This window comes from Prunus avium, chromosome 7 (assembly GCF_965620075.1).
Source record: "Prunus avium chromosome 7, drPruAviu1.hap1.1, whole genome shotgun sequence".
NCBI lineage: Eukaryota > Viridiplantae > Streptophyta > Magnoliopsida > Rosales > Rosaceae > Prunus > Prunus avium.
The window spans coordinates 35823947-35962016 of NC_142290.1; the positions used below are offsets into that span (position 1 = coordinate 35823947).

Consider the following 138070-nt stretch of genomic DNA (forward strand, 5'->3'; position numbering starts at 1 on the left):
CCGCAACTAGTTACATAGGTGAATCATTTAAGAAACTGGCAGAAATTTGTCTAGATATGGGATTTTTATATTAGCCTTGGAAATGTATAAAGTAGCATGAATTGCTCTGTTGAGGCTAATTGACATAGGTAATTAGTTGGTTTGTAAGTCAGTCACAATTACATAGCGTAGCATAAATATGATTGTGCTTATCTCTTTATAGATGTCTTTGTTGCGCAAAGATGGAAGTGGAGATTGTCTAAGTTACATCCTAGATGAAGAGATTGGGACGAAGGTTATGCACAACAAGAATATGGTCGAGAAGCACAAAAAATGAAGGCATTGAGAAATAATATAACCGCAAGTTTAATGAGTTCATTCATGTAGAAATTGTATACGATTATGTGTTTATAATTAGTTTAATTTTTGTTATTGACCATATTATTGACATTATATTAATTAGGAATGTTGGGCTTAACTCACAAATATTAACTTTCAATATGGTACTTCATTTATTTCATGATTGAAATATTTTTTAAGGTGTGATGGTTAAGAAACATAAACAAAAGCTCCCAAAAAACACTCATAGAGTAGTTTTCACCTATCTTTTTGTGAGCGCTTTTCATCTCTCATTTGTGAGAGTTTATTTGTATTGTTATGGCTTGATTTTTTCAAGCTTTATCTTTTTATTATTATTCTGAGTTTGAAATCTTAGTTCGGATGCCTATATCGAAGTTTCTTCGATCCTGCATGATCGTTAGTTGAGCCACACCAAATTACTTTAATTTTTATGTTAGATCGCTCTGTTATTGTAATGGCCTTTTGTGACTAGTTTGTATTGGGCCTTTGTAGCTAGTGACTTTTTTGGCTGAACTATAAAGGCAATCCTAGAATTTATCCCCAAAAAAAAAAAAACATAAACAAAAGAATTGTATAAAGATCAAAAGTGAAAGTGCTTGTTATTTTACCAAACAGTTAAATAAAAAAAATTTAGTCATTATACACATCCCACAACACTTTTACACAAAAATTTACCAAATACTTAGAAACTAATTTTTGTACTAACAACACTTTAACTATATACCAAATGCCAAAATTGCTTTCCTTCACAGCTGATTTCTCATGCAGCAAATATGAAAGAGATTATTTTCACAGCACAATAATACCAAACTGGCCCTAAATATTATTGAATTATTAAATATGTAGAAAGAAGACCAAGACTTGGGTCAGCAGTCAATGTGATAGTGTATGCAGTCAACATATATTTAAGGGTTTATTTTTGTGGTAAATACCACAAAGTGTCCCCACATTCGAAGGGTGAGATTAATCCCCGCTCGGAGTTCGGTTTGTCCCTGGCCACAAAATGATTCAAACGGGTTTCAAACCCCTACCATTGAGACACCATGTAGGTAGCTTGCTAGCTGAAGGTGGCAGTTTGCCAACCGCACCATACCTTGTGGTTTAAGGGGTTTTTTTTTCCTAACTTAAATTGTTCTATTTTTTCTGCCTTCACACTCGACCAGCATGTGCTCTAATTGATATATGAGTCAATAACAATGTGACACAGTATTATTTGCTTAAATTAGACTGGAGACCACATTATCTTTAGACTCATTTTCAATCAATGATGAACGCATTTTCCATTTTATCACCCAGTTTTTCAAAAGAATTTAGATGAAAATTTAATAAAATACTAATTTCTCATAGAAACTTGCGAGCCACTCATGATGAAAATTTGGAAACTCTTGGTAATTATATTCCTTGGAAAAGTATTCTTCAAGGAAAATTTTTTTTGTTATAATATTGAAGCAGTCAGAAATGTACAAGCATAAATCATTACTTTTTGGCTAAGTTGGATTATTCTGTTAAAAAATTCAAATCGATTCAAATAACTTGTGGGTTTAGTCACAAAGAAGAACCCAAGAAAGATTCAAGAGTACTTTCAATTCTTGAAATTTCAAGATCAAACCCTAAGAAAGATTCAAAGTCCAGTCACTCCACCTATGAGTAAAATCAAAGATTTAGAATTCCCAAAGAATTTTCTTAAATAACATGAAGAAAAAAATAATTTGACATTAGAATATGTGCTCAAGAATGGATGAAAAATCAACTTGATCGTAGGATGAGATCGAAGTGGAAACAGTACAAGGACAAAAATGAAAGCTCAGATAACTACAGCGGCATTAGTGCAACTTTTTCACTTTTTATTTTCAGAATACACATATAATCTATATATATAAAGCAAAAGTCAGAGAATTGTGAAACATTCAAAATACCAGAAAATGCCCTTGATTAATGCAAACATTAAGAATTGAAATTATTAATTAAATGAGGATAATATGGTAAATTCATACTTTTTCATATTAAAAAAAAATTAAAATTAAAAAAAAATTCAGATAATGGATCCTATTTTTATGGAACACAACTACTCATTATCTTTTTTACTTCTAAAATAAATTTAAATTTTTTTAAGAAAAGCCTCTTGCAAGCGCGGAAGCGCGTGCGGAGAGGCTAGTTTAGTTTTATATAAAAAAAATAATCCTAAACTTAAAAAATAAATAAACAAAAAATGTTACCAAATGATTATTAAAATTGGGCCACACAGCAACTGCCCTCCAAAGCCCAAAACAGCAGAAGCTTAAGCGCGCCAAGTACCTCAGGCCCATTAACTCGCCATCCATCCTCCGTCTTCAACCTCCAGACCCCACCTCTCTCAGTCTCTCTCCTTCCCATGGCTCCTCCGAAAATTTTACTCTGCGGCGACGTTTTGGGCCACCTCAAGCAGCTCTTTAAACGAGTCGCTTCGGTATATATATATATCTCTCTCTCTCTAACTCTGTATCTTTTTTTAGCTCAACTAATTTTCGATTTCTGATTCTTACTGAGTTAACTCGTTCTAGGTCAACAAATCGGCGGGTCCGTTCGACGCTTTGTTCTGCGTGGGCCAGTTCTTCCCCGACTCGGCGGACCAGCTCGACGAGTTCAATGACTACATTGAAGGCCGGGCACAAATTCCTCTCCCAACCTACTTCATCGGAGACTATGGCGTTGCCGCCACTAAGGTACTCTTGGCCGCAACGAAAGATTCCGGGAACCAAGGCTTCAAATTGGACGGCTTGAAGATATGCAACAATCTCTACTGGTTGAAAGGCAGTGGCAAATTTAAGCTCCATGGTATCATTTTAAGTCTCTGCTTGGCACTGGGAAAAGTAAAGGAGAGAACTTTGTTTTTTTGGGCATACAACAAATGGAGGGAACTGGAGATTAAAATTTTGGTTTGAAAATTGTGCTTAAATAGAATTCAGCAGCTTACTCTAAGTTTGATGATCAGTTGTATTAAGCTTAGCTCAGTGCGTTTTCCATTAGCTTACATTTGCTATATTTTGCTTAAGATCGGATTAGTTGTTGCTCAGCTTAACTAGGAATTACTTGGGTCACACTTAAGTCTGATTAAAGGCCAGTGTTAATATACAGCTTTGGGATTAGAGTCATTGGGTGTGGGAAATAGAGGAATGTGTAAGGGCTTATGGGAGTTTGCTTTATTTTAGGATATGTGCTGATAGTTTCATTTCTGTTTATAGCTAATTACTGCACTCATTTTTAGGGTTATCTGTGGCGTATTTATCTGGTCTCCAATGTTCGGGTAGTCAACAGTTTGGGACATATAGTCAGGACGATGTTGATGTGTTGCGAGCGGTTGCTGAGGAGCCTGGAATTATTGACTTGTTTCTAACATATCCTTGTTTTGTTTTAAATTACATATGTGTTACTTTAGAATGAAAAAGAAGCTCATTTGGTATCCGTTACATGCTCTTTCTTGCTGCATTTTTCAGTTTTCGGACCATTTGTGTGATTTCTTTGACTGATTATTACTAACAAATGGCCAAGCGGGATCACTAATAGAGCAGCTGCATCCGATGTTCCTCCTGGAGCCTCTGAGCCTTTTGGCAGTGACTCTACTGTGGCAGAGTTAGTAGCCGAGATCAAACCGCGGTACGAAATTTTTGATATTATTGCATGTCATGTCATTTTTAATACTTTCCTCAATGGCATATAGTAGCAAACATAATAAGTTTTGTATTTTCATAGAACAGTAGCAACAACTCTATGATTCTGATCAAAGTTCATTTTCTGTGGTAGCTATCATATTGCAGGTACGAAAGGCGTGTACTATACACGTGAACCTTACTCCAATGTCGATGCTGTGCATGTGACCCGCTTCCTGGGCCTTGCTCCGGTTGGAAACAAAGATAAGCAGGCTAGTTATCTCAGCACAATTTCAAATTATATTCATGTTAACATTTTTGTTTTACTTCTTATTTGGTCTTGGGATGAATTGATACGCATGCTGTTCTCTTGTGTGTCAGACAATATCCTTCAGCTGCTTGTCATTACATCTTCATTTTATGCCCTTAAATATAGCTTTGATAACCCTTTGCATTTGTCTCTGCTCCTCAGAAATTTATTCACGCAATTTCTCCTACTCCAGCATCTACAATGTCTAGTGTTGAGATTAGTACAAAGTCACCAACCACTACCTTATCTCCATACACATATGGGGAGAAAACAGATCATGCAACAGAAGCTGGAAAGAGATCTAGCGATAGCATTTCTGATTCACAGTACTGGAGATATGATGTCAACCAAAAAAGGCAGAAACATGGAGCTGGAGATGGTAATAGGCTGTGTTTTAAGTTTGTATCCTCTGGCTCTTGTCCTCGAGGGGAAAATTGCAACTTTCAGCATGATGTAGATGCAAGAGAACAATCTTTGAGAGGTGTTTGTTTCGATTTTATGAACAAAGGAAAATGTGAAAGGGGTCCAGATTGCAAATTTAAGCACAGCTTACAGGCTGAAGGTGAGAGCAATTCTCACCAGAGACGTGGATCTGGAAATGCCAACAGTAACAGGTCTGACTCTGAATAACACCTTTTTGATGCCTATTGAGCAGGCCAATGAGAGGGGTTCAAGATGTTATTTGTTTTTGTTGTAACATTGAGTTTGATCTCACATGCAGGTCAACAGAGTGCTGGTTTTGTTTGTCAAGCCCCAAAGTAGAATCACATCTAATTATCAGCATAGGGGAGCATTACTATTGCGCCCTTGCTAAAGGTCCACTTGTTGAAGACCACGTATTGCTAATTCCTATAGGCCATTCACCCAACACCCTTTCTTTACCCTCAGAATGCGAAATTGAGCTTGGTAAATTCCAGGATGCTCTAAAGGAGTATTATAAGAAACAAGGGAAGGATGTTGTTTTCTTTGAGTGGGCTTCGAAACGTACAACTCATGCTAATCTTCAGGTAAGGATCTGTGTTGCAAATGTTTATATATGAAGTTTCATGAATGAATTCCTTACCCCACTTGTTCTTTTGTATAGGCTGTTCCTGTTCCATCAGCCAAATCAGCTGCTGTTCAAAATATATTTAACTTAGCTGCAGAAAAGTTGGGCTTCAAGTTTGAGACTACGAAATGTAAAATAATAGTACACATTTGTTGCATGCATTGGCTAGGATCTTTGATTATGCTTTGTGTTCATGTCAAACTTCTGATATTCCTTAGCTTCTACTACATCTTAAAATTTTTGTTCTTTTTGGCCTGTACTGCATCTTTAACTGATGCTTCCCTTCGTTACAGCTGGTAACAATTCTGATGGGAGGACAATGTTAAGGACACAATTTGACAGAAATTTAAGTTTCTTCTATGTTCAGCTCGCTGATGGTACAATCTTATCTCATTCCATTGAGGAGAATGAGAGATTCCTACCCCAATTTGGGCGCGAGGTAAGATCAAAAGTTCTACTGGTAGTTTGTAATCTGACAATTCCTTTCCTGACATTCAGAAGGTTGAAATCCAATGGCAAATGAAATATATTGTAGGTTATAGCAGGTTTGTTGAACAAGGCCGACAGGGCTGATTGGAGGAATTGTACAGATAGCAAAGAAGAGGAAGCAAAGATGGCAGGAGATTTCAAGAGTGGATTTGAAGAATTTGATCCAAATAAGTAATTTTTCTCGAAAGGAAGAAGGACTGAGAGTCCTAAATTTGTGATGTGATGTGATATCTCGAATGTCCTTTGCAATTTCTTTGTCTACTGGTGACGTCCACCAACCTCTGTAGTCATTAGCATCCATATTCTTACCAATTTTGAGAACCAAAGCCAAGATTGCTCAATGTATGTCATCGTTTTGTCACTTCAGGGTTGCTCAATTTTGACAACGAATCTCAGATGTTCTCTAATGCTTACTGAACAACTTGTCGACGGTTCATTCTCGTTGCAACAAGTGAGATCAAGAGGTGGCCTTAGTGCACCAACTGAATACTTATTGGCTATTGCAATTTTCACAGAGTGTTCAAGGATGAGAACGAGTCCAGTAAGTTTAACCCAAGTGCTGATTGATGCCTATTTTCTTTTCTATGTTCTCTCATATCGTATAATATTTTCGCATTTGGAATTGAGATGTCTGTTATGTATCTACACCCGGGCTTCTAATTTTCTGCTATCTTCACTCTGTCGCATGGCGTCGGTGTCAAGCATATTATATAATACTTTAACTATAAGCTCTTTTCAGTTTTGTGGCAGTTGAGACTCAATAATAATAATTGAATTCCATTTTGAAGCTTGAAGCCAAGAGGCATTTCTTTCTTCCTTTTTGGTTGATTGCATGTGGAATGAATGAAGCAAGCTGAGAAAGCTGTGGCCAACATCTTCCGGAATGCGATCAAGAATAAAATTAGGCATCTAATAATTGATTATGCTCCTTTTCATTTCAATGATTTTTTTACTTAGAAATATAATCCTGATAACCAGAAACTTCTGAAATGACCAAAAAAGTCAGCTCTATTGTGGTCCTAGCCTCTAATAGTAGGGGCAAGTGTCACACTCTCAGGGGCCAGAAAATTACAAGTCTATGTTTGCCATTAAAGAGCTTGTTGAGAGACTTTGGTTAGGTAGGACTTAGGAGCCTGCCTACCGGAGTGGGCAAGGAATATTCATAGCAAGAATAATTCTTTTCAGCCTTAGCAAAGATGTAGCGTGCAAACCACAAGGGTTGGTGCGGTTGACAAACTGCCACCTCTAGTTGGCGAGTTACCTAGTGCCTCAATGGTAGGGGTTCAAAATCCACAAACTGCCACCTCTAGTTGGCGAGTTACCTAGTGCCTCAATAGTAGGGGTTCAAAATTCATTGGAAGCACTTTGTGATCAAGGGCAAGTCAATAATCCAATTCTTCGGATGTGGAGACATCTCGTGGTATTTTAAATAAATAATAAAAAAAAAAGTAGCCTGCCAAAGAAACAAAGAAATCAAATGCCCCCGTTAACTAAAACTAAAGAATAAGCTATACTAGGATGGTCCCAAAGTGCCAATCTTCTTATGGCATAAGTGAAAGAATAAGCTATACTAGGATGGTCCCAAAGTGCCAATCTTCTTATGGCATAAGTGAAACTGAATTGTAAGATTCTGTGTTCGAGTTCCCCCTCCTCAAATATCTTGCTTGTAAATCTTCGTTGGGAAAATAAGAAAAAGAAAAAGAAAAAGAAAAGGGCTTCACCTAGAAGCCTCTGTTTTGATGGATATACAAAGAAAGCTTTATGGTGAAACAGTTGCGTTGCCTTTTTCTTTTTAGGTCGTGAAAATATAGCACAGGCCATCACTCGAACACAGATGGAGTGAGAGACAAGAAAACTATTGGATCACAAGGGCAGTTGCTTTGCAACTCTACATGAGAAGAGAAATCATTGCGATATAATGAAACCCAATTTTGAGTTTTTGATGATGTTATGTGGGGCTCATAGTTTCAGACGTGTTCTAGTCCGTGAAGTGAAAAAGCAAGAGAGATCCCAACAAAAACAAAACCCACTGTTATTATTATCTTTCATGTGGGGTGGGAAGTTCAGTGTCTTTGTCTACATCACACATGCTATTTTACTTGTCTGATTAAAAGCCATGTTGATGCATTCAAAAACGGTAATGATTTCCACAAATTGTTCGTTTTCTGATAAATCCTTGGAGATGGACTTATAGTTGATCGCAAAGTCAATAGTTTTCAAGTTAAAATGCATATTTAATTTCAAAGGACTTCTAACTCAAGTGATTAATAGCATTTATTCTTATATCCTACGTCATAGGTTCAAATTTCCCTCCTCTAATATCGCTTTATATCAACAAAAATTTAAAAAAAAGAAAGAAAAAAAAGCATATTCAACCCAATAGAACAAGTTGAAGTTGAAGTATATTTTAGCGACTGAATTTGTGCGTCCAACAGTTTAGGCAAGGTGTGCCTACTTTTAGGCCTTTTCCATTTTCTGACCACCGTCCAATTTAATCGTAATAGTTTAACCATTCAAATTTCTGCATGAGTCACAGACTCACCGACAGAGATATTATCACATGTTATTTTGGACTATTATCTAATTTGATCTTGAAGAAAAACTACACTTTATTTTTTATGCGGATGAGAAACAACTTTGTAGGCCATTAAAATGAGTTATAAATTATTGGTACGTGTTGAAGCCTAAACATACGTGTGCTTAGATAGGTTGTCGGCTTGTTTAGATGCAAATTTTCTGAAAAGTGTGCATCATCACAAATACACTATCATCATAATCATCATCACCATTGTCACTGTCAAAATTCGTCATGGGATTGCACCGCACAACCCAAACACAACAGAACCACCATAGTCCACAGAGTTTGATAGGTAGGGAACCCACGAGCCATAATCTGCTTCAGCTATGGACAAACAAGTGAACCGCCACCACCATCAGGGTGGGCTCCATTCATAGCAACGTGTTTATTATGTGGCTCATTTTCTTTTTCTAATTTCATCACAAGAATTAAAATTATTGTAAACGTAAGTTAAATGCCAGTTGGGTAGGGCACTGAGTCCGTCCCCGTGCACCTAAGTTCGATTTTAATTTAAAGTAATTTAAGTTACTTTTTTAACAAAGTAATTGAGTCAGCCATTTAAGAAGAGACATAATGTTAGAATCATCATCTTCCTCTGAAGTCTACAAAGGTAGTTTGGGGGGTCTGCATTAAGAGTATGGACCCCATAAGTCGACGCTCATTTCAACCCTTTTGAGAGGGAAGAGATGGCTTCTCATTCATAATTGCAGCATATGTTAGGAATGGATTGGGCAATTGTTGTAAGATATAAAATTCAGCAGGAACAAAAAAGGTGGTTTCTTTCTTTAAGTTTTTCATTTTCAAAGTCTAAAATCTAAAATTGCTAAAAGATTGGATAATTATATGCAACTAACAAAACTGCTTGGCCATCTTTATTTCCTTTTACTTTCTAGCCCACCCAAAGAAAAAGATGAAGAAGAAAGGCTTCTACTTCAATCCATCAAACGTCTCTCAACCAAAAAGAAAATTACTTTCTATCTTATGAGGATGCTGATTGCCAAACCATACAGTAGTAGAATATAATACAGAGTATTTAATATATAAAGCTTGTATTAAAAAAAGGTTGAATTATCCAGATCATGGAGGGATGGTGATGTGTCAAACCCTGATTTTGACACACCACATCTAAAAGGCTTAATCTTTACAAGAACAAATGCTAACCGAGAAGAAAATGAGAGTCAAGTAAAAACCATTAAAAACAAAAACCCAAGAATTTCAACCCCAAGTTCATTCCCCGTTAAACATAAATTTAAATATTAGCCAAGAATCTCTGCCAGCCTCTCTCTCTCTCTCTCTCTACCCCACTCAAGTACATCTCTCTTCTTACAAAGTTTGTTACTTTAGCACTGTAAGTTTGTTGGGTGTATATTAAAATAAAAATTTGTTTTTCTGGTTCATTTCTTAATTTCCAGTTGTGTTTTGTTACTCATGTCTGCTGGAAAGGTTCTGTCTTTCATGGACACCCCAAAGCTCTGCAAATTTCAGAGCTTTAGTTCCCAGAAAGCTAGAGGATTAGTTCCCTTAGCTATTTTCACCAAACCCAATTCTGGGTCTTTCCATAAGCTGCCTTCTCATTGCTTTGCTCTCACTACTTGTGAGACTTTTTTAATTTAATCTCCCTTTACATCTTGCTTCAAGTTACAACTCATAGTATAGAGATTAATTTATTCATTTTATTATTATTTTATTGGTCTCTAATCTCTTCTTCATCCTTGAGGAGGCTGGGGTAGAGTCTAAAATTTTTAGAACTGTTTATGGGATGGGGGTGGTGATGCCAGCCATTTTCCAGCTGGTTAATCTCTGTGTCATTGGCTTTGCTTTAGCTCTCCAAGGATCTGCAGGTAAATTTTAACCTTTACAAATCTTAGTCATATAAGCATTATTAGAACTGTTGGATTAAGTTGTTAACTTTCATATGGATTTTGAAGCTTTTGTGCTTTAGCAGCATTGTTAGTGATCTGGGTTTCTGAATTTTCATGTCGCTATTGTTGTTTATAAGCCCAATAATGTGGTGCACACGATTGTGATTAAATGCTGTATTCACATATATGTTCTGTTCTGATAGATATATGAAGTATATTAGAAAAGTGATCAAATGATTCGAACTTTGGCATCTTCTTCGATCTGAACATGTTCTCATCTTATTGAATTGTTTTCAAATTCTGCCTGAGTATAATTTTAGACTAGAGCTCACAGCTAGTGGGCCATCTAGTGCATACTGATGGCCTGGAATTGTAATATTCTGTTTTCGAAGTTACAATGTCCCAAGAAGCACGGTCATTTAGCAACTTCTATTTTAGTTCAGGTTTCATCTAGATCTGGGAAATGCCTTACCATTGAGGTTTCATCTGATGAAATGCCTCGTAACTATAAAGTATATATTGTTCCATAACAAGAATGGTAATATAAAAGGGATTTAAGATATCACATTTTCATAGCTTGCTTTAGTTTTCTTCTTTTAAGCACCGGCCTTCACCTTCTCTCAGGGTTAAATCTATCACCATCACCAGAACCTCTCTCTGTGAATCCTCCTATTGAAACAGCACCTGCTCCTCTCTCTCACAGAAAGTCATTCACAAGCAATGTACCAATCCCCGCATTACAGCCAAATGGTAAGTCCCATAACTCTGCTGTTGTAGATTTAGAAGTTTAGACATCTGCTTAAGCTCTTAATTTGACAATCTAGGGTCAGATTTGTACCCTCCGCCTGCGATGCCACCTCTTATGTCTGCCCCGGTGCCCCAAAAGATCAAGGGACAAGTACCATCCTTGTCACCAAGTATTCCTGAAGTGCTGCCACCAGATGATGCAGCTCCTCCACCACTAAGTGTTGAAGGTCATGTACCGTCTGTGCCACCAAATAATGCTCCTCCACCACCAAGTGTTGAAGGTCATATACCTCCTGTGCCACCAAATAACGCTCCTTCACCACCAAGTGTTGAAGGTCATGTCCCGTCTGTGCCGCCAAATAATGCTCCTCCTCCGCGAAGTGTTGAAGGTCATGTACCGCCTATGCCACCAAATAATGCTCCTCCATCACCAAGTGTTGAAGGTCATATACCGCCTGTGCCACCAAATAATGCTCCTCCATCACCAAGTGTTGAAGGTCATATACCGCCTGTGCCACCAAATAATGCTCCTCCACCACCAAGTGTTGAAGATCATGTCCCGTATGTGCCACCAAATAATGCTCCTCCACCACGAAGTGTTGAAGGTCATGTACCGCCTGTGCCACCAAATAATGCTCCACCACCACTAAGTGTTGAAGGTCATGTCCCTTCTGTGCCACCAAATAATGCTCCTCCACCACCAAGTGCAGGTCATGTCCCGTCTGTGCCACCAAATAATGCTCCTCCACCACCAAGTGCAGGTCATGTACCGCCTGTGCCACCAAATAATGCTCCTCCACCACCAAGTGTTGAAGGTCATGTCCCGTCTGTGCCACCAAATAATGTTGAAGGTCATGTACCGCCTGTGCCACCAAATAATGCTCCTCCACCGCCAAGTGTTGAAGGTCATGTCCCGTCTGTGCCACCAAATAATGCTCCTCCACCACCAAGAGTTGAAGGTCATGTACCGCCTGTGCCACCAAATAATGCTCCTCCACCACCAAGTGTTGAAGGTCATGTACCGTCTGTGCCACCAAATAATGCTCCTCCACCACTGAGTGTGGAAGGTCATGTACCATCTGTGCCACCTACTCCTCAAACAAAGGCACCAGTCAATAAGAGTCCAATCTCAGTGCCAGTTGCTCCAGGTAGATAAACCCCCAGGGCTATTTCTATGATGAATTTCGATTGAATTGGTTCCAACCAAATATTTGTTGTATTGTATTATACAGTACCCATTGTAACACCTTCGGGGACATTGCCACAAATTTCACCAGCCATCCATTCAAGTACACCAGACACATCACCATTAAGTGCTCATCAAAGACATGCGCCAAACAATAAGGTTCCCATACCAGAGCCACTTGCTCCAGGTAGATGTAGTATTTTGTTATGACATTAATAGATCTCAGATACTGGTTATAATCAGTATTTTACATTTTTTTTTTTTGCAAAAATACAGCACCTGTTTCATCATTGCCGAGGACATTGGGACCAAATCCACCTGTGATGCATCCGAGCACACCGAATATAGTACCACCTATATTACCTGGTGCGCCTTGTTCCTTTTTTTCTTTTTCTTTTTGAAAAAATGTCACATATAATCTTTATATTATAGAAACTAGTTAAATTGATCCATTTGTTCTTTTCTCTGAAAATGCAGTACCAGTTGCTTCACCAACAAGCAAATCGCCACAAAACTCGCCGTCCATTCACCCAGTTACACCTGGAGAATCTCCATCCACATTTCCTGGTACTACTTCAGAAAGAGCATAGTAGAAAACTATAGTTTTAATGTTCACATTGTGATACCCAGTTGAATCAGTTTAATACCTTCATTGAATTGTTGTCCTTTTAGCAGTTAACCTTGAACCTTTAGACTTCTTATCCAAATTTAATTTCAATAGCATTATTCGTGATTTGGCCGTTTGTGAAAACGTGCCACTGAGTGTGTTTGATCATTCCTGTCATTTGAATAACTAACAATTTGTATATTCACTGGCCCGAATATGAGATTACAGAAAATCAGTGTTCTTTTTGGTCTTAAATTACGATACCGCTGAAGTTTTCAACAATTATATTCTAACCATTGTAATAATTGACCTTCCCTAATATGAGGTTGCAGATCCTGAAGTCTCTCCTGCATCATCGACTCCCCCCAGCATCAACTGGAAAAGGAATCCAGTTGTTGCACCACCATATGAAGCTCCCAAGCCTTCACTACCCATGGACCATACCCCAGCTAAAGGTATAGAAAAATGTTGCATATCTTTTGGTTTCTATATGGGAGTTTGAGCTGTCAACCTTCTAATTCTAGGTTATGTTTTCTGCTGTAGCTCCTTCTGTTCACAAACCTGTGGTATCATCTCCTCCCTCCAGCACCAACTGGAAAAGGGGTCGAATACCAGTTGTTGCACCATCATATGAAGCTCCCAAGCCGGCAATACCCATGGGCCATACCCCAGCTAAAGGTATTAAAAAAATTATATGTTTCATATTAGTTGCTACTTGAAAGTTTGTGTTGTCAAGTTTATAACTCTAGGTTCTGTTTCTGATGTAGCTCCTGCTGTCCACAAACCCGTGAGACATTATAAGCTTGCTCCTGCACCGTCTGATTCATCCCCTGAACCTCCTTTTGATAAGGGGCATAGTTCTCCTGCATCTTCACCTTCAACATATAAGAATCATCATGCGAGGAACAAAGTCACCAGTCCTGCTCTTACACCATCGTATCTGGTTTCTCCTTCCACTTCAAAACAGCCAGGTTTAATGTTTCACCTGAACTACATGCGCCTGAATCACATAGATAAAAAATTTATTCTGTGGCTTGTCATGTTCTTTTTCATTATTAAATTATCATTTCAATACTTTATACAGGTCCAGTGATCCCACCAGCATCGCATCAAACAGGCAGGCAAAGACACTATGGTTCTCCACCCCTAAATCCAGGTACCAAAGGATTGAATTTTTGTTTTGTTTGGTCCCAACATTAAACCTGACTTTTCAATGCTGACACAGTTTCTACATGTCAGGGTCTTCAGTTCCTCCATCTCATTTACCTGTCACTCCGTCATTAAGCCATGTTGCCCCTGCTCCTTCTCCGTCTTTAAAAGATGCACCTCACTATACCAAAAGTAGGAAATGCTCTTGCCTCTGGTTCTCTGTTTTATTGCTGAACTTACTCATTTATCTTATTGTCTACTAAATAGCTTACCTGATAGTTATATGTTTACAATCTTAAGTGCCCCCTAAGCTTTCTCCATCGGGGTCTACGGCAAAAAGCCCAGAAGTGCCACCCCTGCCACTTGTTCGAGCATTCCCACCACCACCTCCCAATGAAGGTATTTAAGCTAAAATATTTATTTACCGGTTTACTGGTGTCTCTCCTCTCTTTGTTAGTCCTACGATATTCTTCTTGAAAGTTCAAACTAAAATGTAATGCAGAGGTTCTTCCTTTTTGTAGATTGTTCATCAACTATTTGCACAGATCCCTATACAAATACCCCTCCTGGGTCACCTTGTGGCTGTGTCTTGCCTTTGCAAGTTGGACTACGACTTAGTGTTGCTCTGTATACCTTCTTCCCCTTGGTTTCAGAGCTAGCCCAGGAAATTGCTGTCGGGGTTTTTATGCAGCAAAGTCAGGTTCGCATTATTGGAGCCAATGCAGCTACCCAGCAACCAGAGAAGACAGTAGCCCTCATTGACTTGGTTCCCCTGGGAGAAAAATTTGATAACACCACAGCATTTTTGACTTCCCAGAGATTTTGGCATAAACAAGTTGTTATAAAAGCATCCTACTTTGGTGACTATGATGTACTATATGTGCGCTATCCAGGTACAGTATACAATACGTATGCATATACATACCGTAGGCATTTGTATCAATAACATTTATCTTTACATGAAACTACACATGTATAGGTTTACCCCCATCTCCACCGTCTTCGGATGTTGATGTAATATATGAGGGACCGTATCCTGGTAACAACAATAATGGAAGGACGGTAAAGCCCCTCGGGGTTGATGTGCACAAGAAGAGGAATAAAAATGGGCTAAGTGGTGGGATAATTGCTATTATTGCTTTGTCTACCTTTGCAGCAGTTGCTTTATGCTCTGCTGCTGCTTGGGTTTTTCTGTTCAAACATGGAGACTGTGCTTCTGAACCAACACCAACTCCACAGGCTTTGCTACCTTCTGTTGGCAAACCATCAGGTAATATGAATCCCGCAAATTGAATCAAATTAGTTCGGGTGCACAGGTCAGTCTGTATGGCCTTGCAGGTTCCTTAAGCAGACTATAATCTTTAAGATGAGCCAGTGGTTAGATTACATTATCATTTCTAATATAGAAAATAATGTATATATTTTGCAGGTACTGCTGGGTCTATGAGTAGGCACAGTTCCGTGTCGTTATCATTTGGATCTAGCATTGCAACATATACAGGATCTGCTAATACTTTTAGTGCAAGTGACATTGAGAGAGCCACTGACAATTTTGACCCTTCAAGAATACTTGGGGAAGGTGGCTTTGGGCGTGTTTATAGTGGTGTTCTTGAAGATGAGACCAAGATTGCTGTCAAAGTTCTAAAAAGAGATGATCAGCAGGGTGGTCGGGAGTTTTTGGCTGAAGTTGAGATGCTTAGTCGCCTTCATCATCGAAATTTGGTCAAGTTGATTGGCATATGTACAGAAGAGCATAGCCGTTCCTTGGTTTATGAGCTCATTCCTAATGGCAGTGTGGAATCTCATTTGCATGGTAGCTTTTTGTCTGTTTGTTTAGGCTTAGTTCTGATTTTATTGATTGCTGTTCATAATTGTTCCATTCTTAATGAACTTTTTTAATGTTGAAGGATTCTTTTTGACATACCTATGCTTCTGTCAATTTTGCTTGATCTTAGGAATTGACAAGGACACTGCTCCACTTAATTGGGCGCACCGCATGAAGATAGCACTTGGTGCTGCTCGGGGTCTGGCATATCTACATGAGGATTCCAGTCCCCGTGTCATACACAGGGATTTCAAAGCCAGCAATATTTTGTTGGAAGATGATTTTACTCCAAAAGTGTCCGACTTTGGTTTGGCACGGACCGCCATGGATGAGGAAAATAGACACATATCAACCAGGGTCATGGGAACTTTTGGGTATGAGATGTTTTCTTGCCTCTATTAAGTATTCCAGTTCCTCTAGATCATCCTTTGTTGACTAACCACCATTGCATGCTATATCCTGTGACCTAGAGGAGACTTTTTTAACATCTCTATTATGTCGCCGTGCTGCCTTTGGCAGGTTCTGACATCTTTAAATTCCTAATGATAATATTCAGGTATGTGGCTCCAGAATATGCAATGACTGGGCATCTTCTTGTCAAAAGTGATGTATACAGCTACGGTGTTGTACTTCTTGAACTCTTAACTGGAAGAAAACCAGTGGACATGTCACAGCCACCTGGTGAAGAAAACTTAGTTGCATGGGCCCGGCCACTCCTCACAAGTAAAGAAGGGTTGGAAGCAATGGTAGATCCAAATCTAGGTGATGTCCCATTTGACAGTATTGCTAAAGTGGCAGCTATTGCTTCAATGTGCGTACAACCGGAGGTATCACATCGTCCTTTCATGGGTGAAGTTGTTCAGGCCTTAAAACTGGTGTGCAATGAGTTTGATGAGGCAAAAGAAATAGGTTCAAGGAGTTCTAGCCGAGACGATTTGTCCATTGATGTGGCTGCTGAAGCAAGCACTGCCTCAGGACAGTTGCCAGATACTTTCCAAAGCCAATACTCCATACTTACCTATGATTCCGAGCTTGAGACAGAGAGGGAAGGATCGCCGTTGAAGCTGTTCAGTACGTCAATGAGCATGGGGAGGCAAGATTCTGAATCCTTTAGGAGGCACTCCAGTTCAGGTCCTCTGGGAACAGGAAGGAGTAAGCAGTTCTGGGAGAGACTGAGGAGATCATCCAGGGGCAGCGTGAGTGAACACGGGTTTATGTTAAAGTTATGGCAAGGATCTCATTGAATGCTTGCAAAGTTACACGTTTTACGATGATGGGTTACTTGTTTGATCCAATCTCAGATTTCCCATGTAAAAAAGCAGGCATTCACTTCATGTACTGCTGCAGGCAAGAATTCAAGAATGTCCTGCAGAGTATGGGAACTGAGATATAAAGCAAGTTGTGCACTTGTGCTGAATGGAAATGCAATTTGGATCAACCTCAATAAACGCATCAAAATGGTAACAGGAGCTACTGAATTGTCAGAGTTGAAGATCAAAAATTTTGGACAGAGGCTACTAGAAATCTTTTCTTTTTTTGTAAATTCAGTGATAAATTGTGTGTTCAGATCAAGGATGCTCTTGTTACCAAAATGTATAGAACAATTTGTGCCATAAAATGAATCTATAATATGCATCTCTTCCCTTTTTTGTATATATATATACCAAAACTTATATTTAAATTAGTTGATGAAAAATTCTGTGTTTTTATGTTGATGAATATAAATTTGGAACAAATTTAAAAAGTTGGAAAATGGTGATGACCAAAATCACTAAACGACATGTCGTGTTTTTTAACAGATCAACGGTCCTGATTGAGCCAAACCCTGCCAAAGCCACAAGATTGGTACCGAAGACCCAGCAGATTCTAGTCTCCTGGGTCAAATAGACTGAGAGAGAAGGCCCTCTCTCTCACTCGCCTAACTCTGCTCTCTGCTTCGATCTGAACAGATCAAAGACCAAGCTTTCAACAACTGCTTCCAATTCTCTCTCTTCTTCACCTCCAACTGTCATGGTAAGTCAAACGCTCGAAAAACACTTCTCTTTCATTTCTCTGTTTCACTGATTTTGCTTATGATGTTTTCAATTTTTTGTTTTTTGGGTTCTCAAGGCTCCGAAGCCAATTGCCAGTCCCGTGGCGGTCACGTGGTATCCGACCCTCGCCGTCGTGATGCTCGCCATCGGCCTCATCTTCACCGCTTCCTTCTTCATGTGAGTCCGATCCCCCATAGCTAGATCCTTTTCCAATTTTCTCTGATTTTCTGTATAGATCTTGTTTTCATATTGGAACATTCGAGCCTGCAATTTGTGTTTTTCTCTGCACAATTAATGATCTGATAATCTTTTCAACGCAAAAAAGAATGCGAATTTCATTTCTGGTTGCAGTTTATATCCTTTGATTGTGCTTTTCTCAGCAGCCAAACATAAAAATTGTGTATTTTGTTGAGCCTATTGAGAGTGCATTTGTTACAATTCATATTTACTATGTAGAATTGGAACCAGGGTTTGCAGAAATCTCACAAACATAAATAACAAACTGATTTAGCCTTCAACTCAGAGTCTAAAACATGAACTGGAGGAAATTGAAAGAACGAAAGGAATAAAGTTTACTGCTTTATATCCCAATAAATGAAATGCAAATTGAAATTGTAGTCGTTATAATGAAAAGATAGTCTGATTAAAAGCCAGGATAGGAATCTGAAAGACTGAAACATTGCTTAATAACCAATTGAAGATTAAAGAAGGGTATATTATTATATATTTAGTTTAAAAGTTTTGGATTTGTGAAGAACAATGCAGGCAGGGTACTAGCTTTAGGTTGTAAATTGTAATAGTTTGCGATAGTTCGGAAACCTTTTTCTCATATGATTCTTGGATGAGTTAGCAGCCTGGAAAGTCTCTGCGCACTGTTAAACCCTCTTGTTTCATCTTGACTAATTGAAGTGAGCAAATGTTTAGCACGATCGATTATTGTTACAAGCCATTGGCCTAGCATCATCTTTGGTTCTTTATGTAATTAGGTCCGTTGAGTTTTGTATTAAGCGTACCCCCATCATCTTCTGAATATAGTAGTAGTTAATGGTGGTGTGAATATCTTTTGTAGCTATGAAGCGACCATTTCTAGGAAAAGCCGCAGTCTTGCTAAGGAGCTTATAACAGGAACAGTGGCCTCTGTCTTCTTGGTGCGTTTGTAGACAGAATCCTCTATTATCTACTGATACAATAATAGATTGCTCAATTTTTTTTCTGTTTGCTAAGAGTCTAATTGTTCTCTTTGGTGTGCAGGGTTTCGGATCCTTGTTCTTACTGCTCGCATCGGGTGTTTATGTCTAAGGCTACAAAGTTATGAAATTTTGTTAACAAAAAAACCAGAGATTTACATGAAGGATATGATATTGTTGACATTGTTAGTTTAATGTACTCTTACTTGTGTTGTTCTTAAATGAGACAAGTTTGATTAAACTAGTTTATGGCATAATGTCTCGAAAGGAAGATGTTGAATTTCACTGGTGCTTTAGATTTTTCTTTTTTTTCTTTGGGCATGAGATATAGAGTTCAGTACAAATGCAGTCAGTATTCTTAACCTGCACTGAGGTGGGCAACCCCAAACCCAAAATTCAAAATTTGATTTTGGATTTCCTCATTAACTTTTAGTCTTTTACCTTTGTATCATTACCATCTGATAGATTGTTTTGGAGCCTCAATCCAACAGCAATCGGGTTGTATTTAAGTCCATTTTCTGATTGCTCCAGCTATAACTCAAATAGCTTATACAAAATTATCAAAGTTTGTCTAATAAGACCATCAATGACAAGTTTTAAGTCACCTTTAATCAAAGATTTTGAAAAAAGATTCTTATAAATTCCTTGTCGTCTTCTACATATGGTTTTTTTGGTCAAACGTTGTCTTCTGCATTTGGTAAAGGTTTTCGCAAATAGAAAAGGAGTGGAGTAGTTCCACTTCCACACGCGTTTCAATCAGAAAGGTGCATGACAACAAAATAAAGAACACTACTCAGAACCCATTTCCACAGAGTCCTCTGGGTTTCCAATTCAGTATGCACAGTGGTGGCAATGTTGAATCCAGTATTTGCATTTGCTCTTCTCTTCATCTTCTTCACAATCTTGCTCATCAAATGGATTTACAGTACAACAAGAACACCCCCACAAAAACCTGCCTCCTTCTCCCCCAAGGCTCCCCATACTAGGCAACCTCCACCAATTGGACATGCACCCTCACCGATCCCTGCAACAGCTAGCTAAGCGCCATGGTGAGCTAATGCTGCTTCATCATGGCAACAGACCAGTGCTCATAGTTGCGTCTGGGGATGCAGCTTGTGAGATCATGAAAACAAATTATACAATTTTCTCCAACAGACCCAAGTTGGCAATTTCTGATAGGCTTCTCTATGAAGGGAAAGATGTGTCTACAGCTCCTTATGGTGAGCATTGGAGAAGAATGAGAAGCATCTGTGTGCTTCAGCCAGTAACAAAAGGGTTCAGTCTTTTAGAGGTTTTAGAGAAGAAGAGCTGGGCTTGCTGGTTGAGATTGTGAAGCACTCTTGTTTGTTGTCATTGCCTGTGAATTTGAGTGAGTTGTTTGCTTCACTTACTACTGATGTGATTTGTGATATGATATTAGTGATTTATGAAAATTTAACATTGCCCTGACAAATCCTAAGTCTTTGTATTCTGAGCCTTGCATTTCAAATTCATTGCACAACCATTAAATCATTCTAGGTTTGATTCTTTGCAATATCAGAGTGGATAATTCATTCAAATGTTAAGTCCAGACTAATTTTTTTATTAAATGAACAATCCTGCACAATTGAATGAAGCTTGTCTTTCCTGCTTTCTTTTCTTGCAGGATATGTTTGCTGGTGGAACTGATACAACTAAACACAGTTCTAGAGTGGGTAATGACCCGACTCTTAAGGCATCCCAGAGTGTTGAAAAAAGTTCAAAATGAGATTATGGGAATTGGCAATAGCAAACCAGACATAGCAGAAATTGACTTAGATCAAATGCATTACTTAAAAGCAGTGATCAAGGAGATGCTTCGGCTATATCCTCCAATACCCTTACTGGCTCCCCGAGAATCAACCAAAGATGTGAAGATAAAGGGCTATGACATAGCATCAAGAACCATGGTCCTTGTCAATGCCTGGACAATTGGAAGAGATCCCTCACTGTGGGATGAACCGGAGAGGTTCTTGAACTCTGCTGTGGATTTCAAAGGGCATGACTTCCAGTTAATCCCATTTAGAGCTGGCAGGAGGGGCTGTCCAGGCCAAATGTTTGCCATGACCACTATTGAGCTTTTGTTGGCAAATCTTGTGCACAAGTTTGACTGGGCATTGCCTTGTGGAGCAAGAGCTGAGGAAATGAACATGACAGAATGCACATGTCTTGTCATCCACAGACAAGTTCCTCTTCTTGCTGTGCCAAAGCTTAGGCCTTTTTAGAATTCCTTTGTTTCCCTTTTCTTTTTTTTTCTTTGGCTTGGCTTGTGAACAAGTCTATGTGATTATATGTCATTTTTATTGGGAACACGTCCTGCTTAATGAGGGTACCTAAAATAATCTTTGTATATAAATATGAGCAACATAGGCTAGAGTATAGCTGGGTTTGGTTTGGTTCGGTTTGAAATTTTTTAACACTATGGGTGTTGCTTCGATTCAGCTGCACCAACATGGTTTCAACTGCATCCTCAACTTGTGATACTCACAAGTGCACGAGCCGTTTGGTAGTATAGCATATGTAAGTGCGAGGTCGATCCCACGAGGATTGGTGATTGAATGATCCAATTCATTTCCCCTACACAAAATAGAAATGAAAAAGAAAATAAATAAAACAAGAAAAAAGGAAATAACTCAAGCAAATAAGTTCCCAAGTTCAATTAGATTAACGGATTGATTCTAGCTAAAGTATGATTAAGCCATGGTGTTTGGTCATAACCTTGTGTTCCTAATTCCCTAATTTGATCATTTGTTGTCTAACCTAAAACTAAGCATTAGGAACCCATTAAGCATAGAAGAACAATTTAAACAACCAAGTATGTATCTAATCCCTGTTGTCGAATGTCCATACATACTCTTCCTACTCATAGTTCAATTCGAATTAAAGCATGGTGTATACTCTTAATTCAAACCAAGATAGCTAACATGCAAGCCTAAATGGTGATCAATCATTCAAACTAGCATATTAACTTATAAGCATAATGAATAAGAACAAAAACCATAATTGAAACTTGGAAACTAATTAAACTTGAAACTTAAGAAAGAATGTACATTGCAATGAAAAGTAAAGTGAAACTAAGAAAAACTTAATCAGAATTTCAGAATTTCATTACAACAATTGAAAACTTAGAAAGAGAAACTAAGAGAATTTGAGGGAGAGAAGGGAAGGGAGCTCTAGAGAAGTGTTTGAGAGCTCCCCCCCTTGGGGTGTGTTTTGAAGCTTGAAGGCTTCTCTATTTATAGGGCTAAGAGGGAGGAACAACATGATGAAATCCAACACCACCATTCCTCTTTTAATACAACCCATAACTCACACTTCATCTTGTCTATGTTAGTGTGGTTGGAATCAATCTCATCTCATACTTCTTTTGCTGCACCTCAAGCTTTCTTCACATGGGATCAAAGGTGATCAATTGTGGCTGCCTTTTGCTGCCAACCCATGTGGTCTTCTTTTGGTTGTTGAACAAAAACGAGTCTTCTGAACCAGACTTGGTGTAGGAAGGCCAGAGGTTTCAAAACTTATCCAATGGGGCTCAAATTTGGATATGTTATAGTAGACACCCATTGGAACAACTTCTATGAAGAAAGTATTCCTATCGGAGCAGTCGAAGTGTGCGTTTTGGGCCTTTCAATTTGGCTGCCGAACAGAGACTGGAATTGACTTCATTTCATTTATGCTTTACATGCATGCACATGCTTTCTCTTTAATAGCTCCATCATGTACCAACTTGATCCTTTAGACTTTCATAGCTGGAATGCCTCTCCACTTCACTCATTATGTTGGATCCAAAGTCAATTTCAGCATGGGTGAGGCACATGGCTTAAAGGAGGAGACAAGGCTCAAAGCTGGCAGCTGCAAATCCTCCTGAGCATGGTTCAGTGTTGGACGGGCTAAGGACTCCACATATGTTCAATTGGGCTGAATTTTGGATATGTTATACTAGACACCCAATTGAACAACTTCTATGAAGAATGTCTCCTCATCCGAGTTGTAAAGATTGCTGAAATGAGACCTGCAAGGTGACTTACGAAACTGGACTGACAAGGAGTGTGGCCCAACTTTGGTTTTGTCTTTAAGCTCTTGCTCTTATGCCAATCAGCCCTTAACATGCATGGATTGCATCAAATGTGATCTCTTGCTATCTTAACCTACAAAACACACAAACAGAGGTAAGTGACTCAAAATAAATAGAAACTAAGCAAAATCACTAAGTAAAGAAGGCAAGCAAGTGTATGAAATTATGGACTTATCAAAACAGAAAATGGATTAAAAGCACAAGTTTAATTCAATAACATAACCAAATCATAAGCTAGAAGGGTACAAAATGATATACAATTATGAACCGATCAATGGGACCGATTGATGAAACATAAAACCACCCAACCCTAAACTAGTAATAATGGATTCAAATTTTTGGGTGTCAAGACAAAATTGTTGGGTCCCAATAAAATTTCTCATTATTTATTCGCATAATTTTTCTTCTTCTGAATAATGTGTATGTAACACAATTACAAAGTTCCTATAAACACACATGTGACTATCAATTGACATTATTTTTACCACAAATTCTAATTAGTCTTTTACAGAAAAATGGTTCACCACCGTTGTCAATTTTCATTGTTTTTCACAACATCCAACATCTTCTTCAATAGCTTCAGATTTCTAATATTTTAGTGCTTGTTTCGTAAACGAAACATGGTTGTTGATGTTTTTGCTAATATGGGTCAACATAAACAGAATTTTTGTATTTCATTTTCTAATTTCCCAATTAAGGTGACTATGAGATTATTGTTTGATCATAGAAATATTGGAATCCCTCGCAATTTTCCTTGTAATTTTTCTTTCGTTCTTCAAAAAAAAAATTCTACCTACAAACAATCCTTCATATTATTCACAGTGCCATATATATTTATGTACATTTCCCCCCTCTCCCAAAAAAAGAAATTTCCATGGCGCGTGTGTATCGTCCACTTTAAAAGTGCGTGGGGTGGACCACCGGAGTCGCATCCCAATTTGAAACAGAGCCAGAGAGAGAAAGTGGGAAGTAAAATCAAGGGTTTTTAGTCGAAGTCGTTGCCAAACTCAGAGAAGCAGAGCAAATCAGAGTAGCCATGGACGCTCAGTCGCAGCAGCAACAAGTCGGAGTTGTGAAGAAGAAGGAGACTCGGGGCCGAAAGCCCAAGCCCAAGGAAGAAAAGAAGGACGACCAGCAACAGCAGGCCAAGATGAAGAAGGCCCACCAACAAGCCACCGTCGACGACAAGTACACTCAGTGGAAGTCACTCGTCCCTGTCCTCTACGACTGGCTCGCTAACCACAACCTCGTCTGGCCCTCCCTCTCTTGCCGGTACTCTCTCGCTCTCTCTCTCTCTCTCTCTCTCTCTCTCTCTCTCTCTCTCTCTAACTTTTTCTAACCCTATTTTTGGGGTTTTGGGGTTTTGGGGTTTTTATGAGACCTCATTGTCAGTTGTGCAGTTCGTTTTTGCTCAAAATTTAGGTTTTTTGTTTCCGTGTATCTGATTTTTCTGGTTTTTAGGGTTTGTGAGGCAAATGGATAGTGAAAAATCTGCTGCATCTTTTTTTTTAATAAGCATTGTATATCTGCTCCTGTTTTGGCCAGGTGGGGTCCTCAGCTCGAGCAAGCTACATACAAGAATCGCCAGCGTCTCTACCTTTCTGAGCAGGTAAGCTTGCTCATCTCAATTTTGATTACCACAGTTAATTTTGAATATCCTCCCACGAAGTGTTGCAACACATGAACTTCACTTGAATTTTATATAATTGAAAGCACAAATTCTGTGTTTGGATTTGAAACTCATAAATCATACTTGAAATGGTTAAAGTTACTATATTGCGCTAAAGCACAAATTTTTTGTGATGTTGATCCTGGAGATATATACTAAATTTTACTAAGGTTATATTCTCTTTAAAAGAATATCCTTTTTTCTGTTTCGTTGTCAGACTGATGGAAGTGTTCCAAATACGCTGGTTATTGCAAACTGCGAGGTTGTCAAACCTAGAGTTGCCGCTGCAGAGCATATATCTCAGGTATTTGTGATTGGTTTGATTTTTTGCTTGTAGCTTAACTCTTCTATGAATATCATTATTAATTACTTCATTTTTCAGTTCAATGAAGAAGCCCGCTCACCATTTGTTAAGAAGTACAAGACCATCATACATCCTGGAGAGGTATGAATGATGCACGTGTTAAGTCATTGATTCTTTCTTCTCTCATTTTGGGTATAAGTTGGTGATCTTGGAAGCTTGCAATTACTTCCTCTTTAGTAATCTTTTCATATATTTTGACAGATAAACAGAATCAGAGAACTTCCACAGAACACTAAGATAGTGGCCACACATACAGATAGCCCTGATGTAAGTGTTTTTTATTTATTAATTTGGATGATAGTGTTATGTTCTTTGTTTTATATGTTTTGGTTCATTTTTGAAGTTATAATCACTTCTAAATTTTGCCAAAATTTAGGTTCTTATTTGGGATGTGGAAGCTCAACCAAACCGTCATGCTGTCCTTGGAGCCACAAGTTCACGCCCGGATTTGGTAAGCTTTTTTTTGCCACGTATCTCTTTACCTAAATTTTTCATTTTTCACTTTTCATTTTTTTTTGAGAGCCACAAGTTTTAAATGTTGGACCCTTTCAAGACTTGTGTGATTTACTGCTAACTATGTTTGTTCAATTGAAAGATATAGAACCTGTTTGACTATTTTCTCCTTTCAGATTTTGACTGGACATCAAGATAATGCAGAATTTGCCCTTGCAATGTGTCCAACTGAACCATATGTGCTGTCTGGAGGTAGGGAAATTTTTTCTTTTGTTTTTTGAATCTTAATGATGCTGTTAAATGATTTAACTATGCCTAATGTATGTAGGTTTTTGTTTATATAATTTGCTCTTTTTACTATGAAATTTGATGACTGGATGCTGTATGTTTTAGTTTGCGATTGATTTCAAGAACTCATCTCACTATTGTTATTCTCATTGTTATTGGGCTTATGAGAAATTAGATTATGTATTCTATGAAGGCTCTTTCTTTTTCACTGAAAAAATGTTTTATTGCAGGGAAGGACAAAACAGTGGTTTTGTGGAGTATTCAGGACCATATATCAGGAGCTACCACAGATCCAGCAGCAACCAAGTCTCCAGGATCTGGTGGGTCAATTATTAAACAAAACTCAAAGCCTGGGGATGGTAATGATAAAGCTGCTGATGGCCCTTCTGTTGCACCACGAGGAATCTACTATGGGCATGAGGATACAGTTGAAGATGTGGCATTTTGCCCATCTAGGTAAATTACATCTTCTCATTTACCAAGCCTTTATAAATTCTTTTATGCTGACCAAGATTCAATCAAACTACTAAAGACATGGAAACTCTATTCAATTTAAACCATAGTAGTTGCAATTTATCTTCTAAGGATGTGGCCTTTTATTTCTTATGATTTTACATCTCTACTGAAGTTCACAGGAGTTCTGTAGTGTTGGTGACGATTCCTGCCTCATATTATGGGATGCACGTGTGGGCTCTAGCCCTGCCACAAAGGTTATGCATCTCATCCTTTTTTTTGGCTCTCCTTTAATTTTTCATATGCCTTTGGAATGGATTTTCAGTCCCTCTGCACATGCTAAAAGGCTTCATACTTCGGAGTTGGGTGAATAAACTGGTATACATGTAGAATTTGGCTGAGTAGTGTCAGTTTGCAGCATATATCTTTGATGTAACTATTTTTCTGTTTGAAGATTACTGCTTAATCATCAATACTAACATGCCTATAGGAGTACGTTTTTTGGGTGTTAGATCTTCCTAAATATCTCTTATCATTAATCTTGGCAGATGTCTTTTTCTTTAAGCGTAATTTTGCCTTCTACTTATTGTACATTTCGGCTGTTCTTGTTTCTGATTATCAGGTTGAAAAAGCACATAATGCTGATCTTCACTGTGTTGATTGGAATCCCCATGATGATAACCTTATTCTAACAGGGTACATGCTAATGGCATATTTCTCTCAGTTTTGCTGCTTTTCTAATCCTTTTTTTTTATTTTTTTTTGTTGTGCTTTAAGGCTTGAACTGTGAGAAGATATGACACTTGTTAATACATCTATGCTGGTATGATTTCTTAACAGGTCAGCAGATAATTCAGTTCGCTTGTTTGATCGCCGAAATCTCACTTCTGGTGGAGTTGGGGCACCTATTTATAAATTTGAGGGTCACAAAGCAGCTGTTCTTTGTGTCCAGGTAATAATTATACTGCATGGCTTGCTATTTTCTATTTCTTAAAAAATTATGCTCTATGGGAAGTACATCTTTTGCAAGAACTGCAGGTCTGTATCTGTTGTTTTTACCAAATTACATTTATATTTCAGTGGTGTCCAGACAAATCGTCTGTCTTTGGAAGCTCTGCAGAAGATGGTCTTTTAAACATTTGGGATTATGAGAAGGTATGGTGGCCTTCAGAATGTACAGTGGTTTGATTTATATGTTAATCTTGTAAGTTTAAATTCGATCAACTTTTTGACATGATGAAAAAAGTGTTTCTAAATAATTTTTTTGTTGTGTTCTTATGAGAGTGGATTGCCGCTTCTTTGAGTTTCACCTTCTCTATTTCTCTGCCCATTACTTCAATTAGTCAGAAGTTGTGATAACTTTTTGCAAACACAATAACTTGCAGGTAAGTAAGGAGCGAACTACCAAAGGCCCGAGTTCTCCACCTGGTCTGTTTTTCCAGCATGCTGGGCACAGGTTCGAGACTATCTCTTTACTTAGCTTTTGATGTGTCTGGTACAGGATTCTTTCTTTTGCATCTCACTTGACTTTCTATCTTTCTTGGTTTCGGTTAGTTGGGAATCATACCAGAGTTTATATTGTTTCCATGCCACCTATATGTCTTTAGGTTCATATGGTCAGTAAACAGTATGTGATGAAAACATGATCTTGTAATTATCTCATTTTCTCTGAAATTTTGAGTTTGACCTTTGCATCAAATGTTTGTTGGAAATTTTACTCTGCTAACATGATTTGCCAAACTGGGGAAATGTTCTGTTTGTCTTCCTTGGCTTTTTCTCGAGAGAGGTGGACATGATAGTGGTCTAAAACCTTTTATCTATCTCGTACCTTATTGCTTAGTCTTCTAGGTTTGTTAAAATTGTTTGGCTCTGAATGATTTTTTAATGGTTATATCTAGAGCATGTTTGGTATTGCCTGGTAAATAGTACTGAAGTTTTCTCAAGTGAAATTTTATAATTTGAATAGTCTAGCGTTATTTTTTCCTTTTAGTTTCTCATAGTTCTCTCTCATGGTTTTCTTTACTTCATCAGGGACAAAGTTGTTGATTTCCATTGGAATGCATCCGATCCATGGACCATCGTTAGTGTGTCTGATGACTGTGATACTACTGGTGGAGGGGGGACATTGCAGGTATCAGAATGTTCTTCTTTACCTCATTGGAAGGGTTTCATTTTACCCGTAATAAATTATTTCTTATAAAACAAATTGAAAGAAATATATTTTGAAAGCTGAGGGAGCAATAATGAGAAACCATATGAGATGAATATGAAGCGTTAAACATGATAAGAAAAAGAATGTTGCTTGAACCTAGTTTTTTCTGGTGTACGCATGATGTGTTTTACCCTTATGCCCTCCCTCCTTCCTCCCATATATTACCCTTTCCTTTGAAACCTTTCTCTAGTTAAAAAAGAAATTACCCTTTGATTTGACAATGGAAACTGATTTCTGAAGCTGACAATTAATTTCAGATATGGCGAATGAGTGACCTGATCTACAGACCTGAAGAGGAGGTTCTGGCAGAGCTTGAGAAGTTCAAGTCCCATGTTGTTTCCTGTGCTTCAAAGCCTTGAGAGTTGAGTGTCAAGTGCACTTTTAGATTCGTGGGAAAAAATTTCAGTAGCAAGCTTATTGAATGAATCTAAGCTCTTTTATGTTAGAGAGGTAGGATGGTTTTCTAGGTCTGCTGTGATTGTAATATTTGCTTATTGGATATGGTGGTTTATGATGAGAGGAGAAAATTCATGTTTAGGATTAGGGACCGTGTTTGACCCGTGCTTGGGATTAGGGATCTTTAAACTAGAAGCATGGCTCACTCTTTTCGGCCATGTTCATCAGAGATTTTAATTTTTATTGGATTGGACGTGATTATTCACAAGCCTTAAGAGGGGCAAATATCTCGTTGTGGTAGATGTCTTTATTTATTTATTTTGATTAAGATTTTAATAATGGAAATGTCGGTTGGTGGATTTGCAGCAGATTTCGTACTGACATTTCTGTTTGTGATTAAAAACTATTTCACACATAAAGTGAGTCCATTTCTTTATCCATCAAGACAAGTGAAATGATGTGACAAGCAGTTAAAGGGTACAATATTTTGTTAAGCCCAATTATCTTAGAATAATAATAATAATAATAATCGAGCTGGACCAAATTATCTCAACTAAATTAGACCAATTATGAGTCTAGTAATCGCGATGGAAGAAACATCTAACCTCATATAACATGTTTGGATCATTTTGTCAGAAATGGGATGTTCCAATTTCTTAGGCTAGAATTATGAGAACGCCAAATTTTCGACTATTGTGTCTATTGGTGAGAGAGATAAGCAAGGCATAATGGTTTTGTATGCCTAGTGACGAACATGAGCTACACTTCAAACTTTAGATTTTTAAAACCAAACTCATCTATTATATCCTAGGTACCATTGTATACTAGTGTTATAACCCTAAATAAAGTCCAAATCCCTTTCCCCAACTTGAATCCTATTTTTCCCTTTTCTTATATAAAGAATTAATGAGATTTTATATATATATATATATATTATACAAGCAGTAGTCTAAACTATAAGGGAGAGGAGAGTTTCTAACACACACTACCAGAAGGGCCATGAGATTTCAAACCTAAGACCTATGGTTTGCAAGTCATCACCCTTTTTCAGTGGGTTAGATCTCGTTGGCAACGAGATTGTATGGACCCTTAGTGGAGTAACGGTTTTTTATTTATTTGGCACGTGACGTAACCTAATTGGTAATTAGGACCACATTTGGATAAGATTGAACATGGTGAATGATTTGACTTGTTCATTTGATATTGATATATCACAATTATCTGGTATGTTACGTTGCACGGCTTAATTCTTACCAAATTTAACCAAGATGATTCCTTATTAGGGACTTTTTAAATGGAAAGTTTAATAGCATGAAAAACCACAATTATCTAGCATATTGCGTTGTGTTGCCAGACAAATCCATAAAATTTCTAAACAAGACTATACCGAAATGACTCAAATTCATAGTATGACAACTTAACTTTGGAATTACCTGGACAACTTCCTTATCTAAATGATTAGATGACGAAAAACCATGATACTTGCACCTTTAATTTTTTGTTTACGAACTTTCTTACTCAAATGTTCACATGACAAGCTTAAGCACCAATTGCTAATCCATAAACTAAAACCCCTTTAGACTCATGCTTATTACAACAAAAACGTCCACTTTTTTTTTTGGGTGCTTTTTTTTGGTCATAAGAGTAAAATGAATTCGATGTCCAAAAGAGCCATCTTTCCAAGACATTCTTTTTGGCACATCAAAACGGAGGGGTACAAAAAATTTCTCTTTTCTCGCGAAGGCTCCTACTAACACACACCGTTTCCAGTTATTTACTACACAACATTAAAAACGCGCTTTTTACCTTTCCTTCCCATCCTTTCCCTCCACTGCACGCCACGTCACCAAGCCTCCCTACCCAGCACCAAATCTTTAACGGAACCCGCCCCGTCGGATCGTCCAGGTGCGTATGCTTCAACGGTTTAGATTATCGCAAAGTCGTCGACAGCTGGACCCACCAAATATGGGGCCCACGATCCCTCTTTTTGGTAATTCTTCACCACTTTCGATGTAGGGGGGACGAAATTGGGAATTTTGGCTGCACAGCCTCACCGAACTGTACGTAAAACGTCAAGTCCCACTCAAATATATATACGGCACACCCCACACTCTCCTCCACACTCTGCCTCTCTCCGTACACTCACACTCTCTCTCTACCTCTCTCTCTCTCTCATGGAGGACACAGACAGGGGAACGCTTAAGAGGCCTGGAGGAGACGAAGCGTTGGAGGAGAAGGCGGTGAAGAGGCAGCGAGATCTGGAGATGGAAGGAGATCAAAACGACGACATTTTGACTCTGCTGTTCAACGAACCCGACGAGACGCTCAACGAGGTGATGAAGCTTCTGGACGCGGCGGACAACGGTGTTAGTTGTACTACTGGGGCGAAGGTGAGGTTCATCAACGACCCGTACTCGCCGTCGTCGTACTTCACCGTCAACGTCAACGTCAACGAGGAGAGCTGCGGGTCGTCGTTCTCGGAGCTGGAGTCGACGTGCATGGCGGGAGTCGACATATGCGGTGGCGGGCTAGGCATTGGAGCGGAGGTTATGGGTTTGGAGTTTGATAGGTGGTTGATGGAGGAGGCGAATGAGGAGAAGGGCGGCGCGTGTGGTGTAATCGAGGAGGCGGCGCGTGGTGGCGGGTTGGACATGGAGGCAGAGTGGGATGATGCTGCGCTGGCGAGGTTCATAGGGGAAGACCTATTTTGACCTCTCTCTCTCTCTCTGTGTCTCTCTCTCTCTCTCTCTCGCAGTGGCAGAGTGTGTGTGTTGTTTGTTGTCTCTCAAACTGAACAACATGGGACGGGGGGGTATGGAAATGAATTTTGGAGGGTTTAGGAAGAAATGGGTTTTTATGAAAGGCGGCATGGCCAGAGGGGTAGGTGCGTTTTATTTTCTACACAGACTCAGAGTAGTCTTCTGCAGGAAGCTAGCTACAGATGATAAAAGAGAAGAGAATAGGATATTATTAGGATTGTCAATTAGCAATTTAGGGGGTACACAGAGAAAAAAGAAAAAGAAAAGGTGAAATGTTCATTTTGGGTATGGCGTGTGCATGTGGCCGTCTGGTAGTAGTAGTACGTACAGTGCTGAGCTGACTGCAAAAAGAACAAATACAGAGTTTTATTGAAAATATATTTGCCTTTAAATTTCTTTGCAATTATTTTATGATTTTATTGTTTTGGTTTTGGTTTTGGAGCATTATTATCTTATCGGTTTCATTTTTGTTATTTAATTTGATTTCCTTAACGAAGAACCAAGAAAATGGATATATAATGAGGTAATTATGGACTTGTGGAATGGGCTCCGATCTTATGTTGAAGTGCGTGGGTCCAAATGAGTTAATTCTTGGGCCGAAATGAACATCGGCCCAGTGGCAATTTTGGAAATGCTATGGGTCTGCTTTGTTGCCCACACTGTCATTATCATTAGGATTTGGGACAAAACCCAACACTCCAATCATCCTGGAATTTGGGCCTCATCTGGTCTCATTGGCCCATTAATTTCCTTTAAGACTTGACAGAAAATATGATAACGGAGGATGCGATCACCACCAACACTGCCAAATATTATCATAAGGAAGGAATTATGTTGCCAGTGTGGTATAGCTCAGTTGGTTGAGCTCTTGGAAACCTCTAAACATCCAATGAATATTTGTGTAAACCCCCACCCCCAATCGCTTGTACTCGAAAGAAAGTAACTCTATTCTATTCCATTCATTTTAAAACAAGCTTTGTTTGGACTACTTTTCCTCTCTCCTCCGCTGCTCCGCATCATTTGATGACCAAATTATTCCCTAACCAACCATCGTCACTTTAACATCTTCGAAAGCTAAAGTTGATTAAGAGAGTGAATCTATTGTCTATAAATATGAGTGGTTGGGTCTCTTAGTCTCTAGCTAGCTAGGCATCACTAGGAAGCTAGCCACTTCGAGCTCTATGAGCATCAAACAAACAAATTTCCCTATTTTTATAAAAGAAAAAAACGTAGGGGGTACCTAACAACTAAACAAGGGGACAATTTGCGGCTCAAGAACCCTAGCCCTAATCTCTTGGGGATTAGCCCTAATCTCTTGGGGATTAGCCCTTTAACAAATAGGTTGTTCGAAATATTATCATTTCATGCAAAGGGTTTTACGTTTTATACGTATAAATTGTTTTTAAAATACACAATCATCATAATACATGACATTTTTTTTCAATGAAATAGTAATGTTCAAAAGTGGCGAGAAAAACTCTTGTTAAAAAAAGTGAAACCCAACAAACAATTTTAGGCAATCATATCAATGGATGGCCACCCCATCCCAATCCCATCATTCTCCTATCAATTCCTCATATCAAAAAAAGTGAACTGCTGGGTCTCAATCATCCATGTCATTCTCTGTAAAAGCAAACTATCAATAATGAATTACTTTTTCTTCCTCAAAACGCCCTATTCAAATGTTTTTTTTTCTTGTTTTAGTTACATTTAACAAGCATATATTTTTCTCTCAGTCACGTGTTAAAGTTCTATTAACATGATAAGATAGATGACGTATACACCCGTTATGTGTAAATTTTTTTAGTCTAAAGCAGGTAACCTATAAAATAACTAGAACCCCATCTTATAAGAAGTTGTCATCAATGTGGTGCGAAGTTGTCATCAATGTGGTGCTATAAGCTTTGACTGAACAAGATGATTAACTTCGTTCCAATTTTTAATCGAAGGGAATAAAATTTTGAACTGTAAGAAATCAGCACAAAATCCTGTCATTCCAATGCGTTTGTTAATGTATATATATTGTCAAATCTGCACTACCTTTGATGAAGATTTAGAAGAAAATTTGGATATGGTAAACAATTGAAAGTATTGAACCATGAACATTTTAGTTGTGAAAGCAACTGATAAACCTATATGTATGCCTGTGGCATAGAGTTTAAAATAATAATAACGTTGGGTCATAGTAATAAATGTCATCATGGTGCTGATGGCCACCAAGATTCGTTCCGTTGTCACCTTTACCCATTCATTTTCAAAGTATACGTTGACCACAACAGGCTATTGTTTAGGGTTTATAGACTTGAATAGATCTTGTACGAAATGTAGACAAATCCCAACAGAGAATAGTGAACTCGGTGATGGAGTTATTTGAAACACAGCACAAGTCAATGAACAGAGAACAGTGAACTCGCCAATCTAACAGTTGAATACGAACATGCATGGTAGAAAAATCTGCCGAGTCATGAGTCATGAACCACAGAGAACAGGTCAATCTGAAAGTTAAATACGAACATGCATGGTAGAAAAATCTGCCGAGTCATGAACCATAGAGAACAGGTCAATCTGAAAGTTAAATACGAACATTCATGATAAAAAAACCCAAGTCATGAGTCGTGAACCACCGAATGACGGTTCATCAACCGATCAGGACCGTTGAATTGCTGAGTTGGTGGGGTGTCCCTCGCTCAATGTTCATGTGAAGGTTGGTGAAAGGCCCTGTCAACCTTTTGAAGTTTCAGATGTTCCTGGGCATCATCACATATGATGACATTTATTTTGCCCTTGCCTTCGGTAACTATGCCTGCTGAGATCTTTATGGCTAATCAGAATTCAAATGAGTGCAGAAGAATAATGATATTTTGGACATAAATGGAAGTGGCAATGAGAGATACTAGGACAAGATTTCATAGAGAGACTGGTGTTTTGGGTATGAGCCATACTAGTTGAGTTGTAGAGAGAGCTCAAAAAAAGTAGAGCCCTGTCTTTATTAGAAAAATAATAATAATAATAAAAAGAAACAAAGGGAAAAAGAAAAATGCAGTAATATGTAAAAGAAACAAAGAGTGGGCATGGGAGATCCTTATAAAATCCTCATCAGTAACTCAATATCACCTCACCTCACAGTTCTTCTTTTTCTCTCTCTTCTCACTCTTCTTTTGTCTAAAAATTCTAAATACCCTTTTGTCATTTTTGTGTGTTGTTGAAAGCAGCAGAGGTTAGGAACAAAAATGGTGGCCAAGAAATCAAGGATTGTGATAATAGGAGCAGGAATGGCTGGTGTGACAGCAGCTAACAAGCTCTTCACTGCTACTGGGTCCAAGGACTTGTTTGAGCTCTGTGTTGTGGAAGGTGGGTCAAGAATTGGTGGCAGAATCAACACATCAGAGTTTGGTGGTGACCGGATTGAGATGGGCGCCACTTGGATCCATGGCATTGGAGGCAGCCCAGTTCACAAAATTGCTCAAGAAATCCATGCACTTGAGTCTGAGCAGCCATGGGAGTGCATGGATGGGTCCTCTGATGAGCCCAAGACCATTGCTGAATGTGGGTTTGAGCTAAACCCCACTCTGGTAGACCCCATTTCATCTCTGTTCAAGAACTTGATGGATTATGCTCAGGGGAAGAAGGTGTTTGATGAAAGTACTGAAACAGAGAGCAATGGTGATGTTGAATATGGTAAGCTTGGAGATAAAGCTTCCGAGGTTTGCACAAGCAATGGCGGTCTTGGGAAGCTCAGTGTTGGTTCTTTCCTAAGGCAGGGCCTTGAGGCTTATTGGGTTTCAAAGAAAAACCAAGATGAGGAGCTGAAGCTCAATGGTTATGGAAATTGGAGCAGAAGGTTGCTGGAAGAAGCCATCTTTGCAATGCATGAGAGCACCCAAAGGACTTATACATCAGCTGGTGACTTGTTAACTCTGGATTATAGTGCAGAAAGCGAGTACCGTATGTTCCCAGGCGAAGAAATCACCATTGCTAAAGGCTACTTGAGCATAGTTCAATCACTTGCCTCTGTTCTGCCACCTGGGTTGATCCAGTTAGGCAGAAAGGTCACAAAAATTGAATGGCAGCAGCCAGAGACTCATATCAACAATGGTTATGATGACACAAGGCCTGTGAAGCTACACTTTTCTGATGGGTCAGTTATGTTGGCTGATCATGTTATTGTTACAGTTTCTTTGGGGGTCCTTAAAGCTTCAATTCAACAAGATTCAGGTATGTTCAATCCTCCCTTGCCTTCTTTCAAGACTGAGGCAATATCAAGGCTTGGTTTTGGTGTTGTTAACAAGCTGTTTCTGCAACTGAGCTCTACCCATGCTACAAAAGGCCAAGACTTCAGTAAGTTTCCATTTTTACAAATGGTTTTTCATAGAGCAGACTCAGAATTCAGGCATAAAAAGATCCCATGGTGGATGAGGAAGACAGCTTCTCTTTGTCCACTCTATCACAATTCCAGCGTTCTGCTATCTTGGTTTGCAGGGAAAGAAGCACTTGAGCTTGAATCACTCAAAGATGAAGAGATCATTAATGGGGTTTCAGCAACAGTCTCTAGCTTTCTGTCAAAACCCCAAAAGAAAGAGAAAGAAAATTGTCATTCCCATGAACTATGCAATGGGAATGTGAATTCACAAGAGAACTCTGAAGTAAAAATTGCAAAGGTTTTGAAGAGTCAATGGGGTAATGATCCTCTGTTTCTAGGATCCTACTCTTATGTTGCTGTTGGATCAAGTGGTGAGGATTTGGACACCATGGCAGAGCCATTGCCAAAGTTGAACAGTTGTGGTGATGAGCCTGCTACTTCCCCTCCACTTCAAATTCTGTTTGCAGGGGAAGCTACACACAGAACCCACTATTCTACCACCCATGGAGCTTACTTTAGTGGTCTTAGAGAAGCCAATAGGCTTCTCCAACATTATCACCATCTTGGGGTTTAGAGGACTTAGTAGGACTTTTATTTATTTTTGCACATTTATTGCTATGATATTAATTATTTTCATTTTCATGTAGAACATCTTTGTTTCTCTTTCTTTAGGAGAGATCAGAGAGAGAGAAGTGAGAGAGAGAGAGAGAGAGAGAGAGATGGGGACAAGTTGCTAGATGTACTGCATGGATTAAAGAAGTTACTTTGATTTTCCATTGCTTTCTCTCTGATTGTGTGTGAGATGCAGTTTTTCTTCTTTGTTTTCATTTGTGCTTCTCTTCGTCAAGGCAAAACCACATGTGCCTCTCAATCTCATGAGATAGTATTATATGATATTGAGAAGTACAAAAACAAGAAAGCTTTGGATGCCACCTCTCTTCCCTACCAAGTGTCTATTTTGGAATGCTCAATGGACAGGATCCGATAAACCCGCTCTTTCCAGCTGCATTTCTTTTCATCCGTTCCTTTCCTGCACTGACACGTTGTTTCACAGCCAATGACGTTGTGTTCTTCAATCCATATAAAGAGTTTACCTCTCTCTCTCTCTCTACGATGGAATTCCAAGGCAACATATCCTTGATAGAGTTTTTCTTTTTCTTCTTCTTTTCTTTTTTCGGGGTTAAATAGATTTGACAATGACGGTATTCTAAACTATTCTAATGTACGAGAAGGAAGTTCAAACTCAAACAAAATGAGGTCAACTGACCTAAGCCACATTTGCATTCCTTGCTAGAGTTAGACGTTTGACAACTTTGGGGCAACCAATGAGCTAGCTAAAGCGTAGGTGTTTCACAGGATGGTGGGATAGAATAGAACTACAACTCTGAGGTCCCATTTGGTAAATTTTGTGTTGTAGTGGCCTAAAGGGGTCAGTCATACGTAGCAGTAAACCATATTGTCTTTAACAATGAGATAGAAGTGGAGAAGATTATGTATACGTCTGAGCTATAGACGTGGACAACTCTCAATCGTTGATGCAAGAGAAACTTAATATGCATTGACGCTCGTGAGTACCCACTCGCAAGTGAATGAATGACCTAAGCACAGCTGCTATGTGTATTTGTGTGAGATTTGCCAACACACACTGAGATAGTTAGCTCTTAATGCATAATAGCAGTGAGCTACCCACTTGGTACTATTGGATTTTGGCTACAGAGCAAAAATCCATACATTGGGTAGAGACAGAAAATGACTGGCCAGAAGCAACAACACCAACAACAACCTAAATATTTACAGCAGATTCTTCTGTCCAAACATGCTTTGATGATATACCATATTAATATCGATCCCATCCGTTGGATTGCCTCTCCTGATTCTAATCTATGGTTTTGCTTGCCCTCCAAGAAGACCCACATAGCCTTAATAATTGACCAAGCTAGATTTTCCACCACCATTACAAAATCAGTAAACAACAAATCACATGATTTAAGGCACTAGGTTTGTTGAGGGAGACTGCGCTGAAATGAAATGAACAAGCTGCTGCTGAGCCTTTTGGCTTGGATGCTATAGGCCAATCTGTTTGCAAGTTCTCTGTTTGTGTGTGTGTGTGGTCAAATCAAGGGCAATTCATAGAGCCTCTATTATTGTAAGATTTGCCAGTCTCTTCCCAGAAAAAAAAGCAACAACAAAAAAAAAAAAACTGGTTTGCCCCACTTGCTGTCTCTTTTTACCTCTTGTGGGTTTCAATCAGCCTTGATGATTGAGCATATCACAGACCATCTGTCACCAAGTCCTTGTCTAGTTTCATAAACAAACAACTGAGAATCTCTCCATTTCTCTGCTCTGCACCACCCAACCCCACCTCACCCACTGACTAATTAATCAAACTTGTTAATTACTTACTTTAACGCTAAATCTGTCTCTAATCATCATTACAAGCCTTTGCTTAATGATGGTGCATTTTGGTACAAACCATATTAACTTACCTGTGCTTTTCAATTATCAAAACCATAATCATTTCATAAAATCCCAAACCAATGAGATGAGGACACACCCAAGAGGAAATGAAAGCTTTTCACAGTTCAATGTCCCCTTCATTATTTGTTTAATCTTGGTCAAGCTTTCTGAAATTTGACCACAGGGCAGCAACTTGCTGCCTGTACTTTGAATTGACGACACGTGCAAATTGTGCGGTTCACAGTGGAAGACGTTGCCTCTCATTTCCTCATGATATGAGCAATTCCAATGTTCTTGCAAACTGCAAGATATTTGCAAATATGATTCCCACTTTAAGCCTTAAAAAAGGGTTTTGAATTATAATCAAATTGGATATAGTGATGGTATCTTGTCTTAATCTAGATCATACATTATCGAATATTGATAATCTGACAACCGAACATTTTTATATTATTCAAGTAGTTATAGTGAATGACTGATACGCTAATGCTTTTTTCCAAATATGAATGAATCAAATCATACTCCTTTTTAAAATTGTGAATCTAATTGTCTTCCACCTTTGGACATCTCTTTTTCTTTATAGGCTAACATCTTTAACCTAATGATATAAGCTTTGCCTTTTGTTTTTCCACAAATCTTAGATTGCAAGTGTATGATACAATAAAATTGAAGCTGTCTGTCTGTCTGCTTTATTCTCTCTAAAATGAAAATAGCTTTTCTAACTTTAGTTTGGTGTGAGCCAAGCCAATGATGTTCAAAGAGAAGAGAAGCTGATTTTTAAGTAAGTTATCTTATCGGCATCTAAAGATTTGCTTTAAACCTTAACTAAAAAAGCATACACTAATTGTCCAATTCCAATGTATATAATATTTTTTGTGAGGGAATCTAGGGTCTACTCTCATAGGGAAGAGGGTCTTAGCTAGCAAGCTTAGGAGTTTGGAGGCTTCCCATGAAAACAAACAACAATATGTCTAGCTCCCTCCTATGCCTCTCTGTAAATTAACTAAAACTACTACTAGACAGTAACGTACTTCACTGCAATTAAAAGCAACATCTTCTTCGGATTTGTCCTGCTGCTGATAAATAATGGCCCATCTAGGTTTAACCAGTCGATAAAAAAAACAAAAAGTTGCATCTGACGTCAATTTGGCCAATGCTTGTTTCAACTTTCTTTCCAGCTAAAATGAATGATTGCAAGAGGGAGGTGAATTTTTTTTGCATATGTCTTCTTTTCTCACTAGCAGTTGTTTACATGATCACATGCAATGGATGACTTCTTCATTCATGTTTTCATATCACATGTTGCTCATATGATAAAACGAGAGTAAGAACGAGAAGATTTTCTTATTACAGGTGTTGGTCATAACATGAAACGAAGGGTAAAAATGAGGAATATAATGTAAGTTTACCATCCATTCTAAATGCTAGATTATTGGTAAATCAAGTGCTTAGAGTAAAGAGCGCAAATTTTACTGCCCAAAAGTTGGCATAATGTTACTAGTTTTGGCTTCCCATTTTCAAATTGATGCCCTCTTGAGCCAATTCCAGTTAAAACCGTCCTTCCCAAATGTGTTCAACTATTGAACCAAGGCGTTGGGATTACCAGATGAATATGCAGAAGAACGTGAGTTTTTAATGAAAGCTTTTTATATATTTCCGAATAAAATTACGACTAATAAAAGTGAGATTGAACAAAGTGCTTTTATACAAAAAGCACTTTTAATCATAAAAAGTCGTGTTTGCATGTACCAGCTAGCACAAACCAGAGGGCAGATAAATAAGTAATCCACAAACTGTCCTTCCAAGCTTCTACCATAAAACAATTTACATATAAGTACCATTGTTTTGTATGCACAGCTTTGTGACTGCAAAGGTTTTTCTACTAGTCAATCCACATGGAGCTGAGCTGAACCACCGAGCTCCAATAACCTGGGTGTACATGGACACCCACTGCAGCCGTTTTTGGGGAGGGGGGAGAGAGAAATTAGGCTTTAAACCTTGTACTTAGACCAGACCCAAACTCTCTAGTCACTCTTAACGAGAGAGAAATTCTTTGGTCCTGCAGATAGACCGACCACACACACAAAAAAGGTATCTCTATTTTAAGTTTTACTCGATTTCACGTTGATCCACGCTAATGCAGAGGTAACCCTTTATTCGTGCCTGTGGCTGAATGAATGACGTGATTCACCCACCGGACCAAAAATTTCTCCCACAGTGGACAGTATGAGATGAGAGTACCCAGACAAAAAAAAAAATCAACTTGTAATTATTTGAGTTTTCTTCGTTCTTTTGTGTGCTTGGGCCTGAATAACTCTCAATGGGCTTCACGACGCCCAGGCCCAATTATGATGAAGCTTAAATGCTTCAATTTGGCGCGAACCCACATGACCGCCGGTTCTGGCCTCAGAGTCAGTCTCCCTCAGTTCACCATGACCACACTAGCAGAAATAACCGATCTCTTCGCCAGGCTCGCTTCCCGCCTCAAATCCCTAAACGACACGTCGTTTTCTCCTCACACTGCCAAAGAAGAACTTTACGAAGCAGCTCTGGACGTCTCTATTTCAAAGCTGAACCAACCTCTGAACCCTAACGGCAATGCTAGGGTTAGGGTTTTGGACACAGTCCTATCTCTAATGTGCTTCAAAGCTCCCCAGGTCAGCTCTCCCAAATTAGGGATTTTTTTAATAGACAAAAAGAATGTTGAAGTTGGGATTTTTCTCATCTCTGTGTTTTTGTCGTGGTGTTTAGGTTTTCGATTCGGGCATTGAGTTTTTAGTGAAGACAATTGTCACCGTTTTGTTGTCTTCCATTCGTTGCAAGGTCCTTCGATCTCCGAAAGATGAGATTTTGCTAATTGGAAGCTCGATTTCTCACCGGGATTGTGGGCATTTGATCGAAGCAGCTGCTGATATTCTTGAGAAATTGGAGGGACATGGTGGGTATACACTCTAATACTAAAATTGGTGTTCGAAATTGTTTCATGTTCTATAAAGTAATCTTCTTTTATTATTTAATTCTAAAATGAGTGTTGTTTTCAATGTGTTTGAATTGAAGGTAAGCTTTCGGATTCTTTACTGTGTGCCATTGTAAGAGTTGTGAGTTCAGCATCATTGTACCGGCAGCTGTCAAGACCCATTCTTGATGTAAAATCAGTGGATGCAGGAAAGACCTTGACTTCAAAGCTTCTCTGTCACTTTCCCAGAGAAAAATCCCTTGACAACAATAAAATACCATTCAGGTTCTTGAAAATGGGCTTTGTCTAGTTTGCAAGTTCCTTCTGCTTTTCTGTGTGTTCTTGTAGTTATAAATGTGGGGATTCTAATTTCTATGCAGATTGCTGTTGTGGTATCTTGACCCGCTAATTTTGAAGCGTGATGTTTCAAACATTTTGCAAGAAACCATAGACAGGCCATTTCTTTGTTTGAGTAAGGAATTTCGTGAGAGTAATGATTGGCTCTCTGTTATCACATCCTTGGTACTTTCTCCCATTATGTTTGTTGAGGCCAGAGCTTTGCTGCACCGATGGTTTTTGGTCACGTAAGTCCATTTCTTGTTGACAAGCACGTTTAAGTTCTTTCTGTTGTAAATTTTAACTAATCGTTGGTCATGCCCAAGGAAACTGAAGTTTAGGAAATTTGATTTTGTATGCAAGGTTATAATTTGATTTGATATGGTATATTAATAGAATCCACTTTTGCATCAGGGGTCTGGCTTCTGTGCTTGAGCTTCTAATTCAGTTGGTCGCAGTGATATTAGATGTGGTTTCAAGACCAACGTTCTGGGACATATCACTGGAAGTGGGAGCAAAGTTGCCATTTTCTAATGCTTATTTCCCATACAACCAACGCTTGCTAAGGATCTTGACTGGGCCCCTCTCCTACGAGGGTCTCCTACAATTAGTTCATGAGACAAATGAGCCAGTGCCCTGTGCCCAGAAACAACTTTGTCCAACTTTTAAGCCACCTGCAGTAAAGGTTTCAACAATCGATGACAAATCTCTCTGGTAATTTCTTACCCCATTAGTCCATCTGATAACAGATGGCCTATACACCATCTCAGTCCTACAACCCAAGACTGATCCACAAATGTTGCATAGTAGGTCCCTGGCCATCAACTTCCCAGACTGGTTCTACTTTGCTTCTGCATTGCTCTTCTCGGAGAAAACTTCTCATGACAGTTGTCATCCAGAATGCATATTGGGGGCATCCAAAGTTGGAAAAGCGCACCATGAAGAACTACCTTCTATTTCTGCAGCAAGGTACATTGCCTGGATTTTGAGTCCTGTTAGTAAATCTCACCAGGATTCGCTGGCTGATTGTTTGATTAAAACATCAGAGTCTTGGGCTGTTAAGCAATTTGGCTCAGGTTCCCATGAGAAAGAAACATACGGCTACAAGAAAAAACTCAAGAAACAGAAATTCTGTGAAGAGGACTATAGTTCCACAACAGAGTATGATTACCAAGCAGTTGCAGTCTGGCTCAGCGGGTTCAATACTATGTACACAAGGAATTGCAATGAAACTGTTAACAGTTCAACATCACGTGAAACAAAACGACCCTGTGGTCTTAGTCTGCAGCAAAATGTCCTGTTCCAGAGAATCCCACTAGGCATCTTGCTTGGTTGCCCTCAGTATACCAATGAAGATGGATGTGAATTGCTGCTGCATTATGCCACAACTAGTAGAATTTTTCAGTTGAGGGAAACTAACGCTACTGGATTGAAGCATGGAAAATGGAACTCCAAAGGGCATAGGAACTTAGTTACATGGAGTGATGAATGTAATGAAAGGGAAGCTACAGCAGGTGCCTGTCTTGTCTTCAGTTTAACTGATATTATAGAAAGTATGTCTGCTTCACTGTTCGAGACTGAAGAAGCTGGCGTAGACTTTCTCTGCCGGGTGAAAATGCGGATCAGCAAATACTTGATAAAATGCATCAAGAGGTTAATCCAACTCAAAATTGATGACGGAAATTGGGTTGTAATGGATTTCTGCCGTAGATTGGATAAGTGGAGGCATCAGGGACAAGAAGTATTAGAGCTCCACAAAGATTTAGATGATGTCATTCACGTATTGAGTCAGAGAACATGTTCTGTTTCATCAATGTGAACAAATATTATGCAAAATCGATTTGGCCCTTTGTTTAAATGTTCTTTGCGGCAACTTGTCACAGAAATTTTCTTATCTATCTTCATACGAACATTACAGATATTTACTAATGCAGCAATTTGGAAACAAAAAGATAAAAGTAATATCTATTAATACTCAATTTATTCTTGTAAAGGTAAAGGAATTACATCGCATCGCTTTTCCATAAGCTGTTGTTACATACATTTGGAAATGCTTGCGCAAATCTGAGGACCACAAACTTTGTATGTAGTCCTCCTAGGTGTATCATATCATGTGGAGAGGGAGAGCTTTTCTTGGCTATGTACACAATCACTAAGATGGCAATGAAATTCTTATCTGGTAAAGATAAAACTAATCTGGACTTCATATGTGTTGTAATCTACAGAGCCACTGGGTCTTAGCTGCAAACAGCCTCAACCGAGAGCTTCTTCGTACTGCCCGGACAAGGATCTCCTCCAAAAACTTCAGGAGCTACAGTCACTGAGCAGGATTGCTTTCCAATGCAGTTCTGCAGGAGTAAAGAAATTTTAGTTTTTACAGTTATTGAGGAGAATTCAAGCAAGTTAGTATCAGCAAAGTGTTGCTGGGCATACCCTTTTAGGAGCATCATACGACTTGTGGGCATGGCAGCTCCCTTCTTGGAAGCTTCCACATGTCCCTTGTGGCAACCCATAGCTAGCAAACTTAATATCAGAGATGACCTGACCAGGTGGACACCATAAATGGGCTTTTGGTCTGTTGAGTTTGCCCGAGGCTAACTTTTGAGAGTTTGTTAATGTTGGTTGCCCTTCAAATATATCAGCACAGACACTTGATGTTCTTCTTTCCACCAAGGATATTTTAGTCGGATCACCACCCCATTCTTCAAACACTACCAACAGATTCCCGCTCGGGGTTAACCACGACCGCGGAACATGATACCTGAAAATAAATAGTTTCACATGACTTCTGTAATTGACAAAACAAAGGTAAGACAATGAAGAAGATGAACTTTTCTTACCATCTCTGAGAGGGCTCCCCACAATGTGTTCTGCATTTCTTGTCGTCATAAGTTCCAGCATAATAGCAATTGCCACAATTACCCCGTGCTGTATATGCAGGCCAGTGGCGTCCAATGCTCTGTCCATTGATCCATATCTGACCTTTACCCATGCTACTCATATCCAAAGCTAATGGGCCATTACCTGGTGGTGCATTAAAAGTAGCCTGGAAATATCACAACTTAAAATTAATATCTTATCTTTGATGAACTCCAAAATAAAGATTTACGTATAAGAGATGGGTATTGGGAGAATACTAACCTTGTACCAGGTAAGAGGTTGCTTTTGAGCCATTGATGGTCCTTCTGCCCATTCAACAGAAGAACTCCCACTGACAGTATGAAGGCCTAAAGCTTCACCTTTGAGACCAATCTGCTCAGAAAGCACATGCCAACACACAAGTTATTCTCTAGTTTTCTTTGTCAAAATTTTCAGCATCCTGGCAGGGGAAGAAGGTGGAACAGGAAAGTTTAAGGGCAACAAACCTTGTAGGTCCATTTCCATCGTGACATGTCCCATGTTCCTGAATTCAGACCCTTCAATGTGACTGGGCCTAGAACTCCCGCATTCCATGTCTCAAAGTGAAGACCAACATTCTGATTTTTATTAAACCACAGAAAAGCAAAAATGTCAATTGCCATATCAAATGCATTTAATAACCAAAATCCCATTAGAAGATGGGGGAACTAACCGGAAGACCCACTGAAATGCTAAGTAAAGCAAGCTTATTGATGCCGGATCTCAGCTTCACATTTTGACTAAATGTTAATTTAGGATTCTCCAACGCCCCATACACGGTTCCTGCAATATAGGTAGACCATTTTATAAAATTTAAATTCATTCAGCAGAAGAAGTAGACGAATTTACACAAAATGTCATCCTCTTTCATGTACCTGATAGCTGACCATTGATGAAAACATGCAAGGCATGACCAGCTGAATAGATGGTAAGAAGAGGTGACTCTCCTCTCTTTATAAATCCTTCATCAGGACTGATTGTGATACTGGTAACATCAATTTAAATTACTAAGTTAGAAAGAAAAGAAAATCAATAGAAAAACAAGAAAAAAGAAGTTTACACAGATTTAGTTCCTTTCCCAAATACATTGAATAAAAGATATAAAAAACTTAAACTCAATCTATGGTTTGTTTAATATACTTACTCTGTCATGTACCACAAGTAGTCTGTAGTATCCCTAGTGACATATATTTGTTCCCACAACCCGTCCAACGTAGTTGTATCAGAATCATCGGAAGAGGCACTTTCTTCGATGAATGACTGCCAAGGAAGTGCAGATTTTACTGGTGTCATCTTCATCTGCGAGCTTTGGGAACCAAGCTGTACAGAGATAACAATCCCAAGTGAATCTCCAAGTAGAAAAGCTTGAACTTTCTAGACTGAAATTAAAAAATACAATCTGAACAGTATAGACCGAAATATCCAAACTCCTCACTCTTGCAGTGTTGTAAACTGCAGTTTTGCAGTCAGGGAGAATGCTGATGGACCATGGTGGCAGTTCATATTGCCCATTTCCAAAGCTAACTTTAGCAGAGGATTTTGTGTCATAATTTGCAAGGAATGCAGCACACCCAGACTTTGACTGGAACACATGAGCCTACAAGGATAAAAATGAGAACCTTAGCAATTTCAAAGAAGAATAAGATTTATGATATGGTTTTTCTAGCTAGGTAAAAAAAAAAACCTTACCTCTTGACTATTTCCAAGTGATGTTACTGAAGGTTCTGCAGATACTAAAGCTGACTCGGATGACTTGATGGCTTTATGTAGATCTCTCAAATGTCCCCACTTTGGTTCCCTTGGTAGTCCTGGCATAGCATAAGGAAATCAATTTATATCCATTTGAAATATTAAGTTTTTGCACATGTTAAGCATTTTCCTAGTTGGATATTTGAAAAATTACACAAGTATGTAAAGTGAGGATTATGACTTTATGAGCCAAACTAACCTACTCTAGCATGCTAATCTCTATTTACATACCGTATTCGTCTAAAGGGGCGTCATAGTCATAGCTGGTGGCCATGAAAGGACCTCCAGCTGTTCGGCCGAAATTCGTTCCTCCATGGTACTGGAACGCAAAGTGGGAGGAAAGAAAGCAAAGTTTAGAAAGCATAGTCTAGGTGATTAAACACCAGTCAAATACAGTTAACTCGGAAACTAACCATGTAATAGTTCACAAAAGAACCACCCTTCTGTATAAACCTTGCAATTGAAAATGCCAAGTCTTCTGCAGGTCTAGTGGGAACTGCCCCACCAAATTCTGTATACCTGTAAAATACATTCAAAGAGGCAGCCTCATCAAAGGACTTGAACAACAACACAAGAAAGTACCTACACAATAGTAGGTCTGTGGCAATAAATTTTTGGCCTGTACAGGTAACATGTGTGACTTACCAGCCAGTCCAGACTTCTGTCCACATTTTGGGTTTGTAATTCTTGTTTGGAGTGAAATTTTCACAGTAGAAACCATTGCAGGTATCGATCTGTCACATAATAAATGATGACAAGGTTTTAGTCTAAACTTCTAGAGATGAGGATAGAAATATCTTGAAGCTCTTTTTTTTTTTGTTCTTTGTTGCAATTAATAGCATAATTTATTTGGCAGTATAAACTCAGTTACTGACCAAACCAACCCAAGTTGACTTCCATGTCTTCAGCAGAAAAGTCAAAATTATAAAAAATTAAAACGAATTCATTGACAGACAGAGAGCTGCAGATCTGGAGAATTAACACATAAAATGGGGACAAGCATTGCCCTGACCACATGAAACAAAAATCTACAGCATGAGGCCACCAACATTGTTAAGATGACAACAAACTGCTTAAAAACCCCACCAACAAAGGAGGGTCACAGTAAATGAAGAACAATTATGCGATGCTTGTAAAAATTGACAACACAAAGGAGAAAAAAGATAAAAAAGAACTTTGAAAAAATAGGCAGAGTAGCTTACAACTGGATCAGGGGCATCTTCTTGCTTACACATAATCCATGGCACTCCAGTGTTAAGACCCACAGCCATCTGAGCTGCCCATTTGGTATAAGCTTTACCAGGGGCACCAATTTCCCACTCTACTGGTCCAAATTCATTTTCTATCTGTCAAATTTTAAATTAAAAAAAGGGTCAGTACCCTTAATAAATATAGCATTGACTGCCCAATATTTTCCTCAGCAAATAAAACAAAAAGAAACAAACACTGCTCAATTTCTTATAAAATTGGCGCTGGAAGTAAAAGCAAATTGAAAACCCAGTTCAAGAAACATGGCAAAGATAAAAACTTTGAACTATTTTTCTTACCTGAGATAGAATTATAGGACCTCCCTGACTTTGAAACAGCTGTTCTGCCTTCATCATACTGACAATCTTCTCCGTAAATTTTTGCATTGCCGCCTTCACAATCAGAAATGAAATTGATGAATTAGAAAAATTTATAAATTAAATTAGCTTTTTAAAAGCAATAGAGGAAATGGAAGATTCCTAAATGCCTAACCTTGAAAGGCTCATTGTCAGTTCTAAACGCAATTCCGGGAACATATTTAAGCCAAACAGGGAATCCCCTGTATCAGAAACAGAGAAAAACCAGAGTAATGAATATGACAAGAACAAAAGCAAGAAAATTTCTAAAATTCAGTCATTGGCTAAACCTAGTAATATTTGTTTTTAATATTATATTATTACCCGAAGTTCCATTCAGCACACACATAAGGGCCAATCCGGAGATTAACATATAGGCCTGCTTGGTGTACCAGCTTGATGAACTTGACCAAATCATATCTGTCCTCAAAATAATACTGCAAATTTGAATTAAAAAAACAAGTTAAACTTCCAATAAGTACACTTTAACACCAGAGCACAACTATATTTGCATTAGGAGAGAGAGAGAGAGAGAGAGAGAGAGAGAGAGAGAGAGAGAGAATTAAAATGCAATTGCATTACTTTTCCTGGAGAAGGCTCATGCCCATTCCAAAACACATAGGTCTGAATAACATCCAAGCCTCCATCTTTGGCCTTCTGTATTAAATCAGGCCACATCTGTAACCACACACACACAAACACCATAAAAAACCCACAAGTCAAAAAAGCATTAAAATACCAGCACAAATAATAAATAAATATTAAAAAAAACAAAAAAGAAAGCTATGAACCACATTGGCATTGTTGGTACCTCAGGTGTGCTTCTGGGATAATGAATGGAGCCAGAGATGAGAATTCTCTTCTGCCCATTAATTATTATAGCTTTGTGGTCATAGCTCACAGAGGCAGTAGCTGCAGAAGCCAGACATGAAAACAAGAGCAATGGCAGGAGCATGTTGTTGCCTCTTAACACGTTCCACATTGTTTAAATTCCAACACCCACAAGCCTCTCAAACGCGCAAAGCAATGACCTTTATATATTTGTCTCTGTTTTTGTTTGCATCTAACTTGAAATATTTTATTTCTGTATCGGGATTTGGTTTTGGTTTTTGAATGCACGCTTTCTTTTTTGATGCTTTCGATATTGAAAGGAGAGAGAGAGAGAGAGAGAGGATGAAAGAGAGTGGCAGAGTTGGGTTAGTGTAATGGATTTGATGGGTGAGAGAGTTTTGGTTTAGTTGCGCTGAGAACGGGTAGCTCCCCCAACTGCTTTATATACATTTTCAAGGATGCAAATTTATCTAACAATTCTGAATTTTTATAAAAAAAAATTAAGAAATTTTTGGAGCTTATCCTTTGGTCCTTGATTTCTTTTTCGGTTTTAAATTACGTGATTTGGACTGGAATATGAATTTTTTGGATGATAGATAAGCAACTTGTACACTGATGTGTCAATTTTATCGGACATAAGAAGATATGTTTTCTTTAAAACGTATAAGGAAGCATGCATGGGATCATCCATCCATGCCGGAAAAATAATCCATTAAATATTGTTTTGGAGCAAAACATAGAAAAATAAAAGGAACTACTACTAACATATATTGAAAAGAACTTGGTCATTTTTTTCGGATTGAAAACGATGGTCCATTTACTCAATTGGAGAAGTGACCCCACTGAGATTTTGATTTATTTAAGATATAGATCTTTTTCTTGTGTATATAAGAAATTTGAGAGCGAAAGATTCTAGATTTTAGTTATAGGATAAGGTGATCAACTCTTTTTTTCTTTCCATGATTGTCTTAAAACCGTCCAATATCAAACTTGCATTATTTTCATTTAATTATCGTCCACCTAATAGCTTTCTTTTTTAAAAAAATTTGTATACAAATGATATTCTATATTTTAATTCAATCTAAATAATGGAGATGGAGATTCGAACTCGAGTGCAGAGTGGGAAGCACATCAACTGTAGTCAACTTGGCTAGGCACCAATATCTTTCTCTTTAAGTGTACACTTTCATGTTTATCATTATTTGTTAATAAATAGTTTAAAATAGTTTTCGTCAACAAAATAAATAAATAGAGAGTAGGAGGAATCAAAAGGTGCAAGCAAAACAACAAATGGGGATGTGTTGGTTTTCATGACTTTAAGCTTTGATTTTCCATTTCCCCTTACGAAAAAAAGAAAAAAGAAAAAAGAAAAGTCCATATTGATGTGCACAAGAAGTCACAAGACAACAGTAAAGCTTCAATATTCTATACATTCTTTTAAGAAATTTACTGTTGTTTTTGGTCATATTCGTTGAAAGTTCAAAGTAGCAAGATCAAGTTTCCACATATCTATAGCTTTTTGCAAGCAGTGGTGCGGTTGCTTTCACTCTAAAATATTTCCAATTTCCACTCTGGACTTGCCGTCTACGAATCGCAGCACGCCATGTGGAAAGTTAGAATATTGCACAAAATATTATTCTATTTTTTCTTTTTTACTCCACCTTCACTATTATGCCATATGGTCCAGTAATTGAGAGACTAAATTGCAGCTTACGCCTACAAAATGTACAAAATACATGAGGAGGAAGTTCCCAGGACAAACTCATTAATGTTTGTTACTCTAATTTAAGTGCTAAAATGGTTTATACATCATTTGTTATATTACTTACACGAGTAAGAAATTGCTAACAATTATCAAATACAATAATTACAACTTCAAAATCAAGACATGTAATCCGGACGATTTTGATTTTTATCGATAATCTAAAGCGTAAGTACCATGAGGCTTACAATAATCATACGGTTGTTGAAACTATAATTTCTCTCTCTTAGGATTATAAGAATAATTACATAACTAAGCTGGTTGAATTTTTGGCTTGATGTCTATTATAATGGGGTGATGTATCGATCACACCAAGTTTCCTGGTTGTTATAGACCAGTAACCTACCGCTTAATCAGTTGAATTAAGACAATGCATGAGTCTCCCGTTTCAACAAAATAAAAATATTGTCAAATGCGTAAATTCAAACATGTAATTATATATATTTTAATATCTTGTTTGAGCTACATCGAGATCGGTCCAATTTCAGAGTCATTATATCTTATTTGGCAAATTATTATTAATATAGCACCGAAGACGTATTCATCAAACAATCAAAGTCATATATTAAAGCTTCTTTTTTTTTGTTAACAAAACATTTTCTGAATAAAATACTCATTCGATTCTCATGGTGCCACAACACTCAAGATCTTATCTTGTCTCTAACCGAAATGATTTACAAACTCCTTTTTTTTGGCATAAAACTTATCTTCAAGTTATGAAAATATACATAATTAAGGACGAATTTTGAATTTTAAAAATAAAGTGGACTAGATTTACCTTACGAGTGAACTGTTAATTTTAAATTAGGCTAAACCTTGAAATTTATTTACTAACTAGAAAAAAAAAAATTATAAAACTCACCTGAGCTATAAGTTCCTGTATTAGACATACGTTGATACGTCCCTACCCGTAATTAACTTAATTTATTACATGCATGTCATGTGATTTGTGTGACATAATTTCTTAATCCTATGCATTTCTCAGTTACTGGGAAAGGAATCCACTAGCGAAAAAGAAAGGAATATTATTGTATTTTAAAATATTTGAGGGGAAGAGATAAGACATAAATGCATGGACACTTTGCTAAGTTCAAACTTTGGAAAAGTGACCCATGAAAATAAAATTCTTGTCTTCCTCTCGTGAGACGCAATGAGATGCATCTTTTATGTCCTCACAAACTTCATGGTTAATGTTTTTTTTTTGGGTAATTTATAATTAAGATAATATTTTCTCATTAAAGACACAAAAAAGTCAACAAAAGATGTTCGAAAGCAAATAATGACGTGCTTTGCTAATCTGAATTATTTTAAAGAAAAAAAAGAAGCTAATCACTTTATTCAGGTTCAGTGATGAAAACACTATTTTACTTTTTTTTTTTTTTAATTGTTTGTTTTATAATTGTTTATCACTTGATCTGTTTCATTTGCACCTAATCAATCGTCAACAACAAACCAGTAATTAAAACCTAAACAAATCTTTAGGAAAATAAGAAGAAAAAATAAAATTTGGTTTAAAAAGGGTTAGATGGCTTCCTATCTTGTCATGCAGTCTCATTACGTATCAAAAACTAGAATTGGCGGGTCCCAAAGCATTACCCAACTTTGATTTATTTATTTTTCGATCAACTTTAGTAGTCTTTCATTTGTTTTATGTTTTACTGAGTTTTTTTTCTTTCTAATGAAAATGTTATTTATTTTAAGTAATTCCATATCAATATGACCTACTTAATATGTGATGTTAGTTCTTCGTGTATGAATATTTGGATTTAATATGTGATTCAAATTGACTTGTTCGACTATGGAATGAATGTTCATTCTTGAAAGAACGTCAACGAAATATAACGACTACATGTTATCAATACAATTTTCATAAAATGGACTAAAAATATTCTTTTCGTTATCTATATTTATATATGTGAATCGGACCCTACCCATGAAATTAAGAACGTCACGTTTTATACATTTGAAGTCCAAAAGCAATATCCAATTAATTTCTCATAAGAGTCGCTTAAATCTTTTAAGAAAGTAATGAATCAGCATGGCCACTTGGTTAACAAGCATAAGCAATCAAATTGGCTTTTTCCAAAAGCACAAGCCAAAATCCAACAGATTGCTCCAATAATAATACTGCAACTGTGTGATGATCAAGAGGATGATGAATGAATATACAAGATCAGCCTCATGACCAAATTGCCCTTGGATGGCCCCCTCAAAATAATAAAATAGTTTCTCTCATCATGCAAAATGCAACATAGAATATTGATCGTTTTAATGATATAAGGCAAAGCGTTTTAAGGTTCACCAAACAAGCCAGGCAGGTTCTGTCTTTGTTTTGTTTTGGATGAGTTTGCCACGTTTCGTTGAGGCTTATTGATTGGCAGTTATCCAAACTTCTAGCTTCTGTGGGGTCCAAATCTTTCTATGTTAGAAGGCTCATTTTGAACTTTCAAGAAACTTTGTGGGCCATCTCGTATAGGGTCGGTGTCACCTAACCAAACGAGTGAGCCCATTTGATTTATCTGGTCAGATCAAATGGTTCTACGAATATTTTTTTTGCATTGATATTAAATAATAAATATTGTGTAAGGTAAGGAAAATAGAGAAAAAAAAGAAATGGAAAATATGATTAAAAAAAGACTGCATCTCATCTAGAAGATTTTGAATTTATGGGTTTTTGTAATTTAGTTCTTGCCTCGTGGTCCATTGCATGTTATATGCAAATTGATTTTTTTATTATTTTATTTTATAAATAGTCCATAAACTTTATTCTAAGTTTCCTATGATGCAATGCTTATCATGATTATGTTTAAACGAGGACGACAATTGCCCAATTTTTCAATAATGACTTCATGAGTCTTTTTGATGTGATACCAAGTCATATACAACAGCCGAAAGCCATTGGAATTTTAATGTTATCCTCAAAATCAAGTTTGGACAACCACTAAATCTTTAATGTTATATGAAGTCAAGTTGATCAATCGAAAATGGTCATATAATATAATAGTCGGACGACATAACATGTCAGATATGTTAAGACAGTTTGACTGATATATTATGTTGCGAGATTAACTCGCCGTCAATTGATGTAGAATTAAATATTATGTCATGGTAAATTAACGATATAACATGTCAACTTTCAATTAAAATAATGTTTCCTCCTATAGAGTAGGCCATGTTTATCCAGTAATAATGTAGAACAGCAATTGGACGTCCACATCCATGGCATTGGCAAATATAAGTTGAACTCTGCTGCCGCCCTATATCATTTATACAAAGTTTTTGTTTGGTCAGAATCATTGATGCATATTGTTCCAAAGCAAAGTGACAAACATGTTAAAAACCAATGGGGCCATAAGCAGAAAGCCAGAAACGGTTGGATACGGCAAAAGAAAGTATCCCACGTTGATAATGATGTATTTAACAAAAGACTTAACGAAATTATCCTCAGCGAATAGTGATTTGTCATTTGACTTGCCAACTATGTTTTAAAATTACTATTAGGTACGCTAATTGAAGTTCTAACCAACTCTTAATCAATTTCTGTTGTAAATATAATGACCCAATATCCTAAATCTCTCCATTAATTAATCTTGGTTAGTTATATGATATCCAGCCGCTCAACTTTCCTTGACATTGAAAGTTGAAAAACTACTTCACTTTTAAATTGATTCAATAAATCAACCAACTCCCACCGCCTATTTTTACTTATAGTTTCTGGTTTTAATTTCACAAAGACTAAATTGCTGAAATTTTAATTGCAAGCTCACTACCTACCACTTTCCCAACCAAAATCTTTTTTCGAAGAATCCCCTTCATCTTCATGCCATGCTTTGTTGGTTGAGTTGGGACCAGACCACTGTCATGGTCTTGTTGCAACATATGATCACAAAACCAAACCAACCACCAGCTGGGGGTGGTGGGGGGGCAGAGGTAATGGGCTCAGCCCCTCTCTTCCTAGCTGTTGCGTAAACAAGTCTGGTAGGTAATTGCGTGCTGAAATACACAACTTGAGGTTTTATATGCGTGGCTCATGTTTATCTCAGAATTACCCAAATGGAACAAATTAGGTCAGTGATTAAGATAGAGGGCCTCATTAAACAAACTCACCACTTTCCAGGCAGTGTTTGTTTATCAACATTTGTTCTTCTGATCCAATATTTCAATGAAACATATCAGCTGAGATGTCGAATATAATATCAGACAGGTTGCTTGCTGTCATTGTTGTAAACGTCACTAGTGTTGCCGTTACATGATTAAATGAAAAGTTGATCAACAACAACGACATCCTCTTGTTAACGGAATTGCAGATCATCATTTTAAAGGGATAAGAATTAAAAAAGACACTTTCCTTCATTCCAAGTTTGCAACTCACGCAGAAGAAGAGTTTCCTTATCTTTTTTGTGTGTGTGTGCGTGCGTGTGTGGTCATGGGATGAATTTGACACACAAGCAACCCTAAAACCATATATTATCCAATTTCTCATCTTGCTTAGGCTGCCAGTGCCACCTCATCTTATTATCTTAATCCCGATCCTTTACAACAGTGAACGACCCTACTCTTCTCTCTTTATGAAATCCAGCTTCTTGGGCCCGCATTTTATAGTCTTGTTCTTTGCCAAATGACACCAATAACTAATTACATGCGCGCGTGAACGACTGTGAACCGTTGATTGATATGAGCCTAACGATAAGTCTCATACTAAATCTTATCTAGAAAGCGTCTAGGCATGCATGATAAGAATTTTTGTAGTATTGTTTTAGTTGTCACGTATAATTAGTCCTCCTAGTAAAAGTAATCTAATGAGTTATGGCATGGTAAATCTCTAAAACCTTGATGAAAGTATGCTTACTGAGTTTGAAGTTTTCACTTCAAAGGCGAAATATAAGGCTAGCTGGCTGGCCTTATAAAAATGCTAACTATGTGTTTGGGCCTAACCTTTTTGGACGTTCATAATATAATTGGGTTCCAAACACACACAATGTAGATGCCTAATTTAATTGGGCCGATTACTTAAATAAAAGATGGGCCAGAAGGCATTTGTTTTTTTTTTTGAGTGTGGGGTCCAGCATGTTCGGCAGTAAACGTGAAAAAGGATAATAATTAGAATTTCTTCTTTGTGCACCGACTTCTTTACTCACCACACCCTATCTCTAATTCTGTTTAATTTTAAACAAAATGATGTTATCGATAATATGTTGATATCATTGTGATCAACAAATAAAACGACATATTAACCATCCATTTTTGCCGACATCAATAATATATCGACGTTCATTTTTAATTAATGACCCGATGTGCTGCACATAGTTTTTTCTAATTTTTTTTAATTTATAGAAAACAGCTACTAATCATGCGGTCGGCCCTAAATCTTAATTATCTATATCTTGTCAACAAACAAAGAACGTAGAGGCCATCCGATCCAAGATCCGACCCCATCAATATTTGCCAGCCCATAACGTATCGAGAGAGAGAGAGAGAGAGAGAGAGAGGGCTCTGGGGCCTTTTTTTTTTTTTTGATAAACATAGGGGGCAAAGCCCCAAGAACAAACAAAAAAGAGACTTAAGAACAAATTAAACGGGATCTGGGAATCCCAATCAAGTCCTCATCCAAGAGGTCACTTGCCCAAGGAGGAGCAATATCAAGGACACAAACACCAAGGTCCAGGTTGTGACTCCAGTTAGCAAGCCTATCTGCGACACAGTTTATCTCCCTGTAAATGTGATGGACCACACAATCCCCAACTTGCTTCATTAGGGCTCTGGGGCCTTTGTTAATGAAGAAAACTGTCATATATCTCAATGGTTATCGTGACATGGTCCCTCAAATATTGAAGCATACTATTACGAAAGCTACACAAATTTGGACACAAGTAAATATGAGTGACAAAAAAGTAAAAAATTTCACCAACGTCCCAATCAAGATATGTCTCCACTCCCAACAGGCCAACAGGCCAACAGGCCAACATGTACAGGAGTGAACCATAAACTGCATACGTAGCCTGCCTCGTGATCGTGAAAAATTATGTGCTTCTGATCAATTCTGAATATTTCTGATAGATCGATCATCGATATTATTATTGTGTGACTAATGACTAATTTTGATGTTCCTAGCTATATATGTTCTCTGTTTTAATACCGGATTTGGTATATATATATATATATATAGACGCTTTTGTTGTTGTGTGCTTGAATTATATTTGGTATATCTTTAATATTTGTTTCCATTATAGCCTCACAAATATTCAACAAAAGCTTGGTTTGTATTGTCCTAATTAAAAAGAAACCCAATTGACACGTGCTTACGTGTGTGCTAACTAAGGGCCCGTAATTATGAACTTTGAATGTTGCCCTATACTCATCCATTAATTATCATTAGGCTAATTGGTTTTCATAGCCGTAATTTTCACTTTTTGAGGAATGGCGTATTTGGAATTGCTTTCTTTCGTCACTTTGCTTCACTTAAACTCAAATTATTTTAAACGCTATGATCTCCTGACCGTAAACTCATATATGATTAACAACTTACTTTTAAAGATAAATGATTCGAATAAGTGAAACACATACTAATACATTTTGGGTAAACAAATTACTCAGGGGAGTGTGTATGAGTACGTACTCTTCTTCTTTTTTAGGTATGACAAAAAACGCATGAATTTGGTGAAACCGATAGGAGATATTTGGGGTTTTTGTACAAGTGTACTAGTAACAATTTGATAGGCAATTCTTACTCCATCATGCTTAAAGACACGAGACAGAAGATTCAAGCAACACAACTTTTATATTTAACCCTATATATGTAACAAATTTAGCAGAATTGGGGAAAATAATTATAGCAGTGGTCCTACTTTTAACTTCATCGATCGATGACCTCACGAATGCCAAATGAAGCGATATACAGCCTTTTTAATTAATTAATTTGGATGCACGCAAAACATGGAGGTAAGGTAAATGCCTCACAATTTAATCCCATCAGGAGGTAAGTAAGGTAAATTATCATTTGGTCTCTAAATGGTAACTCTTAATCAAATTTACTATAAATAAAATGCACGATGACAGATATCCGAATAAGAGGATAACTATATATATAGACAAATGTGTTTGTTGTATATAGATACAGAGATTGAATAATTACTTTTCAATAATTGGCATATTGCTGCTCCCCATCGTTCACGTGAGGTACTTAGGGTTGACTATGTTGGGGACAATTTCCAACTAGTTGCAAATTTGTTGGTAGGTCATCAATAATGTAAACTCTCATGTTTGGCTACTCTTTTTTGTTTTCTTTTTTTTTTCTTTTGGGTTACTTACTGGTCCCATAGAATTAAAAAAAATATATAAATACATTCATGATTTTTGGCATATTGTTATCAAATTTTTATTAATTGCGTTTGTTTTCATAATAATTGTTTATTATGACTTTGGGAAAAAACTGCATTTTTTTTTTATAGTTATATATAAATAATTTTCTGGTGAGATACTGAAAGATTTTCAATAAAATAATATAGATATATATGGAAAAGGTGTGGGGAGGGGTTGGGCGCAAGGTTTGTCCCTTGTCTGTACAAGCATTGATTGTCTTTTGGCAATACTCCGGTCAGGACTTGTTCCCATCCACACTGTAACCCATATTTCATCTGCTTAACATTCCTTCCTGTTCCTCCCATAACATAATACAAAGAAAAAATACACAGTAATCCTCATCACTCCATCCCCCTTAATTACAACTCACCATATCAGTTACCTAGCTAGCTCTCTTGGATACTTAACTTGGTACATATAATTCTATTGCGCGTTGGCACGGATGTTTCAAATGTAGAAGTATTATAATTGAAGCACTGAGTAATTTGTGGTTTAACACGAGCCCTAGAACCAGAGAAATATCAAAGCATTAGAGAGTACATGCATGTGGTGGTGGCTCAGATCGATTGTCCATTAAGTTGAGAGTACAAAGCAATATATATATATATATATATATATATATATATATATATATATATATATATATATCGGTTATAATTGAGATGATCATTGGTTCAAATCAAGGTGTGTAGTGATGGATGGAAATGTGATGTGATCCTAAAATATTTGTGTGGCCAGCATGCAACGTTGAGTTGTACTACTGTGGCTAGGCTAGCTGAGGTGCCACTACTATTTATTTTTCTCACTGGGGGCCGGATTGTGGGGTGAAATTACTAACTTTGCAGATAGGGTTTTGATATCAATATGGGGTCTGCGTAGTAGCATTCCACACATCTCCTTTTGGTTTGTCTTTTTTAACTTGTTTGTTTGGGTCTCAAGAAGTCACGTGAATGCCTTCAACTCTCTCTCTCTCTCTCTCTCTCTCTCTCTGCTATAGCTAATCTCTTCTTTTAAAAGAGTAACACCACTCTACAGCTTAGGCCCTTTTGCGTTCCTCTCTTTTTAATTTCTATGTCTCCCTCTACTTCTCCGACCTCTTCCATCTTTACTGGAGTAACATATAAGATTTGATTGACTAGCCTTCTCCTAATTTGCTAGCTTTCTCCTTTTGATCTCTCTCCCAATGGCTCCACCTTCCCCTTTTCTTGAGCTCAGTGGAGATGGTGGAGATCATGATCATCAATACCACCATCTCTTCAATCTAGAACCTCAAACTTCTTTCTCTTCTTTCTCTTCTTCCTCTCTTTCCAGCCCCATATTCTTAACTCCATCTCAAGCCCAAGCACCATCCGATCACTATAGAGAACCACAAAACTTTCAATTCCAACTCCTAGAGGTACTATTACTATATAATTTAATTATGTGATCTCTATATCTTATTTGGTTTCCTGTACCTAATGAATTCTCTTATTTTTTAGGCTGATCATCATAACATTGTCTCGTATGGCGGATCATGTGATCACGACCCTAAAACCCTCGAAAACGAAAGTGGCAGTGGTACTATTCTGAAATTAAGCATTTCCAAGAATGGAGCTGGCAGAAATGGAAATCCAAGTACTGATAAGTGGATGTCTTCAAAGATGAGGATGATGAGGAAGATGACAAACCCGGATCAAACTTCGAGCAGCTGTACATCCAGCGATGATAAACCAGTTGCAATGAAGTTATCAATATCACACAAGTCTGAAGAGCAGAAGCCGCAGCATCCTGACATGATCAGCTGCAGCAACAATTCATCAAACAACATGAACAACAACGTCCCAATTATTAGGGTTTGCTCTGATTGCAACACTACTAAGACACCTCTATGGAGGAGCGGACCAAGAGGCCCCAAGGTAATTCATTACTTAATCTTCTGTCTAATTTATTGCTAACTTCAACTATACAAAGATAAAAGAGTTAATTTGATAACTATTCTAATTGAAGATAAAATTTTCTTTCTTTTTATTTACTTATTAATTTGCACAATTATGGTGGAGCAGTCACTTTGCAACGCCTGTGGAATTCGGCAAAGGAAGGCGAGGCGGGCCATGGCGGCTGCTGCAGCTGCAGCAAGCGGCACAACCCTGGCTGCTGCGCCATCTATGAAGAGTACTAGTAAGGTGCAACACAAAGACAATAAACCAAGAGTTGCTTCTACTGTCCCGTTCAAGAAAAGGCCGTACAATAAACTCAGCTCAACCCCATCATCAAAAGGCAGACCACCAAAGAAGCTTTGTTTTGAGGATTTCGCAATAAGCATGAACAATAACCATTCATCATCTGCCACTAGCACCACCACTACTAGCCTTCAACGAGTTTTCCCACAAGACGAGAAGGAAGCTGCGATCCTGCTCATGGCTCTATCTTGTGGACTTGTTCATGGTTGAATTAATTTCGACACCGATCTTCGAGTTTAATTAGTCCACAACAAGTACTTCTTTTGTAGTAGTAGTAGTATTTAGTGATATTATTATTAGGACTAAACCAAGTTCAGGTTAGAGAGAGTGTGAGAGAGTAACAAAATCAGTGATGATTAGGAACCGAATGAATTAGTTAGTTCAATAAAAACCAAAAAATAAATGAAGTAAATGTTGTGATGATGTTATGAGAGCGTATTAATTATATGGTGTTTTGTTTTGGGCAAGCAGAAATAGAATTCACCATGCAAATTATGGTGCTAGCTGCTTGTTCAATATAAATGCCTTGTACGTTGCGTTATCATTTTGATCAATTAATATTGTCATCCTATATATATATATATATATAAAACTAATAAATTTTTCCAAAGGTTTGCCGCATATATATATATACTCGTTTTGCTTTCCTTGTCCTCTTGTTGTTTGATTTCAGTGCTGCCCGCAGTTAGCTGGTACAAATCTTAGTTGTGAAGTGAAACAAGATAGGGTTTTTTCCATTTACTATATCAGAGAACCATTGAAGAGGTACCATCGATCACTGACCAGCAATTAATGCCAAGTTTGGAATACATTGTAGAGAACTGCCAAGTTTGGAATACATTGTAGAGAACCAAAATATTTTTGAGTCACATGACCGTTAGAATTAGTGGATATACTGCATAATGCAGTAGGGCACGAAGATTGAGGGGTGCAGATCATCCCAAACATACATATGAGAGAGAGAGAGAGAGAGAGAGAGAGAGAGAGAGAGAGAGAGAGAACTCTAATACATGAGGTTTAATAATCAAAGAGAACTTTGGGGAATATATATGTAGGGTGTTTCATATGAGAAAGGAACAACTGAGCTTTTTACAGTCTGCAGTTGATTTCTTTTTCGTTTTGTTTTGTTGCTGAAAAGCTTTATGGGGCTTACTGGCTAAGCAATAATGACGGTGATGATTCGGAGTTGATATATATATATATATATGTATGTATGTATGTATAAATGCAGCTTTATGGGCTGGAAAGGTTGTCGCCTAGAGGCTCGTTGTCTCAGACATTGTCTGGATTCGAAGTTGATATTAAAGAGAGGTAGTAGTACTAGCAGCAGCAGCATAGTGGTACAAAGGAAGGAGAAGGGACTAAACTTGTGGTATATGCGTGAGTGTACAGTGACTCTTGAGCCCTAGCTACAGTTAAGTACTTCAAAGGGATAGATAAGTTGCACAATACCAGACGATATAACTACTTCGAGTTGGCTCGCTCTGTGTTTTTGTTGGAGGCAAATGTGGTAATGTATGGGGTAGTATGACTTTATATATGAAGAAGGCATCCAGCTAAGTTTTCTTTTGGCAGTTCGAAATATTTTCAGATTCACTCACATCGCACGGCCAAAAAGGAAGAAATTGGAACCCATTTTTCCATCCATCATCCTCGCCATTTGAGCTAACCTTAATGACAAGTTCATATACTCCATTTAGACAATGACGTTAAATAATTCATCAAGAACTTGTATCCAATGAAGAAAATGAATTGTGAAGATTTTCCAAAGGCTCAACCAATTGGTGTTAGATCACTCCCCAATAATTATTTGGGTTTTTGAACTTAGGCAATATATCATGATCTATAGTAGGAATGGGACCACTTTCTCATGTTTTTTAATTTTAATTTTTAACTTCTGGTTAGGACAGGTTATTTTGTTTTCTCTGGTGTTGAAAGTTCGGGTTCTTTATTCATGGAGGTTTTGTTGCTAGTTCCTTGTTCGCGAGAGAGAAAACAAAAAAAGTACGCTCGCCAGAGAGAAAAGAAGAAGAAGCAGTTTTGGAAATTAAAAAAAAAAATTATAATTTGATTTAAAAGTTTGATGATATGTAGTGCTCGTGTGTTAAGTAGTTAAATTGTTTGAGTGATTTAGATTTACCGAAATACGAATAAATGCATAAAACTTAAAATGTAGAGTTTCGTATCTCATATTTCAAATGCCCAAGGGAAAGGAAAACAAATCAATTCGTGTTTTTGTGTTTAGACAATGGGAAACTTTCCTTGAGAAATAAAAAATTCATGAAAAAAAAGGAAAAAAAGAAAAATTAAATCATTAACAAAAAGAAAGAAAATGGAAAATTATTGAAAATATCCCCATGATTGACGACACATACTTTTTATCTAGGGAACATTGACTTTGAGTGGTGATTTCCCCACTCCAATTTTATCTATTTACATTCTATTTTATTACTAAAAAAGGAGTATAAGTGGATAAAATTGGAGTGGGGAAATCATTTAACCATAAAAAAGCATACCTTTATACTTCAACAAAACGACAGGTCGTACGTACTATTCCGACCCCATTTTTCTCAACATTTTGAAGTTAGATACGCGAACTGTTAATTTGGTAAAATCAGTTAATTAACGACTAAAGCAGACTGTTTGAGAGTTCAACAGATTCCCTTCTTGGCTGTGCACAAACAATCAAGCCCAGAGAGAGAGAGAGAGAGAGAGAGAGAGAGAGCGCGCTAGCCCCAAATAGCTCAGACTCAAAAGCAAAAATGGCGGACCCACCACCACCACCATTACCGCCAAAGGAATTGCCAATCAATCGCTACAAGTTCATTTGGCGAGTCCTCTTGATCTCCAATCTTGCTCTCGGAGGTCAGCTTCCCCGCTCTTTTTCGCCTTTACTTTCTGTGTGTTTCTTGAGCTAGATTAGATTATGGCTTATGGGGTTGCAATTTAGAGTCTTTTATCAATTTTGGGTAATGGGTTATGTTCATCTAAGCAGAAGCTCCGTTTAAATGATTTGGAACGCGTGTTTTCTCATTTTGGTGCACAATGTGTTTGATTTATTGACTCAGAGAACCCTGTTATATAAATTTTGTCAAGCTGTTGTTTAACTTTTTCTTTAGGCTATTATTGTTTGATGGGTAATTTGTTCTCATTGTTGTTTAATGATATGATCGCATAATCTAGTTAGACTAAGGCTGAGCACAAATACGCCCAATCTTAAAGTACAAAATTTTATACATAAGGACAGCATTCAAGATAATGAGGGAAAAAGTTAAGCCTTTTTAGCCCCTTGTCCGATGCATTTTCAGGCAAGCTCTTTAAGGTGTTTTTGGGAATAAAGTTTGGTTCTCCGAATCACCACCAATTAATGTCAAAGGCAACTGATTTCAGACAGCTCCAATATGCATACGTATTTAATGCCCAAAAAAATGTGGTCATTCTCATTCTTGTGGTGTGCTAATGGGGAATCAATTTATTAAATCTGGAAGGCCGTGGATAGAGCTTAGATACTTAAAAACCAGCTGGAGTAAGTTGACATTTATGTGCAAATCTTACTTGGCGGAAGATTATTGATGTGTGAATGTTTGCCATCTATAGAAAAAATGGTTTCATATTTCTTGGGCCAAGATACAGGCTGTATGCTTTTCTGTCTTGTGATTGACATAAATCTTGCCAGAAGTATACATCCATTTGTTGTTTGGGCATTTCTCTCTTAATCCAATCGTCTTAGATTATGCCCTTTCTATTGAAAGGGGGTGGGGGTTGTTAAAGCAGGTTTTTTGGGAAAATATAATTGATGTGGAGAAGTATACATCCATTTATTCCTTTTGGGCTTCTCTCTCTCTCTCTCTCAATCTAATCTTATTGGTGTTTTCCCTATCTGTTAAAAGGGTGCTACTTTTGTTGTTTTGAAGATAGCCATCTTTGTATGAAATGTCTCTTCTATCTTTCTTATTTGCGAGTGGATTGAATGAGTTATGTGACTGGATCTCTGGTTTGATTTTCCCATAGGAAGGATTAGCCCCCTCCCTACCCTGATAATGAGAGGCTACTGCCATCTGGACAAACCCACTTTCCATTCCTCTTTACCTTGATGACATGAAGCCAACTGGTTAATTATCAGATGGTGTGCCTATTTTGCCACTTCACCATTGAGTAATTGGGGTTAAACTCTTGATCTCTAAGGTTCTATTGATGAATTCATCTCCTCAGTACTTAGTTTTACCCTTTCTTTTCCTTGATTGATAATTTGTCACAGTATGAATAACAAAAATCATAGTCAAACTCAAAAGTTAACTTCAGTTTCATTCTTTGTGGAGTTGTGGTGGTTTCGAATCGATACTATGACTCTAACTTCGTCGACAGGAAATACAGGATTTTACTGACTTCCATCTGACCTCTTGCAGCTTACATGTTTATTGGGGCTCGGAAGAGAGATATTGGCATAGTAAATAGGAAATCTGCAGAAACAGGCGCTAAAAATCACAAAGCTGTAGTTGAAGTGCCCTCTCCTCCTGCAACAACTACTACAAGTACAACTTCTGAGACATGGGATATGTGAAGGTGCAGCAGCCTGCCTATCCCTGGAGACCGGCAACAGTAACATTTCAAGTAGACGTTAGAAGGGAAAATGAATTCAAAGTCAAGGATCCTGAAGAGAATAATCGAAATGATGAAAAGACAATCTTAAAGCTTTATCCGTGCAAAATCCGCACCAAGCTTTTAATTGGTGCTTCTCTTTACTGACAGACGCTTATACAGAGAAATTTTGTTTCGAAGTATAGAACATAGCACTTAGGTCTTGTTATGTTGGGAGATGGATAGTTTTGGCTTGAGTAACATGTTTGCAGCAGATTACATGCCAATTTTTGCGTGATATAAGGACCCCTTGTCCATGAGAATTATCTGTATCTTCTTACATTGGGAATTTGTTGCAAAATATTAGATTATTTATTTCTTCCCAAATAGTTAGTGTGGAATTAATGGAGAAAAATTCATTAAGATTACTACTAATGAAGATCATTAAGCCTCCTTTGGGAGCCCGACCAGTTCTAAGGCACCCAAGGACAAAAATTAAGCAAACAACAAGAGAGAGAGAATGAAAGAAATAAAGATTTTGTCATTTGCCTTTTGAGGGCTTTGAGTTTGAGACTTTGATGTGGTTAACAATTAATAAAGGGCTCCACCATTGTTGTGTCCTCCAACTCCCTCCACTAACGATATCCACACTTCCCATCCAATCCCATCTGCCCTCTTCGAGGCTTGAACCATTCATCCAAATTTCAAAGCTAATTGAAAAAAAAAAAAGAAAAAAAAAAAAGAATTTTCCATACTGGCCCTGGTCTTGCACAGTTAACCTCCCATTACGAATCTTTATCTCTACAATGCCAGGAACCATCCTAGTTTCAGGTACCAACTAACAGCTAAGTTTTCAACTGTAATTCAAACATGGGCATGGCAGTTATGTTATGTCTAACATAAATATTAACTTTTTTCTTTCATATGAATATTGAATTCCACTTCAGTTCTTGAATTCATGGACCTTCCATCTTCATCATCTTCTTCCTCAATATCCATAAAGGGTGAGCAATTATTTCTCCTCTGAATTCAGTTGCCTTCTTTAAATGTCTATCTAAAAACTTCAACAATTTAACAAAGTTCTCACTGTATACATATGCACTTGCAGTTTCCATGGGGAAAAGAGAGTGTCAAACTTGGGACAAGGGAGACTTCACCTTGTAATAATAACAGCAAAACTTATTTTAGTCCTGAATGCTATTGTTATTGGTTGAATATCTAATTAATCCATGTTGTGTTTATGAACAGCCCATTGACGACCCTTCGTGACAATTTGGTTGTTCTTCTTCAAGATGCCGAGGGAAATGAGATATTAGACGCAGGTTTATCTGTCAAACAATCCCTTATATATAGCTAGATGAACCCTTTTATCAATTCTAAAACTGAGGCAGATGAATATATGTATGATCATGTGTGGATCAGGTGTTGAGACCAAGTCCATAGTCGAGAAGGGTCTTTGGGACGCGTTCTTTCCACTCAAAGGAGGTGGGTTGTTGCATATGAAGTTACAGTTTGTACTCAACGAAGAAGAGCGCATCCGAATCCGTTCGATGGTACTCTTTTGTGGTTCTGATTTATTTTTAATGATAAATTTCAGTTTGTACTCAAAATTGTTATTGTTGTTGGCATTTACTACATCATCTGAACTTGCTTGCAGAGAGAATCTGCACTAAAAAAGAAACTTGGGGAGTTCATCTATAGCAATCCCAGTAGTGTGCAAATTACTCCTGGTGCTGGGACAAATCTTGCATCATCTTTGTGCCTTCCCAATGAGATCTCAGGTTCGATCTTGATAACCCAACAAGAAAATTAGAATTTTTTTTTTTGGGGACAGAAAATTAGAATCTTCAGGCAGAAAAAAGTAACATAACAAGAACAGTCAAATAGTCTGACAAGTCCTTAGTTTCAGTATGGTATTAGATTTACCTTTCTTGAATGACTCTTTGGATAGAAGCCATAAGCATTGAAAAGATAGTAATTGGGATTGGAAGTACTCATCATGATCAGAAGTAAAATTAACTCAATTTGGAGAATGGAATGTTTCCACTTTAAGTAAAAAGAAGCTTGAAAAGTACGTTCACGAGTTCTTTTAACGATCATTTAACGTGTTTTAGAGTGATGCAGATAGAAATGAGGAGACTTCATCAGGCATTACTCTGCATCAGTGGGTTGACCTCCCTCTGACTGAATCATGTCAAGGGAATTTAGTTGAGGAGACTGAGGCACAGCCACTTCCTGCTAATGTTCCAGCCAAGGCCAAATATGCTAGTGAATCTTCAAAACTATTAAGAAGCTCACAATCAATGGTTCACGCAATAAGCCTTCCTAATCTTCAGGAAGATAAGCCTCATAACCTCGAGAAGCAGGGTCCAATCCAGAAAACTCCTAGCAATGTAAAGAAAATGATAAGTGCCTTCGAAAGTGGTTCAGCTGAGGTATGTCTGCATGTTGCTTTGAAACAGATATCGATATGTCATTGCAAGTGGATATAACTTGTTTTTTCCACGAGTTTGATGCATACTGTTTCCTTCACGCACAGGATATGAGGCCTTGCATCAAACCGCCACCAAATGAAGTTCAATCGAACAGTATTAAAGCAGGAGCTCCCCTGAAAATCCATAATTTAAAAGAAGACAATACGGTGGATACAGAAACTGCAAAGTCAATATTAGAAGAGGTTGTGAAGTCTTTTTCTTCAGGGGACTTGCTACTTGACCCAACATCTGGTGATAAAAGTGGTGAGCAAATTAATTTACTTGGAGCTTCAGATGGGACTAAATCATCACATCCCACTGTGATAAAAAATAAAGTCAAACTATTGCATGTACATCAAGAAGTTGGCATAAAGAAAAAGAACTTCCACAAAGATTTCATTACAACATCAAGATGTGAAACAGTTCAAGTTTCAGAGAAGATTCTTAGTAAGCATAGGCACCAACCAATTAATACGGGCCATGGAAGGCGAAATTCTGGTGGTATTCCTGTTATAGAGGAGAGTCGACTAGAAATTTCTTCCCGAAATATTTCTCAAATCATCGACATTCAAGAAGCTTCAACTAGTGCCAATGTGTGTACATCAGTAGTAAACTGTGAAGATAGGCAAATTCCCTTTGAGAGCTCTGGTGCCTGGATATTCCCAGATGAAGCAATACGTGTCTGCATAACAACTAGTGGTAAAAAATTAATGGATTTACTAGGAGGTTGCAGAGAGAAGCCAAACATCCAGCAAGGAAGGATGAATGTTTCTCTACCAGAAAATTCAGAAGAGGTACATGAATTTGCCAGCTGACTTTCTGGTTACTCATTAGTCATCATTGTTGAAGCATTTTGATTTGATATATTTGATTTAACTGTATCTCAATTAAAACTTTCGGCACTTCATGGTGAAGGAAAAGATTATAATTGACATGAGAATGATATTCTGAACGGCGTTAAAACTTCAAATGACGCGATTTTCGTTGTATCGAACATGGTGTGGTGGACCATTGAACTAGTATTCTAACAGTCTGATCATAATGTTCATGCCATCTTTTTTAGCAGAATGTGAAGAATCACAGACCAAGAAAATCAAAGGTTGATCATCCAGAGGAAGCTGAAACTTCTGGTGGCAAAGTTGGACAGGTTAAAATTCCTCTCCTAAATTCTTTAGTGAAATGATTTGTAGTTCTTATGTGACTTCTTCTCCTCAAGGCTAAGATTTAAGACAGAGTAAGACTACAAGTAACAAAGAAACAGAGTGCAAAGTGTTAGGGAAGTAGTGCTGATATATAATTTCTTCATTTTAATCCTCCCATTTCTCTTATCAGGCAATAAAAGTTGCAATCATGATTGGCTTTGGCACACTAGTTCTCCTGACAAGACAAAGAAAAAACAGGTAAGTATATTGTTTTTTATATAAAAATATAAAAAGATCAGCAGGTGAAGTTTCTCCAAGGGGTGGGGGTGTATATGCTGACTTGAATGGCCATTTTACGTAATTGCAGATGAAATAACCGGCAGATGCACTTTGGTTATCATCCCAAGGGGTGGGGTGAGAAGATTTTGGAACCACCATTTATTTATTTATTTTGATATGAAAAGTTTAGGGCAATTGTCCCTACACTTGCGGCTGTGTGTCCGATTTTGCCTCTCCTCTAACTCTTCATTTGATAACCTCTTTCCATGCGATTTAAATAGTTTTTTTTTTTTTTTTTTTTGTTGGAACGATTTAAATAGTTTTGAATGCCGAAATTGACATTTGAATAAATAATTACAATAAACAAGACTAATATAATATCTCACTTGAACAACATCCAAACAACAATAATCACTTGGCATAAAAAAAAAAAAAAAAGCAAAAAGAAGCTGCTAAAGACATTAAAAGAATCTTCACGTCACAATAAAAGTTAATTTCATTGTAATGCAGGCCCGGCTCAGTCATATCTAAATAGAGATCCATGATTTGGGGCAAATGTGTCAATAAATTTACTAATAATCTTCCCAGCTTTGAGTCTATAAAATCTTCTTTAGACCGTTTCAACATCAAACATAAAACCTTGTTATATTTTGGGTTAATTTCAATTTAGTACCCTGAACTCTTACCTTTAAGACATGTTTGCTCTTGCACTCTCAATTTTTTTGGTAAGCTGGGTGGGGACAAGCCCCCAAAGCAGAAGCAATTACAAAATAGAAACTAGACGCATCTTACAGACACCTAACAAGTCATCAAGTACAGCTGGAGTGATCCAAGCAGGGGGCTCGTCCAGTTCGTAGTAGTCCAATTTTAATGATTACATACCCTAAGCTTTTCAATTTTGTGCAATTTGGTTCCGGCGTTAACTTCATCGTCAAAATTTACGTTAATTGCTTGTGTGATAAGCCTAGATCTCACCTATTTACTTATTTCAATCTCAATTGAAGGGTATTTTATTAAAAAAATGGTTTAGTATTAATGCGTGTAATGTGTTCTTCATGGCGAGAAGACATCAGATACTCGAAAATACTTTGCAACTGATGTCGAAATAAGCGAATAGGTGAGACCCTGTTTGTGCCTGATAAATCTCGGCCATGAGCTGACCGAAGGAGCCCTTTCTCTCGGCCCTGGCACTTGTTTGCAGAGGCTGAAACACAGCGTTTCGCCAGGGTATTTCGCTTTCTTAAAAATAAAAGAAGGAAATGCTAAGGCATGATCATCTCGGCCTCAAGCATAGGCCGAGGCCGAGGCCGAACAAATTTGCGGCCAAGGCATTAAAGGCAAATCATCACGTGACAGCAGGGTCCCAGGCTTCATTTAATGAAGTAGTGCCTGTTTAATGCAGCAAAACCCATTGGCCACAAAGTAGCATTTAATGCATGAGGGAAGGTGGGAAGTGACTGAAGTCAGGATTTGGTGATGAAGATTAGAGTGATTAGACGTGGACATTCTCACAAGAATTCTGACAGCTTGAGATGTTGGTTCACCAGCTATCCAGGCCATAAATGCGTCTCCACGGCCAGAGGTTCAGAACCCACGATCGAGAGCGGCGGCCGAGATTCACCGGGATTTCTGGAGTCTTACCACCATACTTCACGATCCCAAATGTCGATTGGACTGCCCACTTGCGCTAATCAGACTCCACTATGCGTAAATTCAGCCTCGATTACTCATCCAGGGATTCTTCCTATAAATACAAGACTCGAGCTACATTCAAAGGGTTCAAACACCAAAACAAGCCTCCCACGGAGCAACTTATTTTTTCCTGTAATGCACTTTCAATATCTTTACTTGCTTTCCTAGGAGTAGTGTTAGGTTGTAAGCAGAATCCATTCATCAATATATCATACGACCCTTGATTTTCAAGGCGCCGGAGCACCATCTTTGTTTGTTCGTTCATTCACCCCATGTATCACACGACCGTCGCTCCCTGAGCAGCGCGCCGGAGCACCGCCCAAAATCCACCACCAACACCATCACTCGACGGCCTTGTAGTTCAGGCCGTGAACCTAACAGCCGAGACCAGTTCCTCTCTCGGCTACAATCGTTTGACCAGGAAGACAGATCAAACAGGCGCAACACTCATCCATCCAACACTCATCGAAACATCAACGCACGGTAAACCGTGCTGGCACGCCCGCGCACAACCGCACCGCACCCAAAAGCAGGAAATCCCGTGTTAACGCACATCCCCTCGGCCCGGAACTCCAGGCCGTGAGATTTGCGCGGCAGACAGACCCATGCCTGCCATGCAAGCAATTAACAGAAATTTTGATGTCAAAGTTAAAACCGGAATCAGATTGCTAAAATTGATAGTACATGGACAAACATGCCTTAAAAGTAAGAGTTCAGGCTACTAAATCAAAATAAACCCTTATATTTTTGTTACAAAATACAATATGCTTTAGAAATGACCATTGATCATTGCATGTGGCAGGATCACACAGATGAGCGCATTGGGCGCTCGGTTATTTTAGTTGGTTGAGTTGAGAGATGACTTTGTAACTTAACAACTTAAATTATTATATTACAAGAAAAAAACTTGGGCAAAAGAGGACCTATAAGCCCCAATTAATATCCTCATGTTATAAAAATAGTTGGAGTATGAAAGTACCACTGAATATTGGGGGTGAAATTATATTTTTTATTTTGATTTTACACTGATAGAATATTTTCTGTCAGATAGAACTCTCTAACTCTCAGATTCCTCACTTTCTTTTCTACTCTCAGGGCATGTTTACGTATTAGTAATGGGTATGGGAAAAAAGGGAATGATTTCCATTCCTAACTTCCCCTGCGTTTACTTGCAATTATGAATGAAAAAATAAGTGGGCCCCACCTCAAAATTCGTAATCACATCCCCTCAAAATTAGGTATCAAATCAACTAGGGGGGAGTAGTCGATACGATTCCCATTCCTGTTTTCTCTTAGTAACTTCCAAAAATACCCTTACCACTTTATCATAATTCCAAAACACCCCAAACCCTAAAAAAAAATAAAAACTCATGCCAAGAAGTTTCAAGACGCTCCAACTTCTTTTTCATGTTAGCGTTGCAGACACAACCTCCCAGAAGTAGCAGCAATGCCTTGTGCTATGTGAGAGTCCGTATTAAAATTTTTTTTTTTAAAATATTTATTAAAGAGGAATAAACATTATTATATATAAGTAATTATCTTGGATATATATATATATATATATATATATATATATATATATATATATATTGTTTTACGTTTATAGTACTATTCCAGTAATTATAAGCATTTTATTTTATTAATTATTTTTATATTTTTATATATGTTGAATTGAATAAGAGGCTTTGTTTTAATATATATATATATATATATATATATATATATATATATATATATGTGTGTGTGTGTATTATTATTGTCTTAGAATGTGTTTTAAAACATTATAATTCTTGGTGTAGAGTTATTGATGTGGGTCATAGAGAGAAATATTTACTAATTGAAGGTGATAGTTTTCCTCTGCTTTGAGTTTGACGTGCAAGTCAATTGTGCAAGTCATCTTTTAAACTTGCAAGCTGTTGGGACATTAATGAAAGATATAGTTGAGTCATTATTCTACTAGTACGTGTCTTCATAATATACATTCTCATCTTGTAATATACATTCTCATCTAGTACGAGTCATTTTTCTTGGACGCGATATATATATATTTGTTAATTTGTTGTGTCTTGTTCAGTAATCTAGATGGGAATATTATTTTAGAGGAGGGGGAATCTTCCAGGCTCAAGGAAGATCGAGGACACAGAAGTACAAGTAGTGTTGCAGGAAAACGACCAAAACTGGAGGAAGTACAAGTAGTGTCCTCTATAGGTACTGATATATGTATACGTCTTGACCAAAAAAAGAAAGATATATGTATATGTATTATAAAGTGGATTGAAAACACCCCACATAAATTTCACATGTGTCGAATACACTAAAAAAATCTTTCGCAAGGAAAGACTTACAGGTCGCCTCCTACCTGCTTATTGTTACTCTTTTTTAAAAAAATCAGAGAAGATGAATGCAATGAGCTGGGAAAAGATAAGAGCAACGTGCTCTCTGCTTTTAAGAGAGAGAGTTGCTCTGCCTTAATAAAGCTGAACTTTTTCATCTTTTTCCCAAAGACTAGAACACCAACCTTTTTTGTGCCATAGAATATGAAATACTTTCTCTTTAATTTTTCGACTGCCAACCAGAAATCAGACTTGTCTATTTTCATTTGTCACATATATAATTGAAAAATTCCATCTCTCTCTCTCTCTCTCTCTCTCTCTCTCTCTCTCTCTCTCTCTCTCTCTCTCTCACACCCACACACAGAGGTTAGCAAGGATTCTCACTAGGACTAGATTAAAATTTGATAATTATATCTAACTTTTAGTTTTCCACAAACACAATATTTGACTATTTGCAGGAGTCTAACATTATTTTGTGGAACTGTCTTTTAAGATGACATAAAACAATTAGAGACATTAATCACTGTTCAAACCCGGCAATCATTCAAAATACAATCCCTAAGCGAAGGGGGCCCGTTTCCAACAGTAGGTCAGGTCTCTCGGAAAGGCTAGAATGAGGAGGTTAAGTGAGGAGGTTATTTGAGGAAGTGAAATCTCACCATCAACAACTAAAAACAAATGACATTGGGGGGGTGCATTGGGGGGTCCACACCCCTTTTGATGGTGAGATGGGCCTCCTCAAATAACCTCCTCACATAGTCTCCTCATTATATAAGCTCCCCAGGTCTCTAGCACAAAGACTCAAATAATTAAGCAGAAAGCCTAGTGGAATCAAAATTATTTCATCTTATTGGGCCATATATACTTGAAATGGAATTCAGACATTTATCTTCTCTCTATTTTTTTTGGTGCCAAAAGACAAATTTTCCTCTCCGTCCAAATTGTTCCTCTCTTTTTCTCTCTGCTCCACCCTGTACCCGTATAAATTAAGCTAATTTGATCAGGTGTATACTGCAAGCACTGGTATAAGTTTCAATGCACTTCTTTAAACTCTCTCTCCATCTTTTATATGAATCATCTCTGTAGTCTCAGGTTATTAGCTTTCCACACACATATTTGACTATTCGCAGGGGTCATATAACAAGCTCCCAACTGCTGCTCATCAATAAGCTTGAGTTATGGGGGTCTCCAATCATGATTCAACAGCCGTAAGGTTAGTTTTTGCTCTCTTTAATTCCTGATTGAAAGGATAGTTTCTTTCTCAAACTCCCGGAACACTTTTTTTTCTAAATTATCTTATTTTCATTTAAGCTCAATCACATACAGTTGTCCCCATCCAATACACTGACGCCCAAAACGACAGCAACCACGCCAAAATTCTACTAGAAACGACAGCCACACCCATGACCACGCCCCATACCCCCACGCCCACAACCACACATCATATATTTTCTACTATCTTTCTATGTTTTTCTACGTATTTACATTAGCATCCGCACGGTAATAACGTACGGACATCGGAATGAGATATATATATATATACTCACAGGGGCGGAGCCACACTGGGACCAGTGTGGTCTCGGGCACCCACTCAATTGTTTTATATTTTGAAAGTAATATATTGTTATGTATTTCTATATGTATATTATTTCAAATACTTTACGTTTTGATATGTACCCACATGTGCTGTGACGGAGCTATTAAGGCACAAGGAGGTGTTTCAAATTGCCCATTTGCTCAACTGGTAGTGGTGCACTCCATATGTACAGATTACCTTATTTCCATTTTCAACATTTAAGTAAATATCTTTGTCCTTTTACTTTCATTTATTTTTATATTACTCCATTTACTTAAGTTTACAATGTAAATAAGGAAGTACCCCCCATTTGGATTCAAATAAAAATAGTAGAAAATCAAATTCCCACCAAATCAAAATATGAAAAATCAGTTTTAGTGCAAAATACGATTTAGGCTAAAAATGATGGCTCATTAAGTCAATATATAATTCATACTAAAATCCCATAAAATCCAGTTTTCTTATTTGATGTGTAAGGAATAAAAGCCGCCAAAAATTATATTGAGAAAATAATTATTCCGAAAAACCATTTTTCATACTTAGTCAATATTTTTACATAAAACATTTTTTCATGTATGATATGAATGCATGAAAGGACCTAAGGTTTTTTTTAGTTTGTGAAATTTGGATTTTTTTCTTTTTATTGGGTTTAACGGGGGGAAAAACTTTAAAGATATTTGCTAAATCGCTACTCTTTGTCTATCTCTTGCAATTTTTCTTCCTTAGAATGTATTTGTCTATCCCTTTGTCGAGGACAATTATGATTGCAACCAATAAGCAATATAATTCTTGACATATGTGATATATATATATATATATATATATATATATATATATTATTTTTCATATGTATTGTGAGTTCGAATTTTTAATTCTTTACAATTTATAAGAGGCCCTCACACACATGAAATCCTGGCTTCGTCACTGTATACTCAGGATATTAATTTGATAATTCTCTAACTTCCACTCTTCTCCATATTTGGCTACTATTCGCAGGAGTATGTGTTAATGTATGCATTTTGAATATTTCTTTTGGCTTCCCTTGACAATTTTGTAATAGGACAATCATTGTATTTTCTCAAGCTCTAGTCTAGATTAAGAATTACATCTCTAGGTATGCTTAATTGGCTACATTATGATGGACAACAATGGGTTTGACAAAAGGTAAATTTTGCATTGCATTACATTGCATTTTCCAACTTCTGAAGATTATGACTAGTCAACCTCTGCCTCAGTAGGAATTCCAGCTCACTGTTCCAGCTGGATCCTACCCATATGTTTTTGTCTTATTCTGCAAAATTCCCAGCTGTCATTGTACGATTCTAACCTAGGAATTTTGGTGTAAAAGGAAACCAATTATTCATTTGGTAGCCGTCACTTTTGTAGGCAAGTTTTGGAAAGTAAACTTTCTCTTCTTCCTCAAGAGAAAACCATTTATTTCATCTATGAGTTTTTTCTAATTGATTTCTTTTTGAAAAAACTGCTTTTGAAATATGAATCTACATCTAGCTATTTAAATCATTCTCACATATAAATCTAGATCGGATTCATGACTGATTTGTTCAAGAGTATGGTTTCTTGAAGAAATTGGTCTTTCTCCCTTGAATCCAAAGTTTGGTTTCGTTCTAAGTTGGAGCTTGCAAGCTAGTGCCATGGGATGAACGAGTTGAAGAAGGAGCTGCCATTGCCATGAAGAACTGAGCTTCAAGCTTTGCTAAGTTGGAGAAGAAGATTGCACAAAGGAGGTAAAGCTCATCTTCCTAAATAGATCTAGGTTTTGCTTGAGCTTGCTTGTATTCCTTTGTAAGAATCTTTTTCTACTTAGTGGATTGCCTGGTCGGTTGATGACCTCCAGTTTTTCCCAATGGTGGGTTTCTGGGTGAACAAAATCTGTTTTGCATATCTGTAAATTTTTCTGGGTTTGTGTTCTTGGTGGTTGACTAGTCATCTTTATATGCTGTTTGCTGTTTACTTGATAATGATGATTTCACACACTTTCACCATAGTTGTTGCTAGCACAGGGGATGCCTAGATTGACGGGTCCTTCTGAGTGCCTAGGTTGTCACTAGTAATCTTCTAGGGTTGCAGGTACTTTGTGGCATGCTCCGTGTGTTCTTTTGATTGTGATTGTTCATGACTAGTATTGGTCAAGGTCTAAAGTGTGTGAAGCCCGTTGTGGTTGTGTTTGTGTCATTTAATTTACCCATCGTCACCTAAGTGCCAATTTCAGTATGTACTGAATATTATTTGGAGCTAATTAACTGTGGTTTACCGAGAGCGAGCTACTTGGGTTTGTGAATAATTCGTACTCTTCAGAGAGGATCTTGCGTCATAAAAAAGCTTGAGACATGAGCAATCCGGTTGGTCAAGTGTCAATTAAGTTGAGGTTAATTTCTTTATGTACTCTAAGACCTTTTTCTTTTTCTTTTTTTTGAGAAGATTTTTCTTTTTCATTAAGTAGATGTTTTATGAAACAATAGGGTCTCGCATTTGCAGTGGCTTAAACATGTTTTATTAGGTGGCTTTAATCCAATCCACCATGACCAATTAAACAACTTTTCAGGATCTTCACGCACGTATTGTAAATGGCTTTAATCCAATTCACCATTCATTATAACCGTAGTACTATGTTTTTGACACAAGTTTTGACACAATTTTTAGGCCATTAGATTACTCCACTTTCAATGGATGAGATTAAATTTGACATGAATTTTTAACATAAAAAATAAATTAAAATGTTTTTCCTTCTCTTCTCTCTATTTTCTTGGGTTGGTAAATTTCTCTCTCCTCTTTCTCTTCCCCGTCACCTTCTCTGCTAACTCTTTCTTTTATCAGACGAAAAAAAAACTTGTTGATCTTTCTCTCTTTCTTTCATTCTCTTTAACTGCAAGAAGAGGTACCTCTCTAGAAATGAAGTTAAATTGTTGTTAATGTTTCTGAATCTTCGGGTTTAGGATTTAGGGATTTTAATCTTCGCTTTCAACTTTGAACGAAGCCATTAAAAGCCTTAACACATAATATCGCCCTGGTCTTGCATATTCATCACTTATATATACATGTTAGAAGTGCATATATAACCGATATATACTTAATTTTTCTTTCTCTTGGACGCGATTATATATTTGTTAATTTGTTGTGTCTTGTTCAGTAATCTAGATGAGGAGGGGGAATCTTCCAAGCTCAAGGAAGATGGAGGACACAGAAGTCCAAGTACTGTTGCAGCAAAACGTCCAAAACTGGAGGAAGTTGTTATTAACGCATATCATCCTCAGCCAAAAATATTCCTTCCAAAGTGGGAAATCATATTTACAGTAGCATCTGCATTTGCTGTGTTCGTTGATCCTTTTTGCTGCTACGTTCCCGTCATCATCGACCACAGCACGAGCTACACTTGGGACGAAACGTTGTTGTGGACAATTTTCGCCTTACGATCAGCCGGCGATCAATTTTATGGAATGGACATTTTGGTTTTCATAAAGCGACGTCGCGACAATGTTAATGCCAAGCCATTTGGGGCCTCCTGGACAAAGTATTTTGGCGGTCCTGATTCCACAATTCGGAAGGTGTTGAATGGCCAGAAATCACTTAGGTTCCTAGGCATTGTACCTCGCATTTGTGCTGCTCTTCCCATTCTACAGGTATATAAGTTCGTACCTAAGAGAAGCTACAGCCATCTTATCTTGTAAATATTATCTTTTCTAGGTTAATAATTAAACAGTAATCTTTATATGTTAAACATTTATCTTCATATGTTAATAATTATTTAATATTGGTTACACAGTAATCAAATTTTAACTGTTGGCTTTAAATGTGTCCAGGCATTCTTAGTCGTTGGACTTAAAACAGACCTTGTTCGCCTGTACCAACAGCTATTATATCTAATTGCATTCCAATATATTTTACGGGCTTATAACTTCTACCGATGGCTCGATCAGCATGCTAACATAGAGACCGCAGTAAAAAGATTTCTTAAAGCTGCTCTAGACTTCCTTCCATTCATCCTTGCTGCTCATGTAAGTTTCAATCTTAATCTTCCATATTTGAATTTAATATTGGTTACTATTGATTATTGACTATTTGCTTGTTGGTCCTTCAGCTATTCGGAGCCTTGTGGTACTATTTTGCTGTGGACCAAAAGATAGCTTATTGGGAGGAGCATTGTCGTAAATTTGATGGTAAATTTTATAATGATAGTTTGTTGGTAGAAGCATGTTGGGATTATTTTGATGGTTTCTATTGCAGTAGCTTCACTCCAAAATACAATAAGATGTTCAATGTCTCCCATTTACACGAGTCATGCGCTGTATAAGCGTGTTTGTAAATTTGATGGTAAATTCTATAATGATAGTTTGTTGGCAGGAGCATGTTCGGATTATGTTGATCCTTTCTATTGCAGTAACACTCTAAATCACACGTTCAATTTCAATGTCTCGCGTTTACACGAGTCATGCGCTGTACAACTTTCAGCAAATGTAACAAGTTTACCTTTCGATTTTGGTATATATCTATCCGCTCTCCAATCTAATATGACAAGCTCAAGAGATCTTCCAGTGAAGATGTTACAATGTATTTGGTGGGGCCTGCGAAATTTGAGATTTGTATATTTATGAGGCTTTTTATCCTGTCATGATGATCCCCCAAAAATAAATAAATCATGTTTTGATCCTATAATTACAATTTACAAGGATGTCATGGTAGTAAACACGTTAGATCTTATATTTCTGATTTTTTTTTAAAAGGTTCTTATATTCTAACACTACCAATCAATAATATATATATATATATATATATATATATATATATATATAATTTAATGCAAAGTTTTAAACCCATCAATTCTTCCTTGTGTAATGAAATTTCTTTATCTCAGATCATTTCAAATCGATATGTCAAATTGCAACGTGGACATGAAATGGCAAAAAATGAATGTTAAAGTTACTCCAACCAAATAGTCAAATCCTACATGAATTTGAAGGCTAGAAGAGATATATCAAACATGACATTTGAGCTAGGTAGCATAAGGAATTTTCATTATAACCTGAGATATACACTTATCAAATATTCATTTTCTTTTTGCAGTTCTTTTGGTTCAAACCTCCAGACCAGTTTCTTTAAGGACGAAATCATCTTTTCGATTGTAATCTCTATAAGTGGCTTGGCACTATTTTTAGTATATCTCAATTCAAGGGTGCCGGTTGGTGTTTAAACAAAACTGATGTTTTTTTTTTTTGGCTTAAGTGCTACAGTACCCCTTGAAACATTGGTCAATTCTCACTTTACCCCCTGAAAGTTAAAGTGACCCACTTTGCCCCCTTGACCAAGGTTTGATGTTCCACATTACCCCTACCGTTAACTCCATCCAAAAGTCCGTTAAGTTTGATGACGTGGCAGGGGTATTTTAGTAATTTTGTGCACCTAGGTTTTTTAATTACTTAAAAAAATTAAAATATAAGCATAAAATAGAAAATAAAATAGATTTTAGAAAGGCAAAAAAAAAAAACAAAAAACCAACCCATCCCTTCTCCCCCAATCGCACCAAATCCTCCCCTTCCTTCTCTGTCCTTGTAATCCCCCCACGCACCAGAAACCCAAAGCTCCCCGCAACCCACCCTTCTCCCTGTGCATAACTTGGAAAGCCATCACCCCCCACCCGCAACCCATCCCTCCCTGCGCAGAACCCAGAACCTATCCATCCCTTGTGTGAGTTTTTGTAGAAAAGATGATTCGTAAATAAAGCAGGGAATTGGAAGCTTAAAGTAGAGAAACAAAAAGAATTACCGAGTGGGGACTGATGGGCTGAAGCAAAGAATGGAACAATACATCATATAGGGAATTGGATCAATACATAGGATAAAAATCTGGAAAAATAAGCAAAACTGACTGTTAGTGACAGAAAAAATTCCCAGAAACCGTCGCTAAAAGTATGAACAAGCCTTTTCTGACAGAGAAAATCTTTGAAGATCGTCACTGAAGCTCTTTTATGACAGAAAATCTGCAGAAATTATGCAGCAAATTTACAAGTTTATTTTCACTTTTTGAGCTTCTAAACATCCCAATTCAAAATGTAGGTCGAATTTCTGTCCCAAACCTATTCCAACACATAATATTATACATTCTAAACATGTTGGCATCATCAAATTAACTTCACAAACATCCAAAATTAATTTAGGTAGCTAAGTTGATTATGACCAAAATATGAACTCAAAGTGCAATTTTGCAATTTATCTGGCATATAACAACAAAACCACTCCAAACACATTTGAAATGACAAACTAAACATGTTCAAATCATCAAGTGGGTGAAGAAATCGATATTATTAAACTTGGAGCACAAAAATCAAAACTATCAAAACAACCCATCCATCCCAAAAATCAAAACAACAACCCTCCTTCTTTTCTTTCTACCCCACTCCCACAGAACCCCAACCCCCATACCCATTAATCAGCTTGCAAGTTTCATGCCTCCCATCCCAAAACAACGAAGAGAGAGAGAGAGAGAGAGAGAGAGAGAGAGAGTTGGGCTGCCAATTATCTCCATCTAGAAGAATAGAGTTATTTTGGAAACAACATTTTTGTTATTCCCAGAAAAATAGCAAGGAGCCCCTGTTTGGTACATTCATGTATATATTGAAATGTGTTTGCTACAGTTGTTCTTAGTACATGCATTTGTATTTCTTAATGCTGTTGACTTTTGACAAGATAATCTCTCCGCTGTTGATATTCTCTCAGCTTGCAATCTTGTAAACTATTTTGGGAAAATGGTTCTTGGGGGTTCTCGTTTTGGTTCTGGTTCTTGGAAGGTTAGTTTAAGATATGAGAGAGAGAGAGAGAGAGAGAGAGATAAATTTTTTAAAGTTTTAAATTTTATGTTTGTATTTTAATTTTTTAAAGTAATTATTTTTTTATTAATTTTTTTATCCATGATGGAAGTGGGCTCCACTTTGCCACATTACCCACTCAAATTTATGAATAAAAAAGTTAGGTGCACAAAATTACTAAAACACCCCTGCCACGTCATCAAACTTAACAGATTTTTGGATGAAATTGACGGTAGGGGCATTGTGGAACATCAAACCTTGGTCAAGGGGGCAAAGTGGGTCACTTTAACTTCCAGAGGGTAAAGTGAGAATTGACCAATGTTTCAAGGGGTACTGTAGCAATTAAGCCTTTTTTTTTTGACAAAGCGATATTCTAAACTAAATTTATGTCTTTAAACTTGAAGCTCCTCCATATAAATTTCCGTATTAATTCTTGTGTATCTATAAAATTAATAATTATATGCAGGGGTCGAAAAAAGTGTCAGATCAGCTTAAATTGCAACAGAAGATTGAAACGGTATATCCAGACATAATAGAGCAAATGCATAATATGTGCCGTCTCAGCTTGGCTTCACTAAAGAAAGTAAGTAGTTGGATTAATTTGCTCTGATTCTTTCTATTAAATTTTGTTCAACATTAATAAATTATATGAGATTGGTAGGTGCCGTTGCTTGAAAGTACAGATGATAAAGTTTTAAAAGCAATATGCGAGTATCTTAAGCCAGTAACTTATGGCGAGGATGTTTATATCATTCGAGAGGGAGAACCACTTCGAAAGATGTTTTTCATCACACGAGGCACTGCATTGACCTACACAACTACTAAGGGTGGAACAACTTTGTGCAAGTGCCTTGAGAAAAGTGATTTTTATGGAGAAGAACTTCTAAATTGGGCATTCAAATTTTCCTCATTTTCTAAGTTACCTATCTCCACTACAACTCTTTTGTCCCAAACAAAGGTTGAAGCATTTTCAATTAGGGCCCACCACTTGAAGTCAATTGTCGCTCCATTTTGGTGGCATTTTCAGAGAGAGCTTCCTCGTTCTCAATTGGAGCATTTTGCAGCTTCTTCCATACATGCATTCTAGCACCGCCGCCGTGCAAAGGCTAAGGGACCAACTGGATGGGACAAACTTACATTAAATTAGCCAAAACTACGACATCCAAAAAAAGAGTGTAATAAGCACATAAACCAGGATCCGGATCCTCTACTCTGATTTTCTCTGCCATGATCTGCTATACTTTTATTCTCCATACGCCACATCATTAAAATTTAATCTAACGGATTTAAAAGTTGATACATCATCTTAAAACAAAAACTCAATTTACTCCTAATTAAAAAAGAATAAAAAAACCCTAACACCCAACTAACTGTTAGTTAACGTCCAAAGCTCTTTTTTTCTTCTTCTTCTTCTTCGTGTTCTGTCCTCCTCTTTTTTTTTTTTTTTTTTTCTCCTTCTTGCTTCAGGTTTTGTCCTCTTCTCCTTCTTGCTTTAGGTTTTGTCCTCTTCTCCTTCTTGCATGGTTTCCCTAGTAGAGTTTCAAGTTAGAATTTTTTGTTTGTCAGATATTATATGCATTTTGATTACAAGTTTAACTTATTCCAGGTTGATACCGTGGCATACCATCTGTCAGTTTTGAGAGAGATGTTTCCTAATGGCATAAACCTCCTCTCTCTTTTCTCTGGGATTGGTGGGGCAGAAATAGCTCTTCACTGGCTTGGTATCCCTCTGAAGAATGTCATGTCGGTAGAGAAATATGCAGTGAACAGAAGTGTTGTGAGGAGTTGGTGGGAGCAAACAAACCAGAGAGGGAATTTGTATGACCTTGAGGATGTACAGCAGCTGAATGGTGACAGCCTGGAGCATTATATGAATTTATTTGGTGGTTTTGATCTTGTAGTTGGTGGGACCGTGGGAGTCCATGTAACAATCTGAAGCAAGAAGGAGAAGAGGACAAAACCTGAAGCAAGAAGGAGAAAAAAAAATGGAAAAAAGAGCTTTTGACGTTAACTAACAGTTAGTTGGGTGTTAGGGTTTTTTTATTCTTTTTTAATTAGGAGTAAATTGAGTTTTTGTTTTAAGATGATGTGTCAACTTTTAAATCCGTTAGATTAAATTTTAATGATGTGGCGTATGGAGAACAAAAGTATAGCAGATCATGGCAGAGAAAATCAGAGCAGAGGATCCGGATCCCATAAACCAACTACTTTTCTTTTTTTCTTATCTTGTGTGGGTATTTTGTTTGTGTTTGTGTTGCTTTGTTGTTTTCGATTGTTTACTATTTGTCATCCTTGGTTCGTTCCCTTCCAATGTTGAGGTGTGGAGTGCTTTGAAGGGAGCATTTTTCTCACCGCTTTGAATTTGTTTTTTGGACCTTGTAACATGCAATAATTTATTATCATTTTGAAGTTGTGCCTTGTTTTGAGTTTTTTAAAGTGTTTTTCTTCAGCCTTGGCCTTTTTCTATATGGTTTCCTTGTTTTGGCTTTGTACAAGCCACTAGGTTTCTTGTTAAGTAATGCTCTTGTGACCCAAAAATTGAAGGAAGTTGAGGTTCCACCCAAAACCAATTAGCAATGGGGGGAGTAGCCCAACTCCTTATAAGCCCTTGTTAAGTTTCTCAACTTTCCAATGTGGGACTTTTTACCTTCACATTCTCACACGCCCCCGCACATGTAGTGAATTTTCAAGCCTAACACGTGGACAACACATTTTGGGTGATATGGAGCACGTGTGGCCTTTAGGCTTTCACACGTGGGCAACCCGCTCTGATACCATGAAGGAAATTGAGATTCCACCCCAAAACCAATTGGCAATGGGGGGAGTAGCCCAACTCCTTATAAACCCTTGCTAGGTTTCTCAACTTTCCAATGTGGAACTTTTTACCTTCACATTCTGACAAAAACGAGGCTAATATTTTTGCAGTAACACCTTTGAATAATGACAATACCAAAAAAGCCTTATTTGCTTACTAAAAGTATTTAAAAAGTGTCTTTTGACCTCTAGGCAATAGTTGTTGTAAGGGTATGTTTTAGGTCGGATATGAAGGATAAAATTAGGTATGGAGACGCGTTTCGGGAGATTTATGGATATGGTGTTGGGAATTATACTGTATCTTGAATTAAATAATTAATTCATAAAAAAATAAAACTTTCGTTTTGTTTGCTGTTCTAATCCAATCATTTCTATTTTATATTTTTTTGCTCATTCAAAAATTATTATTTTTATGAGTATTATTTTAAGGTTAGGAATCCCTTCTCCAATGAATGCGAGAAGGGGAAATCTCCGGTTTCAATATTATGGGTATTGAGGCAGGAATGAAATACGAATGGCTTACTCGATTCGACCTGTTATACAATCATCTTCATCATAATCTTATTAAGAGCCAATATAGCCCAGTTCCCTTGTATTGTATTAACCCTCTCAACAAAACCATGGCGGCTCTTACCTTTCCATTGGCAACCAAACTCAATGAAAAGCTCGGGTCCGTTGCTTCTGACAAGATCTGCTTGGCATGGGGCCTTAAAGCTGATCTGAAAAAGCTCAGCGCACAATGTCAACCGTCAAAGATGTCTTCTTGTATTGGAGATGGAACAGATTTACAGTAAATTAGTCAAAACTACCTGATTAGTTTTTTTTCTTGTTCAAAACAACCATATTTACTTGCGTATAAGCATAAATTTTTAAGAGACATCGTTACATTTCTCAGATGATTTTATTAATTTGAGTTTTATAATTAATATATAGATGAATAAGATATTGATATATCATATAGTGCATGCATACGTATTATAAAGTAGATTGAAACCACCCTACATTCGACATGTGTCAATTACCCCAAAAATAATATTCCGCTTATTGTTTCCTTTCTTAACAACCGGAAAAGATGAATGCAAATGAGCTGGGAAAAGATAAGAACAACGTCCTATCTGCTTTTAGGACTTGTCATGGAATATGAATTATTTCATCCTTTTGGCCAAAGCAACAACACTCCAACTTTCATTGAGCCATAGAATATGAAATACTTTCTTTAAGTTTTCTAGACTTGTCTATTGTCCCGCTTGAAAAAATCCATTTCGTTCTGTCCAAATTCTTTGGAAAGAGAGATACTTGAGCGAGAGAGTGGGGTCAATTTTGGAGAATTATATCTAAATGTTAGTTTCCCACGAACATATTTATCTCTAATTAGCCAGAAAACAATTGGAGACATCTATCATTGTTCAAAGCTCAAACCAGGGCAATCATAAAAAGTACAATCGATAAATTAATCAAGCAGAAAGCATAGTGGAAGCAAAATGATTTCATTTTTTAGCTAAAAACAATAATTCTTCGATGCTGTTATTTCCACACATTATTATTCCTAAAATACCCTTGATTTAATTCAAACTAAGAACCAATCAAGACTATAACATGAATGCAAGTTAAATGGGCAAGAAATGACCATTTCGGAGTAAATACCTTCTCCCCAGAAAGTGTATTTCTGATGCATTTTTTTGTGTTTGCTCTGCTAATCCTGGAGAAGAGACCTCCTGGGTTTTACTTCTTCGCTTCAAGTTGTTTTTGCTTCTCTTTCTTTCCTTCAAAACAGATTCTGGTACACAAGAAAATAATCAATCTTGTAAAATCAAAATTTCAAAACTAAAGTAATAACTTCTCTTCATTTTTTTATATTTATTTTGGGTTATATCGACTATCAATATACTGAATAAGTGGGTTTACATGAGTAGATGTTTTTTTTTCTAAGTCCTTAGAAGTTATTTACAAAATAAAGTGAGTGAGAAAATAGAAAGAGAGTGAAAATAGCTACACTAATTCTTTTGGCAACACTCCAACTTCATTGGGCCATAATTGAATTCAGACATTTCTCTTCTCTTCAGTTTTTGCCAAAGAGACATTTATCCTTTCTTCGGTTTGTCCAAATTCTCTCTCTCTCTCTCTCTCTCTCTCTCTCTCTCTCTCTCTCTCTCCCCAATGGCTTCCTCTCTTCTTCTTCTTGTGTCAGTTTCATGGTTCTCTTCCTTCCTGACTCTGCTAGTCTCACCCGCACAAGCAGTCACCTGCACCTCACAGGCATTCAATAACAACAAGCTCTACTCCAGCTGCACCGACCTCCCCTTCCTCAGCTCCTACCTCCACTGGACCTACAATACCTCCAACTCCTCTCTGTCCATCGCCTTCGTCTCTATGCCCTCCCAATCTGACGGCTGGGTAGCATGGGGCATCAACCCCACCTCCACCAAGATGGCTGGGGCACAGATACTCTTGGCCTACAACACAGATAGTGGGATCCCGACCGTCAAAACCTTCAACATCAGCTCATACACCTCTGTGGTACCGGGAAAACTCTCTTTTGATATCTGGGACATCAGCTCCGAGTTCTCTAACGGAACGTTCAAGATCTTCGCCGCCGTTAAGGTTCCCAAAAACGAGAAGTCTGTGAACCAAGTCTGGCAGGTGGGCCCCGGGGTCAACCAAACCTCTGGTTTCCCCGACAAACATGACATCGTCGGCCCCAACCTCAAGTCCTTTCAGACCCTGTACTTGGCAGCTAGGCCCATTACGGGCACTAGGATTAATCCCAATAATCCTGGCACTAGGATTAATAATCCCAAAAATAGTCGCAACTGCCATTATCCCGGTACGGGCACTCCTCCCATTAGGAAGACTAACATGTTTGAGTGCTTTCCCGCTAGTGGCCTTGGTGGTGGTGGTGGTGGTGGAGGTGGTGGTGGTAGTGGTGGGGGTGGTAGTGCAGGAGGGGCTTTGAGGATTGGGAGTGGAGGAAACGTGGTTTTGTTCTCTGTTTTGTTTTTGGTTCTTGCAGCTCTCATTGCTTTCTAAATTTGGAATTTTGGATTTGGTCTTCCTAATTTTATTTTTCTTCATAGTAATGTGATCGATGAGGTTTATTGTATAGGATTGGGGCTGGTTCGGGGGAAATTATGATATAAAGTAATATGTATATTATTTGTATTTCATGTATGTATATATTGCTAAGTGTGTTGTAGTTGTGTAACATGAATATTATTAAATTTTAAATTCTGCATACTTCATTCAAGAGTTTCTAATTTTTTTCTTCTCTGGTTTCAAAGGCTTAATAGAGTTTGTTACCAAGCTCCGATTCGCTTGGTCATGTTCTCATCCCTTTTATATTGTTGAAGATGAAACAATTAGTAAGTACAAAATCTTTTTTGATTTTGGTTACTTGCTTAATAGAGTTTGTTAAGTTAAATCCTTTTATTTAGTGGGATGTGTTCTTATTTTTATACGCCGATGGCACATTTTTGGAAAAAAAAAAAACAATAAAAATCTTTTTTGATTTTGGAAAATTGGTATTTAGGTGACCACAAGATCACTAGTTGAACCAACTAGTCAAGTGCCTTGAAAAACTGCAAACGGAGTAAGCAGCAGAATCACCAATGACAACGAATCAATGAGAACAAGGACTCTGAGTTAAAATGTAACAGATGATAGATGACTTGGCTCAAGAAATCAGATGGCCTATGATATACTGTACCAAAGGATTACTCAATAACTCAACCAAACAAACTGCACACATACGTATTATAAAGTAGATTGAAAGCACCCTACATTCCACGCTTGAAAAACTCCATTTCTTTCTGTACAAATTCTCCCTCTATCAGTATCTCTTCAGTCTCAGGTTAGTAAGGATTCTCACGAGGACTAGATTAAAATATGATCAGAAGACTTGATGGTTGTTGGTGGGGCAAAACAGAGAAGAAAGAAAAATATATATATTTTAATTCTTTGGCAAGAGAGATACACGTGGAAACATTTGCGCGAGAGAGTTAGGTCAGTTTTTGGAGAATTATATATCTAACTACTTTTAGTTTCCATAAACATGCCAGAAAACAATTTGGGACATTAATCAATGTTGAAACCAGGGCAATGCCTTTAGCACGAAGACTTATTGCTACTTTTGGAAAAAATCAGAAAAGATGAATGCAAACAAGATCGACGTCCCTCTTTTTTGCCAGAATTATTCCATCTTTTTTGCCAAAGACAACAACACTCAACTTCATTGTGCAATAATAGAATATGACTTAATAAAGCAGAAAGCAGAAAGCATAGTGGAAGCAAAATTATTTCATCTTTTTATCAACAATAATTCTTTTGACAACACTCCAACTTTATTGGGCCATACTTGAAATATAAATTCAGACATTTATCTTCCCTTTTGATTTTGCCAAAAACACACACACACACACACACTCACTCTCTCTCTCTCTCTCTCTCTCTCTCTCTCTCTCTCTCTCTCTCTCTGTATAAATTAAGCAACTTCCCAATTTAAACGAACCATAGAAATTTGATCAGGTGTAAGTACTGGTAATTTGGAATGCACTTTTTTATTTTATTTTTTTAACAGAGGGCTTCTCTCTCTCTCTCTCTCTCTCTCTCTCTCTCTCTCTCTCTCTCTCTCTCTCATGATGCTCGGGTTAGCAGAGGGCTTCTCACTAGGACTAGCTAGATTAAAATTTGATAAGTATAAACAACTTTTGTGGTACTGGCTTTTAACATGCTCCTTGCTGCTGCTCATTGTTCATAGGACATCCTATCAATTAATAAGCTTGAGTCATGGCGGACTCCAATCATCGTTACTCAACAGCCATAAGGTTAGCTATTTTTTCTCCCCTTTCTTTCTCAGAACACTTTTTCCGTTTTTTTCTTTTTAAGGAAATATATAGTAGACAAAAAGATGTTGTTGCATGTAAAATAGACTAACAATCAATTTTGGGGTTTTTCACAACATCCCCTAAGATTTTAAATTGTTTTCCCACAACTCATTTCCATTGATTATTTGTCCAAAATTGATGATTTTATATATATAAAAAATTCTATAAATGATAAAGTTGGCCTTTGCAATCATATTGCATATAATTGAGGTTGATTTTATCATTTGCATAATTTTTTTAAACGAAATCGTTAGTTTTTGGACTAACAATCAAGAAATTGGGATTTTGTGAAAACAATTTGAAACCTCAGTTGGTGTTCATGTTATTTTTGAAACCTCAAAGGGTTTTGTGAAAATATCGAAAACCTTAGAGGTTGTTAGTGTAAATAATTCAATAAAAAAAATCGTCTCAAACTCCCAGCCACTAACACGGGATCATGTTTGGGTGGCTGTGGGTTGGGGTAGTTCGAAGAAAGAGAAAAGGAGAATCGATGGGCAATGAGTGGAATAGAGGGTGTTTGGCAGGGAGGTGAAGATCGGGGGCCGGCAAAGGAGTGCCCGGATTGAGATGTTATTTTTCATCTATCATTTATTCATTTAGTTTTAAAAAAGAGAGTCAAATATGGTTATACATATAGACAGTGGTGGAGCCAAAGGATTTTATGTGTGAGGGGGCCTCTCACAAAAAATTCGCTCACAATACGTACCAAAAGTAACCAAGAGGACCAAAACATCATATATATTAAAACAAAAAATATTTACAACTTTTTCCTTTGGTAATCTACACAAATTGGAAATATCCACTAAACTCAATAGGCAGTTCCCTTCCATTGAGGGATCCCTCAAATAATTTTATTTGAGAGACGCCTTTTAGGGTATCCTACGAATTTTTTTTAAAGATCCAAATTGTCTATTTTTCAAGTCTTCATTCATAGATTATCCTTGAAAAAAATAATACAAATTGAAAAAATCATTAAGGCATCTAATTGAGACGAACAAAATCAATAAACATGGTGCTTCAAGAAAGTACTTAAATTTCAATAATTTAATTAAATGCTCAAATGATATCAGATTCAATTGATTTTTTGTAGAGATGATCTTTGAATGAATATCTACAAAATAGATGGTTTGGACTAGTGAAATACAATGCGGAGTGAGCCGTATAAGGGTGTTATCCAAATAAGCTTATTTGAGGGATCCCTAAATGGAAGCTCTTTGTATACATAGGATTATTTTTTGATATATAATATAGAAAAACGAGTAGTGAGTGGGGCTAGGGACCACATTGCTCCATTAATGGCTCCGTCCCTGACTATAGAAGGTTTTGAGACGGGTGGTGATGTTATACATTGAGTTAAAGTGGTGAGTAAAAATGCTCTCATATATTAGGGTTTAAAATGTGGTAAAAATATAATTTAAGATATTTAGAGCGAGCATGCAACAGCAAGTAAAATATAAGAAGGAAAAGTTGCTAAGTTGTGTCTCGTTTTTTACTTTTCAAACAAAATGTTATTGTTGTATCAAACAATAGGACTTGAATGTATGCTTATTTGTGTGTCTTGTTTAGTATTGAAGATCCGAATGTAGAGGGGGAATCTGGTAATGAAGGTGGAGCAGCCAAAAAGGGAATTTCAAAGTGGGAGACAGTATTTGCGGTATCATGTACACTTGCTGTCTTCCTTGATCCCTTGTACCCTTACATTCCTGTCATGATGGGGGATAACATGTGCTACTATTGGGACCTAAACTTGATGTGGGAATTTTTTGGCTTACGATCAGCCCTAGATCTCTTTTATGCAATGGACATAGTCATCTTCTGGCTTCAGCAGAATGGTAATAATGCTAAGGCATCTGGGGCACCCTCAAAAAAATGGGGAACAACAGTTAAGGGAACCATCCGTAAGCTGTTACCCTTTCTACCTCGTGCGTATGTTGCTCTTCCCTTTCCGCAGGTAAGAGAAGATGCCTTTCATGTGTGTGTGTATATATACATATATAAATCATTGTATAATTAATGTGTGCAGGTAATAATTATTGCTGGACGATATTCAAGCTTTAATAGTTTTTTTCTTCTAATGTTCTTCATTCCGGCCCAATATATACTACGGGTTTATCGCACGTACGGACTTCTCAAGCAATGTCCTGACATGGAAACCGGAATAGGAAGATGGCTTAAAGCAATATTGGATTTTCTTCCCTTCGTGCTTGCTGCTCATGTGAGTGCCTATCTTATCTCTCACATATATATAAGACAAAAAAATCTCACACAATATTTTGTTAAGTACACGTCCATTATCGATGTTTGAATGGATATATAACTTTTAATTTATTAATTTTTTTTTTCAAGTTGGTACCCCAACTTTTTGTCTAGTCTCTAAAATTAGTACCATAATTTAAGGGTGCACACAGTCCAATTTGGTCCAATTTTCACCTAGAATCGAAACTGAACTTTTCATCCAATGCAGTCCAATACGGTTCTTAGTAAAAACTGCAAAAAATCGAACCAAGCCAAACCAAGCCTTGATTTTATTAGATATAAATTTAGGTACTTATAATTGGGATGAATTATAGTAGTTTCCGTTTAAAGTTACAGCGTTGGTATGACGTTTGCAAATGTGTCCCAATTGAGTACTCTACTTTAAATTGTTGGTCGTTAATTCTCCTTCTTTTAGCTATTCGGAGCCTTGTGGTACAATCTTTCTCTTCAACGAGAGCTGGATTGTTGGATGCTTGCCTGTCGAGATAAAAGGGTGAGATGTGATATTTCTGAAACAAATTATTATTTCTACTGTGGTACCGCCCCTGACATCGCCAAGAATCTCAATACCACGCATATAATCGCATCATGCCCTATAAATCCACCAGATCCAACCATCTTCGATTTTGGTATATTCCTCTACGGTATTCAGTCTAACATGACAAGGTCAACGGATCTTCCACCAAAGTTGTTTCAATGTTTTTGGTGGGGGTTACGAAATCTGAGGTTGGTATAAACCTAGATATCATGAAACTGTTTGGTGTTTAGTTTGGTGGTATTTATCTATGTAAGAATCGATGGGGATTTAAGTAACGGTTTCATTTTTGCAGTTCTATTGGTTCAAACCTCCAGACCAGTATCTATATGGTGGAAATCTGTTTTACGGTTTTGGTATCTATAAGTGGCATAGTCCTATTCTTAATATATCTCAATACGAGGGTACAGGTTCGTTCGTAATCATGTGTTTAAAAATACATATGTGTGTGTGTGGCTTTGTGTTTTTGTAATGTTTCTATGTTTATACTTATGGGTTCAAAATGAACTCGTTATGGAAATAACTGCATGCAGATGTCACAACAAAGATCAGGTCAGCTTAAATTGAGACAGAAGATGCAGATGATGAATCTGAATCTAGATGTAGATTTATGGTTGTATAAAAACGGCCTTTATGATAAGAATTTGAAGATGGTCATCATGAAAAACTTACACCAAAAACTTGAAGAAAACAAAGAAGTTGATGTGGAGAATATTCTCTCTCTTGTTCCTATTATACACCAAAGACGTATTATGTGGCTTCTCAGCTTGAATTTACTAAAAAAAGTAAGTACTGAATTTGTCTAACAAATTATGGAATATATATATATATATATATATTGCAAGAATTTGAAGTAAAGAAAAAAGTATGTACATGTTTATGGGATTTTTCATCATAACATAACATACATGCGTTCGTATTTGAAGCCAGTATAAATTTATATCCCTTGCTAGATTAATTTATTCTCTCTGGTTTTTTCTTGAATAAAATTAATATTATATAGGTCCCAATGCTGGAAAATATGAATGAAAGCGTGTTGAAAGCATTCTGTGAGCATCTTAAGTTGGTGAAGTATAGCGAAGACAAGTATATTGTTCGAGAGGGAGAACCACTTGATAAGATGCTCTTCATCACCCAAGGTACGGCATGGTCATACCCAACCAATGCAAGTGGTTCCTCAGCGATCAAGCGTCTTATGAAAGGTGACTTCTACGGAGAAGAGCTTCTAAATTGGGCATCAAAATTGAGCTCTTTTTCTGAATTTCCCAACTCAACCAGAATTGTCAAGGCCCATACGAAAGTTGAAGCATTTGCCATCAGAGCCAACAACTTGAACATTGTTGTCTCCAAATTTTGGTGGCATTTTAGAAAGAGGCTCGATCACATAGAGGACTCTCAGTTGGAGAGGTGGCAAAGTTTGGCAGCTTCTTCCATACAAGCAAAATGGCGCCGCCGCATGCAAGGCCGAGCTAGGGGCGTAGGCTGGGATAACTTTAAAATATATTAGCCTAAAAAGTATCTTATGTTGTATCAACGTCAAAAACACAAATTATCGCATGCTATTTCTTTTTCTTGTTTTTGGTTACTCAAAACCTATATATATATATATATATATATATATATATATATATATATATATATATATATGTGTATATATATGTTTTATGAAATATGATGAATAACAACTAGCTAGCTACCTTGTTCTTCGGCTGTTTGGAGCTATGTGGTACTATAACGCTATTTCATAAGAGATCGATTGTTGGTTCTATGCTTGCCACAAAAATGGTAATAACTGTGATGCCAGAAATTCTTATAGCTGTGACGACCTTGCGTTCAACAATATGACGGTTCTAATTGAAAAATGCGCTACAAATCCATCAAACGCAACAGTTTTCGATTTGAGGTGTGTGCATAAAATTTTGAACCTTCGATATAAGACACTGAATGATCAAAAACAACTTCTATTAAAAAATTTATTTTTATAGATTGTACTATCTAATATATTGCTCCATTTCATGATTTTCATTTGCAGTTCTTTGGGTTCAAACCTCCAGACCAGTCCCAGAGCAGGGGAAACCCTCTTTGCGATTTTGATATCTATAAGCGGCATGGTATTATGTTTAATGTGTCTCAATGCAAGTGTGCAGGTTGGTCTAAATGTGTGTGTGTTACGTATATATACATATGTATATTTGTTTTTGTTTTTTCGTTAACCTTAAAGCTCCTCCATACAAATGTTTCTTTTGAGTATCTATATATGTGATAGTTGCTTGCTAGCTATATATAATCACTGATCCTACAAAGCTTAACCACACATGCATAGTATAACAAATTGAGATTTTATACAAAAGGAGCTCGATTGATATTATAATCGGTAGTGGAACTAAATGTCTACATTCTTCAACAGTAAGATCACCCTCAATACTCATGTACAATTTGAACCTGTAAACCTACTTGTTATGCATGTGGAACAGACATATAAGCAACTGGCAGAAAGAATATCGAAGAAGCTTCAATTCAAAAGCAAGATGCAAATGATAAATCCGGAGATAGATTTGTGGTTATCTAAAAACTCACTCCCCAAGGATATGAAGATAGTGGTCCTTGTCCATAGAAGGTCATTTGACAACAACATAGTCTTTGGGTCCCCAATTAGTCGCTGTAGTTACGATTTCATTATGACAAGTCACAAAAAGTAAGTTCATGGATGATCGATATAAGAATATACATTCTACTTCTAATTTTGCTAAGTTCATGGATGATCGATATAAGAATATATATTCTACTTCTAATTTTGCTTTTGGCATGTGATTTTAATTGCATTCTTTGGAAATCATTTGCTTCAAAAAGTTAAATGTGTTGGTGGGGGCTTGTGAGCGAGGAGAAATTGTTTATGGTCAAGTTCGGAATATAATGTCGGTGCAATTTCTTTCCTTTATGGCATGTTTACTAATCCGGAATTGAATTAGGGGGAATTGAATTGAGGATGAATTGAATTGAGGAGGAGTTGGATTGAGGAGAATTAGATTCCGGATTCCTAATGAAGTTGTTTACTAAACCATATGGATTGAGGGGAGTTAGATTCCGAATTCCTATTAAAGTTGTTTACTAAACCATATGGAATTGGGGTAGGAGTGGTACTAATTACTAAAATGTCCACATTTTTTGGTTAAAGTAGATGGCATATTTGGAATTTTGAAAATTGTGTGAGGATATAATGGGTAAAAAAGATGAATTCCTAATGGGTGAATTCTCCAGGAATTAGAATATACCACCTCCAATTCCGGAATTGAATTCTTCCAAAATCAGGAATTCAATTCCTAATTTTGTGTGGGCCCCACTTACTTTTCAATTCCTTAATGTGAAGTAAACGCAGGAATTCTCCATAGGCGGAATTCAATTCCGGATGAGAATTCCAATTCCGGATTAGTAAACATGCCATTAAATGAATGGGATGAGCTAAGAGCACATGGGCCCAACTCAGAAAAGGGTGGTGTAGATGAATGCAACGAATTAATGGGAAAAGCCATGGAGGCCTCTCTTGTAACATCCTATCCAAGCATCTTCAAGAGAAGTAGCAAATTAAACTTTTTAAATTAAAGTTTGTTGACCTATGTGGCAATTTGAAAAGGCTTATTTGCTACTTGAATAATTTTTGCTTTAATAGACTTTTCAATTTAATTAATGCAACATGGCAATGGGTCGAATCAAGGGTGGGTATGCCATTCCCATCCCCATCTTCATTAAGCATTTTTTCCCCATCCCCGCTTTCATACCCGCAATCTTCAAATCGAGGATTCCCCATCCCCGCCTTCAATGAGGAACGGATTCCCCGACCCGCCCTATTATGAAAAAATAAAAATAAAAAGCTACTTTATTAAATGAGAAAAAAGCATTATTAGCACAAGATATGTATCAATTTCATTTTTATTAACTAAAAATCTAGACTAGTTAAAAAAAAATTAATACATGTCATAACTACATGTTCAAGACATGATCATCAGTATAGAAGTAGCACCACTATCATACATCTTAGTAATATAATTATATGATAAAATAAATTACATGTATGTATATATTCTAAATGGAGAGGGTTTGGGTTTGGGATTAGAAAACCATCCATGCCTGCTCCTCCCCGAACACCATAACCAAAAAATTCTTCAAACCCGTCCCCATACGCATTTTTTATCCTTCATACCCGAAGACCCTTACCCGTAGGGAAAATTGTCATCCCTAAATGCAATATCATGGAATAGAATGAATAATATGAAAACATGTATTTATTATATGAAAAGAAAAAATGCATATTTTAAACATATTCATGGTAGGTTTTGTTTTCTAAAGTAAAATTAAATGTTTGAAGAGCCAAAGTCAACTTACCAGTCCTGAAGAGAGAGAAAGAGGTTGCAGTTTTGATAACTGAGGTTGAAGAGGCTGTTGGAGAGAGTGGCTCACCTATTTTAGTATTCCAAAGCTGTTAAAGAGGCTGTTGGAGATGCTCTAAGAGAGAAAGAGTTGCGCAACTTTAATAAAGCAGAAAACATAGTGAAAAATCATTAGAGCATCTCCCACAATCTCTTCAACTACTTTGGGATGCTCAAATAGGTGAGCCAGATCATAAAAAAAATATCTTCGACAACCTTGTCAAACTCAGTTATCAAAGCTGCAACATCTTTCTCTCTCTTCAGGACTGGTAAGTTGACTTTGGCTCTTCAAATCATTTAATTTTACTTTGGAAAAACAAAACTTACCTTGAAAATGTTAAAAACATGCATTTTTGCTTTTCATATAATAAATATATAGACATTTTTCACATGTTTTCATATTTTGCATTATTGTCCTTGATATTGCATTAATTGAATTGAAGAGTCTGTTGGAGCAAAAATTATTCAAGTAGCGAATAAACCTTTTCAAATTGCAACATAGGTCAACAAACTTTAATTTGAAGAGTTTAATTTACTACTACTCTTGGAGATCCTCTTATAACTTCATGGTTTTGCTAAAGATAGTATATATTCTTAGCTAGGGGAACACTCAAACGATATAGAACATATCACTAAATACTCTCTCTCTCTCTCTCTCTCTCTCTCTCTCTCTCTCTCTCTCTCTCTCCACCCTGTACCTGTATAAATTAAGCTATATACTTGTGAACATTGATCAGGTATATCACTATACTGCCAGTACAGGTGTAAGTTTCAATGCCCTTTTAAATTCTCTCTATTTAAATCTCTCCATCTTAAACACACAAATATATATTTTACTATTTGCAGGAGTCAATATTATTTTGTGGTGCTGGTATTTTAACTAGCTCATTGGGACTAAATGTCTGAAAGCTTTCCTCTAGGACTCCATTAAAGAGCTCAATCAAGCTTGGAAATCACAGAAGGTAGAAGAGAGAGTGAGAGAGTGAGAGAGAGATATTTGATATTGAAGGAATGGTTTTCATTATTATTCCAAAGTAACAGTAACAGCTTATATATACACGTAGATCAGTTCAGCTTTAATTAACACTAACCAGCTGATTAACTTAACAACCTGCTAACTAACTAGTAATTGTAACTAACACGCCAGCTCACAGCTCACAATATACAACTAACAGCACATGGGCATAAGAGCTTTAATCATGTGGTCTGAGGTGTAGGCTAACATCCCCCCGCAAGCTAATGCTAGGAGAACTCAGCATTAGGTTGTCACGAAGATAAGAGAATTGAGAAGTGTGTAAGCCCTTAGTAAAGATATCCGCAAGTTGATTGCTGCTTGGAATATGAGATACCACCATATCACCACGAGTGACACGTTCACGAATAAAGTGGAAGTCAATTTCAATATGCTTTGTGCGTGCATGAAATACAGGGTTACAAGCAAGAGCAAGAGCTGAAATGTTATCACACCAAAGAATAGGGGGTCGATCAAGAAACAAGTGAAAATCACAGAGAAGTTGTCGAAGCCAAGACATCTCAGCCGCAGTAATCGCAAGAGCCCGATATTCTGCTTCTGTAGAAGAACGAGACACGGTGCTTTGTTTCTTGGCACACCAAGAGATGGGATTATTGCCTAGAAAAACAACATATCCAGTCGTGGAATGCCTATCATTCACATCACCGGCCTAGTCAGCGTCAGAATAGGCCTGAAGATGAACATAACCAGAAGTGGAATGAATCCCATGAGTGAGGGTACCAGCAAGATAACGTAGAACACGCTTCACAGCAGCAAAATGGGGCTCAGTCGGAGTGTGCATAAACTAACAGAGAGTGTTTACCGCAAAAGCAATATCAGGTCTGCTGAAAGTTAGATATTGAAGCCCTCCCACCAGACTTCGAAAAAGGGTAGGATCCGAGATAGGAATACCATCAAACTTGAGTAATTTTGTAGTAGGTAAGCAAGGAGTAGGACAGGGCTTGCAGTGTGTCATGCCAGCTTTAGCTAGAAGATCAGTAGCATATTTAGACTGATTCACGTGAATACCAGCAGAAGTATATTGCACCTGAAGACCCAAAAAATAGGTTAATTTGCCAAGGTCCTTCATATCAAACTCATGACCAAGAGCTGTAATGGTTTGTTGAATCAGAAGCATATTGTTCCCAGTCAAAATAATATCATCTACGTATAAAAGAAGGATGATAAGATCTCTGCCAGATGCCCGAACAAACAAGGATGTATCTGCTAAGGACTGAACAAACCCCAGTGTGAGAAGATGAGTGGTGAATCGTTCATTCTAGGCTCGAGGAGCCTGTTTGAGACCATATAAAGACTTCAACAAGCGACAAACATGGTGTGGCTGTTTGGAATCTGTAAAACCCGGTGGCTGTTGCATGTAAACTTCTTCATGAAGAATGCCATGAAGAAAAGCATTCTTAACATCCAGTTGCTTAATAGTCCAATAAAATTGAGCATCTAAAGCAAGTACCAAGCGAACAGTAGAATGCTTGACAACAGGGCTAAATGTTTCATCATAGTCTAACCAGCTTCCTGATGAAATCCCTAAGCAACAAGCCGAGCCTTGTGGCGAGAAACGGATCCATCAACATTCCTTTTCAACTTAAATACCCATTTACAGCCAACGACATTCTTAGAAGGTTGATAAGGTACTAGAGTCCAAGTCTTCTGTTTCTCAAGAGCCTGAAACTGTTCAACCATGGCTTGAGTCCATTCAGGAATCTTTGCTGCCTGAGAATAAGTATGAGGCTCCATCAAAGAAGAAGGAGCACATGATGTCTTGGCGGCTAAGAAACCCTTACGAGGTTTAAGTATACCAGACTTGGAACGAGTCTGCATAGGGTGAACATTATGAGCTGGCTCAGAGAGATCAACAACAAGATCCACAAATAACGATGCTGATGCAGCAGATGAAGATGCTGGAGACTGTGAAGATTGTTCATCTGGAATCTGATATTGTACATGCTCAATAGAACCAGGAGATCGAGAAGATTGTTCACCTTGAAGCTGATCCTGTACACGCTCAATAGAACCATTAGTAACAACTATAGGAGAAGAGCTAATAGTGTCCCTGGTATGTGGTACTGGACTGTGTAAAGAAATAGGGGATACTTGGGAGTCATCAAGTCGAGATGGAAACTTAGATACTATAGGTCGAGATGAAAGAACAGACCGAGATGAAGACAAATAAGTTGTTCTGAAAGGAAAAGAATCTTCATCAAAAATAACATGACGAGATATATAAATGCGATCATTATGAGGCTGCAGACATAGATACCCCTTGTAATCTAAAGCATACCCCAAAAACACACACTGTTCAGACCTAGGTTGCACCTTAAATTGGTTGTAAGGACGTAAAAGCGGATAACAAGCACACCCAAAGACCTTCAAGTTTGTAAGATTTGGTTCCTTATGAAACAGCTTAGAATATGGAGATTCCATATTGAGAGCTCTGCAAGGCATTCTATTAATCAGATAGTTGGAGGTAGCTAAAGCATGAAACAAATACTTAGAAGGAAGAGCAGCAGTGGTTAAGAGAGTAATGGCAGTCTCCACTAAATGTCGATGCTTTCTTTCTGCCCTACCATTTTGTTCAGGGGTATATGGACAAGACTTATGGTGAACAATACCCTTGGAACTAAGATAGATTTGAAACTCCTTGCTAACGTATTCACCCCCACCATCACTTTGAAAATTCTTAACAGTTGCAGCAAATTGAGTCTCAACATAAGCAACAAAATGAACAAAGGAAGAGAAGCAATCTGACTTCTTTATTAATGGAAACAACCAACAAAATTTGGTACACTCATCAAGAAATATGACATAGTATTTATGACCATGAAGGGATGGATAAGGAGTAGGACCCCAAACATCGGAGTGTATCACCTCAAAGGGAATTTGAGATACAATATGATTTGAAGAAAAAGGTTGTTTACACATCTTGCCTTGCAAGCAGTGGCTACAAATTTGAGAAGAACTAGAGGATAGAGGTATATGAATCTTAGCTAACATAGAGGTAGTTATTTCATTAGATGGATGGCCTAGTCGATAATGCCAAAGGGTATGACTAACTTTCTGTCCGTGAAAAGCAGCCATAGGTGGTAAGGTAGGAAGTGTCCTTGTTGGGAGAGGATAAAGACCATTAAGACACTTTCCGTGATACAGAATTCTCCCCTTCAAATCCTGTATTTGGAACCAGAAGGCATTATAAAGAAGTTGGCAATTATTGTCAAGGCAAAAACGATGCACAGATAGGAGATTAGTAGCAAGGTGTGGAACATGTAAAACCTCAGGCAAAGAAAAGACTTTATGACCAGACACAAGAGAAGAACTACCAATATGAGCTATGTCCAGTCCAGTACCATTACCTATGGTGACATTATCCTTGGTGGTTGACGGTGTAACATTAGAAAGAAGTCGCAGATCAGATGTCATGTGATTGGTTGCCCCACTGTCTGTCAACCAAATATTAGGATTAGTGAATTGACCAGTAGAAGTGGCAGTAAGAGCAGTGAAAGCTGGTGAAGGAGGCGAGCCTTGATAGGAATAATTGTGGCGATGTGGACAATTTGGAGCAGTATGCCCAAACTGTAGGCACAGTTGACAAGTCTCATGATTTGGTGAAGAAGAAACTGAGAGAGGTGGAGCGGTGGGTGAAGGAGATAAGATACCAGGACTTGGATTTGGTGGAACAAAGTATTGAGTCGAATTGGGACCAGAACTATGACTCCAAGAACCATTACAATTAAGCCACTGACCACCATTGTTCATTGGACCAAAATTACCATTGCTCCATTGGCCAAAATTACCATTGTTCCACTAGCCAGAACCATTGTTCCACTGACCACCATGGTGCCACTGACCAGAATTAGGTGGACCATTCCAATAACCATTATTACCACCAGCATGCCAAGAACCTCCTCGACCACCATTATTCCAAGAGCGGCCACGAGACCAAGAACCACGACCACGATAATTCGGCCAATGAGGGGAACCATTAACACCTTGCCAATTGGGATGACCACCTCCACGATCGGTGGAATAAGCAGCCGAGTTATCACCGTGAGCAACAGGCGGTGATGATGAAGAATTTCCTTTTTGAGCAACCATTGCTGTCATGATTGAGGGAGAAAATGACTTAGAAGCTGCATCTAAGTCACTTTCTTCTTCAAGAAGAAGATCACGCAACTCTACCAGAGTAACACGCACTGGTCTGGCACGAATATGTGATTTGAAATGATTATACTCTACTGGAAGACCTTTGAGAATAATCAGAATCATATCAGACTCAGATATAGAATGACCAGCTGCTGACAATTGTTGACGAGCCGCACGAATTTTCTTCCAGTAAACATCAACAGAGTCAGTACCTTTCTGCATTCCATGGAGAGTGTTCTAAAGGTGCATGACTTTGAGCTCAGAGATCGAAGAGTAACGATCTTTCAAAGTGCTCCATGCCTCTACGGCAGATCGACAATTGATCATTTCAGAAAATGCATCATCATACAAACTTGCAGCAATCAAATTCAAGATCGCAGTGTCCATTGCATCCCATTCCAGAGAAACCTCTTCATCAGACACATCCGGAGCAATAGCCGTACCATCGAGAAAATCAAAGAGACGATGGACCTTGAGAAATTTCTCAACCTGATAACTCCATTGAACATAATTTGTCTCGTCGAGCTTCAATGTGACGTAATTGCAGGCATTGCGAAGTAAGTCAACCGGAGTTACAGAACTTTTCACCATTTGCCCAAAAATTAGGGTTCACAGAAATTGAAATTGAAATTGAACTTGAGAAAGCAGGTACAGAGGAATCAATTGCAAGAAACAAAGACGAGATCGAACAGAAGAAACCAAATCGAAGCAAACATAGACAAAAGAGCAGCGAAGTTGAGAAGAAAGCCAGAAAATCGCATAGAGAAACGAAGCAGAGTAAGGATCGAAGAACTGAGCAGTGGAAGAAAAGAGAAAGAGAATCAGAGAGGAAGCTGTTCGGTTCATTTTTATACATAATTTTTCATGTTATTCACCCACTATTTTGAGTTAGTTCTTGACATTTTATAGCTTTTTACTTCCTTTTTGTGTTTTCTTAGATTTTAACTTGGTTGGAATGAAAATGAGCTAAAAGTGCATTATTAGTTATAAATTCTGTTTTTGTTCATTTTCGTAGGTGAACTTCTTGGCCTGGGATCAACATGCTCTGGTGCTCGGATGAGGTCATGATCTTCATGAGATTTGTTCCAATGGATGTTAACTACAACATATCCAAATTTGAGCTCCATTGGACAAGTATTGCCTATCCAACCAATCCAGCATGTTACCACAGCTCTGGAAATCCGGATTTGGCCAGCTTTTACCTCCTTTGTGTCATCTTAATTTCTTGTTACCATAACTCTTGGTAACAAGGAATTACCTTTGTAAAAGAGATATTTTCTGAAGTATTTGGCATCTTTGTGAGTCAATGCTTCATAATGGCAAGGGGACAATGGGCAAAAGCTTTAGAGAAAGAATGAGTTTTATATTAAAAGTGTGAGTAGGAAAATATGGGAAAAGGAGCAAAAGCAATTGGCAATCAGATATGGAGGGAGCCTTTGAACGTGGAAAGCAATTCAATTCTGAATTCTACAGATTGAGAGCAGATTTTGGAGAGTTTTTGGAGCTTGGAGAAAGCCAAGGTGCAGCCAAGAAAAGTGGAGAAGAAGACTTCCACCATTGATGATCTTGAAGCTTTCATCATTTTCTGAAAATCTGTAAACTCTTTCTAATTTCATTTTGAGTTTGTATTTGAAATAAGTATGAGCAACTAAACTCTATAGCTAGGGCTTAGGTTGAAGCCCTAAACATGATTACCTTATTGTTTTGATGCTTGAGTGTATGAATTTCTAGATATTGTTGATGATTTCCAATTCACCAAATTAATCTATCCTTGATGTGTGTTTTTCCTTGGTTGGCCATCTTTGAAAGCATGCTTCTTGAGATTGTTGGGATTATGTGTATCTTCATGTTATCCTAAGCAATAAATGGATGAAGTAAGAATCATCCATGTGAATTGGTTTCTTGAATACCTAATGTAAACACCATGCTATTAGGATTCTTGTGATGTTCATATTCTCTTTGAACTTAATGGGTTCTCCTTGTAATTGAATCGAAGTACGAATCATACCTAGGTTCGGTTATGGGGAGGGCACAAGTATTGTAGCACGAACCATGCACTTTACGTATATTAGAGAGAATCAATGCGTCTTGAGCCACGACCCATGGTCTTGATTGCGAACATTTTCATCAACACATTTAGAGTTCATCACTTGAGTATTCATGAACTTTGGTAGAATTGTTTAGGGTGGATTCTGAAACCCTAGTGTTTGTTACATTTTAATTTCACAATTTGATAATTCATCTCTGCCTTTCTCATTTAAATTCAAAGTCCATTTACTTTCATGCAATAGAAATAGGTCACTTGAAACAAATCAAACCCCCCCCCCCCCAATGTGTGTGTGAGTTGTGTGTTCGACACGTGGTGTGTCTTTATTACTGAATTTTATTTGTTTCCGTAATTGTTTTGGACTTTTGGTCTGCGCAGTGTTCTTCCATTTTCTGTGCTGATTCCAACCGTATAAAGAACGTGAAATTTGGATAAACGGTTGGAAAGTTATAGGCAAAACACTGGACAGAGGTCGAAACTGGAAAAACAGAGAAACGAATCTGCCCAAAAACGACCGGTCGTTACTGTTCAGAGACCGGTCGCATATGAATCTGCCCAAAAACGACCGGTCGTTACTGTTCACAGGTGATAAATGGGTGATAAAAGGGTGATAGAAAGTGTTGTTTCTGTTTTTCTTTGGTTTCTTTTGTTGTTTCATTTCTTTTACATTTCTTTACTCATTTTTAGTTTCCAATTTGCATTTGTGCATTTGTGGTGTGTTAAATTAGTGTTCTTTACGTACTCAAACTAAAACTTATAGGAAGCCGACAAGTTCTTCGTGGGATCGACCCCGTACTTACATAATCTATACTTTAATAGATTCGTGCACTTGCGGGTATTTTTAATTGGTTGTTTGCACATTAATTTGTGTCCTCTTAGGAATGCAACAGAAGCTCTGATACCATGAAAGCTTTCCTCTAGGACTCCATTAAAGAGCTCAATCAAGCTTGGAAATCACAGAAGGTAGAAGAGAGAGTGAGAGAGTTCGAGAGAGATATTTGATATTGAAGGAATGGTTTTCATTATTATTCCAAAGTAATAGTAACAGCTTATATATACACGCAAATCAGTTCAGCTTTAATTAACACTAACCAGCTGATTAACTTAACAACCTGCTAACTAACTAGTAATTGTAACTAACACGCCAGCTCACAGCTCACAATATACAACTAACAGCACATGGGCATAAGAGCTTTAATCAGGTGGTCTGAGGTGTAGGCTAACAATGTCTACATTCTTCAAAAGTAAGATCAACCTCAATACTCATGTACAATATGAACCTGCAAACCTAGTTGTTATGGCTATGGAACAGACATATATGCAGCTGGCAAAAAGAATATCGAAGAAGCTTCAATTCAAACGCAAGATGCAAATGATAAATCCGGAGATAGATTTGTGGTTATTCAAAAATTCACTCCCCAAGGATATGAAATTAGTGGCGATGGAAAGTGTACGGCAAAAACTTGAAGAAAACAAAGATGTTGATATGGAGAATATCTTTTCTATTCTTCCCTCTGTCTGCCGCGCAAATCTCACGGCCTGGAGTTCCGGGCCGAGGGGATGTGCGTTGACACGCGGTTTCCTGCTTTTGGGTGCGGTGCGGTTGTGCGCGGCCGTGCCAGCACGGTCTACCGTGCGTCGAGATGTTGATGAGTGTAGGATGGATAAGTGGTGCGCCTGTTTGAACTCGTCTTCTAATCAAACGATTGTAGCCGAGAGAGGAACTAGTCTCGGTTGTTAGGTTCACGGCCAGAACTACAAGGCCGTTGAGTGATGGTGTCGATGGTGGGTTTTGGGCGGTGCTCCGGCGCGTCGCTCAGGGAGCGACGGTCGTATGATATATGGGGTGAGGGAACGAACAACAGAGATGGTGCTCCGGCGCCGTGAAAATCAAGGGTCGTATGATATATTGATGAATGAATTTTCCTTACAGTCTAACACTACTCCTAGGAAAGCAAGTAAAGATATTGAAAGTGCATTACAGGAAAAAATAAGTTGCTCCGTGGGAGGCTTTGGTTTGGTGTTTGAACCCGTTGAATGTAGCTCGAGCCTTGTATTTATAGGAAGAGTTCCTGGATGAGTAATCGAGGCTGAATTTACGCATAGTGGAGTCTGATTAGCGCAAGTGGGTGTCCAATCGACATTTGGGATCGTGAAGCATGGTGGTGTGACCCCATAAATCCTGGTGAATCTCGGCCGCTGCCCTAATCGTGGTTTCTGCGCAGATGGCCGTGGAGACGCATTTATTGCTCTGATAGCTGGTGACCTAATCTCTCAAGCTGCAAGAATTCTTGTGAGAATGTCTACGTCTAATCACTCTGTCTTCTGTCGCCACAACCTGACTTCAGTCACTTCCCACCTTCCCTCATGCATTAAATGCTTATTTGTGGCCAGTGGGTTTGCTGCATTAAACAGGCGCTACTTCATTAAATGAAGCATGGGTTTGCTAAAGACGGTAAAGACATAAAAGACGTGTCATATACGCCGCCTCTGCTTGGTTTTGCTAAAGACGGTAAAGTTCTTCTGGATTTGCCTATCAACAAGTTAACCAAAAAAATACATCCAAAAACCATAACGAGATGTTTATATCTAATATTTGTAGGTGGCAATGCTTGAAAATATGAATGAATAAGTCCTCAAAGCAATTTGTGAGCATCTTAAGCCTGTGACCTACTCTGAGGATGCTTATATCGTTCGTGAGGGGGAGCCCCTTGACAAGATGCTCTTCATCATGTAAGGCATCGCATGGACCTACACAACTAGTTCTAATCCCAAGATTAGCGAAAGTATTACTAGTGGTTCCTCAAGCATTAAGTGCCTCGAGAGAGGTGATTTCTATGAAGAAGAACTTATATATTGGGCTTCAAAACTTCATTCTCTGACTTTCCCATCTCAAGATATGTCAAGTCCATGGGAGGGTTTTTGAGAATTTTCGAAATATTTTTGAAATCTACTTCATGCATTGAGAATTCTTGACAGCTTATTCTTGTTTTGCATTTCTATTGTATGGGGTCTACATTTTTCCAAAATGAGATTTTGAAATATGCATACATACATTACATCATTTATATCTAGGACATATTCTAGGATTAATTTCTTCAAGAATGGTTTCTTGAAGAAATTGATCTTTTGTTTTGTTGAATCTAAAGTTCATTGATCTGTTACTATCTGGAGCTGAGTTGAGGTGCCATGGTATGAAGAAGCTAATGGACTAGCTGCCACTTACATAAAGGACATGCTACTAGCTCAACTAAGTTTGAGAAGAATGTTGCACATAGAGGTAGTGCTCATTTCCTAAATAGACCTAGGATTCCTTGAGCTTGTGATTACTTTTTCTCTAAGAATTTTCTTGACTTAGTGGATTGCCTGGTCAGACTGAGGACTCCAATTTTTCCCAATGGTGGGTTTCTAGGTGAACATTTCTGGTGTATTGTTCTTGATTTTATGACTAGCCATACTGTATCTATTATCTTTGTTATGCTATGCTGAATGTCCACACACCTTTCACTCTAGTTGTTACTAGCACAAGGGATGCCTAGATTGACGAGTCCTTCTGAGTACCTAGGTTGTCAAATAGTTCTCTTTTAGGCTTGTATGTTCTAATATTTGATTTGTGGTGAGCCTGTGATGTGCTTGTTTGTTCATAGGTCTATGACTAGTAGTTGACTAGTCATTTGTTACTAGGAACAATTATTCATTGTTGTTATGGACCTGTCCACTAGAGTTTTAATTTACCCCCTTTACTTAAATACCAATTTCACACTCCCCTGTGAAAATTAGCCAACAATAATGCTACATTCTTTTCTTTCATACATCTTTAATGTATTTTTGCTTCCACAATGATATATGGTCGAGTTTGATCTTGAACACCTAACAAGAAAATGTAGAAACTTGAGGCAGAAAAATGGAGGAACAATAAAGAGACAATTCAAGCCATAAGTTCTAAATGTAGTAATCAATTGATTAATTGATCTCTCATGAATGACTTTCTTGATGCTTCAATCAGATCATAGGTACGTGTAAGAGTGTGAAGTACATATATTCTATCTTTTTTATTTTTTTGCTCTTGTCATGTGATTTTGTTTATATTTTTTGGAAATTATTTGGTTGAAGTAAAGTATGTTGGTGTTGACTTGCACACCAAGAGAAATTTTCAAGAGTTAATATTACACTGTCACTTAGTGTTACTGATTAATGTATTATTATATGAATGAGAAACTTAGTTTATATATATGAAACCTAGGATATAATATTAATGAATAAATTCACGTGCTATAATTTATAAAATAGATTAGTAAGAGCATCTGCAATGGACTCCCTAAATAATCTCCTTAGACAAATTTTAGGGAGGAATTGGAAAAATACAACTTCAAACCATGCTCCCTATCCACCTCCTAAAATAGGGAGACATAGTATAAATAAATATTCACATATATTATAACACATGTACAAGATGTACCACATGGTCGTACTACCGTAGTATTTTATAATCAGTCCTGTAGGAGCTCCTAAATCTAAGGAGAGAGAAAAGATTAGTGGCTCCCTATAATTTAATGATGCTTTGTTTTATGAATATTTTAACCTTTTAATTAATGCTTTTTTTTATTTTATTTATTTTATAGAGATGGACCATTTATATTGAATTAAATAATCATTATAGTATTTATGACTCCCTAAACTAGGGAGTATGATTGGAGTTGAAATTATGTAGAGAGCTCCTAAAATAGCTTTTGTGAGTTTTTAGCTAAATTTTAACTAAAAAATAGGGAGCATGATTGTAGATGCTCTAACATGATATAAGATTACAATGGGCTCCTAAATTAATTTTTTAGACAAATTTTATGGAGGAATTGAATAAACACAACTCCAACCATGCTCCCTATCCACTTCCTAAAATAGGGAGACCTGGAACTCCTAAATCTGAAGATAGAGAAAGAACTCTTAGTGGCTCCGAATACTATTTATTTTAATAGGGTTTTAAACATTTATTTAAGTATTTTATGTTATTATTGTTTGTCTTCACTTTATTCTAAAACTGAATTTAAGAAGAATTAAAGCATTTATGACTGCCTAAACTAGCTAATGAGTATGGTTGAAGTTGAAATTTTTTAGGGAGTTCTTAAAATATGTGTCAAGTGTTTTTAGCTAAATTTTAACCAAAAAATAGGAAATATGATTGTAGATGCTCTAATCAAAAGGATCAAAGGGAAACAGATTAAGGGAAAAGCCGTGGGCCCCTCTTCTATCTAACCAGTACTGCTTAACTTTTAATAAAGCACAAAACGTAGTGCTGAATAAATTCTCTCTCTTACACACACACATTTATATTGTCCACTTTCACTTCATATGTTCTTTACTTAACACCTTTTTCTTTTTCTTTTAATTTTTTTTTTAGGAAACTTCGATGGTACGAGGACTATTTTAGGTGCATACTTAATTTATTTCTGATGGACACGATTATATATATATATATATATATATATATATATATATATTTGTTAATTTGTTGTGTCTTCTTCAGTGAACTAGAACAGATTGCAAAATGGCCAGAACCAGAATTAGAACGGAGTATAAGTACTAGTGCAAAATCGACTGAACCAGAAGTAGATGTTACTAAGAAATGGATAGAATTGGAGGAAGCTCTTGTTGCACGCGGTCGTCATCACCGTTCAAAATGGGATATGACCTTCGCAATATCATCTGCATTTTGCTGTTTTCATTGATCCTTTGATCTGTTACGCTCCCGTCCTCATCGATGATAGCACGTGCTACTATTGGGACCAAAGGTTGATGTGGACATTTTTCGCCTTACGATCAGCCGCAGATTTATTTTATGCAACGGACATTTTTGTTTTCCTAAGGCGAAGTCGCGCTGAGCCATTTGGGACCTCCTGGACAAGAATTATGGGCGGTCCTCATACAAAAATTTGTAAAATGTTGAATGGCAAGAAAACACTTAGGTTTTTACGTATTCTGCCTCGCATTTGTGCTGCTCTTCCCATTCTACAGGTAAGCAATTTCGTACCTAATTAAGACGACTAAGAGAAGAGAAGCTAGCTAGCTCCTTTGGAACGTAATTATATATGTTTGTTACACAACGGTCAAATCTGAACTGTTGGTTTAAATGTGTGCAGGCAATAATACTCACTGGAAAATATACATCTGTTTATCTAATTCCAATCCAATATACCTTACGAGCTATTAGGCTCTACCAACGGCTCAATCGGAGTTCTAACATAAGGACTACAGTAAGAAGATTGCTTAAAGCTATTTTGGACTTCCTTCCCTTCATCCTTGCTGCTCATGTAAGATTCAGTCTTATCTCCCATATTTATTGTCATTTTGGTACTTTTCGAATTTTCGATGAACTATTGATTATTAACTATCTGTTTGTTGGTACTTCAGCTATTCGGAGCCTTGTGGTACATTTTTGCTGTGGATCGAAAGATAGGTTGTTGGCAGGAGAATGTCTGTAAATTTGATGGTATATGTGGTCGAGAAACACTTAATTATTTCTTCTATTGCAGTAGTTCCACTCCAGCTAACAATATGAAGTTCAATAGCTCCCTTTTACAAAAGTCATGCGCTGTACAACTTTCAGAAAATGTATCAACTTTACCTTTCGATTTTGGTATATATCTATACGCTCTCCAATCTGATATGACAAGTTCAAGATGTCTTCCAGTGAAGATGTTGCAATGTCTTTGGTGGGGCCTGCGAAATCTGAGGTTTGTTCATTGGAATTTTGTTTCGTTTTTGGTTTTTCCTTCCCACTTTGAGCTATATTTTGCTTTTCATTTTATTTTTGCAGTTCTTTTGGTTCAAACCTCCAGACCAGTTTCTTTAGGGACGAAATCATCTTTTCAATTCTGATATCTATAAGTGGCTTGGCACTGTTTTTAGTATATCTCAATGCAAGGGTGCAGGTTGGTGCATGTTTAAACAAAATATATGTATATTACTTACAAATTTTCGTATTAATTAATTATTGTGTGTATATATTTCGTGATATAATTAATTAATCAAGTCATCATGAAATTGTTTTTAAAACTAATAATTAAACAAATATGTGAAGGGGTCGCAAAAAATATTAGATCAGCTCAACTTGAGAGAGAAGATGCAAACGATATATCCACAGATAATAAACCAAATGCGTATTATGTGCCATCTCCGCTTGGCTTCACTAAAGAAAGTAAGTAGTTGGGTTCATTTGTTCTCATTCTTTCTATTAATTTGTGTTCAAATTAATTAATTGTACCTAATTAAATATACACATTGGTATGGTAGGTGCCAATGCTTAAAAGTATAGATGAGAAAATGTTACAAGCAATCTGCGAGCATCTTAAGCTAGTAACTTATGGGGAGGATATTTATATCATTCGAGAGGGGGAACCACTTCGAAAGATGTTTTTCATCACGCAAGGCACTGCATTGACCTACACAACCATTAAGGGTGGAACAAATGTTTGCAAGTGCCTCGAGAAAAGTGACTTTTATGGAGAAAAACTTCTAAATTGGGCGTTCAAATTTGGCTCATTTTCTGAGTTACCTATCTCTCCTATGACTGTTGTATCCCAAACAAAAGTTCAAGCGTTTTCTATTAGGGCCAACCACTTGAAGTCTGTTGTCGCACAATTTTGGTGGCGTTTTCAAAAGGAACTTCCTCGTTCTCAGTTGGAGCATTTCGCAGCTTCTTGCTTACAGAAATACTGGCGTCATCACATTAAATTAACTAAAATACAGGATCTAAAGAAAAGAGAGAGTAATAAGTACATGAATGAACCTACTAATAATTCTCTTAGTTTGCTTTGGATCTTGTAACACATAACAATTCTTGCCATATTGGGGTTAGGCCTTGTTTCGAGTTTTTTTAAAACTACTTTTCGTTGGCCTTCCCCTTTTTTCTATATGTTTATTGTTTTGTCTTGTTTTGGGTCTCTGCTGACCGCCGCTAGGTGTGTTTTTCATCAATGATCTTTGTTTTTTTAGTAAAATCTATAGAGAATGCGTACAGATATATAGGGCTACTTGTTTTGTGACGTATACCATATTGTTTTGGGATTTATACTAGTCTATAGAGAAAACTAGATAGAAGCCTTTGAATAATGAAAACTAGATAAAATAAAAGCCTTTAAAAAGTATCTTATGTTTTATCAGCGTAAAAAACACAAATTATCTCATGCTATTTCTTTTTCATGTTTTTGGTTACTCAAAACCTACTATGAATTTTTAATTTGTGGATTCGCTCTCGTGTTTAATTTATGGCCTTTGTGTGTGTGTGCCAATCTTCTTTTTGAGTTTCAATCAGTTCAAGTTTAACTGAAGATATTAAGAAAAAAAATATGCAAAAAACAAACAAACTTGCTGTCGTCGGCTATGATTGGAGCCATAAGTAGAGTTTTATCACAGGCCCATGGATGCATGAGGCCGCTCCTTCCTTGTGCTCAGATCATGTGAGAACGGTAAAATGAGAACATTTATATGAGAATCAATTCCAATCATCCAAAGTCATCTGAACGGCTGAAGAGAAAAGGCAAGCTTACAATACAAACGGGCACGCTGCATTTTCCCCTTAACCCACGTGTCCTGCCGCGCCTTTTCTAATCCCGCCCAATACCCCAGCCTCTGAATTCATTTTTTTCAGACTCCCTCTTGTTCATCTCAAAACGATTCTACTCTCTCAATACAATCTCCTATTTTCTTTGGTCAGAATCGATACGTTTCTTTCGAATTCCTTTTTGTTTTTTTTTGTTTTTTTAATGTTTAGTTTTTGTTTAGGATTTTAGGGCTTTGATTTTCGAGGTAAGACTACTCTTTCTTGGTACTAGTTGTGTTTGCAAAAATATAAATTGGCTTCAGTTGCTTTGTGTGTTGTGTTTTCTAGTTTCTAATTTGTTGGTGTGTAGGCATTATGATTTTGCTTGGGGTTGAATTTTTAAAATTTTTGTTTCTCTGCTATGCATTAGCTGAACTTTCATGCATTTTTCAACTGGTTCAGCTCTGCTTTACTATGCATTTGTTGTGCCATTAAGTATATATGTGTGGAGGTTGAGATTCATTGTTGTTGCTTTGCTTTTCATGCCTATTGGGTTTCTCTTCTTTTATTTTGTTATGAGCTTCATTAGTAACTTTTGTTGTGGTTGTCTAGTTTCGTATACCTTCAACATGTTAAGCTAGTAACTTTATATAAAGGTTTGCTGCTGTTTAAATATTTTTTCCTTTTTTTTTTTTTTTTTTTGCAATTGTTTGTGGTAATTTGTTGAAATGTAGATTCATAGATGTTGCACACCGTTGCTCGTATTCAGCCAAAGCAGTAGTATCGGCCAAAGCATGAGTTTCGGTCAAATCAGTAGGTTCAACCAAAACAGTAGACTCAACTGGTTCCACCGTTGCTCCCCCTTTAATCAAAATGTTTGAATTGTTGGCTTAAATGTCACGACCCGACTCCCCTAGCAAGATATTGTCCGCTTTGGGCCCCCCCTCTCTGGCCCTCACGGTTTTGTTTTTGGGAGCTCACGAGCAACTTCCCAGTGGGTCACCCATCCTGGGATTGCTCTGGCCCCCAACTCGCTTAACTTCGGAGTTCCTATGACTCCGAAGCCAGTGAGCTCCCAAAAGGCCTCGTGCTAGGAAGAGAAGTGCCCACACATTTAAAGCACTTCACCATTCCCTCCCCGAGCGATGTGGGATTGCTTACCGTTCTTGTTTCCCCAAGACACGGGTCTTACAATCCACCCCCCTTGGGGCCCAGCGTCCTCGCTGGCACACTTCCGGTCGGGGTCCGGCTCTGATACCATTCTGTCACGACCCGACTCCCCTAGCACGATATTGTCCGCTTTGGGCCCCCCTCTCTGGCCCTCACGGTTTTGTTTTTGGGAGCTCACGAGCAACTTCCCAGTGGGTTACCCATCCTGGGATTGCTCTGGCCCCCAACTCGCTTAACTTCGTAGTTCCTATGACTCCGAAGCCAGTGAGCTCCCAAAAGGCCTCGTGCTAGGAAGAGAAGTGCCCACACATTTAAAGCACTTCAACATTCCCTCCCCGAGCGATGTGGGATTGCTCACCGTTCTTGTTTCCCCAAGACACGGGTCTTACAATCCACCCCCCTTGGGGCCCAGCGTCCTCGCTGGCACACTTCCGGTCGGGGTCCGGCTCTGATACCATTCTGTCACGACCCGACTCCCCTAGCACGATATTGTCCGCTTTGCCTTACGATCAGCCGGCGATCTATTTTATGGAATGGACATTTTGGTTTTCATAAAGCGACGTCGCGACAGAGGTAATGCCAAGAAATATGGGGCCTCCTGTACAAAGTTTTTTGGCGGTTCTGATTCCAAAATTTGCAAGGTGTTGAAATTGAATGGCCAGAAATCACTTGGGTTCTTAGGCATTCTACCTCGCATTTGTGCTGCTCTTCCCATTCTACAGGTATATATAGGGGTGGGCATAAAAACCGATAAACCGACCGAACCAACCCAAACCAAACCGAAAAAGAGCGTTTTTTGACCAAACCGAAAAAGTCAAACCTGGACCTGAACCGAACCGAAGGTCCACGGTTCGGCTCTCGGTTCTAATTTTTTCAGAACCGGTGGACCTGAACCGAACCGGTAATATTTAAATATATATATATAATTTACACGTGGCCTCGTGTGATTGGTCAAAAACAGAGAAAGTGTGAGAGTGCTTGCACCAGATCCCTTACGCAATTTTTTTTTTTTTGCACCTAAGTCACACACACGCTAGTCTCTCTCTCTCTCTCTCACTCAGTCTGAGTCTTCTCTTCGTTTTTTCTTTTCGTTTTTGACCTAAGCTAAGACCAAGCGGCGCCTCACCTCACCTCTCTCTCTCTCTCTCGAGCTCGACCAGGCGACCAGCCTCAGATCTCTCTCGAGCTCGAGCTCGACCCGCCTCAGCTCTCTCTCTCTCTCTTTCGACCGCGCCGCCTTCAGCCCTGCACGCAGCGGCAGGTCAGCTTCTATTTCTCTTATCTGTTACATTTTTTCTCAGTCGCTTCTTTGCTCCGCTAACTCTCTCTTCTTATCTCGATTTTTCTATTTTTTCCCAGCGGCAGGTCACCAAATCGACATCTATTCCTTCCTCTCCTGCGATTTCTTCTGTGGGTTTCTCTCTCATATCAGTCAAAGGTGATTAAATTTATGGTTTATTCTAGCATCATCTTCCTTTGAATTTAGGGTTTATTCTAAATTAAATATATGGTTTTTTTTCTTTTAAATTAGGCTTGTCGATTTGGTGGTTGAGGTTGATGTGATGATATATTTTTTCTGTTAAGGTTTTAGCCTTTAGGGTTGTCGATTTAGGGCTGCCACCAATTAGGTTATGCTGTGTTGTGATGATTATTTGAAATTGACAAAGAAATTATGAACTGTAAGTATCATGCATTATACAAATTAGGGCTGCTAGCATTTAGGTTCTTCTGTTAAATTGTTCTAATTAGGGCTGCTACCAATTAATTTTTGTTTTATGAAATTAGGTTCTGTTTCTGCTACTGCTATTCTGTTGTTATGTTGCTGTGTTAATTATGTTTATGTTTCCTTTTGTTAAATAGGTTGTGCTACATGCTAGGTCTGTTTTGATTGGTTAGTTTCTGTTTTTATTAAAGAATAGATGGAAGAGTGATGATATATTTGCAATCTGACATAGTTTAGTTCATGCATGATACTTCAATTTTTTTGAACGAATTATGGTTAGTTACATATTAAAGATTAAGACATGCAGTTCAAATTTTGGTTTTAATTTTAGGACCTAGTTTTAGAGCAATGGGTATTTGGTTTGAATTTATGAAAGGAATGAAGCTTGTTTGTAACCTAACCCTTTTTTTGATTTCATTCACAGTTGTTTAGCATCATTGCTGCTGCTGAGCTTTGAAAGTTGGGAAAATTTTGCTTAAATGGAGGTAAATATTCGCTGCTGCTGCTAATCTATTTAAATCTATTTTTGTAATCTGTTTAAATCTGTTTAAATCTGTTTTTGTAATCTGTTTAAATCTATTTTTGTAATCTGTGTTTGTAAAATGTTTAAATCTGGTTTTGTAATATGTTTTTGTAATCTGTTTTTATAATCTGTTTTTGTAATATGTTTTTATAATCTGTTTTTATAATCTGTACTGTGTTTATAATCTGTTTGTAATTTGACTTTGGATAGGAAAATCTATTTGTAATCTGATTTTTGGATAAGATATATGTTTAGGGAGTTGTATGCATAGGAAAATCTGTTTTGACAGTTTCAATGTGTTTTTTTAAATAGGATATATGTTTTAATATGTTTATGGGTAGTAAAACTTTGTTTGGCTGTATTTAAATATGGTTTTAAATTTAATCTGTTTATGAATAGGAACCTGCTTCTAATGAGGCTCAAATGCATGGGAATGATGGTTCTCTACCTTGTAGTGATGCTGTTGTACCTCCTACAGCAGCATCACAAAATCCAACACCATCACCATTAGAACCTAGTACCGGGAAAAGGAAACCTTGTAAGAAAGAGAGTGATGTGTGGGAACACTTTGAAAAGTATGATTTGGTATTGGATTTGAAAGGGGTAGATGGGACTAAAAGAAAAGAAGTTGAAAAAAGGGCTAAGTGCAAGTATTGTAGTGCTACTTATGCTAGTGATACCAAGAAAAATGGGACTAGCAACATGTGGAAGCATCTAAACAAACAATGCTTGCAATATCCTTATAGGCACAAGGATAAGAACACACGTACGCTCGCATTTGATGCATCCAAGGGTAATGCTCTTGTTTCTAGGAATTTTAACAAAGATGATTGTTTGGATGCTTGTATTAGGATGGTGGTTCGAGATGAGCTACCTTTTAGCTTTGTGGAGGGTGAAGGGTTTAGGGAATTTTGTAGTGTTGCATGCCCACAATTTAATCCACCCTCTCGTAGAACTCTTGGAAGAAGATTTCTAGAAATGTACACAAAAATGAAGGAGAAGTTGAAAGTTGACCTTCGTTCACATAGAATATGCCTTACAACCGATACTTGGACATCGGTTCAAAATGTGAATTACATGGTGTTGACTGCCCACTTTGTGGATTTCGACTATAAAATCCATAAAAGGATCCTAAATTTTTGTGTAATTGATAGTCATAAGTGGGAGAGCATTGGGAAATTGCTTGAAAATTGTTTGGTTGATTGGGGACATGAGAAGATACTCACAATTACTGCAGATAATGCAGCTGCCAATACTAAGGCAATTGAATATGTGAGGAAGAAGATAAATGGGTGGAAAGATTCGAATAGTGTGTTAGGAGGAGTTCACATGCATATGAGGTGTAGTGCTCATATAATCAACTTGATAGTTAAGGAGGGTTTGAAGAGATTAGAAAGCTCAATTGTGGCAATCCGTAATGCGGTCAAGTTTGTGAGGTCCTCACCTTCTCGGTTGAGTTACTTCAAAATGTGTGTTGAGACCGAAAAAATAGAGTGCAAGGGGTTGGTGGTGATGGATGTGCCCACTAGGTGGAACTCCACTTATTTGATGCTTGATGCGGCATTGAAATTTCGAAAAGCTTTTGATAGAATGGGGGATGATCCCGATTCTTCCTACTTAATGTACTTCAAGGAAGATGAAGGAGATGATGAGAGAATTGAAGGCATTGAAGGAAGTGGGAAAAGGAAGGGAAAGTCTAAGACTAATAAGAGGGTGGGTCCACCTATTGATGAAGATTGGGAAAAAGCCGTGACATTTGTGATGTTTTTGAAGACCTTCTATGATGTTACTTTGAAAATTTCAGCTTCTTTGCATCCAACATCACACTCAACCTTCCATGACTTGCTTGCCATAGATGGGGAGATTCGGGAGTTGTATAGATATGATGTTACAATTCCTATTGAAGAACGGACAGCCATGGATACTCTTTTAAATGATATGACAGCATCAATGAAGAAGAAATATGATAAATATTGGGGTGAACTTCATAAAGTGAACTCATTTTTTATGATAGGAGTTGTGATTGACCCCCGATTCAAGCTTCGCAATTTGAAGCACATCTTTGAAGAAATATTTGAAAATGATCCTACTTGTGATAGATTGGTGGCTCAAAAGACAAATGAGGTGAAACAACTTCTTATGAATATGTATGAAGTGTATAAGCCTAGTAGCAACAATATGGGTGCTACTAGTACTACCAATGAGAGTGGTGGTAGTACTAACAATGAAACCGACTCTTCTTTGGTTTTTGGAGGTCGTAAAAGAAAAACCATGATGGAAAAGTGGAAAAAAATTCAACAAGAGAGTGAGAATGTGGTTATAACACATGAAGTGGATAGGTACTTGTTGGATCCACTTGAATCCATTGATGAGGAGTTTGATATACTAGGGTGGTGGAGAATAAATGGGCTCAAGTATCCTACTTTGGCATCAATTGCAAAGGATGTGCTTGCAATCCCTACTTCCACAATAGCTTCGGAGTCTTGTTTTAGCACAAGTGGGAGAGTGATTGACTCGTTTCGAAGCTCATTGTCTCCTAGGATGGTTGAGGCTTTGATTTGCTCTCAAAATTGGATAAGGTCCGAAGATATATCTTCATTGCAATATGTGCCAACCATTGAGGAGATGGAGTTTTATGAAGCAATTGAAATGGGTAATGTTTTCATTTGTATAAGTATATTTGAATCCGATTATTTTCTCATTTTTATGTGTTCTAACTCAAATTGGTTTGATTTATTTTATTATTTTTTGTAGAAATGGGGAGTAAAACATCCACAACAAATTTGAATAAGACTCCCCCTTCTTAGTGTGATGAAGATATGTTGGAAGGTATTTTTCTTGCATCTTGTTTTAATTATGATTTGTTTATGGTGAAACTTTGTGTTAATTCTTTTAAGTGTTATGTAGGTTGCTTTGTTAAGGCTTTTGGAAGAATGGAGGCAGCTGATTTTTTGCAAGGATATTATCTTTAGTTGGTGTATTTTTGTGATGGGTTGTAATATTTCATAAGTTTCATTTGAATTGCTTGCTTTATTTGTAAGTTATTTTTTGTAATGGTTTGTAAGTTTCATTTTGTAATTGCTTGCTTTTATACATTGAATTTGCATGCTTGGAATGATGGATTGCTTTTATACATTGAATTTGCATGCTTGGAATGATGGATTTTTATAGGTTGAATTTGCATAATTTTAGGATTTGAAAGAGAGGTGAAAATGTGATTTGGGCTTGTTAATAAGAACTTATTAGGTTTTGGAAATTTGACAACAAAAAAGGGTTTTGGCTGAAAGATAATTCGATTTGGGCTTTTTTTTGGCTGAAATTAAATATAATTTGGGCTTTTGAGAATATAAAATTGGGCCCAAGCCCAAACCGATCAAAAGGCAGAACCGACCCGAGACCCGAGCCCATTTCCAGTTTGGCTCAATTTCGGATTTTCACCTGGACCCGACCCGATCCGAGAACCGAAGTCACCATCGATTCAGCTCCACGGGTCGGCCAAATCTGGACCCGACCCGAACCGTGCCCAGGCCTAGGTATATAAGATCGTACTTCTTCCACGTAATTAAATATCTTATCCTGAAAATAATATAATTAAAAAAAATTATTAGTCATGCCGCCCTGTCAAAAACTGGAATATTACCTTGTCTACACTTGGCAGCATACATAAACATTATCTTTATATGTTAATAATGATTTAATATTGGTTACACAGTAATCAAATTTTAACTGTTGGCTTTAAATGTGTCCAGGCAATCATACTCACTGGACAACTGACAAACTTTGGTAACATATACGGTTATCTTTTTTATCTAATTCCAATCCAATATACTTTACGGGCTTATAATCTCTACCGATGGCTCGATCGGCATGCTAAAATAAAAACCGCAGTAAAAAGATTTCTTAAATCTACTATGGACTTCCTTCCATTCATCCTTGCTGCTCATGTAAGTTTCAATCTTATCTTCCACGTTTGAAGAAAAAAATAATCAACTTGTTCTTAATTTGCATTTAACCTCCATGAAGTTTGCTTTAATTAATGTTAATTATGTTTAGTTACTTGCTGAAACCTTGAGAATCATAATATTATATTTTCAATGAACTATATATTGATTATGAACTATGTGCTTGTCGCTCATTTTCAGCTATTCGGAGCCTTGTGGTACTATTTTGCTGTGGACCGAAAGATAGTTTGTTGGAAGGAGCATACTTGTAAATTCAATCAAATGTGTGGTAGTGAAATGCTTCATCATTTATTCTATTGCAAAGGATTTAAAAATCCAAGAAATCTATCCGAGTTACTCAATAAAATGGGCTATAATAAGATGTTCAATATCTCGCATTTACGGGAGTCGTGCGCTGTACAACTTTCAGAAAATGTAACAACTTTACCTTTCGATTTTGGTATATATCTATACGCTTTCCAATCTAATATGACAAGCTCAAGAAATCTTCCAGTGAAGATGTTGCAATGTATTTGGTGGGGCCTGCGAAATTTGAGGTTTGTATATTTATAAAGCTTTTAAACTTTTCTTGATGATCCCCCAAAAATAAATAAATCATGTTTTGATCCCATAATTACAATTTACAAGGATGTCATAGTATTAGTAGTAGACACGTTCTTACATTTCTTTTTCTTTTTTTTTAAAAAAAAAAACCGTTCTTATATTCTAACACTACCAATTAATTTTATTTATATATAGAATTTCACGCAAAGTTCTAAACCCATCAACTCTTCCTTGTGTCGTCTAAGGAAATTTCTTTATCTTATGTCAAATTGCATCTCCACTTGAAGGGTTTAATTTTATTTAAACCTTAGAGATGCTCTAGATGAGTCAGTTTTGTTAAAAGATTATTCCTAAAGTGCCCCAAGTGTGTTCTTTCTTATTGTATGATAATTAATACCATACCTATAGAAGAACACACACTTTGAGCTAGGTAGCAGATGGAATTTTCATTATAACCTGCGATATACACTTATCAAATATATTGCTTCTTCATTTTCTTTTTGCAGTTCTTTTGGTTCAAACCTTCAGACCAGTTTCTTTAGGGACGAAATCATCTTTTCGATTGTGATCTCTATAAGTGGCTTGGCACTATTTTTAGTATATCTCAATTCAAGGGTGCAGGTTGGTGTTTAAAAAAAACTGATGTCTTTTTTTGTTTGACAAAGCGATATTCTAAACTAAATTTATGTCTTTAAAATTGAAGCTCCTTCATATAAATTTCCGTATTAATTCTTTTGTATCTATAAAATTAATAATTATATGCAGGGGTCGAAAAAAGTATCAGATCATCTTAAATTGCAACAGAAGATTGAAACGATATATGCAGACATAATAGAGAAAATGCGTAAAATGTGCTGCTTGGCTTCACTAAAGAAAGTAAGTAGTTGGGTTAATTTGCTATGATTCTTTCTATTAAACTTTGTTCAACATTATTAAATTATATATATTGGTAGGTGTCGTTGCTTGAAAGTACAGATGACAAAGTGTTACAAGCAATCTGCCAGTATCTTAAGCCGGTGACTTATGGTGAGGATGTTTATATCATTCGAGAGGGAGAACCACTCCGAAAGATGCTTTTCATCACTGGAGGCACTGCATTGACCTACACACCTATTAAGGGTGGAACAAATGTGTGCAAGTGCCTTGAGAAAAGTGATTTTTATGGAGAAGAACTTCTAAATTGGGCATTCAAATCTTGCGTATTTTCTGAGTTACCTATCTCCACTACAACTCTTATGTCCCAAACAAAAGTTGAAGCATTTTCAATTAGGGCCAACAACTTGAAGTCAATTGTCGCTCAATTTTGGTTCGATTATCGGATGGAGCTTCCTCGTTCTCAATTGGAGCATTTTGCAGCTTCTTACATACAGGCATTATGGCGGCGGCGCTGTGCAAAGGCTAAGGTAGCATGTTCTGAGGGAGCTTCCTCGTTCTCAATTGGAGCATTATGCAACTTCTTCCATGCAGGCATTCTGACGCCCCATCGTGCAAAGGCTAAGGGCCGAACTGGATGGGACAAACTTACATTAAATTAGCCAAAACTACGACATCCATAAAAAAGAGTGTAATAAGCACATAAACCAACTACTCTTTTTTTTCCTTATCTTGTGTGGATATTTTGTTTGTGTTTGTGTTGTTTTGTTGTTTTCGATTGTTTACTATTTGTCGTCCTTGGTTCGTTCCCTTCGTATGTCGAGGTGTGGACTGCTTTGAATTTGTTTTGGACCTTGTAACACTCAATAATTTATTGTCGTTTAGGAATTGTGCTTTGTTTTGAGTTTTTTTAAACTGCTTTTCTTTGGCCTTGGCCCTTTTTGTATATGTACTTGTTTTGGCTTTGTACAATCCACTAGGTTTCTTGTTAAGTAATGATCTTGTGACTGAAAAAAAAAATATGGCAATTTTTACCTTTGTATAATGACTTTGCTTGCTAAAAATATTAAGTGTCTTTTGACCTCTAAGGCAATAGTTGTTGTAAGAGTGTTTTCATTTGGCTAATTTACGCAAACACTGTTTACGCAAAAACTTTAAATAGCATAACTTGCTTAAGCATAATTCAAATTCAAATTTTCTATTGGGTAAAATATCAATAATGAAGTGTACTTGTCAAAAGCACTAGCTTCTGGTCACAATTTAATTAATTATGTGATACCTTGATTTTTATCATTCATCAACTTAAATGGTTTAAAGTGGCTCTGAATATTAAAAAAGTGCCACATTAATTGGATCTAAAACATTGAGAAAATGCTGATATGGGCTTAGCCAAATTAGTTAGAGCGGATGTGCTCCCCACTCTGCACCAAAGTTCGAATCCTCCCTCTCCGTAATTTAGATTAGTTTAATATCAATTATTGCTTGTATTAAAAAAGCAAAGGTTGAGGAAATAGTTAGATGCCTTTACTATTACCCTTGTCGAATTTTGTTAAGTTCATTGCACCTTCTACATGGTTTACCAAATTGCCAATAGTAGTTGAGGGAAATTAAAAGAAAGGTCAAACACTTTAATTTGTAACTGTGACAGGTCAAGTTTTTGCGACGGTGTTTCAGTATTGGCTGCGTTTTTTGTGCCTTGCGAGGACTAATGTTTCTTTAGCGCCAAATAAACCGTTGCTAGGTGTGGGTAATCAGAGCTATAGCAACTGGTGCTGATACCGTAGCTAAAAATAAGCACACTTTCGAAATCTCATTCCCTCTTTGGAAACTAAACTAATTTCAGAAGTCACATCTTGAAATCTTATTCCTGCATATTACAGGAAAACATCTGCCAAAACATGAGAAGTTAGGATATGAAAATATAAGAGAATATGAAAATGAGAGAAGATAATTTTCTGGTTTTCAACTTGTATTCAGTTTTCATTGATTCTTCTTTTTATTACAAGCAAGCATATTTATACAAGTGGAAGTACAAGTAAGACAAAATACCTTGAGCTCCCAACCTTTGAATTCCCAAGGTCAAGCCTACCAAATTAGGCAACCAAACCATTCTTCCCTAAATTAAGGTAGGCTCCTAACCTAATTCTACCAATTCCATTAATGACTAAACTAACTAATTCATTAATGAGCTAGTAGACTAATTCAACATATGACAAATGCTAACACTCCCCCTCAAGTTGGTGCATAGATATCACCAATGCCCAACTTGCCAAGAGAGTTGTGGAAAGCTATAACAAGAGACTTCCTTCATTAATATGTCTGCATCGAGCTTCTTCTTAATAAAATGTCGATCCACTTCAACATGCCCCCTCACGTGGGACCACTACATGGTGGGCCACACGTGGAGCAAAGGCCACATTGAAGTTAATCATTTCGGTCTGTCGGTGGCAACACCAAATCCAAGTGCAGCCGGTTGGTCGGTAGATCACATAAACCATGCGAATAAGGCAAAGGCAAAGCAAAGAACACAGAAACCCTGTGAACACGGTAAGAACACAGAAACCCTGTGAACACGGCAAAGGTAAGGTAAAGGACACAGAAACCCTGTGAACACGGCAAAGATAAGGTAAAGGACACAGAAACCCTGTGAACACGGCAAGGACACAACCAAACCCTAAAATAGGGAAAGGCACGTCAAGGTAAAACCAAACCCTAAACAAAATAGGGTGTGGCAAGGTAAAGCCAAACCCTAAAAAATAGGATAAGGCAAGGGTACGGAAAGTCAAAAGCAAAGACAGGGTCAACGGGCATGACCACATCGGAAACACACCAGTAAAGGTAAGAACACGGTAGAAGCAACAACAACACTGTCCTCAACAAGAGACAACAACACTGGTAGCAGCAAGAGCAACACTGGTACCAGCAAGAGCAATATAAGGCACTGGCACCAGCAAGACAAGGCAGGGCAGACAACTGTGGCAGTAGCAACAGCAGAGGCAACTTCTCTTCACTCCCCCTCTCCCCCTGAAGAGAAAGGGTCGATGGAGCCATATGATCAGTGGCACTGGCACCAGTGAGAGAAATCTAAGACACTGGCACCAGCAAGTGCAATATAGTAGGCAGCAACAATAATACTAGCAGCGTCACAAATACTTCCACTATTGCAGACACAACTTCTCTTCACTCCTTCTCTCCCCCTGAAGAGAAGAGGTTGTCAGAACCATAAGCAGTGGCACTTGTGAAACAGAAGCTGACTGAAGCTCAGATGTAGAAGAATCAATCATGGCAGATAGGTAACTGAATTGTAGGCAGCGGAATAGATGAGCAGCAGTGTCACTCCCCCTCAAATCCGACGACGTATGAGAGTCGAGATTTGGAGAAAGCAACACCGGTAATGACAATAAAGTTGCAGCACCCAAATAAAGTTGCATCTATCTCCCCCTCAAATCTGACACTGGTAGAGGGTCGAGATTTGAAAGAAAGAAAATGAAATAATAGTAAAGAGATTCAAACATGGCAGTCTCGTGGCAGAAACAAATGCAAGGAAAGGTGGAATGGAGATGGGCAGCCGACAACTGGAGGAAAGGAATAAAAGATGGAGAAGAGTCTGCAACAACCCAAAAAGAAAGAAGAAATAAAAATGAAGAGAAGAGGTGGCAATTTTTTTTTTCTTTTTCATATATATATTTAATGGAGAAATGAGTAGGCAGAGAAACTTTACCCACACAAATATGATGTGCATGAGAACAAAGGGATGAGGAGAGAACACCCTTCACGTGGGTAACAGAGGGGGAAGAAATATACCCCAAAAAATGGTATGGAAATAGAGTGGAAGAAATAATTTAAGGAAATAAAAGGGAATAAAATAAGAAGTATGGGATTGGTGGTGAGAAAAGAAACCATAAAAAAGAGAATAGTAGTATTAAGAAAATGGAATGTTTGGGAACAAGCAAGACACCTATCACGTGGGCACAAGAGGAAATGATGAAGAAAGGCAATATGTGATAAGAAACAAACAAACAAAAAAGGAACCCACCAAAAAAGAGAGACAAAAAAGTGCTATTTAATAATATATAGAACCTTTGTAAAAGAAAGAGGAGAAACATAAGGGAGCACAAGTTTTTGATAAACAAAGGGAAGTTCAGAGAAAGAAAAAAGTGAGGGTGCACGTGAGAGAGTTGTGGGCAGTCAGAAGAAGTGGTGTGAGGTGTGAGAAAACAATTTTAAAATATAAAGAGAAGTGAAACCCATTTATCAAGTGGGAAAAAGCCATACTGGAACGAAAAAACAAGTGAAAGAAATTGTGTCAAAAGGAACATCACATGTGGCAACAGAGGGCAGGCAGGCAGGCGTCCAAAGTGTGCAGCAGAGAAGAGAGCAAGTATTTTGCTCAGAAAAATGGAGAGATACAGAGATACAGAGAGAGAGATAGGGATATGAGGAGATAGACAGAGAGTTGAGCAGAGCTGCATGAGCGATACAGGCAAGCTAAGGAGCCGGGACAGTGCCGGCAATACAAAGAGAGAGTCAGCACATGTGCAAGAGAGCAACAACACCAGTTAAGGGACCAACGACAGAGAAGCACGGCATGACAGAGACAAAGGCCGGCTGGAGAAGGCTCGGCGAGCGGTGACGAGGCTCACGGAGGAAGGCGACGGCTCGGTGAGCGGTGACAAAGCTCACGGAGGACAGGGATCATGGTGATCAAGGGACGTACTGCCCACCAAAGGAAACAGATCAGGCCATCATGGCCCAGGGGCTTATTGCTCATACAGATGACAGAGAGGAAATTTAGCAGAAACAAGGTAATGACAATTTTTATTTTTATTTTAATACTGGAAGGGAAAGAAAATGAAGGAAAAAAAAAATGCAGTGACAAAAGAAGCTGCGAAAAAGGCTAAGGTAGAAAGAAAAATATGTTGATTATAGAGGAGAGGAGAAACAAGAGAATTTATAGTAACATGAAGATACGCCAACGACTCTCAATTTGGTAGAGGATCTTAAGGATTAGCCATTAGGCTCTGATACCATGCCAAAACATGAGAAGTTAGGATATGAAAATATAAGAGAATATGAAAATGAGAGAAGATAATTTTCTGGTTTTCAACTTGTATTCAGTTTTCATTGATTCTTCTTTTTATTACAAGCAAGCATATTTATACAAGTGGAAGTACAAGTAAGACAAAATACCTTGAGCTCCTAACCTTTGAATTCCCAAGGTCAAGCCTACCAAATTAGGCAACCAAACCATTCTTCCCTAAATTAAGGTAGGCTCCTAACCTAATTCTACCAATTCCATTAATGACTAAACTAACTAATTCATTAATGAGCTAGTAGACTAATTCAACATATGACAAATGCTAACAACATCAAGTCTAGTACAAGTCATTACTTGGAGACAATTCAAATGCCCAATCTGTCAACACAGCGGGCAGGATGGAAAACAATTTCCTCAAGCATGCCCCCTATAAAGACGACTCTTTTCTCTATTTGACATACTAGCAACTTTTTGTATGCTAATCATTCCTCGATCTCGATGCTTCTTGTAAATTTGAAATGGTCCCTAAGCGTGCAAAAGCTGAAGCTGGAATATGCCATGCAACACAGGGGATGTTCAGAGGGCACCTTCAGCCATTTATATGATCTGCAATGCATCCATCCAGCCGCTGTACCAAAAGTTGACAGCAATATTAGATAGAAACAAAAAGGTTCTTTCTTATAAAATCTAACTTCCATCCAAGTAGAAATAGAACCATTGAAAAATTAGACATAAATAACGTGATGTGAGGTCCATATTAGATGTTCCAATTTCCAAATCAAAAGGAAAATGGCTCTACAAAGTACAGAACTAGAGAGAGAGATAGAGAGATAGAGGAATTGGACTATGAGAACCATGAAAGGATTAAACGAACATGTCAAAAGCATCCAATAAAAATTTCAAACCTTTCAACAACAAGACTTTTGCAAATAGCCCAAACGGATAAAGCAGTCAGTTTTAGCCCAATAGCCCAGGCCCTTTTGTTTTGTGAATAAGTTTTTTTTAGGCTGGAAAAAGAGAGCATTTTTATTAGCAGGAAGCCTGAAGCCCGATAAGCTAAAACCCTAGCCCCACCAAAACCCCTCTTTCTCTTCGGTTTGCTTTGTTTCTCATTGCTTCATCAGTCTCTGTTTCTGGAAAACCTGAAGATTAGAAATGGTCCGAAGCATCAAGAACCCTAAGAAAGCCAAGAGAAAGAACAAGGTCAGCTCCAATCCACTTCCATCTCCTTTAATTGTTTAATTACTTCAGTCAATTGGGGTTTATCTTTCACCAATTCAATCGAATTGAATTCTTGTTTAGGGCTCAAAGAAAGGAGATGGGTCTTCTTCCTCTGCAATACCATCGATGCCTGCGAAGGTATGGCAACCAGGAGTGGACAAGTTGGAGGAAGGCGAAGAGCTCCAGTGTGACCCATCAGCTTACAATTCTCTCCATGCCTTCCATATTGGTTGGCCTTGTTTAAGGTTGCTCTGAATTTTATTTATTTTTCGTTTTGGTTGCCCAGAAATTGCAGGAAAGGCATAAAGTTTAAACTTTGAATTATGTGTTTCAAGTGTTGTAGCTTGATTAGCTGAACTGTATAACTAAGTTGAACTAAGCATACACCTATTGCTTTTTATTGATTTTTTGGCTGTTAATGAATAGCTTTTTTTAACTTCGGAAACTCTTATGACTTACGCAGACTATTGAATTATGTTTTAGAGGTTTCCAATTTATTGCTAAAAGTGAATTACTTTTGACAGCTTTGATATTGTACGAGATACATTGGGGTTGGTTCGGACAGAGTTCCCCCATACAGTGTATTTCGTTGCCGGGACTCAGGTGAGCTTTATCTTTTAAATTTCTGAATGATTTATTTCTCACTTTTCTTTCACCCACACGATAGTGATGGTGAATACTCAAACTTCTTGTTGTGCAGGCAGAGAAAGCTGCTTGGAACTCTCTTGGAATATTTAAAGTATCCAACATTTCTGGGAAAAAGCGCGAACCAGTGCCTGCCAAACCTGCAGATGATGACTCTAATATGGATAGTGAGGATAGTGATAGTGACGAAGATAGCGATGATGAGGAGGCTGGTGGATCTGGCGCACCAGTTTTGCAGGCAATATTTTGTTAGATCCCAGACTTGATTCATCTCACCTTCACAATGCTTAGTTTTGATCTCATCTATGTGCATTTCCATTTTTCTTGTTCTCATGTACAGTTGCGCAAGGTAGCTCATGAAGGATGTGTAAATCGTATACGCGCCATGACACAAAATCCCCATATATGTGCATCTTGGGCAGATACTGGTCATGTGCAGGTCAGACTTTATATCCTTGTATCCTGCATGAGTTCTTCATCAATTACAATTTATATAAATATGTACAAATTTTGAGCATAAAGAATAGATTATGACTACAAGTTCCTTATATGGTTTAAAAGAATAAACTCACAACTACATTAACTACAAGTTCCTCATATTAAACTGACGCTTGAATGACCATTTACATTATACTTTAAAGATGGATTAATCCTGCTACTCTTGCAGGTTTGGGACTTCAGTTCTCATTTAAATGCTTTAGCAGAATCAGAGGCAGACGTTAGCCAGGGAGCTTCTTCAGTTTTTAACCAGACTCCATTGGTTAAGTTTGGGCATAAAGATGAAGGGTTTGCTCTAGACTGGAGTCCACTTGTACCTGGAAGGCTTCTATCTGGTACTATGTACTATTGTTAAGTTAGTTTGATATCTTCTTTTTCTCTATCAAGGGTATTTAATAATATATTGCTTTTTTCATTGAAACTAATGATTTATTTATGTTTTTGATTTTAAAAGGGGATTGCAAGAAATATATACATCTGTGGGAACCAACATCGGGTTCAACATGGAATGTTGATACTACTCCGTATATTGGACATACTTCTAGTGTGGAGGATCTGCAGGTATGTAGCTAAGATGGGAAGCTAAAGTTCGATATGTTGTTTTAAAGCATATGGTCAACCTTACAATCTCGTAGTAGATTTCCTTAATCTTTTCCTATCCATTAATGATATTTTTTTTACCTTTTATCTTTGCAGTGGAGTCCTACAGAACCTGATGTATTTGCCTCTTGCTCTGTGGATGGGAACATAGCAATATGGGATATCCGTTTAGGAAAGTCACCAGCAACTTCTTTTAAGGCGCATGATGCAGATGTGAATGTTATTTCTTGGAATAGGTGATTAAATCGTGAATGTTTGTTGTTTTTGTTTGTTGTGATATATTTTGTGCTTCATATGATATGATGACCTTGGCACTCCATTTTTTTTTCTTAGGCTGGCTAGTTGTATGCTGGCATCTGGAAGTGATGACGGCACCTTTTCCATTCGCGATCTTAGATTGCTTAAGGTATGCCTTGTTGGAACTTCTGCATCCGTCTGACATTTTCTCTTGTAATTCATTTACTATGAGTGTTAAATTGGGTTCAATGATGCCATTTTAAGTTGATTGATAATCAACAACTAAAATGATATATCCTCTTTCCTCTATTTGCACGTAGGAAGGAGATTCTGTAGTGGCACATTTTGAATACCATAAACACCCCATCACATCCATCGAGTGGAGTCCACATGAAGCCTCCACTTTGGCAGTGTCATCTTCTGACAATCAGCTAACGTAAGTAATATTTAAAGACCAGATTAGAGTGATAATCCTACATTAAAACCTAATACTTTCATGCTTTCTATGTCTGAACTCAAAATATTTTGTCATTTGGCTTTCGTTACCAGAATTTGGGATCTATCTTTGGAAAATGATGAGGAAGAGGAGGCAGAATTCAAAGCTAAAACAAAGGAGCAAGTGAATGCTCCAAAAGATTTACCTCCACAACTTCTTTTTGTCCATCAGGTAAACAGTTTTGATCGACTGTTCTATTCCAAAAGCCCTCACTTGTTCAGTCATTTAACTCATGGTTATTTATGGTAACAGGGACAAAAAGACCTCAAAGAACTTCATTGGCATGCTCAGATTCCTGGCATGCTTGTTTCAACTGCAGCAGATGGTTATAATATTCTGATGCCTTCAAACATACAGACCACCCTTCCCTCTGAACTCTGATGGTGCTTCAAAGTTGAAGTTTGTCAGTTTGCTTCGTGCACCACAAAGTAGATATATTTCAGATCATGTTCCAATTGTGTTGTGAGCGCTTATGTACTGAAGCAATTACATATTTGAAGTGACAGTTGTTTTCGTTTTTTTTTCCTTCCCCTTTTTTGGGAGTTTGGTTGGTGTACGGAACCTCTACAAATTTTGAAGCAATTACATATTTGAAGTGACAGTTGTTTTCGTTTTTTTTTCCTTCCCCTTTTTTGGGAGTTTGGTTGGTGTACGGAACCTCTACAAATTTTGCCTAATGCCTTAATGCATAATTGGAAGTTCTTGATGATATCCTTTTTGATATATTTGTCCAATGAGTTAATTATCTATAAGGGCAATATGCTTATGCATCTATTTGTCTACTGGGATTTTGTACGTATTTAATTTACAGTAGCACAGAGGTGAAAGAAGAATTAACCGCGGTCAAACAATATAAACCCCCATTTTAATTTACTAATTTGCAAGGTACTACACATCAACAGTGAGCCTGTTGAGGAATAACAATCTTAATATTCAGATGAAATATGTCAAAGAATACGGAGAAATAAAGAACAGACGAAATCAAGTTTGAAGGACATCAGTGGAGAAATAGACAATTCTGAACAAAATTGATTTATATTTGGAGGGAATAATGAGCATGAACATGAATCTATGATGGCTGTTAAGTTCTCAAGATTTTCTGAAAAGGAAAAACATGATTCACAAAATTCAAAATTACATGGGCTGTAAAAACAATAGACTTGTATAGATCATTATAAGCTGCCTCATATGTGGCCCAATCCCCTCCATATGATTCCCTTTGACAACATTTTTCAGGTAAAGCAGCAATTCTTCATTCCAATGACGAGGAACTGAAACTGGCCAACCCATAACATCTACAAAGCATATTTTTCATCACCAAACTACTGTCAATTTTCTCTATGAATTGACAGGTTTTCCATTCAATTTAGGGAAAGGATCTTGCTTGCTTAAAACAACAACTTTGCTCTTGTGTGCAAAGTACCCCTTCACAAGATTTTTGTATATTAGTATGGCCACTATGCACTCCACCTCATCGAGATCCATGGATATCTCAAGCCATTTCAATGCTTTGACAATTACTTCTAACTTCAGCTGATGAGCTTTGATCGGGTCCTTCTGCTTTTGGATAATGTAACTGCACGATGAGCATGTGGTGGTCATGAACTGAATCTTCAGAGTAATTCTACTATCAAACTTTAAAAAGTGGAACAGGAACTTACATTTTCTTTATTAATCTCTGGTACACTTGGAGTTCTAGCTTCTCTAGGACAAGATATACACCTGATCTCAAGAACCTGTTTTATTTTAAGGGACTCAGTTTCCATCTTCCAGAAAATGATTTTTACCTATCTCAAGATTTTCAGAATGAAAGCCAAGCATACCGATCTTCATGCTCTTCAAGAGCATGTCGAAGTAGTCGGAGATCACCTCTTTTTAGAGCTTGTACAACATTCTTATACTGTGAAAGCATGAAGTTGTAAACTAGGAATTAGTCACAGCTTTCAAAAGTGGGGAAAAGGGTGGTGGGGGCAGGCTAAGGTTTACACTCATCTTCATTGAGAACACTGGTAAATAGATTTATGTAGCATACAAGTAATGTAACTAAGCGATACAGGAATTTCTCATTTCACATCATCAACCACATTAAATAATTTCTCTTGTAGGTAAAGGAAATAACAAACAAGTGACAGGGAATGACAAACCTCAACCAGGTTATACTTTTCCAGAAGCCAATCATTTGGTAAGATGCCGATTGAAAGCTTCACAGGTATCAAATATTTCAATATCATCCTATGCAATTACAAACAATGGAAAAATGAGTAGACAATAAAATATGGTACAAAATTTAATAAATCTCATGTTAGACTTCTTCTCACAAGATGTTTTATGATGAGTAAGAATATAAACCTAAAACTGCAGAAAACTAGAAGGATATTGATGTATATAACCATTTCTGTACGAAATATGAATTTCAGATTCAGGTAACACCATCATTTTAACAGAATGGAGTAAAATGATCATCCATCTATCTTATCATGATAGATACAAGAGGAGCAATTTGGCCAATTATCAAAATCAAATTCCAGTATCAACATCATACAAATAAAAAGATGATTCAAGCCGAAGAATATATAGGCACAACAACAATCAAGTCTATCATCCAGATGCAAAATATATGCAGCAAGCACACCTGAACCGAACCTTATATTTGCTTCACTCTGTGGATTGCAGTGCCTCAAGGCGTATGACAATTTATGATCAGCCTGCGAGGTGAAAAAAGTACATGTAGTGAATAGCACGGCCGGGCTGATGAAAACCTAGATTTTTTCTAGAGCTTTTGCATGCAAAGAAATAAGTGAATTCACGTGAAGTATAAGATGAGGCGTCCATTTAAATAATTTGATGACACATCAGCTGAGAGTGAATCTTCCAATTTCATTATTTAAAATTACCATAAGACATAGTATGGAACTGCTCATTTCTCTATCAAGTTTCTAAATTCCAGAAGTCAAGAATCCAGAGGGTGATCCAAACCAGAACCAAAAACACCACTTAAATGACTTAATAAACAAGAAACTTGCATCATAACACCATGGAATTTTAAAAATAAAAATAAAAATTTGGTCAGAAACACCATGGAAATTAGGTTACTTACAGCAGGGAAATTTTCATTGAAAACTTCTAGGCGGCCAGTATAATACATGTACGTGACCTGCATATCACAGTACAACAGTGAGAATAAACATAAAAACTAGTTGTAGATTGAGAACCAATTCAAAAGGGGAGGGGGGAGAAGAAAAGAAAAGGAAAGAAAATGGCATCTGCTCAATCAAAGTCAATTCCGACCTTATCTCTCTTAGGGAATTCCTCAAAATCAAATATTCTTGCAGTTTCAATGCTCCTTATCACACTGCGGCAAAGGTGAACAGTACCAAGCTGCAAAGTAATAAAAGTTAGTTCATCATAATGCAGTTCAGCTTATGTGTGTTTTACTCAGCATTGAAAAGAGTCCCCAATAGCTAATTCAGATATATTTGCAAAGAATTAATCAATTCATAACTGTGCATAAAATATTACCTTAAAGTAAACTTTAAACAACTGGCAAGTAACATATAATGCTCCAACACGTTTTGGTCCTTTTCCCTAAAATGGATACACCAATGAAAGAGTTAACATTAGGGATTCATAAGGTTAAACTATGACATTAGTATGAAAGTGTTAGTGTTATAGAAGTAAAAGTAAAGCAATGGTCTTTCATTTAGAGAGCAAAAACTACAAACCAAAGTTTTAGTAAGAAACGTGAAAGAAATGGAATATGAAATGTACGAAATCTTACAGCAAGAACCCCAAAAACTTTCATAAGGAAAGAACCAGCTCCCTTCAACTTCTCTGGGGACTTTCCATTTGACGCCAATTCCTTATCAGCCTACAAAGCCACACATAACAGTTTCACTTGAATCCTCTTCCAAAAATATCCACAACCAGTAACGAAATAAAGCACACATTTGTGTTAAGCAACAATAAAGCACATATTATTCTTTCTTTTATTAAAAGGGGGAAAAAAAAAAAGGGAAATTGCCGGTCTTACCCTCTCAGCTAGAACCCTAATTTCATAAGCTATAACATACAATGCTTGCAAAGCCCAGGCTGTGTCCCAGTTCCTAAACTCCTGAATAAAAGCACTGCACATCCACCACCACCAATAGTCAAATACCAATACCAGATATAAAATTACAACATATAACAGAATTAATCAAAATCAAAGTAAAAGATGAATACTTTGCAGATTTTTCAAAGGCTTGGTAAGAATCAATGAAGCTCCCGACTCGGTAACTCTGAAAAGCACGGAACAGATGAACCAGAATTTCACCAAATTGAGTGTCGTTATCGGACTGTTTAATCAATCTATTGGCGTCCTGTCACACATAATAACAGCACTAATCAAAACCCTAAATTTCCAATTGAAACAAATATATATATATATATAAATAAACATTCATGTAAATGCATGACCTGGAAGACGTTGAGGGCATCGGCGAGAGAGAGGATAGCAGGGTTGTTGGATGAGAGAGAGAGGAGCTGCTTGAGGGAAGCCCCGTCCTGGGTCGAAACGGCGTCGGAGAAGCGGTTGAGGTAGTCGTTGATTCTCCTGTGGGCCTCTCCCATGCTCAAGTACGCCATTTTTCTGCTCAAACTCCTCTCTCGGTAAGCAGACACCTTTATTTCTTGTTTGCTTGATCGTGTGAGAGTGAAGGGTCAAACGACGTCGTCAACAAAAAGGAAAGCGAGCGAACTGAGAAACGACAAGTCGTTTTACGTATAATTGGAATATCCAACACCAATCGTTGTCGTACATACCTTCTTCCAGCTCATAGCAGGTCCACAGAAAAGTTTGAAAACCATTAACAAGTAGTCTTCTTTGAAAGTTGAAAGCCAACTTCCACCAAACTGTCTGCAACAACAAGACCAAACCTTTAACCCTTGCATCTCACTCAAGCCCCTCTCTTTCTCTTTCTCCATAGCTCAACAGCAAGACCCACATCACAAATTCTCTAATTCTCTGAACCCATTGAAGAAAAACCAGAAGAAATTAGCTGGTTTGTCGAAATGGGTTCGGATTCGTTGCCCATGAAACCCACACCGATCCCAACCCAAGATGAAGAGCTTCCAAACCCAGCTACGGCTCTGCTCTCTTTCAACACAGACTCATCCACCTCATCACCTTCGACCTCATCTCCTTCTCACAAACCCAACACCACCATCATCTTCATCTCTCTCTTGCTCATCACCTGCATAGCTCTCTCTGCTGCTATTGCTTTCGCTTTCCTCTTCTTCTCGACCCCATCAAAGGCCACAGCCACGCCCGCACACAACTCCACATCAGTCGAATCCAAGGCTCGGGCTTTAGCAAAACTTGACCATCCAGTGGTTCTATTAGTTTCCTCAGATGGGTTTCGATTCGGGTACCAATTCAAGACTCCGACGCCGAATATCGGTAGACTCATCGCCAATGGGACCGAGGCCGAGCAGGGTTTGATTTCTGTGTTCCCGACTCTAACATTTCCTAACCATTACTCAATTGTCACAGGTCTTTACCCTGCTTATCATGGAATAGTCAACAATCACTTTGTGGATCCGCACACAGGGGAGTTTTTCAACATGGGAAGCCACGAACCCAAGTGGTGGCTAGGTGAGCCCTTGTGGGAGACTGTGGTCAATCATGGTTTGAAGGCTGCCACTTATTTCTGGCCGGGTTCTGAGGTAAATAAAGGTTCTTGGACTTGCCCTGAAAAGCTTTGCATGCAGTATAATGGTTCTGTTCCTTTTGAGCAAAGGGTTGATAGTGTTTTGAACTACTTTGATCTGCCTAGTAGTGAAATTCCTGCGTTTATGACTCTGTATTTTGAGGACCCTGATCATCAGGGTCACCAGGTTGGGCCTGATGATCCTGAGATTACTGAAGCTGTTGCTAGAATTGATAGGATGATTGGGAGGTTGATTGAAGGTTTAGAGAAAAGAGGGGTCTTTGAGGATGTTTCTGTCATTTTGGTGGGTGATCATGGGATGGTTGGTACTTGTGATAAAAAGCTAATTTACCTAGATGATTTGACCTCTTGGATTGAAATTCCTGATAATTGGGTCCTGTCACATACTCCGTTACTTGCTATTCGTCCGCCTTCAGGAATTGATCCTTCAAATGTTGTTGCTAAGATGAATGAAGGATTGAAATCAGGGAAAGTTGAGAATGGGAAAAATTTGAGAATGTATCTTAAGGAGGAGCTTCCTAGTAGGCTCCATTACGCAGCGAGTGATCGAATTCCGCCTATAATAGGGTTGGTTGAAGAGGGGTTTAAGGTAGAACAAAAGAGGACGAAGCGGAGAGAATGTGGAGGATCACATGGTTATGACAATGCTGTATTTTCCATGAGAACCATATTCGTTGGGCATGGTCCTCAGTTTGCAAGAGGTCGCAAGGTTCCTAGTTTTGAAAATGTCCACATATACAACTTGGTCACTACGATTCTTAATATTCAGGGTGCTCCTAACAATGGATCTCTATCATTTTCAAAGTCTGTTCTTTTGCCTAGTGCTTAGTATCCACCCCCAAGCATATCCCAGGTGGATTCAGCTGGTTGAAGTTTGAGCGGTGGTTGGCGAATTCGGCTATCATGGAACCGTATTTGCGACATGCTTAGTTTCAGGCAAGTGTGATGTACACTATTTGAAGCATGATGAAGCATAATAGAAGGTATTGTTCCATCTGTTTGCTTCATGTAATAGGAGCTACCATGAACAGGATCCAGCCTCTAAATTCTGAGTTGTAATTTTTGTAACTTTGTAAAGAGACATCATCTGGTAGTATAAATTAGTGTTGTCTAAATATATGTAATTTTGAGTTCATATTAAAGAGCAATCCCTATTTCAACCTCGATGGTTTGGGAATTCATATCTAGACAGTTAAAAAATCTGTGTTTGGCAGCACTTCTGCAATCTCTTAAATTCAAAGCAATCTTTCTTTTGTTGCCTTTTGGTTTTCTTGAGGAACTTTCAAAGCAATCTTTATAATAGATCAATAGAGATTAGAGTTCTCTTATGGTAGTAACATCATGTGATTTTCTTTTATTTTTGTTTTGGGGGTGTTTGGGTAAGCTGAATCTTAAGGCATCAGCCAAAAAGGCAGACCCTCTTTATGGCCCAAGTGGGCTAGATGGTTAGCAGCTGGTTCTTCTCGCGGCCTATTTAAAGTTTTGTTGACTTTTATAATTCTAGTGAATAATGCAAAACTCAATTACTTTTCCAAAATATTCCCTTTACTGAATATAAAATATCAACTCACTAGAAATCTTTTTTTTTTTCCCTTAAAAAAAAATTCTTAACTGAGAAAGAAATAACACGTTAATATAAAGAGAATTTTGAAGTTAAATACGAAATTACACAATATTTTCATTTTAAATATTAAAAAAATTTAGATTAAATACCAGTTGGAAAGTCAACAAAAACTAATATAAATATTACTAAAATGTAATGTTATTATGTCATTTGTCACTTATGCAATCACAAAAACAGCCCTTACCCAACTTTTAATTATTACGTTCTTAAATTTGTGTGTTACCATATGTCCTAACTAAAAATTTATATGCATAAAACTGCAACTACAATGCAGGATTATTTGTATTTTTTTTTATAATACAAAAGAAAACTAAATGAAAAGGAAAAATTATTATTTATATATATATATATATATATATATATATATATATTTTTGGTCTGAACCACGAGGTGGCCCTGGATGGGCCCCAACTATGGGTGGCACCTTTAAGCCTTAATCACAATCCAGACTAATCCCCGCTCACACCGGGTCGGCCCGTAAGGGGTAAAGTGCTAGCTAAAGTGGTGACTCCATGCGAGAGCAGGGATCGAACCCCTAACCTCTCTTAAGGAATGAGAGTGCCGAACCACTCACACCAACCACCTTGGTTTATTATTATTTATATTTTGAACCCTATTAAAGGGCGGAATACCCTATTTTCTCTCTGTTTTTTTTAATATATGGGATATTTTTTTTAAAAAAAGTGTGGGGTTTAAATAGAAAAACTCTAAATATATCTTCTTCTTTTTTAAAAAAAAATTATTGAAATTGGAAAGTAAGAAGTAGAATCAAAATCAACCAAAAACTAACATCGTCTTCTGGTTCACACACACAGCACTGGATGCTATCACACACACAACTCGTCTTCTTTAAAGCCATGGCCTTTCTTCTTCGGCGGCTTTGACCCTCACGTACATGTAGAGTTCACCCACCTCAGCTTTCTCAAAATCTTCAAAAGCTCTGTTATTTAATTACCTTTTTCTATATTTTCTCCATTTTTTTTTCAAGTCAAATGGCTGATGTTTTTCGATTACCATTCCATTCACTGCGTTTCTCTTCGTCTCTGCTCACCTCCTTCACCTCCTCCTTCAATTCTCTCCAACCGGGCCTCCCACCCAATCAAAACCCATATAAAAGGGTTTATCCTCTTTCATATTCGTCTGTTACTCGCGTTGCTTTCAGACCCAGAAAGCAGTTGGTGCATTTCAAGGTAATTCTAACCATAACTAGTCATTTTCTTCCAATTATTTCTTATCTACTCAATATTTGCTTGAATTTGAAAGGACCCATTAGTTGGGATATTGTAATTGGGTCATATATTGTAAGCCTTTGGGAAATTTGTTTGTGAATGAGTTCAATTACCAAGTTTTCTGCACATTATAAGTATTTTAGGGAAACCCATTTGTCTAAATTGTTTTGTTCAATTGCATTTCGGAGCTTTGTTTGCTTATCTGTTAAAGTTGAAATTCGGGT

At 37.5% G+C, this 138070-nt stretch overlaps 16 protein-coding genes and 3 pseudogenes across 25 annotated transcripts in view; 17 read left to right on the top strand and 2 right to left on the bottom strand.

Annotated features, from left to right (window-relative positions):
- Positions 1-2629: 2629 nt before the first annotated feature.
- LOC110751099 (CwfJ-like family protein / zinc finger (CCCH-type) family protein) lies at positions 2630-6611 on the top strand. 2 transcript variants are annotated; one of them, XR_015825815.1, is made up of 11 exons: positions 2630-2785; positions 2880-3153; positions 3584-3711; positions 3851-3972; positions 4120-4237; positions 4438-4889; positions 4997-5282; positions 5360-5453; positions 5617-5762; positions 5859-6076; positions 6180-6611. XR_015825815.1 is itself a non-coding variant. In XM_088244752.1 (10 exons), the coding sequence occupies exons 1-10, from the start codon at positions 2711-2713 to the stop codon at positions 5985-5987; spliced, it is 1824 nt and encodes a 607-aa protein (XP_088100878.1). In that variant the 5' UTR covers positions 2630-2710; the 3' UTR covers positions 5988-6611. The 2 variants fall into 2 exon arrangements, 1 of the variants encoding a protein (XP_088100878.1); XM_088244752.1 differs by having other exon boundaries at positions 5859-6611.
- A 2938-nt stretch (positions 6612-9549) lies between these two features.
- On the top strand, positions 9550-17421 carry LOC110750976 (Protein kinase superfamily protein). Of its 6 annotated transcripts, none has more exons than XM_088255867.1 (17): positions 9550-10231; positions 10877-11002; positions 11077-12147; positions 12232-12372; positions 12462-12551; positions 12663-12752; positions 13125-13247; positions 13336-13470; positions 13560-13763; positions 13877-13948; positions 14041-14133; positions 14242-14340; positions 14463-14834; positions 14921-15211; positions 15371-15754; positions 15897-16140; positions 16323-17421. In XM_088255867.1, the coding sequence occupies exons 1-17, from the start codon at positions 10150-10152 to the stop codon at positions 17008-17010; spliced, it is 4305 nt and encodes a 1434-aa protein (XP_088111993.1). In that variant the 5' UTR covers positions 9550-10149; the 3' UTR covers positions 17011-17421. The 6 variants fall into 6 exon arrangements, with proteins under 6 accessions (XP_088111993.1, XP_088111994.1, XP_088111992.1 ...); XM_088255866.1 differs by having other exon boundaries at positions 9551-10231; positions 14032-14133; XM_088255868.1 differs by lacking the exons at positions 14921-15211; positions 15371-15754; positions 15897-16140; positions 16323-17421 and having other exon boundaries at positions 14032-14133; positions 14444-14805.
- Positions 17422-17619: 198 nt separating this feature from the next.
- LOC110750954 (uncharacterized) lies at positions 17620-19271 on the top strand. Its single transcript, XM_021951344.2, has 4 exons — positions 17620-17779; positions 17876-17976; positions 18869-18947; positions 19051-19271. Exons 1-4 carry the CDS (start codon positions 17777-17779, stop codon positions 19096-19098), a joined length of 231 nt encoding a protein of 76 aa, XP_021807036.1. The 5' UTR covers positions 17620-17776; the 3' UTR covers positions 19099-19271.
- Positions 19272-19403: 132 nt separating this feature from the next.
- LOC110751043 (cytochrome P450 736A117 pseudogene) lies at positions 19404-21740 on the top strand (annotated as a pseudogene).
- A 2267-nt stretch (positions 21741-24007) lies between these two features.
- NFC5 (nucleosome/chromatin assembly factor group C5) lies at positions 24008-29200 on the top strand. Its single transcript, XM_021951498.2, has 15 exons — positions 24008-24351; positions 24625-24688; positions 24966-25052; positions 25131-25193; positions 25314-25379; positions 25489-25563; positions 25742-25817; positions 26084-26309; positions 26482-26563; positions 26929-27002; positions 27146-27257; positions 27386-27460; positions 27691-27761; positions 28337-28436; positions 28775-29200. Exons 1-15 carry the CDS (start codon positions 24116-24118, stop codon positions 28874-28876), a joined length of 1509 nt encoding a protein of 502 aa, XP_021807190.1. The 5' UTR covers positions 24008-24115; the 3' UTR covers positions 28877-29200.
- A 1446-nt stretch (positions 29201-30646) lies between these two features.
- LOC110751118 (uncharacterized) lies at positions 30647-32093 on the top strand. The gene has a single exon (XM_021951548.2). It carries the CDS (start codon positions 31088-31090, stop codon positions 31622-31624), a length of 537 nt encoding a protein of 178 aa, XP_021807240.1. The 5' UTR covers positions 30647-31087; the 3' UTR covers positions 31625-32093.
- Positions 32094-34530: 2437 nt separating this feature from the next.
- Positions 34531-36820, top strand: PAO5 (polyamine oxidase 5). Its single transcript, XM_021951585.2, has one exon. The coding sequence runs from the start codon at positions 34903-34905 to the stop codon at positions 36604-36606; it is 1704 nt and encodes a 567-aa protein (XP_021807277.1). The 5' UTR covers positions 34531-34902; the 3' UTR covers positions 36607-36820.
- A 3507-nt stretch (positions 36821-40327) lies between these two features.
- On the top strand, positions 40328-43639 carry LOC110750975 (acyl-CoA synthetase family protein). Its single transcript, XM_021951371.2, has 6 exons — positions 40328-41146; positions 41241-41427; positions 41547-41730; positions 41826-42029; positions 42196-42495; positions 42592-43639. Exons 1-6 carry the CDS (start codon positions 40721-40723, stop codon positions 43598-43600), a joined length of 2310 nt encoding a protein of 769 aa, XP_021807063.1. The 5' UTR covers positions 40328-40720; the 3' UTR covers positions 43601-43639.
- A 95-nt stretch (positions 43640-43734) lies between these two features.
- BGAL4 (beta-galactosidase 4) lies at positions 43735-49290 on the bottom strand. The gene is made up of 19 exons (XM_021951370.2): positions 48844-49290; positions 48615-48710; positions 48357-48469; positions 48169-48235; positions 47976-48068; positions 47631-47774; positions 47074-47162; positions 46842-46947; positions 46660-46747; positions 46369-46487; positions 46115-46276; positions 45824-45999; positions 45555-45664; positions 45353-45462; positions 45147-45257; positions 44923-45033; positions 44622-44827; positions 44215-44542; positions 43735-44129 (listed from the first exon to the last, which is right to left on the bottom strand). The coding sequence occupies exons 1-19, from the start codon at positions 49012-49014 to the stop codon at positions 44019-44021; spliced, it is 2511 nt and encodes an 836-aa protein (XP_021807062.1). The 5' UTR covers positions 49015-49290; the 3' UTR covers positions 43735-44018.
- A 9558-nt stretch (positions 49291-58848) lies between these two features.
- GNC (GATA type zinc finger transcription factor family protein) lies at positions 58849-60813 on the top strand. The gene is made up of 3 exons (XM_021951369.2): positions 58849-59380; positions 59463-59879; positions 60027-60813. The coding sequence occupies exons 1-3, from the start codon at positions 59168-59170 to the stop codon at positions 60411-60413; spliced, it is 1017 nt and encodes a 338-aa protein (XP_021807061.2). The 5' UTR covers positions 58849-59167; the 3' UTR covers positions 60414-60813.
- A 3946-nt stretch (positions 60814-64759) lies between these two features.
- Positions 64760-69012, top strand: LOC110750955 (uncharacterized). Of its 4 annotated transcripts, none has more exons than XM_088244815.1 (11): positions 64760-65612; positions 65729-65785; positions 65890-65941; positions 66030-66103; positions 66204-66334; positions 66439-66562; positions 66906-67216; positions 67321-68049; positions 68319-68402; positions 68588-68655; positions 68765-69012. In XM_088244815.1, the coding sequence occupies exons 1-11, from the start codon at positions 65360-65362 to the stop codon at positions 68766-68768; spliced, it is 1887 nt and encodes a 628-aa protein (XP_088100941.1). In that variant the 5' UTR covers positions 64760-65359; the 3' UTR covers positions 68769-69012. The 4 variants fall into 4 exon arrangements, with proteins under 4 accessions (XP_088100941.1, XP_088100943.1, XP_088100942.1 ...); XM_088244817.1 differs by having other exon boundaries at positions 68322-68402; positions 68765-69011; XM_088244816.1 differs by lacking the exon at positions 68765-69012 and having other exon boundaries at positions 68588-68659.
- A 7029-nt stretch (positions 69013-76041) lies between these two features.
- On the top strand, positions 76042-78694 carry LOC110751042 (cyclic nucleotide-gated ion channel 1-like). Its single transcript, XM_088255999.1, has 4 exons — positions 76042-76663; positions 77426-77915; positions 78096-78290; positions 78374-78694. Exons 1-4 carry the CDS (start codon positions 76626-76628, stop codon positions 78584-78586), a joined length of 936 nt encoding a protein of 311 aa, XP_088112125.1. The 5' UTR covers positions 76042-76625; the 3' UTR covers positions 78587-78694.
- A 7192-nt stretch (positions 78695-85886) lies between these two features.
- LOC110751041 (auxin-induced in root cultures protein 12 pseudogene) lies at positions 85887-87096 on the top strand (annotated as a pseudogene).
- A 1223-nt stretch (positions 87097-88319) lies between these two features.
- LOC110751133 (cyclic nucleotide-gated ion channel 1-like) lies at positions 88320-93145 on the top strand. The gene is made up of 8 exons (XM_021951563.2): positions 88320-88431; positions 88662-88728; positions 90355-90739; positions 90812-91003; positions 91460-91770; positions 91875-91989; positions 92113-92364; positions 92583-93145. The coding sequence occupies exons 2-8, from the start codon at positions 88691-88693 to the stop codon at positions 93084-93086; spliced, it is 1797 nt and encodes a 598-aa protein (XP_021807255.1). The 5' UTR covers positions 88320-88431; positions 88662-88690; the 3' UTR covers positions 93087-93145.
- Positions 93146-104445: 11300 nt separating this feature from the next.
- On the top strand, positions 104446-111041 carry LOC148293391 (cyclic nucleotide-gated ion channel 1-like; annotated as a pseudogene).
- Positions 111042-126629: 15588 nt separating this feature from the next.
- LOC110751134 (Transducin family protein / WD-40 repeat family protein) lies at positions 126630-129886 on the top strand. Its single transcript, XM_021951564.2, has 12 exons — positions 126630-126791; positions 126891-127054; positions 127334-127412; positions 127510-127692; positions 127795-127893; positions 128122-128287; positions 128407-128513; positions 128649-128788; positions 128886-128958; positions 129110-129225; positions 129339-129456; positions 129538-129886. Exons 1-12 carry the CDS (start codon positions 126744-126746, stop codon positions 129664-129666), a joined length of 1422 nt encoding a protein of 473 aa, XP_021807256.2. The 5' UTR covers positions 126630-126743; the 3' UTR covers positions 129667-129886.
- Positions 129887-130301: 415 nt separating this feature from the next.
- EER5 (proteasome family protein) lies at positions 130302-133981 on the bottom strand. The gene is made up of 12 exons (XM_021951423.2): positions 133741-133981; positions 133507-133643; positions 133316-133409; positions 133064-133153; positions 132805-132870; positions 132574-132663; positions 132383-132439; positions 131929-131990; positions 131430-131517; positions 131109-131185; positions 130947-131021; positions 130302-130861 (listed from the first exon to the last, which is right to left on the bottom strand). The coding sequence occupies exons 1-12, from the start codon at positions 133906-133908 to the stop codon at positions 130624-130626; spliced, it is 1242 nt and encodes a 413-aa protein (XP_021807115.1). The 5' UTR covers positions 133909-133981; the 3' UTR covers positions 130302-130623.
- A 145-nt stretch (positions 133982-134126) lies between these two features.
- Positions 134127-136159, top strand: LOC110751007 (Alkaline-phosphatase-like family protein). The gene has a single exon (XM_021951422.2). It carries the CDS (start codon positions 134335-134337, stop codon positions 135820-135822), a length of 1488 nt encoding a protein of 495 aa, XP_021807114.1. The 5' UTR covers positions 134127-134334; the 3' UTR covers positions 135823-136159.
- A 1229-nt stretch (positions 136160-137388) lies between these two features.
- The window catches only part of ACHT2 (atypical CYS HIS rich thioredoxin 2), a 2708-nt gene continuing 2026 nt past the window's right edge, over positions 137389-138070 (top strand). The window contains exon 1 of the mRNA XM_021951571.2: positions 137389-137807. Within this exon, the coding sequence (XP_021807263.1) occupies positions 137610-137807 (198 nt within the window). The 5' untranslated portion in view covers positions 137389-137609. The remainder of the gene's footprint in view (positions 137808-138070) is intronic.

What these genes read in the sequence shown, in the direction of transcription:
- LOC110751099 (XM_088244752.1), top strand. Translation starts at nt 2,711, where the DNA reads ATGGCTCCTCCGAAAATTTTACTCTGCGGCGACGTTTTGGGCCACCTC. An exon ending in CAACTCATGCTAATCTTCAG is followed by an intron (nt 5,283 to 5,359) that starts GTAAGGATCTGT and finishes TCTTTTGTATAG; the next exon opens with GCTGTTCCTGTTCCATCAGC. An exon ending in TACCCCAATTTGGGCGCGAG is followed by an intron (nt 5,763 to 5,858) that starts GTAAGATCAAAA and finishes AATATATTGTAG; the next exon opens with GTTATAGCAGGTTTGTTGAA.
- LOC110750976 (XM_088255866.1), top strand. Translation starts at nt 10,150, where the DNA reads ATGGGGGTGGTGATGCCAGCCATTTTCCAGCTGGTTAATCTCTGTGTC. An exon ending in ACCAGAGCCACTTGCTCCAG is followed by an intron (nt 12,373 to 12,461) that starts GTAGATGTAGTA and finishes GCAAAAATACAG; the next exon opens with CACCTGTTTCATCATTGCCG. An exon ending in TGTGGAATCTCATTTGCATG is followed by an intron (nt 15,755 to 15,896) that starts GTAGCTTTTTGT and finishes GCTTGATCTTAG; the next exon opens with GAATTGACAAGGACACTGCT.
- LOC110750954 (XM_021951344.2), top strand. An exon ending in TTCACCGCTTCCTTCTTCAT is followed by an intron (nt 17,977 to 18,868) that starts GTGAGTCCGATC and finishes TATCTTTTGTAG; the next exon opens with CTATGAAGCGACCATTTCTA. An exon ending in CAGTGGCCTCTGTCTTCTTG is followed by an intron (nt 18,948 to 19,050) that starts GTGCGTTTGTAG and finishes TTTGGTGTGCAG; the next exon opens with GGTTTCGGATCCTTGTTCTT.
- NFC5 (XM_021951498.2), top strand. Translation starts at nt 24,116, where the DNA reads ATGGACGCTCAGTCGCAGCAGCAACAAGTCGGAGTTGTGAAGAAGAAG. An exon ending in CCATCATACATCCTGGAGAG is followed by an intron (nt 25,194 to 25,313) that starts GTATGAATGATG and finishes ATATTTTGACAG; the next exon opens with ATAAACAGAATCAGAGAACT. An exon ending in TTCCAGCATGCTGGGCACAG is followed by an intron (nt 27,762 to 28,336) that starts GTTCGAGACTAT and finishes TTACTTCATCAG; the next exon opens with GGACAAAGTTGTTGATTTCC.
- LOC110751118 (XM_021951548.2), top strand. Translation starts at nt 31,088, where the DNA reads ATGGAGGACACAGACAGGGGAACGCTTAAGAGGCCTGGAGGAGACGAA.
- PAO5 (XM_021951585.2), top strand. Translation starts at nt 34,903, where the DNA reads ATGGTGGCCAAGAAATCAAGGATTGTGATAATAGGAGCAGGAATGGCT.
- LOC110750975 (XM_021951371.2), top strand. Translation starts at nt 40,721, where the DNA reads ATGAGAGTACCCAGACAAAAAAAAAAATCAACTTGTAATTATTTGAGT. An exon ending in TGTGCTTCAAAGCTCCCCAG is followed by an intron (nt 41,147 to 41,240) that starts GTCAGCTCTCCC and finishes CGTGGTGTTTAG; the next exon opens with GTTTTCGATTCGGGCATTGA. An exon ending in CACCGATGGTTTTTGGTCAC is followed by an intron (nt 42,030 to 42,195) that starts GTAAGTCCATTT and finishes CTTTTGCATCAG; the next exon opens with GGGTCTGGCTTCTGTGCTTG.
- BGAL4 (XM_021951370.2), bottom strand. Translation starts at nt 49,014, where the DNA reads ATGTGGAACGTGTTAAGAGGCAACAACATGCTCCTGCCATTGCTCTTG. An exon ending in TGTGCTGAATGGAACTTCGG is followed by an intron (nt 48,236 to 48,356) that starts GTAATAATATAA and finishes TTTCTGATACAG; the next exon opens with GGGATTCCCTGTTTGGCTTA. An exon ending in CATCAATGGTCAGCTATCAG is followed by an intron (nt 45,463 to 45,554) that starts GTACATGAAAGA and finishes CCTATATTGCAG; the next exon opens with GAACCGTGTATGGGGCGTTG.
- GNC (XM_021951369.2), top strand. Translation starts at nt 59,168, where the DNA reads ATGGCTCCACCTTCCCCTTTTCTTGAGCTCAGTGGAGATGGTGGAGAT. An exon ending in TTCAATTCCAACTCCTAGAG is followed by an intron (nt 59,381 to 59,462) that starts GTACTATTACTA and finishes CTTATTTTTTAG; the next exon opens with GCTGATCATCATAACATTGT. An exon ending in GCGGACCAAGAGGCCCCAAG is followed by an intron (nt 59,880 to 60,026) that starts GTAATTCATTAC and finishes ATGGTGGAGCAG; the next exon opens with TCACTTTGCAACGCCTGTGG.
- LOC110750955 (XM_088244815.1), top strand. Translation starts at nt 65,360, where the DNA reads ATGTGGTTAACAATTAATAAAGGGCTCCACCATTGTTGTGTCCTCCAA. An exon ending in AGGAACCATCCTAGTTTCAG is followed by an intron (nt 65,613 to 65,728) that starts GTACCAACTAAC and finishes ATTCCACTTCAG; the next exon opens with TTCTTGAATTCATGGACCTT. An exon ending in TCGAAAGTGGTTCAGCTGAG is followed by an intron (nt 67,217 to 67,320) that starts GTATGTCTGCAT and finishes CTTCACGCACAG; the next exon opens with GATATGAGGCCTTGCATCAA.
- LOC110751042 (XM_088255999.1), top strand. Translation starts at nt 76,626, where the DNA reads ATGAGCAATCCGGTTGGTCAAGTGTCAATTAAGTTGAG. An exon ending in CTGCTCTTCCCATTCTACAG is followed by an intron (nt 77,916 to 78,095) that starts GTATATAAGTTC and finishes AAATGTGTCCAG; the next exon opens with GCATTCTTAGTCGTTGGACT. An exon ending in CATTCATCCTTGCTGCTCAT is followed by an intron (nt 78,291 to 78,373) that starts GTAAGTTTCAAT and finishes TTGGTCCTTCAG; the next exon opens with CTATTCGGAGCCTTGTGGTA.
- LOC110751133 (XM_021951563.2), top strand. Translation starts at nt 88,691, where the DNA reads ATGGCGGACTCCAATCATCGTTACTCAACAGCCATAAG. An exon ending in ATCTCAATACGAGGGTACAG is followed by an intron (nt 91,990 to 92,112) that starts GTTCGTTCGTAA and finishes AACTGCATGCAG; the next exon opens with ATGTCACAACAAAGATCAGG. An exon ending in GCTTGAATTTACTAAAAAAA is followed by an intron (nt 92,365 to 92,582) that starts GTAAGTACTGAA and finishes AATATTATATAG; the next exon opens with GTCCCAATGCTGGAAAATAT.
- LOC110751134 (XM_021951564.2), top strand. Translation starts at nt 126,744, where the DNA reads ATGGTCCGAAGCATCAAGAACCCTAAGAAAGCCAAGAGAAAGAACAAG. An exon ending in ACCTGGAAGGCTTCTATCTG is followed by an intron (nt 128,288 to 128,406) that starts GTACTATGTACT and finishes TGATTTTAAAAG; the next exon opens with GGGATTGCAAGAAATATATA. An exon ending in GCGATCTTAGATTGCTTAAG is followed by an intron (nt 128,959 to 129,109) that starts GTATGCCTTGTT and finishes ATTTGCACGTAG; the next exon opens with GAAGGAGATTCTGTAGTGGC.
- EER5 (XM_021951423.2), bottom strand. Translation starts at nt 133,908, where the DNA reads ATGGCGTACTTGAGCATGGGAGAGGCCCACAGGAGAATCAACGACTAC. An exon ending in ATGCCCTCAACGTCTTCCAG is followed by an intron (nt 133,644 to 133,740) that starts GTCATGCATTTA and finishes TATGTGTGACAG; the next exon opens with GACGCCAATAGATTGATTAA. An exon ending in AAGTTTTTGGGGTTCTTGCT is followed by an intron (nt 132,871 to 133,063) that starts GTAAGATTTCGT and finishes TATCCATTTTAG; the next exon opens with GGAAAAGGACCAAAACGTGT.
- LOC110751007 (XM_021951422.2), top strand. Translation starts at nt 134,335, where the DNA reads ATGGGTTCGGATTCGTTGCCCATGAAACCCACACCGATCCCAACCCAA.